Here is a 144,179-nt window from a genome sequence, read left to right on the forward strand (position 1 = left end):
AAAAGGTTATTGGGGAGGGCTGCCTTATCCCGTCCGCCATGGTAGGACACTTTACCACGCCAGGCCAGTAGCACGTAGTCTGGAATCATTGCATAACAAAGCATGGCAGCGTATGGTCCCGGTGTTTGCTGGCATGCAGACAACATCCATTCCTTATCTCTCTTTGTTATCCTCAGGAGAGTGATATCATTCACGGTCACCTGGTTGAAATGGGGTGATTTTATTAAGGGGACATTCAGAGGTGCCCGTTCCTGCTCGGCTGAACAGAAATGTTCCCCGCTGTTAGCCACGTGGTAGGGGGGAGGGGTGAAGTGATCATCCCAGAGAATTGTGTGTGTGTGTGGGGGGAGGCGGGGTAGTTGGGTTTGTGCTTCATGTTAACCCGGAAACCGCAGCCCCTCCTTTTACATTGCAAACCCATTTTAAATGGCCAACCCAAGGGGTGCTTGGTATGGGAAATGAGGGCGCTACTGTTTGGAACCATTCCCACATGTTAAGAAGGTTAAAAAAGCCAAAAGACGGTGGCTTACCATGGCTGCCTGCAAGCCGAAATCTGTTGCCTGGCACTGCGTGAGTGATCTCTCACACCAAACCGGCAGGCCCTCAATATAAGAGGAAAAATGCGACCTTGTAATGAAAGCATATGTGCTGTGTAATGTGAACAGCAAAATTTAACGTGAAAGAGTGTACCCATTGTTCTCTAAAATGTGTCTTTTTTAACCACCTCTCCCTTCTCCTCTACCAGCTGCAAATGTTTCTCCTTCACAGAGGCTAGCGAAGATTAGAAGGAGAAAACGGCAGACTCGGGATGATATGTTCTCGGAGCTCCAGATGTCCTCCCACGCTGACAGAGCACTGCAGAATGCGTGGAGGCAGTCAATGTCAGACTACAGAAAAGCACAATATGAACGAGAGGAGAGGTGGCGGGCTGAATCGTGGGATGAACAGAGCAAGTGGCGGGCTGAAGATGATAGGTGGCGTCAGCTTGCAGACAGAAGGCAAGAGTCGATGCTCCGGCTGCTGGTGCATCAAACTGATATGCTCCAGCATATGGTTGAGCTGCAGGAAAGGCAGCAGGAGCAGAGACCGCCGCTACAGCCCCTGTGTAACCTACAGCCCCCCTCCCCAAGTTCCATAGCCTCCTCACCCAGACGCCCAAGAACACGGTGGGGGGCCTCCGGCCACCCAGTCACTCCACCCCAGATGATTGCCCGAGCATCAGAAGGCTGGCCTTCAATAAGAGTTAAAGTTTTAAACTGCAGTGTGTCCTTTTCCTTCCCTCCTCCCTCACCCATCCCGGGCTACCTTGGCAATTATCCCTCTAGTTGTGTGATGAATTAATAAAGAATGCATGAATGTGAAGTAACAATGACTTTATTGCCTCTGCAAGCGGTGCTTGAAGGGGGGAGGGGAGGGCGGGGTGCTTGGTTTACAGGGAAGTAGAGTGAACCAGGTGGGGTGGGGCGGAGGGTTCATCAAGGAGAAACAAACAGAAGTTTCACACCATAGCCTGGCCAGTCACAAAACTCGTTTTCAAAGCTTCTCTGATGCGCACCGTGCCCTGCTGTGCTCTTCTAACCGCGTTGGTGTCTGGCTGCACGTAATCAGTGGCCAGGCGATTTGCCTCAACCTCCCACCCCACCATAAATGTCTCCCCCTTACTCTCACAGATATTGTGGAGCGCACAGCAAGCAGCAATAACAATGGGGATATTCTTTTTGCTGAGGTCTGAGTGAGTCAGTAAGTTGCGCCAGCGTGCTTTTAAACGTCCAAATGCACATTCCACCACCATTCAGCACTTGCTCAGCCTGTAGTTGAACAGGTCCTGACTACTGTCCAGGCTGCCTGTGTACGGCTTCATGAGCCATGGCATTAAGGGGTAGGTTGGGTCCCCAAGGATCACGATAGTCATTTCAACATCCCTAACGGTTATTTTCTGGTCCGGGAAGAAAGTCCCTTCCTCCAGCTTTCGAAACAGACCAGAGTGCCTGAAGACGCAAGCATCATGTACCTTTCCCGGCCATCCCACGTTGATGTTGGTGAAACATCCCTTGTGATCCACCAGGGCTTGCAGCAGCATTGAAAAGTACCCCTTGCGGTTTATGTACTCGGTGGCTTGGTGCTCCAGTGCCAAGATAGGGATATGGGTTCCGTCTATCGCCCCACCACAGTTTGGGAATCCCATTGCAGCAAAGCCATCCACTATGGCCTGCACGTTTCCCAGAGTCACTACCCTTGATATCATCAGGTCTTTGATTGCCCTGGCAACTTGGATCACAGCAGCCCCCACAGTAGATTTGCCCACTCCAAATTGATTCCCAACTGATCGGTAGCTGTCTGGCGTTGCAAGCTTCCACAGGGCTATCGCCACTCGCTTCTCAACTGTGAGGGCTGCTCTCATCCTGGTATTCTGGCGCTTCAGGGCAGAGGAAAGCAAGTCACAAAGTTCCATGAAAGTGCCCTTACGCATGCGAAAGTTTCGCAGCCACTGGGAATCGTCCCACACCTGCAACACGATGCGGTCCCACCAGTCTGTGCTTGTTTCCCTGGCCCAGAATCGGCGTTCCACGGCATGAACCTGCCCCACTAACACCATGATTTCCACATTGCTGGGGCCTGTACTTTGTGAGAGGTCTATGTCCATGTCAATTTCCTCATCACTTTCGTCGCCGCGCTGCAATCGCCTCATCGGCTGGTCCTGGTTTTGCTTTGGCATGTCCTGGCTCTGCATATACTCCAGGACAATGCGTGTGGTGTTCATAGTGCTCATAATTGCCGCGGTGATCTGAGCGGGCTCCGTGATCCCAGTGCTATGGCGTCTGGTATGAAAAAAGGCGCAAAACTATTGTCTGACGGAGGGAGGGTGGGAGGGAGGGGCGAGTGACGACATGGCGTACAGGTACAGGGAATTAAAATCAACAAAGGTGGCTGTGCATGAGGGAGAAACACAAACAACTGTCACACAGAATGGCCCCCCCAAAGATTGAACTCAAAACCCTGGGTTTAGCAGGCCATTGATTTCACGGAGGGAGGGGGAAGCAAATGAATACAGAACAAATCTATTTTTTACATCTTAAGCTGGCAGCCGACGGTGCAGCATGACTGAGAGCCCTCAGCATCTTCTGGGTGCTTGGCAGAAAATACTGGGCGCTTGGCAGAAAATAGTGTACTACGACTGATAGCCGCCGTAATCATTGGGAAGGCAGCAGAATATGACTGGGGGACATACGGAGTTTCAGCCATCATCTGATCGAACCAGTCGTAATACGCCATCTACTGCCAAAACGCAAGGGGCTGCTGCTGTGTAGCAATGCAGCCCCATGTCTGCCAGCCCCACGTCTGCCTGCATCCAGATCGCCGATGAAGGCTACCAGTCATACTGCACCATCTACTGCCAAAAGGCAATTAGCTGCTGCTGTGTAGCAATGCAGTACCACGTCTGCCGGCACCCAGATGACATATGGTGATGGTGAGCTGAGCTGAGCTGAGTGGGCTCCATGCTTGGCGTGGTATGTTGTCTGCACAGGTAACCCAGGTAAAAAGGCACGAATCGATTGTCTGCCGTTGCTCTGATGGAGGGGGAGGGGCCTGATAACATGTACCCAGAACCCCCTGCGACACTGTTTTGCATCATTCAGGCATTGGGCTCTCAACCCAGAATTCCAATGGGCGGCGGAGACTGTGGGAACTGTGGTATAGCTACCCATAGTGCAACGCTCCGGAAGTCGACGCTAGCCTCGGTACTGTGGACGCGGTCCGCCGACTTAATGCACTTAGAGTATTTTATGTGGGGACACACACAATTGGCTGTATACAACCGATTTCTATAAAACTGGCTTCTATAAATTTGACCTAATTTCATAATGTAGACATACCCTAAGCATGGTGCCTTCTAGCACTGAAACCTGGAGGTTAATTTCACAAAGAATGGTAATGAGCCTATACTTCCCCATTCCTTTCCCTAATGTAACGTCTATACCATGTGATGGGGTGCTCTGCTGGGTTCTCTCCCCAGGGAGGCTGAGGCAATTCCATTAGGTGTTTCTCCTAAGGCGGTTGCATTCCCTAAGGCAGATGGGATTCCTAATTATGAATTAAAAGGCCAAAGGTTCACATTGGTTTCTGAATCACTATAAAGCCTTCCAAGCCAAATGCCATGTGCAGAATGTAGGAGTTGCGGGGGAGGAGTGGCTGTGAAAATGATCTTGTGCTCTTCTTCAGTAATCGTCATTAAACACATTTCAGCTTTTGTGTGGATTTCAACCATCTCAGATCATTCATCAAAGAAGAATCTTGTGGCCAAACGCCCCTTGAAAAAAAATACAATAAAAACAACTCTCAGTTGTTGAGCAGGGAGCCAGGACTAATGAAAGACGAGATACGGGAAGAGTCATGTGCTTCAAGCACTGTCCTTCATTAATATCTTCAATAAACAAACAGCCGTGCCTGGATAGTACTTTCTCTTACGCACCCACTGTTATCATTTAACTAAATTCCACATGAAAGCACACTTGTCATAAACCATTTCGACTACAAGCCACAGTTAATATATTAGCGCTCATTTCATTTGCATTTTAATGGCGAGACTACACTTTCAAACAAATGACTGCATTTCATCAAAGAATTACTTCAGTTTGACTGTAATGCTTCTTTCCCATGTGGGAATCATGTGGAGAGAAGCTTGAAACAACCACTCTAGCAGCTCAAACAGAACCATGGGGTTCAAGAATATCAGCCTCACTCTTTATAGTTTAATTTTTAGTAAGGGGAAGAAAAATAGCAACATCAAAAATATATATGTGATGTTTTCTTTGTACTGGAGGGTGACATTGATTATGTAATTCCAGTTCGTGTGTTTGTTATTTACACTGACTCCTCTGGTTCACGTAGAATAACTAAGAATTATAGGTGGCCTTGAAGCAAACCTGTGGGAACAAAGCACTGGGGAATTCTGGATCTAGACAATTCTGATCTCAGCATTGTAGCTCAAGGCTCTTCCCTGTTTTCAAGCTGGCTTCCCCAACAAATTAATACTCAAAGTCTTTCCACCTTTGACAAACTGGGTTGGAACCCAGAGTGCCCAAGTGTGTGGATGTGCTATTCTGATAGCTGCCATCTTGACTAATGCTAAGGATTGAACTGAAGGCTTCCAGAGCTGAAAAGCACCGGTCTTCATAGCTTGAGCCAAAGAGCCAGGCTCCTATGTTCTGTGGATCAGGCACAGTCGACACCAAACTCACACTGACCAATGGGTTACACTGTCTTCTCAGTGTCAGAGAAAGCAGGGTAAACATAAGAGGAACTAAATATGCATCTGAAAGGGAAGGAGAAGCAGCTTGCAGCTGTCTCATGCAAAATGGCCACCTTACACCATTTAAAAAACCAGATTCCAGAAGAGGAGGCTGGAAGAGTCTCTTTTAAGACAGTGGACTATCCTGGATGATTCTTGGGGATGAAGCCATCATAGAGGGCTGATCTATTTCCCTCTGAAGTCAAAAGACAGATCCAGGGAAACTGCTTCTAGAGAAGAGGCTGATTTCTCATCTTTTTGAAGGTCAGAGATCAAGAGGGAAGACACTAGGAGTGTCTGAGATAGTTATGGCCTTAGATATGCTGTTTCTGCAGTAATAATCTAGATACGTTTTGAACATCAGCTGCTTCCTGTGTTTAAATTTAACCATCACTGTTCACACTCACCAATAAGCTCCTAGTGAAAGACACTCTGCCTAAACCATTCGACTATTTAGTAGAGCCAGCAGCCCCTGGAGGCCTGAAAGGAAGAGAAGGAAGAATTGCAGGTCTGGCCAGGTGAGACATGATGCCAGAGCAGAGGAGGCAGGTGCTCTTGGAGGTCAGGAGTAAGAGTAAGATGCATTGGAAACTTATGGAGAAAAACTTTCATAGAGCACGGCAGAGCCATAATTAGCTCTAGTTAGAGATGTCAGGGAAAGTGTGGGCCCCTTACTGAATGGGGGAGGCAACCTAGTGATAGAGGATGTGGAAAAAGCTAATGTACTCAATGCTTTTTTTGCCTCTGTCTTCACGAACAAGGTCAGCTCCCAGACTACTGCACTGGGCAGCACCGCGTGGGGAGGAGGTGACCAGCCCTCTGTGGAGAGAGAAGTGGTTCAGGACTATTTAGAAAAGCTGGATGAGCACAAGTCCATGGGGCCGGATGCGCTGCATCCGAGGATGCTAAAGGAGTTGGTAGATGTGATTGCAGAGCCATTGGACATTATTTTTGAAAACTCATCGGGGGAGGTCCTGGATGACTGGAAAAAGGCTAATGTAGTGCCCATCTTTAAAAAAGGGAAGAAGTAGGATCCGGGGAACTACAGGCCAGTCAGCCTCATCTCAGTCCCTGGAAAAATCATGGAGCAAGTCCTCAAGGAATCAACTGTGAAGCACTTCAAGGAGAGGAAAGTGATCAGGAACAGTCAGCATGGATTCACCAAGGGCAAGTCATGCCTGACTAACCTAATTACCTTCTATGATGAGATAACTGGCTCTGTGGATGAGGGGAAAGCAGTGGACCTGTTATTCCTTGACTTTAGCAAAGCTTTTGATACAGTCTCCCACAGTATTCTTGCCAGCAAGTTAAAGAAGTATGGGCTGGATGAATGGACTATAAGTGGATAGAAAGCTGGTTAGATCGTTGGCTCAATGGGTGGTGATCAATGGCTCCTTGTCTAATTGGCAGCTGGTATCAAGCGGAGTGCCCCAATGGTTGGTCCTGGGGCTGGTTTTGTTCAATATCTTCATTAATGATCTGGAGGATGGTGTGGATTGCCTCCCTCAGCAAGTTTGCAGATGACACTAAACTGGGAGGAGTGGTAGCTACGCTGGAGGGTAGGGATAGGATACAGAGGGACCTAGACAAATTAGAGGATTGGCCCAAAAGAAGTCTGATGAGGTTCAACAAGGACAAGTGCAGAGTCCTGCACTTAGGACAGAAGAATCCCATGCACTGCTACAGACTAGGGACCGAGTGGCTAGGCGGCAGTTCTGCAGAAAATGACCTAGGCGTTACAGTGGACGAGATGCTGGAGATGAGTCAACAGTGTGCCCTTGTTGCCAAGAAGGCTAACAGCATTATGGGCTGTATAAGTAAAAGCATTGCCAGCAGATCGAGGGACGTGACCATTCCCCTCTATTTGGCATTGGTGAGGCCTCATCTGGAGTACTGTGTCCAGTTTTGAGCCCCACACTACAAGAAGGATGTGGAAAAATTGGAAAGAGTCCAGCGGAGGGCAACAAAAATGATTAGGGGGCTGGAGCACATGACTTATGAGGAGAGGCTGAGGGAACTGGGATTATTTAGTCTGCAGAAGAAAAGAATAAGGGGGGATTTGAGTGCTGCTTTCAACTATCTGAAAGGGGGTTCCAAAGAGGATGGATCTAGACTGTTCTCAGTGGTACCAGATGACAGAACAAGGAGTAATGGTCTTAAGTTGCAGTGGGGGAGGTTTAGGTTGGATATTAGGAAAAACTTTTTCACTAGGAGGGTGGTGAAGCACTGGAATGGGTTACCTAGGGAGGTGGTGGAATCTCCATCCTTAGAGGTTTTTAAGGTCAGGCTTGACAAAGCCCTGACTGGGATGATTTAGTTGGGGATTGGTCCTGCTTTGAGCAGGGGGTTGGACTAGATGACCTCCTGAGGTCCCTTCCAACCCTGATATTCTATGATTCTAACCTTTCTGTGATTCTATGTTAACTCCTAATTTTCTGAAGTAGCACATTTACCCATTAGGGAAAAAAGCCCCTGTTTTTAAAATATGAGGTTTTGAACCAGCATGCAGAAAAGGGAAACAAACACAGGGAGTTTATATGCAAGAGGAAAACTTCAGAGCAGGCAGGCACTGTATCTCTAGGTGCTTATTACTAACCCACTGGTGAGTGTGTATGTTATAGGTCCTGTTTCTGTGTCCAAGCCACAGAGGAGATGAATTTGTTACAGCCACAGTTAAGAAGAGTTGTCTTTTTAGCCCAAGTGCAGCAGTTCATGCTTTCAGCTCTGGAGGTTCCCGGTTTAATCCCCAGTGTGGCAACCCTTACACATCTACACTGCTTTGGGTGAAACATTGGCTAGAAGTGGCAGGAGTTCATATTTTTACATAATATTTCAACGACTCAGTTTTCAGCCTAGCTGGAAATTCTTCAAGAACAGCCTTTCTTATGGCATTTCATTGTTTTTGGTCCCAGCCTGATTCCAGAAGAACAGAGGGGAATAGTAGAAGAAAAGGTAGCCAAACTTTTTCCAGCTTCCAACTTTTCATCTGCAATTCTGATCTTTCCCAACTGGATTACCCAATGCTGGAGTTTCTTTCTGCTGGATTGGAGGTACTGAAGTCACTTCTTTCTTTGTATAATGGCAGTGAAAATCCAGACGGCCATTGCACTTTCCCTAAGCACTACTTCACTATCACTCAAATGAAATAAATGGCCAAGCAGATATTGATTATTAGGAGAGGTGCTACCAAACTGCAAAGCTTGGAGCTAGGTTAGGATCTGAAGTTCACTGTAGTTTGGATCTGGTATCTGATTGGGGCCCATTTCTATATGAAAGAAAATTGCAAATGTATCCTTTCCTACAGCACATAGAAATCCTGCTTAATTGCCATTGGGATTACAATAGCTGGAAAAACCTGCAAAACGTAAAACCACAGGGGCTGAATAGACAACATCAAATTGCTCTTAAACAGCAGAATAAACTTAAATCTATTTCCAGTTCAAATTGGAACAAAACCGAAGTGTCAGCCTGCATTTGTTGACAGGAATGATGCTGGGATGAATGACACGCTTGTGTACAAAAACATTCATGTGTATTAAACCCTGCATTAAAAAAAGACAGGGTAATGTGGAGAGGTAGAGCTATTATTTGCTACACAACCTAGTGATAATGAAGGATGCCGGGAAATAGTAAAGTGTGAAATATTAGCAGAGATAATAGAATCCCTTGCAGCATTTTTCACCCTTTGTTACAAATTAACATATTGTATTGACAAACTGAATAAGAAGCCCCTAAAACAACCCTGACCGCCTGTTTGCAGAAGGCCAGCGTTGAGGCCTAAGATTTGTGAGTATCTGCTGGACAAACTGGTTATTGATTCAAAACCACTTTATTTTAAAGGGAATTTTTAGTGCTAGAGAAATGCACCAGGCTGACAGCCTCAGAGGCTGATATGGACCAGGAACAGCATAGGCAGCAGCCCTGAGAGCTTCCTGCATGCCAGCTCACCCCAGAGCCTAGCCCTATAGGAGTTGGATACTGCTGGGAGTCAGAGGCAGCTCATGTTCCATGCCTGTTGTTGGCTGCTGTTGGTCTTATAGAACACCAGTAGCAATGGTGAGGTTTTTTTGTGCCGCAGACACCTGACCAATGGGAGCTGGACTCTGATCTTTCAAATCCATTTTACACAGGATGCAGGATAGATGCAGGAAAATAATTACTTTTAGTCACTACTGCCGGTGCCTGGCAACAAACCAGCTGGTGCTGGTTGACTTGGAGGTTCATGTGAATCTCCAAAAAGTATGGTATCTTGTTCCTTCCACTGTGCCCTCCCCGACGCACCTCTTCTTCTGCCCCTCCCATTCCTTTGCCTGATCCCCTCCCTTTCCCATTCTCTCTCAAAACCAGGTGCCCCCACCTATGGTCTTCAGGGAGTGATGGGTGGCTACATCCCCATCTTTATGCTTTGTCAGGGCAGCAGGGGTACTAGAAAGGACAGCTGCCTCTATTCTCATTCCATTATGATCTTTGAAGGACAAGAAGTGGTCTGTTTTCCCAACTACCCCCGCCCCCCACTCCCAGGAGGAGAAGGGGAAATGCTGCTAAGGATTATGGGTATGTAGTCTAGCTCTGTCCTAGTCCAGCAGCTGCTGCAGTGGGAGGGCTTTCCAACATCAGCTGCTCCATGGTGGTAGAGATGGCTGTTGAAGCTACTTTCCATTCTGATGGGTTGTGGAGATAGCAACAAACCCCCTGGCAAAGGTGGAGGATAAGGAGCTGCCAATCAGCACCACCTGAAAGACTGCAGGAGGAGAAATGTCAGGGTCAGGGCAAAGAAGATGGCCAGACAACTTCCTTACGCAGCTGATATACAAGGCGGGGCCTGAGGGGCACTGAGAGAACCAGCTTTCTGCTGGGCTTGCCTGCTCTTATGTACCAGTCATTTGACCCCCTTTCATGTCTGCTGCTTGAAGCTGTCCAGAGGCCCTGAAAACATCAGCATCAGGTGTTCAGTGCAGTTTGTAGCAGGACACAGGAGAGAAAGGAGCTCACAATAACCTGTCTTGATTTCCAATGGTAGATTAGTCACAGCCAAATGAGCTGAACCAGCTCAGTAGAGAGGTCGAGGATTGAAGGAGCATGAAGGCTGTGTTACCCGCCCAGCCCTAACAGGGGGCCTATCAGGTAGGGGAAGCTTACAATATCATTCTCCATACTGAGAACCTCCACAATTCTCAACTGTCACCTTTTCTTGGCACATCCCATCCATTTAATACAGTATTTTAATTGTTATTCATCACAGTATTTTAATTGTTATACTTGTTAACTTACACTTCAGATATTTCTTAAACACCATCTTTGAATCCCTGAAATGTGTTTAAAATAGTTCCTTAGGCATGTCTGGAAAGCTTTGTTCCATGTTCTGCCCTGGTTATATGTAATTCCACCGAAGTCTAAGGTGAATATGGTGGATTATATTTATACCATTGAATTCCCTTAGCATTGCTTGGGCTTTTAGTCATGTAATTCCCACAGGACGTTACAAGGGCCTGCTGAGCTGAAAAACCCAGCAGCACTTTGGAAACCTACCCTATGGCATTGCAGTGAGATGCTGTTTCCTATACGCTGTATGAGTTTAGACCTAATATCCATCTCTTTAGGAGCTGGCGGCTAAAACAACTCTCATCCACCTCCCACGTGAAGAACCTTGGAAAAATTCCTTTGCCGTAGCATTTTGCATATATTCAGGGGTTGGTTGCTCTCTGGTTGGGGATTCTGACATATGCAGAAATTTGCCTTGCTATGCTGTGTTTGAATACTACAGCTCCCCCTGGGATTTCTGGGATGGTCTCAGAGCTCAGCACTCGCTCACTCTTGGTTCAGTTGATGTCCTTGATTGGCAACAGCTGGCCCCATCTCTCTTGCCCTCTCTCCTCTTAGACCAATGATTTTTAAATGCAACCCATCTTCTCCTGAGCTTGACAGGGCAGAGGGAAGACAGGCTGGGAGTGGGTAGCTCATGGATATTGGGGGAGTTCTCCCACTCTCTCTGTTAGACCGTTCTAAAAGAAATAGACACACTTTGTTTAGAGCACTGAGGATTGAGACTAACTCTCCATGAGCTTCAGGGTGGGCATGGAGGGTTGACTTCCTACTTTCCCCCAAGTGAGCCCATCCTTTGCATATTCTGCTTTGATAGCTGGGACTATTGAGGATAAATGTATGGAACAGTTTATCCTAATCCAAGAGAGGAAGAAATACTCAGGGAACATCTGATCAATATGGGGGAAGCTCTTGCTCAGCCTGCATGTATGTCCCTCTCTGTGTGTGATCAATGATGGGTCTGGAATCTGTTATGAGCCTGCTACTTTTCTTGTTGCATATAATTTAAAGGAAAACTGCAGTGATTAGGGTTAGTACTTTAGATAGCTACATTACTCCTGGGGGAATTATGCACCAAAAAATTAAAAATTCTGCGCACAATATTTTAAAATTCTGTAAAATTTGGCATATTTTATTTGTCAAAATAACAGAACATAATCATGCCAGTTTCAATTATTTTGGTAGCTTATTTCAAAATACCTGCGAGGAGCTATGTCGGTAACAATAGAGATAACAAAAAAGATTCAGGAAATGTTTTTTGACAAATAGATTCCTTACTAGGCATATTAATTCAGAATTCTGAGTAGTAATTCATTTAAACTACAATACAGAAAAGTATTTTCCGCACCCTTCAGAAGTGCAAAGGCTTGGGGGAGTCAGAGGTAATGAAGGAGCTGAGGGAGAGGGAAGTAATTACTGGGAAGGAACCTGACTGTGAACTTGGAGGGTTGTTGGGTGTGGGTGGGAGAAGTATGGAAAAGGGGTTTTATTGAGGCAGGGAGTGATTGTCAGGGAGCCTCCACCATGCAGACCCTGGCTGACCGATAGCCTCTCTCATTCAATCAGGCATATCTGCCCCTGTCCCCATGTGTCCTTGCAGACCCCATCCCCATGTGTCCTTTCACCACATTCAACCACCCCCTCTCCACATCCCCATGTGACCCTGCACCTCCTCCTTCCTGTCCCCATGTGGCCCTGCACCCCCACTCCCATTCAGTCATCACCCCAGTATTTTTCGGTAGACGTGTATAGCTGTTCAAAGGCTGGAACTAGTACAACCAGTGTCAGAGAAAAGCATTGGCATGTCCATGGCCACTTACGAGATGAAACTGTTAGCTGCCTAGCAGACGAGACATTAATCGTCATCCAGGTCAGAGGCTTTAACACTAGATTTAGGACAAGTATTGTCTCATTTCTAAATTTATATAGCGCCTAGCACAATGGAGCACCAATCACAATTGGGGCCTTTGTGTGCTACAGTCACTGATGGATGAAGATATTGAAAGGTGAAATAGCTGCAGCAAATTAGGAGTTCAGTTCTGATCCTCTTTGAAGCCAATGGGAATTTGACTTCAGTAAGGGACAAGAGCTGACCCTAGCTCTGTAACGATACTTGGTTTAGTAAGAGAAGTTATGAGTTTCTTGCAGTAATCACTTGGCCTGGCTTATGCAGGAGGTCAGACCAGATGATCATGATGTGTCCCTTCTGGTCTTTACATCTGTGAATCTTCAAATAAATAATTCTACTGGAGGTAAAGAAAATGCAAGAAGATGGTCAAAAGGCCCCTTTTCTTTAAAATAAAACCATGCCCGTCGGTTTGAAGGTGGTATTTTATTATCCCCCCAAAATTAAGGCTACAAAAAATAAACTCAGGTGACAACCACCCCCATTTTGCTTTTGAGCCAGACTCTAATCCTAACAAGGCCTTGGGTTTGAATGATTGCACTGCACTGTCTTTGCATTTAAATGGGAAGGTAGCTCACGTTTTATGTGTTGCTTTTATGGGGGTTTCTTCGCATCCTTAATGCCTAACCATTCAATAATACTCCACTTTGCAGGACCCAGGAGACAACCTTCCAAGCAGTATTGGTTCTTTTATTTCCAACAAAGGAGTAGTTAAGAAACTGTCTACACATCAATGACAAATTATTGCAATCTGAACAAGAAATAGGGCAATAAAGATCACACTGGCTGAAAACTTAAAAGAAGCTACAGACAGAAAAAGATAAAAAGAAGAAGAAGAAAAATCTCCAACTCTCTCAAATGCAACAATGTAGCTAATTGGTACAAATGAGAGAAGCTTTAAAAACAGACCTGGAGATTAACTGCAAAATTCTCTTCTTTCTATCATTAGTTCCAGAGGCTCTAAACTCAGTCCTGCTAAGGATCCCTCAGCCCTTTCCAACAAAAGCCTCTCATTTCTGAGCACTTGTGCTGTGAAAGTGCACAGCTCTGAGCTAAGGCTTGGTGTGTGAAATTTCACGCCCACCGAAGCATGTTTCTTTATATATTTTGTATATCAACCAAAAACACCCAGGTGGACTCACACTCTGATTATGGTGGACTGATCTGGCCACTTCTTAGGATTATAGTAAAAATGGGGGGGAAAGACGTCACATGTCACTGACTCATCCTTCCTAACACATTCTGTTTTGGTAGTCCCTTCTGAGGCTTGGTAGGGCTTGGTCATGAAGTTGGGAAGAATAATTGCCTCCACTGCAGGAATTGCTGGGTGAAGGTCTATGGCCTGTATTATGCAGGACATCAGACTAGATGATTGTAATGACCCCTTCGGGCCTTAAAAAGCATGGATGAAATTCCAGCCCCATTGAAGTCAATGACAAAGCTCTCATTGACTTCAGTGGGGCCAGGATTTCAGCTTGTGAATTTATGAATCCTGTTATCAGGGGTAGGATACAGTCCTCCAAGAAACAATGTGTGAGATATTAAACTGACACACTACACTCAGTCTTCTCCTGATCCGCCTCTCTTTACTTCCTTCAATACCTTGTCTTTTGTTTCACCTTGGGGTGTGTCTGGATGGTGTTAAGCTCATTGGGGCAAGGACCATCTTGTTGTTCCGTGTTCATATAGCGGCTAGCACAATGGGGTCCTGGTTTATGACTAGGGCGCCTCGGTGCTACAGTAATACAAATAAATAATAATAATGGTGAGTCATGGCCTATGGACATTTACAGGTTCAGAGGATTGGTTCAAATAAGCACTCAGAAGTCCAGAAAGAGCTTTGGAAAGTATCCAAACTATTCCGACCTCTTGGGCCTATCAAATGAGGCAGGGAATCTTATGTGAATGGTTTTGCTTGTAAGATTTCTGGTACTCCTTGGAAACAGTAGGGTGAAATCCTGGGCCTCTTGAAGTTGAGTGGAAGCTTTGCTATTGACTTCAGCAGAGCCAAGATTTCACCTTAGGAAAATAACTTTACTGTTGCGGGAACCAGATAATTCAGAGGCAGATTGAAAATGAAAAATAATGAAGGGGGCATCAGAAGAAAGATAATTAAACTTTTTATAACCTCAACAAAAGTTTGGGGGAAATTTTGGGGCAAAGATCTGGCTTGCCTCTTACTGCATTCATACATGCTGGTTTGCTCACCCCTAGCAGAGAGTTCAAACATGGTAGAGTTCTTCTCTCTGGGTATATAGAACAGACTTGAGGAAATCTGTTGCCCTAGACGAACAAGTAAATGTCTGCCTCTACCACCGGTTCAGCCCTGTGGGTATGATTTGACGTGTGGACATGCACTCTAATGGAAGATTCAGTGAGGGGAGATTGCAGGGCGAATGCCTCAAGCATTGTCCTGAAATGGAGATCTCCAAAACAAATGTTTGGCTCAAAGTGTTAGAAACGTTCCGTAATCCTGGATTTGAACATTCCCAATCTTTGGAGGGGTTCAGAATGTGAGCCCCAATTTTGATCCAAATTGTGCAAAAGGTCCCCTGTCTTTATAATGGATGAAACCAAAACTCCAGTGGTGAGTCTCTAAACTTTGGAGAGCTTGAGACCTGGATTTGACTTTTCAGACTTAATGCCTATATTTAGTTGTAATGACAGTTACAACTCATCACCCATCGCTTTTTGCTTTTCAATGAAATCTTAGATCCACTGGGAAATGGACATGAGACTAAAACACTTATAGAAGCAATACAATACATTGGCAAGTACTTGATCTATACCTTATATGAACATTCCCAACTACAGCTGAAGAGGATTCTGTGCTGGGGTTTCTTTTCTGTTTATGCAATATCAAGGACTCTGTGTATATAAAAGAAATAATATTTGAGCTGATGGACAGCAGAAGGTGTGATTCAATCTTCCTTGTGTATTTTCTTTCAGGAAACAATGAGTATGCTGGCAAAACTGATTATGTGTCTTGCAACAATTCCCCTTGGGCCTTCACAAGGACTGGAAGCCATGCTGTGATCACAGGTAGAAATATTCCAGTTGACAAAAGGGTAGCAGCCTGCTTCCTTTTCTTTTGATCTGATGCTTTTTAAGTATGGCAGTGTAAGACATATGTCAGAAATGTATGCCACATGAGCTCACAACCTTCAGGCACTCTGGGGGCAGGGAATCTGTGTGAGACAGTGGCACCGGGAAACAAATGAAACCACAAAGCAACTACGTCATTGTTCAAGACACAAACTGTGCCTTTCTGCTGACAATTGGGCTATTCAGAGCCAAATTCTAATCCCTGCAAACAACCCTTTGCATCGCAGTGAACCTACACTGGGCGGGGGAAAAGAAATCCTTCCTCCTGACATGGAGCCAAGGTGCAGAGCTATAGATGTGGCTGCTACTGCAGCCACGGGGTCATAGAAACTAGAGTTGTGTGAATAACAGATATTTTTGGTTTTCTGGCAATTCAACCAAAAAATCATTTCTGTTCAAACCAAAACCAATTTTTTTCAATATTTTCAGTGAATCAAAACGTCATTTTAAAATGACATCGTTTTGACTGGGTTGAATTAAATGTTTTCTTCTACCCGAACTGAAATATTTTGTTTAGATTTTGAGCATTTTTAATGTTTGTTTTAATTAAAAAACAATTAAATAGAAACATTAAAACACTGAAAAAAACTCTTTTGATTCTTTTCTGAATTTTGTTTTTCAATCAAACCAATTTGGCAAAATCAACACAAATTTGGGAAATGTTTCAGTGTTGCTGAATCGGCATATTTTTTACCCAAAATATTGTTTTGGTCATAAAATTATATCACGCTCTAATAGGAACAGATATGGCATTTGAAGCACAGCATTTACAGGGATTTTTACCAATGGAAATTCAACCCGAACCTTCAAGTTCTGTTTCATTTGAGTGTGAAACCCTGACATTTGCATTGTAAATTGCCTTGGGGTTCCTTGGAACTTGGCCCAGTTTTATTCCAACCCTTGCAGAGCCTGACCTGGGTTTTGGCTTGGAACCTAAACTGAAGCAGGACAAGTCTAACTGCAGAGCTCTAGCTGTGGACTATAAATCAAATACGTCATAAGTTTACAGAGGATCTGGAATGTGTCTGCAGATAATAAGGATGCCATTACGTAGCCCACACATGGCTGCATGTGTGACAAGGTCATATCATTTCAAAAAGATACTATAAATTTAATATCCTCAGTGCACACAGAGGAATTAGAGATGTTGGAGTCATTAGACTGATCAAAGTATATAGAGATTCCCTGTGCAGTTTATTTACTGCCATAGAGTTCTCTGTCTTCCTTTTAAATCTTCAGTTCTATACTCCAGGAAAGGCCACGGGCTACTAACTAGCATAAGGTCTAATCCCAAGAGTGACCAAAAACAGCCTCATCTTCTGCTGAAGGAAGTTGTTGGACCTCAGCATTGGCAGACGGAATAGAAGTCACTCTATTCAGAGAGGCAGGACAAGACCTATGTCCTTTATTAGCTGTTTTGAAAGGTCTTAAATGACTCATAGGCCCTCTGCACAGGGATGAATTTCATCCAGAAGGAGTTCATAACTTTGAAGGTTCAGGTCTTTAGAACCCAATATTGTTCTCAATGAAATCAATGGCAAAACTCCCCGGCCCAGATCCTCAAAGGTATTTAGGCACTTAAAGTCCATTGATTTCAGTGAGAATTGGGCACCTAAATACCTGAGCCCCAGTGACTTCTGTGAGAACAAGATTATGCTGACAGTTTGGACTTCCCATCTTACTTGATTTCCTGCCGCATTGTTGCAATACCTTTTGCCACTAATATTATTTTAAGCGCCAGCAATTTCCTTGGGAAGCAGGTTTTCATTGACTTAAGGCCATTATTGCACATTCCTCCACTGGCCATCCAAGCCTGTTTCTCCAGGTAGCAGTGAAGTGATGATGGCTGGAAGGTTCGTTCTCTCCTGAACTCTGTTGTGTAGCTGCCCAGCTGCTTCCTGATGACCTAATTCCTCTGTGTTGACTCTTTCAGCAGGAAAGAGGAATAGCAGTTCATAAATTCAAGGTATAAAGACATTCAATCCACTTCACATTCCTGCACTAACAATTTGAATCAGAAGTCTACTTCTCTCATTTTTTAACCCTACCACAAAGATTATTTTTTTTTTGGCGCAATAGCAAGTTTTGGTGTTTGCTGAAACACAAGAGAAAAGCCGCACTATCCACTATTGCTAGCAACTTTCTATACTATACCAGATCAGACCAATGTGGCAAATACAAATGTTTTTAATGATGCAAGGGGCATGGATGTGTTTATTTTATTCATAATGGGTCAAGTCCTGAACCTCACACTCAGGCTAAACTCCTGAATTGAGCATGGTCTTCAGGATTTGGCTTAATCATATTACCAGGGGCGAAATGAGGTGCAGTGAACTAATTAGCTAGTCATCTGCCTCTGGAGACCTGTATTCAAATTCTTATTGAGTGAAAAACTGCTTGATGATCTTGCCTGATCCTCTGGTTAACATTGATCTACTTTGCAAAATCCCCACCCTGTATTGAAACAACTGGGGCTAGATTCTACCATGAATTCAACTGTGCTGCACAAAGTCAGAACAGATCTGGTTTTGGCTTAAGAGAAGTCTATGACAAGTATAATTATTTCCAATCCAAACAAAAATTACCTGAACTTTTGGACAAGGCAGCCGATATCTTTGGGCGGTATCGAAACCTTAAAACATATGACAGCAAAAATTGTGGTGTAGCTACCACACAGTACTGCTCTTGTAGGGTTCTGGTGGCTTCTAACTAAAACATAAAACAGTGAGGGCCGCTACAGGGTTCACAAACTATTTAAAGGCATACCACCCAATTCCTGTATGTGACTGTGGAGAATCAGGCTCGTTAATAGTTTCAGTGCCAAATTCTGTGGTCAATTACATCAGTGTACAAGCGAGTGGAGAGTTAGTTTGGATTTACACCACAGTAATTGAGGGCTGTAATGTGCCCTTCTTTGTGTTTAATAAATAACAAACCAACATTCATCTGTTCTTGATCTTGGGCTCCTTCTGACAATAATTTATATGGTCTCTTTCCTGCTTGGACTGGCTTTATTTTGGGTCTTGATTTGGAACATGGGTTGGAAAGACCTCATTATTGAAAATGAAAAGTAAAAACCAACATGAGACTCACCATAAGGCATTACACCGAGGCTGATGTTAAATAGGCATGAAATATGGAGGAGTGATTATTGCATTCCTGCCATGATATTAAAATAGATACTTCAATAATGAATTAGATCTTGAACTCAAAATGCCAATATCAATTTGGGGCCATTTGCTTTCTTTTTATTGCTCTGCAGCTGTGCTTTTCTTGCTCCTAGGGCATCTTCTTAGGACAAGAAGAAATTATTCAGCATTACTCTGTCATCTGGCTAGATCGCTGCCAGCATGCTGTGGCTTTTTGATATATTTGTGTGCTAGCTTGCATGCTGTCCAACTATTAGCAGCATGTTCAACCTCTCCCAAGGCAGCAGGTTGGCAGAACATTTGGAAGGATGCTGTTAAAGTAAAGCTCAGTGCACTTTGGAAAGTTCATGCCAAACTGCATACTCAGAAGAAGGCCTAAAATTTAATTAGCTTTGGAAGGATTAGATTTTTATTGGTAAATGTGGATTTCACCCTCCATGCACTGACAAAAAAAATTTCCAGTCAAAATTCACAGATAGGAAAAGTAAGAAAAATGCCGCTTGAGAACTTGTTCGAGTTTAATTTAAGGATATTGACTCTGTATATTTTGATATGTGGTATTGACAGTTTGTGTTTTAATGGTTATAAAGCTTTAACTTTTTGTATTTCAACATCTGTTGACCTTAAATAATTATTGATCACCTCCCCCATAATTTTGAGCAACTGTGGAAAACTTAAATAGATTTAAAAAAAAAATCTTAAAAATAAACAAAAAAGCCCCAAACAAAAATAAAACCAGCAAAAATGTGTTAAGTACATCAGAAGCAGGATGCCAGCCAAATAATCAGTTTGGCCACTGGATGATCAAGGTGCTAAGGGAACACTCCAGGTAGACAATGCCATGGCGGAGAAGCTAAATGAATTCTTTGCATTGGTATTCACTGCAGAGGATGTGAGGAAGATGGTCACACCTGAGCTATTCTTTTTAGGTGACAAAATTGTCCTACATTTAGGTCTCAATAGAAGAGGTTTTGGAACAAAATTAATAAATTAAACAGTAATAAGTCACCAGGACAAATGGCATTCCCTCAAGAGTTCTGAAGGAACACAAATATGAAATTGCAGAACTACTAACTGTGATATGTAACCTATCACTTAAATCAGCCTCTGCATCAGACTGGAGGATAGCTAATGTAATGCCAATTTTTAAAAAAAGTCTCAAGAGGCAATCCTTGCAATTACAGGCTGGCAAACCTAACATCAGTACCAGGCAAATTGTTTGAAGCTATAGTAAAGAACAGAATTATCAGACAGATAGATGAACATGATATGTCAGGGAAGAGTCGACATGGCTTTTCTAAAGGGAAATAATGCCTCACCAATCTATTAGAATTCCTTGAGGGGGTCAACAAGCATGTGGACAAGGGGGATCCAGTTAATATAAAAAGCCTTTGACAATGTCCTATACCAAAGGCTTTTATGCAAAATAAGCAGTCATGGGATGAGAGGGAAGATCCTGTCATGGATCAGTAACTGGTTAAAAGATAGGAAACAAAGGGCAGGAATAAATTGTCAGTTTTCATAGTGGAGAGAGTTAAATAGTGAGGTCTGCCAAGGATGTGTACTGGGACCAGTACTGTTCAATATATTTATAAATGATCTGGAGGAGGGCGTGAACAATGAGGTGGCAAAGTTTGCAGATGATACAAAATTACTCATGATAATTAAATCTGACTGCAAAGAGTTAGAAAGGGATCTCACAAAACTGGATGACTGGGCAATAAAATGGCAGATGCAATACAGTGTAGATAAATGCAAACTAATGCATATTGGAAAATATAATCCCAACTATACACACAAAATGACGGTGTCTAAATTAGTTGTTATCATTCAAGAAAGAGATGTTGGAGTCATCACAAATAGTTTTCTGAAAATATTGCTCAGTGTGGAGCAGCAGTCAAAAAAGGTAACAGAGTGATAGGAACCATTAGGAAAGGGGTAGATAGTAATACAAAAAACCTAATGGCACTATATCATTCCATGGTACCCCTTGAATACTGCATGCAGTTCTGGTCACCCCTTCTCAAAAAACATATATCACAATTAGAAAAGATATAGAGAAGGGCAACAAAAATGATGAGGGATATGGAACAACTTCTGTATAAGGAGAGATTAAAAAGACTGGGGCTGTTGATCTTAGAAAAGAGACTACTAATGGGAGATATGATAGAGGTCTATAAAATCATGAATGGTGTGGAGAAAGTGAATAAGGAAGTGTTAATTACCCCTTCACATAACACACGAATCAGGGGTCACCTAATGAAATTAATAGGTAGGAAGATTAAAACTAATAAAAGGAAGTACTTTTTCACACACTGCAGAGTCAACCTAGGGAACCCGTTGCCAGTGGATGCTGTGAAGGTCAAAAGTATAACTGGGTTCAAAATAGAATTAGATAAGTTCATGGAGGACAGGTCCATCGATGGTTATTAGCCAAGCCACATAATTGGTTAAATAACCGCAAACAAAGGGTAACTATTAATGGAATGATGTCAAATTAGAGGAAGGTCTCATGTGGGGTTCCACAGGGATTTGTTCTGGGTCCAGTGTTTTTTAACATCTTTATTACCTGGATGTAGGAATAGAGAGCATACTGATCAAATCTGCAGAGGACAAAAAGCTGGGGGGTGGGGTGGAGAGGTGTGTGTCTGGGGCTGGGGGAGGGGGGGTGGATGGCCAACACTTTGGAGGACAGAGCTAAAATTCAAAGGAATCTTGATAAATTGGAGAACTGGGCTATAGGCAACAAAATGAAATTCAACAAAGACAAATGTAATGTGCCCCACTTAGGGAAGAAAAACCAAATGTACAAACGCAGAATAGGGGATAACTGGCTTGGCAGCAGCACTACTGAGAAGGATCTGGGAGTTGTGATGGATCACAACCTCAACATGAGTCAACAGTGCGATGCTGTAGCAAAAAAAGCAAATGCAATTTTAGGTTGCATTGACAGAGGTATAGGTGATAATATTGCTCTACTGGGCACTGGTTAGGCCTCAGCTGGAGTATTATGTCCAATTTTGTTCACCAATATATAGAAAGGATGTAGAGAAACCGGAAAGGATCCAGAGATGAGTGAAAAAGATGGTCAAAGAGGTGGAATGCAAGCCATATGAGCAAAGGCTGAGGGAACTGCTTATGTTTGGTTTGGAAAAGAGGAGATTAAGGGAGAACATGATAGCAGTCTTTTAATACTTGAAAGGCTGCCATAACAAGGTGGAGAAAAGTTGTTCTCTCTTGCCACAGAGGCCAGGACAAGAGGCAATGGGTTCAAATTACAGAATAGCAGATGTAGCTTAAATTCTAGGAAAGACTTCCTAACTGTAAGAAGAGTAGGACAATAGAACAGACAGCCTAGGGAGGTTGTGGAAGCTCCTTCACTGGAGGTTTTCAAAAGGAGGCTGTGTAGCCATCTGTCTTGTATGGTTTAGACACAACAAATCCTGCATCTTGGCAGGGGGTTAGACTAGATGATCCTTGTGGTCCCTTATAACCCGATGGTTCTAAGATCAGGGACACAACCCGATACTATGGGTGTCTCTGAACCAGGGCTGTCCCTAGGGGGGTGCGGGGCCTGGAACATAGGCGCCGAGTTTCTATCTGCCATGGGGTGCTCCCCCCAGCTCTGCCCAGGCCCCGCCCCCACTCCACCCCTTCTCCAATGCCCCACCCTCACCCCGCCTCTTCCCGCCCTGCCTCTTTCCTGCCCAGTTCCGCCCCCTCCCCCAAGCGTGCAGTGCCCTCGCTCCTTTCCCCTGCCCCCCCAGCACCTCCAGAGGTGGTGAAACAGCTGATCGGTGATAGGCGCTGGGAGGGAGAGAGAGGCGCTGATTGGTGGGGCCTGCCAGAGGGCAGGAGATGCTGGGGGGGGAGGTTGGTGGGGAGGCTCCTCCTTGCCTGCCCAGCCCGCCTTCTCCTCGCATCTCCCCCTGCAGGGCCCAGAGCGGTCGCCCCAATTTGCTGTACCCTAGGGACGGCTCTTCTCTGAATCTCTGATTGCTGGAAGCTGGGACTGGACAATGGGATGGATCACTCAATAAATTGCCCTGTTCTGTTCATTCACCCTGAAGCATCTCGCACTGCCCACTGTCGGAAGACAGGATCCTGGGCAAGATGGACCATTGGTCTGATCCAGTATGGCCATTCTTATGTTCTTAAGATTGAAATCATTTGTCACAATTATAAAAATAATAAAAATTGAATTCTGCCAAGCCTAAATACAATGCAGGGGATGCAAACCTGGGCTATGCAGCTTTTAACTTAAGAACTATATTTTCTACCCATTTAATTATTTTTGGAGAGAACTTTATGTTGGCAAACCAAATCCTGTATTTATCTATAAGAAAGGTACAAGAGAGGTAATAGCAACACAAGCTTCTCCCTCCAGCACAACACTGCCAGTGTATCTGAGTCCTTACCTGAAAGGACCCTCTCTAGGACTGTGCAGAATTCCCTCAAAACAACATACCTTGGCCTCTCTGGTGTGCCTGCAAAGAAGGAGAGGTGGCCTAATGGATACAATAGTAGGCTGGGACTCTAGAGATCTGGGGTCTATTCCTTGCTTTGCCAATAGCTTGATATCTAAGATATAGAGTTTAAACCTAGAAGGGACTATCTGATCTGACCTGCCTGCAAACCCCCTGGGGTAACTATTTAGAGAATCTGTCGATGTACACTTTATGAATTCTGTGTGAGATTATGAACCTGAATGTGTCTTTATCAAGTTGCAAACTCCATTTTGCATATTGGATTTGTTTGCCTTTTTACCTCCATGTTACACTGTAATTCCAAGGGGTAAGGCTAATAATAGAGAGTAATTAAATCTTGATGGTCCTCTATTCAAAAAGAAACACCTTGAGAAAGGCTGTCTCCTACCCAGGAGAACTGGTTTGTCAGGGGAGAGGTTGCCTGGCAACAAAATCACCAGCTAGGGGTCTGTGATCACCTGAGGTGGCTGATCAGGAGGTCACATGACAGAAGGATCCTGCAAGGTTATAAAAGGGCAAGAACTGCTGTGCTATTGGTCTTTGGCTATTTTCGCCAGCTTGAGCTGAGCTGCTGCAGGAACTTGGTTCTAGTGCCACACACAGCTGGACTCCCAAGAGAAGGGTGAGCCAGAGTGAGGGGCACTGTGTTTAGGGTGTGTGGTGTTTGCTAAATGGCTCTCCTGTGCTTTATCTCTGAAGTTGGTGTTTTAGAATCCCTGTGCAAAGTCTGCTTGTGAGTGTCTGCTGGCATTTACTGCTGTGTGCCTTGAATGGTAATCCATATGCCAGAAGGCTCACATCTTTGGTGGGACTCTGGGGAACAAGCAAGACCTCCTGAGGAGGCTTGTAGGAAACAGCACCAGTTTCCGGGCCTATGCAGTTGGATTGGGGCTGCTAAGAGCAGTGTCAGAGGCAAAGTCTGCACTGGGAATGCCTGCCTAGAGGACCAAAATAGGGTTGCCAACTTTCTAATTGCACAAAACTGAACACCCTAGCCCTGCCCCTTTCCAGAAGCCCTGCCCGCTCACAACATTCCCCCTTCCATGGTAGCTCACTCTCCTCCACCCTCACTCACTTTCACTGGGCTGGGGCAGGCAGTTGGGGTGTGAGGGCTCTAACTGGTTGTGCGGGCTCCAGGATGGGGCTGGGGATGAGGGGTTTGGTGTGCAGGAGGGGGCTCCAGGCTGGGGGGTGGGGCAGAGGAGTTCAGGGTGAGGATAATAGAAGTGTGAAGCCCTAACCCACAACTCCCATAGGCACCGCAGCACTATTTTGAATCAAAATATTCCAGTTTTCACGTGTTTGGTTTTTCAGATAAATACATTTTCCCCAGTTTTCTGTCAAAAAGCAATTTTGATGGAAAATTTTTGACTAGCCTACTGATTGCTCAGGGCCTGGTTCTCGCTTACCTTAAGGCCCCTTTACGCCATTCTGGCAGTGTAAATGGAGCCTTAAAGTGGGCGTGACTATAATATACACCAACTATAAAGCCCCTTTTACGCTGCCAGAATGGAGCAAAGAGGCCCTAGTGTAAATGACAGTCAGGCCCTCTCTTCAGAATAATCCACTGAGCTGCCATCACATCGAAAAGACACTTCTGTGCTGAAATATTAAAAATTACTCTCTCTATAAATTCAGGGTAAGTCAGAAGTCATCAATCAGATTTTAATATGTGTATACTGCCTGGAGCTACAAAGGAAATCCCTCCATGCTAGCCACAACTTGAGGGAGGAGGGAAAAGTAAACATCTCCATTGCCATAAACATCATCTCCTGTTGTACTTTAAGAACACTTACACATGTACTAGGGTTACCATATCTCATAAATAAAAAAAGAGGACCCTCCACGGGCCATGGCCCCGCCCTTTTCCCCACCCCTAGCCCCGCCCCAACTCCGCCCCTTCCCCCACCCTAACTCCGCCCCCTCCTCCCTCCCACTCCCAGCCAGGGGGAAAGGGCTGCCCCAGTGCTACCAGCATCACGGTTTCCCGGGCAGCCCCCAGACCCTGCACCCCCGGCCGGCGCTTCCCCAGCGCAGCTGGAGCCCGGGAGGGGAAGCGCCCAGCCGGGGGCGCAGGGTCTGGAGGCTGCCCAGCAAACCGTGAAGCCGGTAGCGCTCGGGCTTTGGGCAGCCCCTGTGCCCCCAGCCGGGCACTTCCCCTCCGCGGCTCCGGCGGCTCTGCGTAACTTACACTGTATAAGTTACACAGAGCCGAAGAGGAGCAGAGCCCCCGCAGCGGGAGGCTCTGCTCCTCTTAGGCTCTGTTTAAGAGCCGGGCTGCCCCAGCGCTACCGGCTTCGGGCAGCCCCCGTGCCTCCGGACCCTGCGCCGCCGGAGCCCGGGAGGGGAAGTGCCCGGCTGGGGGCGCAGGGTCCGGAGGCACGGGGGCTGCCAGAAGCCGGTAGCTCTCGGGCAGCCCGGTTCTTAAACAGAGCCTCCAGCGGCTGGGGCTCTGTGTAACTGACTGTGTCAGTTACACAGAGCCCCGGAGGCTGGAGGCTTTTCTCCTCTTTGGCTCTGTGTAACTGACACTGGGTCAGTTACACAGAGCCCCAGCAGCTGGAGGCTCCAGCCGCCCCCCGCTCTGTTTAAGAGCCGGGCTGCCCAAGCACTACCGGCTTCGGGCAGCCCCCATGCCTCCAGACCCTGCGCCCCCAGCCGGGCACTTCCCGTCCCGGGCTCCGGCGACGCAGGGTCTCCAGGCACGGGGCTGCCCGAAGCCGGTAGTTCTCGGGCAGCCGGCTCTTAAACAGAGCCTCCAGCGGCTGGGGCTCTGTGTAACTGACACTGTGTCAGTTACACACAGCCCCGGCGGCTCCAGCCCTCGCGGCTCTATTTAAGAGCCGGGCTGCCTGAACGCTACCGGCTTCGGGCAGCCCCGTGCCTCCAGACCCTGCGCCGCCGGAGCCCGGGAGGGGAAGTGCCCGGCTGGGGGCGCAGGGTCTGGCGGCACGGGGCTGCCCGAAGCCGGTAGCGTTCAGGCAGCCCGGCTCTCAAACAGAGCCGCCATTTTTCCGGACATGTTCGGCTTTTTGGCAATTCCCCCCGGACGGGGGTTTGACTGCCGAAAAGCCGGACATGTCCGGGAAAAAGAGGACGTATGGTAACCCTACATGTACTTTAAACACATTCAGGTGTATGGAGCAAATCAATTCAAGTAACTACCCATGATTAAACCAGTCATTACTCCAGGCTAACTCTGAATGTGTAGAAGCTACTATGGTTAAATAGAGATCAAATCAATTATATGTAAACCTGCCCAAATCAAATTTAATGTATGATTTTAATAGCTCCCCACAATGCTAAAATAATGCATAGTCTCTTTTTTAAGCCATTACTTAGGTAATGGGAACAGTAATAATGAGCAAAGATCATAGATGAAGAGAGGATATAAAAGTTGCATCTATTACACTAGTAACAGTTACCCTGGCTTTTTCTTCTACATTTCTTGCCTTTACATTTCCCCCACAGTGAGTTGGGCCTGTAAGTTGTCCTGATATATTTCTGCTCTTAAAAAAATGTGTTGCCTCGCCCAGTCTGTGGAAAATAAATGTCTCATTCTGAGATGTGCTGAGCAGATCTGGGGAAATGCTGTAAAAATAATAAATAAATCTGGGACTATTGCCTTGGATTTTTAAACAAATCACTTTGACTGAGTTCATGCTGCTGTTAGATTCCTTTAGGGTTTGAGCCAAGACCATTGAAACTGATAGGAGTCATTCCACTGACTTCCGTGGTCTTGGGATCAGACCCATAATGATTGAAATCCACCCCTGTGCAGAAGCCTATGTATCGCTTAAGCTCTCAAAAAGGAGCTTATGTGGTGCATGGGGCCTTGAACAGGTCCCCTACACAGGGATGAATTTCACCCAGAATGAGTGTTCCAGACTAGATCCTGCCACTGGATCCATCATGCACACCCCTGCAGTTTCTTCCAGAGTGACATTGTAGTGAATTCCATGTAAATATTCTAACTGGGTCCTTACACTGCTCCCAACCTCTGAGTACCTTCTAGTGATGCATTAACCAATGTGACTAGAAAAGAATGATATCGGTCCAAGCTCCTATTTCACATGGATAAGAACATATAGGAAGTAACTCAGACATCCAGACCCAGCCAGATTCTGATTTCCTTACTCACTTTGGGCCAGCCTATGAATCCCTTATTCCTGTTGGCTAGGGGTTATCCCCAAAAGTAGAATAGTCCCATTGAGGGGGTCTATTCACGGAGTGACTGCTCAACAGTGGGAGGAAGGAGTTCACAGTCTTGGCCTTTGTGTAGTACCTTTCACAGTGAGTTGCCCCACATAGATCTGTTAGCACTATTTGTGGAGTAAGGTACTACTCAGGGCTAGTAATGTATCAGATCTGGGTCCATAGCCATCAGTCCCAATAGAACTCTTTGAGATCCTTGGATGAAAAGGATTTAGCCCCAGATCCTCAAAGGTGTTTAAGCACTGAACTCCCACAGGAGGATCTGGGGCTATGGGCAGAGAATGGGCCAAATCCTTGGCTGGTGAAATCAGCATAGCTCCATTGATTTCCCTGGAGCTATTCCAGTTTACACCTGCTGAGGATCTGGCCATGTTATTTTTAAACAACAAAATCTGAGGAAGCAGCAGGAAAACACACCCAGTAGCAACACCTGTGGCTACTGGCAGGTATGTTCCAAAAGTTACTTAAAAGCTTGCTTAAAGGATGCGCTGCCCGCCAGATTTAATTTATTTTTAAAAGCCCAATCAAATTTGATTTGCAAGTGCAATCCTCCCATCTGCTTTCGGGCTTTATCTCTAGAGTTCAGGAACAAAACATATGTCTTGTGGTTAATAAGAATTTGTTTAAATGGGTCATATGACCAGGTGATTAATAATCCCTAGACTCTGATTGTACTTATTATAATGATAACATATGGACCTGCCGTCCAACCCCAATGCATCGCTGTGAAAAGAGCTCATGAAATGGGAGATGAAAATTCCTGTGGTTTAGATTAAAGCAAATGGGTTGAGAAACTAGCCGCAAGTGAACTAAAATTTACTGCACAGTGAAATGAGCTTTATGCAGCTCTATTTATCTCTGTGGGTTTGTGTCTATGGCCAAAATCTTCAAAAGCGGGTGCTCAGATCAAGGTGCCCAATTCCTTATTTAGGCCCTTAACTAAGTGGCCTGACTTTTGAGGTCTGGGAAGAAGGATGATCTTATGGTTAAAGCAGGGGGCTAGGAGGCTGAAAGCCCAGTTTCAATTCTATACTCTGTGATCAGACTCCCTGAATGACAATGGGGAAGTCACATAGGTGAAGGTTTTCAGAAAAGTTAGGCCCCTCCTTGAGGTTCAATGCCAACAGCTCCCATTGACCTGCCATCAGATGGTAACAAGGTTTTATCATTATTGAGTTGGGCTTGACGAGGGCTATACTGGGGTAATTGAGAGCCCATCACCCTCAGGGTGACTGACAGCAAAACCCTACCCCTAACATTTACAATGGATTTCTCAATGGCATTTTGATTAATGCAGAATTCGAATTCAAAGTGGTTTATAGTATTTGCTTTCCTGATTCACTGGCTGTGTATTAAAAAAATGTTGTGAACTTTATTGCTTGGCAGATATGCAAAGCAGTTACTTAATAGGAAATTCAACCTATTAAAGAGACCTGTGATTATGTTATCATCATTTCCACTGCTTTATGTCTTCTCATTTCCCCAGTTCATAGTGGGAGCTTACAGAGACAGCAATTTATTTGGTTGATTTTTAAGAACTAAGTTTGTTTCATGGCAGGAAATAATGAAACATTATTGCTTCATGTATCCCCAGGGGAGATGGTGGAGTTGATCAGGTGTATGGTCCCAAGAGTCATAAAGGAACACAAACCGGAACAGGTAACTGGTGTCATTTCAGCTTTGATCTGCTTTTCTGATGTTAACATCATGCTAATCTTTGGAGTGAGAGGTCAGTGAAAGGTTACAGCCTCAGACATGGCAAAGTTGCTTGAAAAGGAAATCCTGTCTGTCTGTTTGTCTGCATGTCTACATAGGGGCATATGAAATATTGAAGATAAAAAGCAAAAAACTACATTTCCCCCTCATTTGTTAAGACTCCTCAACTAGGCCAGTTTTTGCAAAAGGTTAACTGGGTAGGCAATATTTTTACAGAGAACTTGGTGCTTCTCTGGGGCAAAAATGGGACACTTTTCAAGTGAAAAGGGCCCATTTTAGAACAAAAAAGTGCTTCCAGTTGAGAAGTTGGAAAAGTTGCATTTTTATATGGTTTTGTTGTGGGGAAAAATAAATTTTCTTGGGGGTGAAATTGCAAAATGGGAAACAAAGGCAATTTCCCCCAAAGGTGGCCGGAGGAAATGGTGAACTCAAGGCACTCATCATATCATGCATGCATCTGTGCAAAGCCTGGGAAAGCTCAGTAGCTGGTGTTAACATAAAGTGCTAAATTCTCCAGATAGAGTGGTTTCTGTTTATCAGAAACCTTATTACTTTGCCTTGTAGAAAACTAAACATAAGCTCAATTAAGACTGACTTACCTTGAAAGTGTCCAAATATTTATTGCTAGGATGCCTGTGAGGTTTATTACTTTTGCTTTCAACCCTTCTTAAGTACTCACAGCCTCCCTTATCTATACACCCTACAATATCTTTCATTCCAAACTGAGGATTCAGACTTAAATTAGTTTCCCGTCCTTTATGGAGCAGTTGTGATCTCTCTCAGCCCTGCTGGCAGGGAGATATTTGGGCTATAGGGTAGGCTGCAGCTACTTGGCTGAAGTAGCCTGCACCTTGGCACTCCCTCTGAGCCTTCCTTCCGTCTATCTCCATCCTAGTGCACTGTCTGCTAATGTTTTGTGCAGGCCCCTGGAGTTGTCTCTTGCTGCCCACTTTTGGCTGTTAGTGTCATAAATTCCCTCCCTCCCCAAGAGGTATCTTATTCATTAACTTGAGGGAGATGCCTTGAAAAATAAGGGCTGAGTGCAAAGACACTGACTTCAGATGTGGGTAAAGTGTGTCTGAAAATGAGGCGGCAGTTTTCTGATTGGACGGGGTGTTTATACCATTTGCCTACAGTGCAATCCAATAGTCTTAAAAATGGAAACAGAGAAAGAGAGCACACAGTAGATTTTTCCACTGGCTTCTTCATTATCATCACAAGGGGCAGACAGATGGGGACAATTTGAGCAGCCGAGGAAATGCTGTGCCAAGTTGGATTCCTTCATCTGCTCTGAAATATTACATGGCATATGGCAACTGGTATTTTCTGATGTATTCCTAAGATGGCATTGCGATGACAGCATCTCTGTGGTGAGAGATATAAAATAAAACAGGCTGTGTGGCCGAATTCCAGACAGTAATTTGAATGAAGGGTTGGGCTGACCTCATTGCCAATCAGAAGCATGTCACTGAGATGGTTTATTAATGGGGTGAAGGATTGTGAGGCAGTTACTTATTTAAATGACATGGCCCATATGGTTATTTTGCACTATGCAAAGAGCTCTCTGCTAAACAGAGTGGTGGCTCCATTCCTGAGCAATGTGCAAAGGTAGCTACTTTGCTGGGGAAATATTCCTGCATGAAAATTAGGGTAGTAATGAGAGCTGGGCAAAATTTTTCAGTGGGAACTATTTTTCAGCAAAAAAATGCAGATTGTTTGACAGAAGCATTTTTTAAATATGTCGATTTCTGTGAATTATTTGCTCAACAAAAAACCTACACAAATTCTGGAAGTCCCTATGTTTCATTTCAACAGGCTTTAAATTAATCAGCTGTTTGATTTGAAATGAATTTTCATTTTGAGATCATCTTTAATTTTGTTTTTTAAAAATTCCAAGGAAAAAAGCTCAATGGAAATTAAACATTTAGTTTTGGGTGGAACAAAACAATGATTTTTTTTTTTTAACTTTTCTGTCATTTTGGCTGAAAATTCTCAACCAGCTCTGCTGGTAAGTCTTGCTGAACAAGGCTCTGGGCATTTGGAGACGTTGGCTGCTATAGTCAAAAATTGCCTGGGACATTTGGGCCATGTGGCAAGCTGGATCGGGTGCACAGCTTGTTTGTGTTCACAGCTATGCAAAAGCATGATTGTATTGCTGTTCCTAGAGCGGGCCAGGAAATGATTTCCACTCTCCCCTCTTCCTGCCCCCCTCCCCTCCAAAAAAGCTTGGACAAAATTGAAAAGTTTTTCATTAAACTCTTTATCAAAAAATCTCAACTTGATTCTCCCCTCCCACCCACCCCCCCCAGCTTTTGATAACTGAACATTTTGGATGAAAATGGAATTTTGTTTGGGAAAATGTGTATTGTATTTTGAAAGCTAGTTTTGTCAAAATTAAGTTTTGATGACAAACTTTTGACCAGCTGTACTGTTACCCCGTTCTCACCCTCTCCGTGCACCATACACGCACACACAGTCTTTCATCCACTTGTTGGGTCTTGTGTTATAACACAATTTCATAATCTTTTGAGGTCGACCTGTCCTTTGTATTATAATACAAATACATCATCATCATGGCAATAATGAAATAGAACTGCCAGCTCCCACTGATTCCCATAGTGACTGAGTGGGGACTGCTCTCCCAACCACATAGTCAGTGTTCAGGGGAGTAATGGGCCCCCCCTTGTACCAGTTTACCCCCCCCCCCACCTGCATGGGAAGGGACCCTGGATTTTGTTTTCTTTCCTCCAAGCAGACACACAGCTCTTTTCTATAGCAGGAAATACATGTGGGACATGTCAACAGTGCTGTATTGACAGTCCTGGACACTGAACGCCTTCACTGACCCAGAGAACACATCACACCCATGCAAGCAATTCCCTGCCAAAGTGCCCCAGTTCTGCTCTGGGGTGAGCAGACAACTCAGTCTCCATAGCCCGTACAATCCTCGCTGTCGAGCCTTCCAAAGACAGAGCCCATTTGTCCCAACTGTGATGGTGGTTTTTATGATGTGGGTGTCTGTCCACTAGGAAGGAGACGGTGTCCCATCAGTTCATTTCAGTGCAGTCCATCGATGTACCACCGCTCTATGCACTACATAAAGACCTGAGCTGGAGGCAGAAAGATCCCGTCGAGGGCATTAAATAGTCTTCAGGTGGATGGATATTCAGTGCGAGACCAACCTGCCCTGGATTGGAGCCAGTGACCAAGAAGTGAAAGGCTTTACTGATCCATGCAGTCCCCCATCTCCATCTTAGGTACGTTTACATCCCTCCCCCACCCCTTATTGTAGGAATGGAACCTATCACTTTTTTTTAACGTTTATTTCTCCTCACAGCAGCCCTGGAGGCAGGACAGGGGTTTTAACCCCATGGTACAGAATGTGACTTGCCCTAGGTCTCACAGGGGGTCTGTGGCAGAGCAAGGAACTGAGTCTCTTAATGTCCAGCTTCTCGCTTTAACCACTGGACCATCCTTTCTCAGGCTTTTTCTTACAAGCCTTCATCTCTTACATTTCCCCAATATCTCACTTCAGGAGGCTTACTGAGGCCTCTTGACGCTGTCAAAGCACCAAGGTGTGGGTGAGAGAAAGCTCCAGGTCTATTGTTAGGCAATGCGCAGTATTCATCCTGCATGGCTATCAGATTCCTTCTTTAAGAAAAAGCCATTTTCCATGAGAAAAACACAGCTCGGGCCCCACGGCTTCTAGATGATAGCAAGATTAATATACATCAATAACTTAATATAAAGGGGGATAAAAAGGGAGGAAAGTTTCATATCCAGGCTGTTTAGGGTTCATCAAAAAGCAACAAAATAGTGCTCTGCAGATAAACCTGTCCATCACGCAAGCTGCAAATGGAATTTATTAAGAGTTAACAACCCTGAGTTACACTCAAAACTCTGTATCTAATTCACAAAGGAAAGACGGGGTTTTCTCCCTTAAGTTGGGCTCAGTAATAAATTCCTATGTCCTATAAACTCGCCACATCTAATCAGGCAAGAGTTCCTTCCTTTCCTTGGTTATTTTGTGTAGAGTCCTAGCTCTCTGGGCAATATGGCACAGAGGAACTCAGCAACTTGTCTTGACAGCTAATTCCAGTGTATTGATCTTTCATGGAATAATATCTGTTGGAAACAGACTCCGTGTTTCCGTTAAATTGGGCCTTTTCACCGAATGAGCCGGCTGGAGAAGCTAAGTGAGGCAAAGGGGGTTTCTTCTATAGATTTTGCAGTTCCCCCCAAGAGACGATGTGTATATTTCTTAATATGATTGCATTGGTGGTGTTACATTAATCACATATTGCCTGGAACAATGACACTAAGGACCCAATTCTTTCACCCACTGAAAGCTCTGGTTTAGAATTCTGCACTGTTCCAATTCACTGAATTAAATAGGAACTACGGATGCTCAGCATCTCACGTGAAGCCATAATGTGCTATCAATTTTTAAGCAGAGCACAGCTAAGCCAGAGAAGTAACCTGTTCCAGGCTTACACCTGGATGGGTTGTTGGCAGCAGGGACTGAATTTAAGACCTTTGGATCCTAAAGCATGAGTCTCTACTGCTTGAGCAACTCACCTCTCTTAGTTAAGCCAATAACAGCTTCATCATCAGATAGACTTATGTGCAGTGCTGTAGGGGAGTCAGTGGTCTTGGGACATGGTAGGTGCCAGTGACATAGGGAAAGGTAGGAATGAGATCCTGGAAACCAAATGTAGGCTGGTCGGTAAGAGATTAAAGTCTAGGACCTCCATGGTAGCATTCTCTGAAATGCTTCCAGTTCCACATACAGGGCCAGTTAGACAGGTAGAACTGCAGGGTCCCAATGCATGGATGAGACAATGGTGTTTGGAGGAGGGATTTGGGTTTATTAGGAATTGGTGAACTTTCTGGGAAAGGAGGAACAGGAAGGATGGGCTCTACATAAACCAACATGGAACCAGATTGCTGGCATGTAAAATTAAAAAGATGATAGATGAGTTTTTAAAGTAAAGGTTGGGGGAAAGCCACCAGGTATGGAGAAGCACACAGGTTCCAACAGAAACATCTCTTAGGGGAGGATTTATTAAAGGGGATAATCTATATCCTAGTAAAGAGGAGAGGATGGAAGTTGATAACGTACAGATGGGAACTGAAAAGAAACAGACAAACGAAAGAGTCCTATTCAATTACATCACATGAAGGTAGACAACTCAATACTGGTAAGTGTTATAAGTGCTTTTTTACAAATGCTAGAAGTCCTAAATACTAGGATGGGTGAACTTGAATGCCTGCTATTAAATGAGGATATTGATATAATAGGCATCACAGAACTTGGTGGAACAATGATTATCAGTGGAACACAGTAATACCAGAGTACGAAATATATAGGAATGACAGAATAGGTCATACTGGGGGATGGGAGTGAGGTGGCACTATATGTGAAAGAAAGCATTGAGTCAAATATAGAACAACATGTTAAATGAATCAAACGGTGCCATAGTGTCTCTATGGATAGAAATTCCATGCTTGACTAATAAGAGCATGGCAGTAGGAATATACTACCGGCCATCTGACCAGGATGTGGCGATGATTGTGAAATGCTCAGGGAGATTAGAGAAGCTACAAAACATAATAATGGAGGATTTCAACTATTCCCACTTTGAGTTGGGTATAGATCACTTGAGGACAGGCTGCAGAGATAAAATTTCTAGACCATGTTAATGCCTACTTTGTGGAGCAGATAGTCCTAGAACCCATAAGGGGAGAGGCAATTCTTCATTTAGTCCTAAGGATGTGGTCTAAGAGGTGAATTTAGCTGAAATGCTCAATAATAATAACAACCATACTGTAACTACACATTTAACATCCTCGGGGGAGAGGGGGGAAATACGAAAGAAATCCACCACAGCAACATTTAACTTCAAAAAGGGGAACTACGCAAAAATGAGGGGGTTAATTAACAGAAATTAAAAGGAACAGTCACACGAGTGAAATGCCTGCAAGCTGCATGGAAACTATTTAAAAGCACCATAATAGAGGCTCAAACTAAAAGTATAAACCGCCCACCCACCCACCCACCCCCAAAAAAACCAGCAAGAGGACGAAAAAAATGCCAGCACGGTGAAACAACAAAGTGAAAGAGGCAGTTAGAGGTAAGAATACTTCCTTTAAAAATTGGAAGTCAAATTTTACTGAGGAACTCTGGCAAGTCAAGTGTAAAAATATAATTAGGCAGGCCAAAAAGAATTTGAAGAGCAACTAGCAAAAGACACAAAAACTAACAACAAATTTTTTTTAGTACATCAGAAGCAGGAAGCCTGACAAACAATCAGTGGGGCCACTGGATGTCCGAGGTGCTAAAGGAGCACTCAAGGAAGACAAGGCTCTTGCTGAGAAGCTAAAAGAATTATTTGCATCAGTCTTCACTGCAGAGGATGTGAGGGAGATTCCCACACCTAAGCCATTCTTTTTAGGTGACAAATCTGAGGAACTATTCCAGATTGAGGTGTTAATAGAGGAGATTTAGGAACAACCTGGTAAATTAAACAGTAATAAGTCACCAGGACCAGATGGTATCATCCAAAAGTTCTGAAGAACTCAAAAATGAAATTGCAGAACTACTAACTGTGGTAGGTAACCTATCACTTAAATTAGCCTTTCCACCAGATGACTGGAGGAAATCTAATGTAATGCCGATTATTTTAAAAAGGCTCTGGGGGTATCCTGGTGTGCTTCTGGGGCATCCCTTTAGTGCACTGCCTTAAAATAAGGGCTGTGGCAAAGTTACCATGTAGCCCTAGAGGAGCAATCATTGTGCTCAATACAAGTTTGACATGATTGGATGTGGAGTGAAATGATGAGTAACTCTGAAATCCATTTTATTAATTAACACTCTTGAGGGCAGAGAAGGTCATGTGCAATAAATGGTTACGAGCACACAGAATATCTAAACAAACCTAATAAGGACCATGGAATTTTCAAGCTGGTCCTGCTGAATTCTCCTTCAGCATATGTGCTTTCCTCCATAAGCAAATGCTCCAGTGCCCTCTTCTAACTAAATAAATACCAGTGCACTCACCAGCAACCCTGCAGCAATATGACGTACCGATAATACGGCAGCACTTTTCTTCTGAGCACAGTCAGAGCATTTTACGAACATTAATGAATCCTACCTCACAATAGCTCTGCAGGGAAGGGTATCACTAGACTAAATTTATAGATGGGGAAACTGCCCCACACAGATGTGAAGTGACTCCTTCAAAGCAACAGAGCTGGAAATAGAAACCAGAATGCCTGTCTTCCCATACCCTGCTGTAACCAGACTGCTGTAGACAGACTTTTCCCCATCAGAAAGCTATGTGCAAGTTGGGGGTGGGGATAAACTTTTGGTGAAGGGAAGAGATTTTTAGTTCCCAGCTTCCAAGGGGTTATTACTGACCTAATGTGGGTGTGCATCTTAGACACTCTGACAAACACCTTGACAGTGTCCCTTTCAAGTCAAAACCCTAAGTAAGGGAAATTCACTGATGTATGTTTTTATCAAAGCTCTTCTCTGTTATGGTATGCACAATAGCCTACAGAAGTTAAGAAGTTAATGGGGGAAGCAGGCATTAGATAAAAAGATCAAATACATCAGCTCATAGCCAAAGGGATGAAAACGATATGGCACCTGAGAGTGGCAATAAATGTAAAATGCTTATCTCTCATTTCAGACGTATGATTAACTGTTTCTAAATATACTGTGGATTGAACAATAAAGGGGAAAAATGTGGATGGCTGTAATGCAGTCAAAATGTTTCACAAATTCTGACTGAACAGCCCATAAAAGCAGGACTCTTGGGCTCTTAACCAGTGCGGACACATTTTCTCTTTAAGGCTGAAGAGAAAAATAAAGATGTGGGGGGTTATAAATAATTGTTATGATAGTGAGTTTTCAAAGATAAAAGATAGTGGGGATAAACCAAAGCAATGAAATGGGAAGGAAAATTATTGGGTGGCTCATATTAGAGCATGGGGAATAGAGCAGCATTGAAATTCCATTAGAAGTCCCAGCACTTCTTATTATTACTCATGTTTTTTTACAGCAGTGCCCAAGTACCGACCAAGAATGGGGCCCCATCGTGCTAGGCGTTGCACAAACACAAAGTAGCAGAGGAGGGTCCCTGCCCCCAAAGGGTTTAGAATCATAGAATCGTAGAATATCAGGGTTGGAAGGGACCTCAGGAGGTCATCTAGTCCAACCCCCTGCTTAAAGCAGGACCAATCCCCAACTAAATCATCCCAGCCAGGGCTTTGTCAGGCCTGACCTTAAAAACCTCTAAGGAAGGAGATTCCACCACCTCCCTAGGTAACCCATTCCAGTGCTTCACCACCCTCCTAGTGAAAATGTTTTTCCTAATATCCAACCTAAACCTCCCCCACTGCAACTTAAGACCATTACTCCTTGTTCTGTCATCTGGTACCACTGAGAACAGTCTAGATCCATCCTCTTTGGAACCCCCTTTCAGGTAGTTGAAAGCAGCACTCAAATCCCCCCTCATTCTTCTCTTCTGCAGACTAAATAATCCCAGTTCCCTCAGCCTCTCCTCATAAGTCATGTGCTCCAGCCCCCTAATCATTTTTGTTGCCCTCCGCTGGACTCTTTCCAATTTTTCCACATCCTTCTTGTAGTGTGGGGCTCAAAACTGGACACAGTACTCCAGATGAGGCCTCACCAATGCCAAATAGAGGGGAATGATCACGTCCCTCGATCTGCTGGCAATACTTTTACTTATACAGCCCATAATGCCGTTAGCCTTCTTGGCAACAAGGGCACACTGTTGACTCATATCCAGCTTCTCGTCCACTGTAACGCCTAGGTCATTTTCTGCAGAACTGCCGCCTAGCCACTCAGTCCCTAGTCTGTAGCAGTGCATGGGATTCTTTTGTCCTAAGTGCAGGACTCTGCCCTTGTCCTTGTTGAACCTCATCAGATTTCTTTTGGCCCAATCCTCTAATTTGTCTAGGTCCCTCTGTATCCTATCCCTACCCTCCAGCGTATCTACCACTCCTCCCAATTTAGTAGCATCTAATCTAAATAGCTCAAACAGAGACATGGTGGGGGAAGAGGTAGAACATGCAAGCAGAGTGAATAGTGTGATGGCTACAATGGCATGTTAGTGACACAGTTTTGTGGCGGTGGGAGTTTACTTAAGAGGGGATCAATCAGGTACATGGAAAGAAAAAAGGAGGGGAAGGAGGATTGAAGGGGATGGCAGGGTAGCAGAGTATAAAATGGGCAGGTGTGGAGTGAAACTGAGGTGAAGCGACTGGGGGTGAGGAGGGATGGAGCAAAGAGTCAAGCAGCACAGGGCAAAGAAAGTCTAGTTACATCTATAGAAAGTTCTCTGAATATCCAGAGGTCCCTGCTTTGGCTGCTTCTGTCTCTAGTGGCTGGGGCCTCTGGCTGGCTTCTCTGTAGGCACATGTTTTTATTTTCCTTTCTTTCCCATTCTGAATCTGTGCTTTATAGAGCACAGAGTTAAGGTTGCGGAGATTCCAACCTCACCTGTTCATAGAGCCTTTGATCTCCAGATCATGTTTGCAAATGTTATTTCACAGCGTGGATCTCTCCAGCATCTCTCTGGGCCGATGAGTCTTGTCAAATGGAAAGCAGCTTGTTTGAAATATTTTTAAATCAACATTTTCAGTTTGTTGCAGCCAAATACTTTGACATTTGCATTTATATTGATAATGACAACACTTTGCACTTCTGTTGCACCTTTCATCTTGGGACATCAAAGGGCTTTGCAAACATTTGATTTCGCTTTTCGACACTCCTCTAAAAATATTTTGCAGGCAGAGAGAAAAAGATACTGAGAGCTTGATCTTCCACTGCCTCCCACTTTGCAAAGTCTAACACCAGTGCAAAGCATAATATGCTACAGAGCTGGAATTCTCCACTCAGCGGCATGGCAGTACATGGTGCTCATATTGTACAGGGATCACTGACTTGGTGAGGCAGCAGAGAACAGAATCAGGGATTAAAAGGGCCATCAAGCAATGTGATGGCCTTTTGCACGCTTTGAATTAGGTGGTGGGAAAAGCAGTGCTGGAGTTTATCCCAGTTCAGTCACCGATCTGGGAGCACAAGCTTTCTGGAGGCTCTGGGCCTGATTTTCGGACCTATTTATGCCACTCTGGCAGTGGAGAGTGGCCAAAAAGTGGGTGTAACTTACTCCTACTCTAAGGCAACTTTACACTGCTAGCATAGTGTAATGAGGCCGTGGTGCCAATGAGAATTCGGGCAACTGACTCCAGCCGTGTGCTCAGCTGCCAGGATTTTCAGAAGGCAGCTATTGCTGTGCCCATCTGTTATAAAATGCCAACGTGTCCCTATGCTGCTCTGGGCTCCAGACTATTAGCAGCAAGGCATGTGGGATGACCCACTGGCTAGTAGGAAGAACCCACCCAGACCCTGGTGTGACATCTTGCTCAGGTCACCCACTGGGTTACTGCTCTGCCTCAACAAGAATGAGCTTTGCTGCTGCTAAGCTCTGGGTCAGCGCCCTGACGCACCAGCTTATCTGCCTTGCCAGCAAGCTCTTCAGGATTCAGCCAGTCCAAACCTTGCCTTGTGGTGAATCCCAATTCCCGAGCTCCCCAGAAACGTCCTTCTGCAGCATTCAGTCCCTCTCACTGGACACTCACAGAAGTTAAGTTCGCTGCCTCTAAAAAAGCAGAGCACACATCAGCCAGGAAGGTTAGCTGAAGACTGACATTTCACTTCAGTATCTGTGTAAGTGGGTTTCTCACCTATAGTCAGCTCCCAGAGATGTTAACTACCTTGGTTGAAGGACCCACCTTTCTTCAATGTCAAGAGCTCTGGCCTCTATTGTCCCTCAGATGATGGATGCCAAAATGACTTTGTTTCTGCTTATATTTCCCAATGTCCATTTGATTAATTTCCAGAGCCAGGAAAGCTTCCCAGCAGTACAGCCTCCTTCCCCCGTCATGACTGTTAAGTGATCCCCACTTCCTAGTTTGATGCCTTTGTTTATCTTTTATGTAAATGAACTTACATTGTTTCTGTCCTCGGCTTGCTCAATTTACACTGGAGACAGGCAGGCAAAACGCACAGCTGGGCAAACACATTTTAAGAGCAGATTTCCAGCACACATCTATAATTCCTTATACTCCCCCTGTACATACATCACACAATAATAGTAATGACCAATGTGTTATCAGTTTGCATGTGATGCCTTACTTGAGACCTTTTAGATACAGATTATGACCATAGTGAGTTGGGGTAATGAGTGTGTCAGCCTGATGTGAGTTATGATATAGTGTGCCTGCCCTCTGCCAGCTGGCATTGAGGGGCTCCCTGGCTCACACCAGAAAACATACATGATGCCAGAAATCACAACATTACTTGGATGGGTAGGGGCAATTCATCACATACTCCTACTATACCCACTCCTGCTAGCGACAGAAGAACTATTGCAGGAAGAAAGCTATGGAGTTGCTGCCCCATACTTTGACCCAAAGTTGATGCATTTCAAATAAAAATACAAACAGCCGTCCATTGCCAGAAATGTCTAGAACTAGTAAACAGCACAGAAACCTAGGCATACATATGTGATTTGCAAATGGACTCTGGGACAGGAGATGAAACAGCTCTGGAAAACAGTGTCCTCTTGTTACAGCCTTGCTGAGACCCAGTTAGTGTATCCAGTAGTCCTAGGCATCAGCTGAGAACTGACAAACTCACTGCTGGAAGCCAGGCCAATTCACGTGTGTATTAGTATAGATCAAAGTGATTGTTAACTGTATAAGAATGTATTTGGCGTTTAAACTTCATGAAAAGTAATAGGATGCTGTATGCATTGTTTTCACTTTTCTGTCTCCCCAGCAAACATTTGCATTGTATAGACCCCTGTAACTAAGTAACTCTTCAAACGAGAAAGAAGCCTTGTGTAATGCAAATGAAGAACTTTAACAGGAAAGTGCTAATTCTTGTGTATTAGGAAGGCAAATGGTTGTTGCGTATGATGATCAGAGATCAGAAAGTCTAAATGCGCTCCTCTCTCTCTCTGCCCTCAAAGAAAAAGCCCATGTGGGTAGTTACCCTATCAGCTTGTTTACTGTGCGAAGAAGCTGTAAGTATGGACACAAGTAAAAATTCTTCATCTCTGGACTGTTTGGATTCTACAATCAGAAAAACTGAATGAGAATAACTGAATCAGAAGGGCAGAATAACTGAATGAGAAGACAGAGATCCCCAGAGTTATTTTGGGTAATCCTGAGAGACTTTTGGGAAACTGGCAGATTACTACATCTCTCTTACCTTTTGAAATTATAGACTGACTCACCTGTACATATGCTTTTATCTGTTTTAATTTCTCAGCAACTCTTATTCCTTTTTCTTAGCTAATAAACCTTTAGTTAGTTTACTACAGAATTGGCTACCAGCATTGTCTTTGGTGTGAGATCTAGGATGGGAATCGACCTGGGTGAGTGACAGCTCTGTTAGGACTGGGTGTAACCTGGAATATTTGTGATATTTGATGTAAACGACCATTTATCTCATAGTCCAACTTGCCTGGGTGGCAAGATAGATTGGAATGTTTAAGGGGACTGTCTGTGACTCCATGGTAAGACAAGTTATAGTGTTCAGGAGTGCACATTTGGTACTGGCTTGGTGAGATCTAATTATAGAAAATACCATCAGTTTGGGATGTCTGCCCTGCTTTTGACAGTCTGCCTTGAGGTAGGCACTCATGGCCGTGAGCCACTCCAGACAGCGTGACAATTTATGGCACTCGCAGTTGCCTCCATAGCTTTCAAGAGCAGGTCAGCATTCCAGAAAGTGACAGGCAGGCAGGCCCTTCTGAATAAGGGTGCAGTGGGGGCATAAAGCTGATCTGACTATGAATATAATGCTCATTGGATAAGCCTATCACATGCCTCTTTAATTTTTATATCAGACAAATCCCAAATCACTTAGATAGGAAAAAAGATAACACCACAAATAAAAATGGGATTTCCATTTTCATGTCCTAGCCAATAGTCTCACTTAAGGACATTTAAGTGGTAGTGGTTATGGTGGTGGTGGGGTGTGTGTGTGTGTGTGCGCGCGCAAGTCTTTGGTAGGAGGAGTTTATTTAAGATGAGTTTGGCCTGGTACTGAAAAGCAAAACTGCCTGTGTTCTAAGAGGAACATAGGGATTGGCTGGATTGGACCAGGGCATCCATATAGGCCAATAGCCTGCCTCCAATAGTGACTTGTACCAGCTGCTTCAGGCGAAGGTTTGAAACCACTGTAGTAATAAGTTATGGGATAATCTGCCCCCAGGGGAAGTTTCTTCCTAGCACCCATTAGTTAGACGTTGCCTTGTCCCTTGAAGATGAGGAGAGTGACGTGAATAATAGCATGACCAATCCTGGAGAAGATACCAGATCATGAAACAAAATGCAGCACTGATAGCCAAAGATTCCCTGGAGATTCTCCAAGGCGTATTTGTCATAGCTTTCATTGATTCAGTGGTTTTTGGACATGCAATTTCACTTGAGCTTTGAGACACTAGATGAGCAGAGGAGACCTGACTGCACTGTTCCAGGTCACCAAGAGGCTCTTCACAGAGAGAGAATAATTCTAGCTCTATTATTCATTGCTTCCAGGGCACTAGAATCCTTTTTGTGAGGGACAGAATGATCCTTCTTAAGGAAGGGGGCTGAGAGGAATGGGGAGCAGGCCAGTCAGTGAGGAAGTGACCCAGATGGAGATTTCTGAAACTCACCAGTTTCACCTGCACCCTCCCTTCCTCGCAACTTTCTCTGTCTCCGCACCTTGTTGTCTCCTGGAGGAGCAGCTGCCTGCAAGCCTGCAATTCACCCCCTCGCTCTAATCCTCTTTCCAGGGAAACCACAAATCCTTCCCCCTCTGCTTGGGATCTTTGTGGAGCAATGGGTGTCTAACGCACCCGAACATTCAAAGAGGCCCTCTGGTGTAGCTGCTACATCTTCCCAGCCTTAGTCCACTGAGAGTCTTGTTATGGGGGAGAAGGGAAGCCAGGGGCTACTTCCCGTTCCACCACACCTGGCCCAGTGGGATAGGAAATGGTCCTGCTTTTATGGCAGCTGCCAGCTGAGAAGCAGGTCCATTGAAGTCAATGGGTCTCTTTCCCTTGACCTCAGTAGACTTTGTATCAGGCTCTAAATGAGCCCAGGGGCCTGAGATGCCCCCCCCCCCAACCTTTTCATGATAGAGGAATTGCCTAGCTTGTTTGTAGACAGGACGCAAGGGAAGGAAAGATATGACCTTCCCCAAAGCCAAAGAAAAAGAGAAGAGGAGTCCCTCCCTCTTCCCTGGAAAGGTCATTGTAGCATCACTTAGTAGTGGTAGAGCTTAGCATCCAAGCATCTCCAGTCACTTTGCATTGTACAAATGGGGAAACTGAGATGCAGAAATGTAAAATTACTTGCCCAAGGCTGCACAGTGATGGATGCAGGAAGACAAACTCTTCATGCGAAATGCTTCTGAAGGCTGAAGATTTCTTAAGATTTCTTAAGTTTTGTTGAGCAGAGACTGTCTTTTTGTTCTGTGTTTGTACAGTGCCTAGCACAATGGGGTCCTAGTCCATCACTGGGCCTTGTAGATAATACCACAATAGAAATAATAAATAACATGAAGAGTAGAAGAATAAGTTTATGGGCATCTTGTCTACGGTACGTCAGAACCAGGCCAGACTGACCTGCTTTCTACTCACCTACCTAAATAGATACATACGCTGGGAACATGCTACTTCCATTCATACCAATGTGATGCTATTGATTTCAGTGCGGAGGCACCACTTTAAGGAAAGTCTGAATGGGCCCTAATGAGCAATCAAGGAAATGAAATGATACATGATAGTCCGTAATGGCTGGAAGAGTGGGAGGCCATTAGGGTATGCTGTGCCAGTTATTATGTGGAGACATGGTGATAGATTGGACCGATATGTAAAATAAAGTAAACCAGAAATTCAGATTTATGACAGGAATCCCAGCTTGACATGCCAGTCTTTACTCCTGTGGGTCCTTTGATTTTTCCCCCCAGCACTGTGAATTAGGGATGAAATATGAGTCGTAATTTTTTGCTTGAATTTCCCTATCCTTCTATGATTTTAATTCGGGTCCTTAATGTGATCTTAATGTATTGTTTGATGGTTTAATACATGGCACAGTTACTGGGCAATGATTAACAGTGGTTTGCTATGACAATGCAGGAGGTGTCTTTAATCTTTGCAGACTTGGCTTTCAGATGGGAGGTGAGCTGGTAACAGATCCCTTAGTATAGGGATTGGAATCCCACAATTCACCTGGGGCGTGGTCTCAGAGCCCGCCATAGAAATTACAGAGGCAGTCAGGGATTGACAATGAAAACATGCCCTACCATTTGATACCATTGATGCCAGACGTTAGATTCACTGCAATTACCCACTCGCCCCCAGAACTGCTCTGACACAAGCCCCTGAAACATTCCTCTTCTGCGCTACAGGAGTATTAGATTTCTGAGAGTTAACAAGAGGTGAAGCCTATAACTGAAAAATTTGTAGTCCTCATTAAAGCCATTGGCTGAGTTTGGGTTCAGGCTGGAAACAAGCGGATTATGGTTCTGTGGGGCCCTGGGCCAGAGCAAGTGGGGGTCCCTCCCCACCCCTTCTGCCTGAAGTCCCCCTCCTCAGCACTCCTGTCGGGTAAATGGGGTCAGGGAGTGCTGGGCGGAGCGGGGCAAGCCCCTGCCCCCCAACCTAGCTCTCTGGCAGGAGTGCCAGGCAGAGCGGGGCATGGCACGTATTCATCCTCACGACACCCCTATGCCGTTGGGGAGTGCTATCATCTCCGTTGTACAGATGGGGAACTGAGGCACAGAGACTAAGTGACTTGCACAGGAAGTTTGTCTCAGAGCAGGGATTTGAATCTGGATCTCCCAGCCTAGCACTGTAACCACTGCACCATCCTTCCTCCCTGTAATGACTGGAAGAGCAGATGGCTATTGGGCGCTACTGTGACAACTGTTAGATGGAGAGACAGTGATAGATTGGACAGATACGTCCAAATAAAGTAAACCAGAAATTCAGGACTACTACCCTGCGCGTCGGTGGCAGACATGTGGACAGAACAAGGATCTAAACCCTCGATAAGCCTCCTGCTAGCACTGCTTTTTAAGGTGTATTTATTTTTCAATTGTAGTAAATATTTCAGGTGACAGTCGCCCAGATTCAATATTTGGAAAATATTGGAACCCAGTTTCCATAGAGAAGAACGCAGCTCATAGACACTGCACTGAACTTTTATGTTAGATTGGCTGTATGTGCCCCATTGGAGAAACTGGCATGCAAACTTCTCTCTCTGGGCAGATTTCTTTGCCTGCTTGGAGCCCTCTGAAGGCAACGCGAGTCTGCCCCAGGGGAGCAGTTTGCAGACACGAGTCACTAGAACTCTGATAAAAAATGACCCCTGTTTACTGGTGACTAGAAAATGCCATTTATTAGTTGTTGTTATCTGTGCCCAATAGCACCCAGAATATATGAGGTGCTGTACAAACATAACAGGGAGACGGCGATAGTTATAAACATCTCCTCCGCTTTCTCTTTTACAAATCTCTTTGACCGGAATCCAGGCCTCATTTTAATGGTCCATTTGTCTAACTGGAAAGTGAGGGAGTTTGTTTTCAGTCCAGACTTTCGAGACCAACAATCCATAAAACTCCACACAGCTGACCTAATGTTTACCCGCTGATGCCAAGGCGGCTGGCCCAGCGTGGGGTGGCGGCAGCTTCTGTGCTGTCCTACAGAATACTCCGCTGTGCACTAGATATGGTCAAACCCAGCACAGCTTCGAGTCAGTGCTAGTGCAGCGTTTGGAGCTGTTGCCATATGCTTTAGGATTTAATTTAAGAGCTGGGCTCTGGTCCCCCAGGGACCCTGGGCTGGGAAGATGGGGAGAAGAGGAGAAAGCAGAGGCTTAGGTGGGTTTGTTTCTTTCACTGCATGCCATGACAGCAGACTTGTGGAACACCAGGCAGCATGGTACAATGGTTAGGGCATTGGACCGGGAACCAGGAGACACGAGGCATGATTCTCTGCTTAATTGTGAATTTGTAGAGTTTTCAAGCCAGAAGAACCCATTATGATTATCTTATCTGGTCTCCTGTATAAAACAGGCCATAGAATTTCCCGCGGACATAAATCCGGAGTAACTCCACAAAAGTCACCGGCATTATATCAGCTTAGAACCAGTCCCTAGACGTTGGCTGTGCCCTGGGCTCACTGTGCGACACTGGGGAAATCACTTAGCCTCTCTGTGCCTCTGTTTCCCCATCTGTGAAATGGGGGTAATAATTCATACCCAGCTTTGTGAAACACCTTGATCTCTATGGATGAAAAGTGCTACATAAATGCTAAGATTTAATTAGTATTGATTGCTGCTATTATTATTTCCAGCATCCCAGCATAACATCCCTGCCTCTACTGCTGGAAGAAAGTGTCAACATGATGATTTACTCCATTTACCTTTCCTTTCTGTACGTCCAGACAGGCGAGAGGGTCTGAAACTTTTTTTCTCTTGGGACACGGGGTGACGTGGAGAAGGTGAGAACCGTGGGTTTATTATATAAGAAATGAGGAAAGATGGTTCAGTGGTTAGAGCACTCGCCTGTGCTGTGGGAGACCCAAGTTCAATTCCTGCTCTGTCACAGACATCCTGTGTGACCTTAGGCAAGTCACTTCAGCCCAGAACCTCAAAGGTATTTAGGCACCAAATTCCAATTGAAATCGATGCCAGTGTGAGTTCAGTGTTTGTAATCAACGGGAGTTTGATATCTAAATACCATTGAGGATCCGTGCCTCAGTTTCCCCATCTGTTAAATGGGGGTAATAGCACTGCCCTACCGCATAAGAATGGCCATATGGTCAGATCAATGGTCCATCTAGCCCAGTATCCTGTCTTCCAACAGTGGCCAATGCCAGGTGCTCCAGAGGGAATAAACAGAGCAGGTGTAATCATCAAGTGATCCATCCTCTGTTGTCCATTCCCAGCATCTGGCAGGCAGTGGCTAGGGACGTTCAGATCATGGGGTTGCGTCTCTGACCATCTTGGCGAATAGCCATTGATGGACCTCACAGGACTGTTGTGAGGAAAAATATGTTAAAGCTTGTGAGGCACTCGCATACTGTGGCAATGGAGGGCCAGATAAGCACCTAATAAGACAGGAATTGTGTCAGCACAAAAACAGAAGCTCCAGAATGAAGGGTGAGGATGAGTCAATGCTGGCAGTTGCAGGAGGGAGCAGCAAAACCAGAAAGCCCGAGATGCCAAGGACTTGACCGAGAACATTGATTTCCCAAGAGCATGGCTGGCAAAGGGGAGGGGAGCGGAAAGCTGGCTTTGATTGTTTTCCGCCTGTGGTTAAACAGACGAGAGATGGCAGCCTTTACTATTAATCTCCTGCCCTTTGTGAATCTTTAGATGAAGCCTTTGAGTAAATGAAGAAGGATCAGGAAAGGTCTTCATCACTCTTTCTTTCATTGTGATGGGCTCCCGGATCCTGGAGTAAATGAAAACCATCCCAAACCACAGTCAGCTCCGCTTTGGAACCAGAGCGTAAGGCAGCACAACATAAATTATCAACCCGTTTTGCCATGAACCTGTCTTCTTATCTTACTCATGCAAAGCTGGCTGGATCACAGCCTTGGTTGCATTAATCTTATCCTAAATATCTTAAACATGTTCTCTCTCTTTTATATATATATATATATAATTTCAAACCACCTCATCTTATTTGGGATAATATGGTAATAACTTTTTTTTTGATGCATAGAGCTTTGAAGTTTTTAAATACAAACTCCAGTGCTGTTAGCAAGGGAGAAAACACACACTATCCTGAGAGAAAATTTAGGGAGAGGAAACACTGATAACACAATGCCTGGCTTAGCATCTGATTACTATTATTTCTATTGCCGTAGCACCTGAAAGGTGTAGGTCCAGATCCTCAAACATATTTATGCTTCTAACTTCCATTAATTTCAGTGGAAGTTGAGAGTCTAAATACATTTTGAGGATCTGGGCCCCAGTCCTGGACCAGAACCCCAAAAGTGCTAGGTGCTGTACAAACACAGACCAAAAAGACTGTCCCTGTCCCAAATAGATTACAACTGAAATATAAGATGAGAGACAACATCAGGATACAGACATAGATGGGGGAGGGCAAGGAAGTAATGAAATTGATACCATGGTGATGGATGCTTGCTAGATAGATTAGATTCAGTAGAAGAATTTGAAATAAGTCAAATCTCATTTGTCAATGGTATTTTAGAAATCGTTCTGCTAGAGCTTTGGAGAGGGTGACTGTGCTGTAGCGCTACAATTCCTAACTTCTGATTTATATTCATTGCTATCAACTTCCCCTTTCTTCTATTTGTTATATATTATTTTTATAGCTGCCTTCACTTCCCCTATAACCCAGGGTCAGTTTTTTGACCAGTACAGTCTTCTTTCTTGATTGTGGGATTATGGCTTTTGGGACATCTGGTAAGGTGTTCTTAAATGATTCCTAATTACCACTCACATGTTTTGGATTATATTCTTTCTCCCAGCTGATTAGGCACAATATTGTTTTCAGCGTTGTGAAATTGGCCCTATTAAAGCACCAAGTGTATATATTAATGGTCTGAACTATATTCTGCTTCCACATTATAAATGTGATCAAGTGGTGATCACTTGTACCTGAGCGATCATAAATTTTTAGTTCTGTGATCTGTTCCTCTTTATCTGTTAAGACAAAGTCTAGTAAAAAATTCGCCCATCTTAGGCTCAGTCCCACTCATAATCTCTGGCTCCTTCCTTCAGCAGAGCATTCTTTCCTGAGCTATGCACAGTCTCTGTTTCTGAAACCCTTCCTGGTTCCGTAAGCAGGAGTCTCCAGCTCTCCTGTCTGGAGCTGAGCTTGTGTATTAGTCCCTCACTCGCTCCTTAACCAGGAGTCTCTCCAGCTCCCCCCTCTGGAGCTGGGTTCTGCTAATCAGATTCTCTGGTCCTTAAGCAGAAGCCCTCAGCTCTCCTCCCTTAACCTGCTGTAGGGCCTTTGCCAGCTTCTCCCTCAGCTGAGCCTTTTCCCTTAATTAGGGTCCTCAGCAGGCCAGCCTTTCCCTGCTGTTGTTTCCTGGTGTCTGCCCTGCTACAAGAGACACAGTCTTTAAGATGGTCCCCTACTCCCAGTTCTTCCCCCGTTGGTTGGGGAAGTGGGGTGATTTGCCCCGCCCTCTTCACAAGGCTCCTTGGCCAGTATTTAAAGATACAGGGACAGGATTTCCTCCCAAGTACCATTCGTTCCTGGGATTTCTTCCTCTCTATCCATGGATGTCCTTATCTCTTTAGGGTCTTTCGAACCTGTCAAGGCTGCTTCCCCACTCTGAACTTTAGGGTACAAATGTGGGGGCCTGCATGAAAACTGCTAAGCTTAACTACCAGCTTAGATCTGGTCCGCTGCCACCATTCCCAAGTGGATTCCCTTCCCTGGGAAGCCTTGAGAAACTTTTCACCAATTCCCTGGTGAATACAGATCCAAACCCCTTGGATCTTAAAACAAGGAGAAATCAATCAGGTTCTTAAAAAGAAGGCTTTTAATTAAAGAAAAAAGAAAAGTCATCTCTGTAAAATCAGTATGGAAAATAACTTTACAGGGTAATCAAACGTAAAGAGCTCAGAGGACCCCCCTCTAGCCTCAGGTTCAAAGTACAGCAAACAGAGATAAACACTCTAGTAAAAGGTACATTTACAAGTTGAGAAAACAAAGTAAAAACTAACACGCCTTGCCTGGCTGTTTACTTACAAGTTTGAAATATGAGAGACTTGTTGAGAAAGATGTGGAGAACCTGGATTGATGTCTGGTCCCTCTCAGTCCCAAGAGCGAATGACTTCCCAAACAAAGAGCACAAACAAAAGCCTCCCCCCCCCAAGATTTGAAAGTATCTTGTCCCCTTATTGGGCCTTTGGGTCAGGTGTCAGCCAGGTTACCCGAGCTTCTTAACCCTTTACAGGTAAAAGGATTTTGGAGTCTCTGGCCAGGAGGGATTTTATAGTACTGTACACAGGAGAGCTGTTACCCTTCCCTTTATAGTTATGACAGAACCCTTAAAGGGCCATGCCATGTGATGGGTGGGTTGACCACTAGACCCGGCTACCATTAAGGGCCGAGTACCCTGTCACAGAATGTCAAAGCACACCTTTAATGCCCAGTAGCAGGGTCTACATGGTCACTCAGTGCATGGCAGCCTACAGCACAATGGTTATACACCCTGGCTTGCTGCATACTAGCTCTCCGTGTAGACAAGCCCTTGTGCTCTGCTAGCAATAGGCTTCTGTTCATCCACAGTGAGGTAGGGATGGATGGCCTAGTGGATAGAGCTCTGGAATGGGACTCAGAGCTGCCTGGGTTTTGTTTCTGGCTCTGCCACTGGCCTACTGGGTGACCCTGGGCAAGTCACTTTGCCTCTACATGCCTCAGTTTCCTCATCTGTAAAATGGGGATAATGATTCTGACCATTTTAAAGTGCATTGAGCTTTACTGATAAGAGCTTAGTGATTATTACAGACAGGGAACTGAGTCACAGGGTAGATTATAAATAAAACTCCTACAAGCACCCAGCTTAGGTCATTTAGACAGTTTTGAAACTATTACCCTTATGCTCCTGGCTGCCTAAGTCACTTCTGAAAATGGGATGTTGGCTCCTAAATCACTTAGATGCTTTTGAAAATTTTACCTCCAGGGTAGATCCACACTGCAGTCACGGAGTGTGTGCAGCTCACGTAGACATACCTGAGCTAGCTTTAATCTGGCTGGCTTGGGTCCTGGAGCAGTGATGCTGGGAAGTGCATGCTTCAATGCAGGCTGTCCAGGCCTGTCTAGATCCCTGGATAATTACCTGCAGAGTTAGCCCTTGCTGAAGCCTGTGCTGCCCTGGCTTCACTTTCCCAGGACTCAAGCTAGTTTGGGTGTGTCTATGCGAGCGGCAATCACACCCCGTGAGTGCAGTATAGACATACCCTACGTGACTTGACCAGGGTCCCACAGGGGAGTCTGTGACAGAGCTGGGAAATGTGAATGGAAATCTCCTGATTCCAGTGTCTCATGCAGGAGAGCATCTTTCCTATCCATTCACTCCTTGGCCTCTCTGAGATGACCACTAATGTGCTGTGGACTCCTGTTTCTAGGGGCAGGTCAGTGATCACCACCTCATGCCCAAAAGCCATTGCGTGTTGATAAATTTTGCTCACTGCTGCCCTGGGCTGAGCTCATCTTGACTACCTGGAGGTGAAAGTCTCTTTACCCCATTTTCACTCCAAATGGCCATTCAGCCTCCCTTCCTCACTGTATATTACTTTTTAAACAACATGATTAATTGTAATTTTTCCTGGGAATGAGAGCAGGTAGTTCCATTGAGGCAGATAGAGTGGCAATTGGCTAATAGTCCCACAAAAGTGCTTTTATGCTCTGTATTTGCAGTTTAATTAATGGTTATCTTGTCAAAAAGGTTTCTACTGTATTAAGAAAGCATTCTACCTAGCCCGTTGTGATCCTGCTTGCAAAAGTCTCATTACTATGCCAGCAATAATAGTGTCTAATTAAGCAGAATAAAGAGAGATGGAGCATAATGGTTAGTGGATAGAGAAGTTATTTGTCAGACGGCGGCAATAAATTACCCTGAGCCCTACATCCCGGGATGCTGTGAAAGATGCAATGTAAGAGCCGATGCCGGAAACTAGTTTTTCTTTTTGACAAATCGACCAGCTCTAGATTTTTTTTTTTCATGGAGCTTTTTCTTTCCTTTAATGAGCAGAGTAAAGCCAGTGAAGCTGGAGAATGGAGAATAATGGAAGGTTCAACCGGTCGTTATAATGGGCTGAATTGTGTATTGCTATGTGGCCAGAGAGCCAGAATGGCCCATAGAAGATCTCTACCTGGCTCTGTGCCCTGGTAGGCTTAGCTTCTCTTCAGCATACTTTAGCTCTTGAATTATTGCCGGGCTGTTACCCCTTCCCTGGAATGGAACTCTGCAAACAGCTACCCATGTATAGCACAGTGGGAGAAAGATGCAAGAATGTCATTAAGGTCACTCCGAGAGTCCCATGCTGTGGATAAAGAACAATTCCTGACAAAATGAGGTGGTTGGAGCAGTGCAGAGATAAAAACCTGCCTGTCATTCTGTTGCATGAACCTATATTCCAATTTTATCTGCTGAATGCGATTCTCTTTTATCCGGTTTGCTGTTTGAAGGGATTTGGAGCAGAATAGATAATCCTAACTTTGAACATAAATCACTGGGCTGCATGGCTGATAGATGCTTTGCACTTTCTTATGATAATGTCTGATTGGAGACTGGGAGGGAAAATGCCAGTAGCTTATCTCTGTAAAGCAGCATTCGGAGGGGGTGCGGCTGGGCTCAGACAAGGGGGGGCAATGTGAGGTGGAGTCTTCCGCTATTGATTGATTTTTTTTTTTTCCAAAATCTCAACTTGAGCAGAGATGCTCTGAAACACACCCTTGGGAATGCCGGGTCTCGGGGACTGGTGACGTCAGGCAATAGGCACAGAGTTATCAAGGCCAGCACAGATATGACCTTGTGGGAGCCTTCCCAATAATGGGGTTTGTTCACTTTGAGGCCATCGGGGTAGCACATAATGCACTGTTTGAAACTTTGAATGGTTTGGCACAGCCTTGGCTTCTCTGTTCACTGTAGGCTCGGGAGAGTTGGGGGTGGGGACGTCTCCTGGATAGAGAGCCTAAGATGGGTTAAGCATGACATAATACCCATAATACTGGGGATCATGGATTGTTATTATTCTGCTAAAACCAGCTTTTTAAGAACACGACTCCTACTTTTTCATCATCTGCAGGGTAACAGACAGAGCCCAGAAAGTGTGGGATTGTCCTTCCAAGGGACTATGTGATGGGTAAAATTTTCTAAACTTCCTAAGTGACTTAGGAGTCCCATTTTCAAAAGTGACTCAGGCATGAAAGTCAATGGGACTTGGGCTCCTAAGTACCTAAATCACTTTGAAAAATGGGACTCAGGGTGTGTCTACACAGCAATTAAAAACCCACAGCTGGCCCTTGTCAGCTGACTTGGGCTCATGGGGCTCGGGCTGTGGGGCTGTAAAATTGCAGTGTACGCATTTGGGGTTGGGCTGGAGCCTGGGCTCTGGGACCCTCCCCCCTCACATTGTCCCAGAGCCTGGGCTCCAGCCCAACCCCAAATGTCTACATCACAAGTTTACAGCCCTGCGAGCACAAATCAGCTGATCCGGGCCAGCCATGGATGTTTAATTGCAGTGTGGAGACATCCTCAAGCTCCTAACTCACTTAGGCACCTTTGAAACACTTACCCGATGGATACTTTATCTTCTCCCAATATTATTACGATGATAGCCTCTTGAAGTCCCACTGGACTAAGCACTGCGAGCACACCTATCAAGGGAAAGGCCCTTACAGTCTAAGAGACCAAGATGGTGTGTGGAGCAGGGGAGAACCACCATCACAGGGAGGTGATGTGGACAGACTGACCCAGTAAGTCAATGGCAGAGGCTAGACTAGAACACAGGTCTCATGTGTCACAGGCTGGTATGCAACCTACAGGAGCCCACTTCCTCCCAAGAGAGCAGCTACATTATGAGTCATATGGAATCTGGGCCCTGCACGGGTGCACAGACCTGGGGAAGGTGCAAGTAGCCTTCCCCTTGTGCCATCTAAACTGGGGCCAGCTGCAGATATCAGAGCAACGATCAGAGGGGGTGAGGTGAAGGTCAAGTGCCTGGCCCCATATTAATGGGTTGAGCTGGCCAGTGATAAAGGATGGGACATAATGCTGCATACTCCTAAGACAAGGTGCTTTGGACACGGTCCCCCGGCACAACATTCTGCCTGATGCTTCTGCTGTGGTGCATTCTGCCATGATCAGCTGCCTCAGTCTGACCTATAGCGTATTTTCTGACCTCAGGACAGAGAGCTTGGAGAGGTGTGAACTGCCCTATTCATCTCAAAGAGGGGCTAACTCAAATGCCCAGTGATGATGATGATTTAGATGTCAGCATTATTAACTATTTAATTGCTTAGGTAAAAAAGGAGAGGGAGGGTGTAGTAGGTTTGGGCCGAGGTTCGGCCCTCAGCGGGACTGTGGGGTGTCCCACCGCCTCGTTCTGGTTCGGCGGTAGTCCGGGGCAACAGGCACACCGTTAGGGGCTCAGGCCCATAAGCAGGGGCTGAGTCCAGAGGTCCGAAACCCAGGCCCTTAAGCAAGGGCTGAGGCAAAGTCTATAGCAGCCCAGGCCCTAAGTCAGGGCGGGTAGCAAGCAAACAGTCTGTCAGAGGCCCAGGCCCTTAAGCAGGGGCTGGGTCAGTTTGTGGCCGCCCAGGCCCTAGGTCAGGGCAGGGCAGCAAGCAAACAGTTAGTCAGGTACCCAGGCCTTTAAGCAGGGTCTGGGTCAATTTGGGGCAGCCCCCAGCCTCTCTAGGCCAGGGAAAAAGGGGGGAGTCTGCCACCCAAGGAGTGGGTGGCAGGGGGGACACAGGCCCTCCCACTCCACTGCGTCCCAGTCCGGGGCCCTAGCAGCGACGGAAACTCGCTGCTGTCAGTGGGGATCCTGGCCGCAACACACTGACATAGGCTCCGGCAGTGCAGCAGCTAGACTGGGGTCGGCTGCCCCCAGGCTACTTCCACACTCCCCCTTGTATGGTACCTGGGCCGTCTTGCTGTCGTCGGTGCTCTCCACCAGCATTGGCTCCTCTGGGTAGGTGGCGAAGGGCAGGCTCGACTCGTCCTCGGGGTAGCTGGCACGGGGCAGGCTCGGCTCCTCCTCGGGGTAGCTGGCACGGGGCAGGCTCGGCTCCTCCTCGGGGTAGCTGGCACGGGGCAGGCTTGGCCAGTCCTCCTCGGGATACCTGGCATGGGGCAGGTTTGGCCAGTCCTCCTCGGGATACCTGGCATGGGGCAGGCTTGGCCAGTCCTCCTCGGGGTAGCGAGCGAGAGGTAGGCTTGACCGGCCCGGTGACTCAGCAGGCCGGTCGCGGCCTGTGGCTGTTTCCCAAGCGGGAGCTCAGCCATGGACATCTGCTCTCTCCGCCAGCCTGGGCTCCACTGAGCTCTGCAGGCGAGCTTTTATACTTCCGGGTCGGGGCCGTGACTTTGGAGGGGCGGGCGCCGGACCCGGTGGCTCCACCCACTTTGGGATTAGGGGAGGTTCGGCCCTCAGCGGGGCTATGGGGCGTCCCACCGCCTTGCTACAGAGGGGCACAGATCTGCACAGGTTACTGTAATGTCTCATTTTGGTGCCACAAGTGGGTGACATATTAGAGATGCCACTGTTCATTTATTTCAGTATTTAAGAAGGAGCCAAGCCCAAGAAGCCAAAAATCAATTTTTTTCCACAAAGAAGGTGGGTACTTTTTCTTTAAAAAAACATTTTATCAAAAACCCAATTTTCCAATAAAAAAAAACAGTTTTGACAGAAATGTTTTGACTGGCCCTTCTGGTAATTCTATTGCTATTTCGAGTGGGGAGCTGAGAGTCTATGACTACCTCTATTCTGCGAGCTAGGACTGTGAATGCCAGCTCATGTGTACATACTCATGTAAGTAAAGAAAAGGTTGTGAAAATTCCATAGCTCTGCACATCAGAATGCCATCTGAGTCATTTTCTAACCGCTGCTGGCTTTGGCGCAGTTGGCGAAGTTGATAACTTTACAGTATCTTTATTTTTCCACTGCCATCCCTCAGGCTAATGAAGCCGATTTTCCCAAGCGTATACATAAATAAAACGGAACTGCAATTTTTTCTGGTGTTACCAACCAGGAGAACTGTGGATATGGCCCAAGTGATATTGATAGCGTGCAAAAGAAAATGGTATGAAATGGGAAGAGAAGGAAAAATTGAAGAGGGCTGGGGAGGGAAAGAAGTGGAAGGTCATTAGGACCATTCTGAACGTATTGATCATAGGAGGAGAGAAGAAGCGTGGTCTAGTGGTCACAGCTGCAGGAGTGCTTTATAAATTAGATGTCACTTTACACAGAGTTCTTAGTGGTTACAGCTCTGTATATGGGGGAAGGGAGGATAGGAAATCAACTTTTTAGTCCAGTCTTTTTCACTTGACCTCTTTGTTCCTCCGTTTCTTCATCTGTACAGTGGGGACAATAACATATACCAACCGCGTAGGGGGTTGTGAGGCTGAATTCATTAAGGTTTGTAAAGCACCTTGGGATACTTGTTTGGAAAGTACAGAGTATCCTGTTTCTTTCTGAATTCTCCCTCTAATCATTCGTGAAGCCTGCTGCATGGCTGCCCATGGGGAGATGTGCAAGCTGTTTGCATTGTTGGCGCCTGAGATGGGGTGGAGAGCAGCTACAGCCAGGCTGCTAATCTCCCTCTGGATCAGGTGGCTAGGAAGTGGGCAGAGTCTTGGCTCCAGCTCCTGCCCAGTGCCCCATAGCCTGTGGTGCCACTTGCTTCTGCCCTGGAGCAAGAGAGAACCAGGAATCAGATTGTGACTGAGTCAAAAAGTTTGATAAAATCGACGGCTTTCTGCAAAATGTTTCAGTTTAATCAAATGCACTGTTTCCTATGGCAAAATGTTCCATCGTAAAAAATTTGACCAGCTCTGCCCCTCACTTGGATTGTAGGGTTACAATCCACCTTTTAGAGACAAATTCGGATGTGGTGTGAGCGGGAGTCATGTTTTACTTTAGTGATGTTGCCTGTACTCAAACCAGATCTTAATCCAAACTAAATTCAGCTATTTGAGATCAAGTGGGATTTTTGCTAGTTTTCTATCTTTGTGTTGTGTGCCGCTGACATTCCTTGCCTTTGGTTACCATGTGGAGGCTCTGGAAAAAGGTGATTCTTGCAGCATGCTCTAGAAAGAGTCAGGTTGAGGCTCCGCCTTATTTCCTCCAGTAGGACATTCCACAGTAGTGTGTTGTCGAAGGAGCGTGCCTTATCTCCAGCTCCCGAGAGCTTCACCCTGGACAATGTCAGCTGCAATATCCAGAGGGGGGCAGGAATCTCAGTGGATCATGGGTGGAGAGGTGACCTCTCAGGGATCTGGGCCCAAACCTGCTGCAAGCCTTATAGGTTGTTTATGCATTAATGTCATTGGTGACTACAGCACTGTTCTGGGGATACAGAGTGGATGAAGGTCAATGGACACAGATGGAGCTCCAGCTGTTGGTTTTGCCAAGAGCAGAGGTTCTCAAACATTTGCATAGTATGGGCCACATCTTCATAAAGAGATTGTCTCATGGACACCACCCCTCCCATTCACAATTGCAGGGACCATTTCTCCCCCCATTCATGACTGCGTATCGTTGCAGTAGAAACTATAGCAATTGCCTACATAGAAAAGTAAGGTCACAAAAGAAGTTGATGCGTCTTTAGCATTTTCTAATGCTGTTTAGCAGTTGAAAACAAGAAGGATACAGCTATTCACTGATCACTGAGAAGTACCCTGCAGACCACAGTGTGAAAGCTGCGGGAGGAGAGGGGGTAGTAGCTCAAAAATGGCTCTGGGCATGAAGAAGCCATGGATTCAGATCTTGAAACTGGCACCCTTTTGGCCTTCGTCAAGTCATGTAACTTTTCTGCCTCGCTTTGCTTATCTACTAAAGACGGATGCTATTTCCATACCTGCCTCACCGGGCTGGTGCAACTAAGTTAGCTAAAGTTTGTAAAGTAATTTGTACACAAAAAACGATACATGGTGCAAATGCTGAGAGTCATTCTAAACAGTGGCTAATTGTTTTCCCTTTTAATTTTTTTATGGTCGATATTAAATATATGGATCAGTGATACTCAGACTGAGGCTCGCAAGCTGCAAGTGGCTCTTTAATGTGTCTCCTGTGGCTCTTTGCAGCATATGATATTAAAACACTGTGTGATTTAATTATTAACCAATCTGAGGGCTTGTCTACACTGGCACTTTAGAGCACTGCAACTTTCTCGCTCAGGGGTGTGAAAAAACACCCCCCCAGAGCGCGGCAAGTTTCAGCATTTTAAAGCACCAGTGTAGACAGTGCACCAGCGCTGGGAGCCACGCCTCTTGTGGAGGTGGCTTATTTTAGAGCGCTGGGAGAGCTCTCTCCCAGCTGCGGCAGTGCTTTAACGTTGCCAGTGTAGACTAGCCTTAAGTTATTAACCAACCAGGATGCTTTTACTATGTTGTTAACCAATTGTAGTTGATAAAATAATAATACTTGGTCAGTCATTTTGCTGTGAGAATAATTATATATATATATATATATATATATACTTCCCCATCATACTGTTTAAATATGACTATATAGTACTATAGTAAATGAAACAATGAATTCACACTCCTGTGGCTCTTTTGGATAATGTTGATTGCTAATTTTGCTCCTGAACCACTGAGGTCTGAGTATCACTGATACAGATGAATAGATTTTAGGCCAGAAGAGACTATCATGATTCCCGCATCAAGCCTATAACTTGTGTTTAAAATAAAGCATATGTTTTAGAAAGACACCCAATGTCTACTGCAAGAGTTCTAGTTATGGAGAATGAATCACATCCCCCAGCCTTGTTCCAATGGTTAATTAACCTCACTCTTAAAAATGCATCTCTCTCTCTCTCTCTCTCTCTCTCTCACACACACACACACACACACACACACACACACACACACACACACACACACACACACACACACACACACATACATTATTTCCTATTAGACTTTAACAATTTCAAGGTAGGTCAAGTTTTGGTCTTAAAGCATCATTTGTTTCCCTTTGTCCTTTTCATCAATTGCAAAATTCCTGATTGTTTCCACACAGATATTAAGCTTAAAAAGAAACAAACACAAAGGAGCTGGCAAATGAACTCTGAAGAATCAAGTCTCCCTTATGGTTTATAGGTTTACATTTGGGAGACGAGACTTCCTTGCACCAGGTGCCTAAATGCATTTAAGTCTCCTCAAGTCAGGTGCTGGAAAAACAGAACTAGTTGAAATATTCTGTGGATTTTTGTCCTTTGTTTTTTTACCAGGCTGGCTAAATATATGGCTTCTAATACAAAAAATGCAACTTGATTAAAAACCAAACCCATCACCACCTGGGTTTACCCCATATATTGACGCCACGGGTATACAAGTGTGATCGTGTTACTAAAGGGTAATTAGCCCAGATTACAGCTAAAACAACAGTGGAACTTGCCTTTTCTGGTGACATGTGGCTTCACACTAAAATGTCCGGGCCTTCCCATCAGACTGGACAGCTGCTCCCAGTTGCCCTCAGACTGGCTGGCGTCCAGGGGATGGCCTGCTGGAATGTAGTATGGGGCACCTGCTGCAAATCTCACCAAAACAGCAGGGAAGGGAACTACTAATACAAGCCTCCCTAATCCTAGGTGCTGCCCTGCCTGCTCCTAGTGATCTACCATTACTGGAAAGGAAAACAACGGGCCCGGGAGACAGGCTTTGCTGAGGAGTCTGATTACAAAACGATACGGCTGCACAGTCACACCCTTTCACCTGTGGAGTCTACTGTAGATAACAGAATAAAAATGAATATCAACCATTGTGCTCCACTTCTGAAGTTCCTTTTGAAGGGAGAAGTTACCCAGCCCCTCCTCTGAAAGATCCCAACTGTTATGGTGTTTTGGGGGTAGCCTAGCACTGATACAGATCAAACCAAATTCTGGAATTCCACAGAGGAGAAAGCACTCACCACAGATTACTGGAGCAATGGGTCTATCTCTGAGGACCTATGGGTATACATTGTGCAGAGAGAGAATCACTTTTATCCCATAGGGTTTGCCACACTGGATTAGATTATTGGTCCACAAAGTCCGGAAGTACAATAGACATCGGAAACTACAGACCCTCTCCATCATCCCCTTTCCCCTGAAAATGCTAGATATGGGGAGGAGGGAGTTCCTTCCAGACCAGTGATTGGAGGAAAGTAAATAAAGGGCAGGAGCTGCCTGGCTTTGTAGGCTGTTGTCATGGATCTCCACGCTATGCAGCGATGTGGCGTGGCATCATCTTGCAGTGGTGGGATGCAAGAGGAAGGAGATAGTGACAAACAATGGATTTGAAAGGAGATCATGTCCCCAAGCTGGCCCACAACCAGCCAAAGACAAAGCATGTGTGTGGTGGGGCAGTGGGAGGGACAATGTGCGGATCAGAGGCAGAGTGTGATGGGGTTGCTCGTTGCCCCATTCCTTTAAATATCATTATTTAGATTTGACCACACTGCAGAGTCTGCAACTGATATGAAAATCATGTTAAAACGGGAGGTGGGGAGAGACCTGGTGTCTCTTCCCCTGGCCATTCCGAAATGTCTGACACGATTTCCTGCCTGTTAGAAGGGTTCACACCCCAAGAGAGATTTTGCACAGTATCTATTGTACATTATGTGAAGGGGAAGGAGAGCCAGCATGGGCAGAAAGGCCTGGTCTGCACTCAAAGGTGTACCAGTTTAGGAAAAGGTATGATTTTATACAGATTTAGTTACACTGGTGCAACTTTGTATGTGGATGCTCTTATATCCGCTTAAACCCAGTTTATATCAGGATTACAGGCATCAGTAAATTTACAGGTGCAAGCTAAACTGATATAAGAGAGTCCACACACAAAAGTTGCACGAGCTTAACCAAACCAAGTTAAATGAAACCAGTGCAACCTCTATGGGGGTATCTATACTGCAGCTGGAATCATGCTTCCCAATTTGGGTAGACAGAAATGTGCAAGCTCTGTTTGAGAGACTATGCTAAAAATAGCAGCATTGCTGGAGTAGCATGGGCTTTGGGCTAGCTGCCTGAGTAGCTATCCAGGGGGTTCAGCTGGTTTGCACTCACGTGACTCCGGGGGAGGGATAGTTCAGTGGTTTGAGCATTGGCCTGCTAAACCCAGGGTTTTGAGTTCAGTCCTTGAGGGGGCCATTCAGAGATCTGGGGGGAAAAAATCTGTTGGGGATGGTGCTTAGTCCTGCTGTGAAGGCAGGGGACTGGACTCAATGACCTTTCAAGGTCCCTTCTAATTCTATGAGATAGGTATATCTCCATATTAAACTCTACGGTCCCTCTCTGGTGGCTAAAAACTGGAGGAAAGGCTTGGAGAGAGTCAGAAAAGGTAGGGTAGAAACACCTGGGGAGAAGGACTATTGAGTTTGGAGCCAGGCCTGCAGGGAGAAAGCTCAGGGTGGTGTCACACCCAACAAGCGTGGGTCAATAACTCTACAAAGCCGAGGAGTTAGGTTTATCTGAGTTTAGTGTATTGCACTGTCTGTTTTCCCTAGAATGGGTGGCACTAAATGTGACCTGGGCTGAGGGCTGAATCATGGAGAATAAGCAGATCGCAGACCACCATAGGGCTGGAACAGCTGTCTGCATGGGTGCTAGAGTAGGAAAGTCTGCTACGCCACACACAGCCATTAGGGGATGCATGAGTTGTGAGTCCACTTTTCTACATTTTTGTTTTGATAAGGTAAATGTTTTGATTTGACTTTTATATTACATAATTATAATAGAATAGCCCAAACAAAATATTTTGACCGTATCAAAAAGAAACATTTGGATAATTTCTCAGTGAAAATGTTGATGAAAATATTATGTTCCTGTGAAATGTATTGATTTTGTTGAATCAACATTTTCTGCTGGAAAAACGTTCCATGGGAAAAAATTTCAACCAGCTCCAGTGAAAATGACTATAAACAAAGTGCTCTCAAATATGGAAGCAAACAAAAAGGGGAAAAAAACATACATTTTTTTTCTGTAATGCCTTTCCATTTCCGGCATTTTAAGTGTTTCTTGTGACAACCGCAAGTAAAAACATTTCAGACAGAAGTCTGGTGTTGTAAGATGACTGTGTCGCTTGAAATAAAAAGAAAACCTTCAAAACAGGAAAGTAACTGATTGTTCTGTACAACCTCTGAAGCCTTTGACTGAAGACGTGGTTGTAAGTGTGTTTTTGGTCTATGTACTAAAGGCATCCTATGGGTTTTGATTAACATGGTCTTGGGTTCTAGAGGTGACATTCTCCCTTTCTGTTTTGTGACATCAGTTACCAATCAGAGCCAGAATGTGTGTATATATAAATGGTGTCTTCCCCCCACCCTGCGTATGATTAAGGCACCATTTGATCTCAAAGATAGAAGCTGTAATTGACTTCATTTAAAGATTAACTGACTGTAATGCCTTCTGAAAAGAAAAAAGTTATTAAAGTTGTCAATCAAAGAATTGAAGCTTTTTTTTTTAAAAAAAAATACACAAGCTGGAAGTGTTCTAATTTTAATACCCCAAAGGCCAAAGCAAATTATAAAGCTGAAATGAGAGATTAGCAATTTCCAGTTTCAGTTGCATATCTTACCTTTCATCTTTCACCTTCTGCCAGGAAAAATCACTCTTTAGCATGGAAGGGAGAAACAGTTGCTGGGATATATTTATATACAGCCTTTGTAGCTAGAGGTGCTGCATTTGGGATTGCAAGCAGGGAGAAGACTAAGAAGCATGATCAAGTTTTTGATTGATTTCTGGTGGCTTGCAATGCTACTGTTATGTTATTTTCTAGAGAACAGAGGTTGATGGGTACTAGGATGCAAGCTTCCAGGCTCCAATTCAGCCAAGCGTTTAGGCATACGCCTACGTCGATCTATAGTCAGAAAATCACTTAAGTAGGTCTCAACTTTAAGCACACATTTAAGTGCTGTTGAACTCAGGGAGGGCTTAAGCATGTACTTTAAATTAAGCACATGCTTAACATTTTCAGAAATGCCTAAGTGACTTAGCAGCCTAATGGGATTTAGGGTATGTCTACTCTGTAGTCAGAAGTATGATTGCAGCATCTGTAGACATACTGAAGCTAGGTTGAATCTAGCTAGCATGAGTACCAATAGCAGTGAAGCCATGGCAGCATGGGTTGTGCAAGTCTGCTTGGGACCCTGGGTACTTGGGCAGCCAGCTTACACTGAAGTCCATGTTGATGTGGCTTTGCTGCTATTGGCATTTAAGCTTTAATCCACCTTGCTATTTTAGGCATGTGTATTTGCACTGAAATCACTTCTCCAATTGCGGTGTTAGAAGTACGCTTAGGTTCCTCAGGGCAAGATTTTCAAAAGTATTTCGGTACCTACAGATGCAGATAAGCATCTAGTGAGAGAGGCACGTAACTCACATGGGCGTTTTTGTCAGACTGCCGTTGACTGACTTGCAAAGGCTGTTGTAATTCCCACTAGGCACCTATCTGCATCTTAAACCACCTAAACACCTTGGTAAATCTGGGCCTTAATGATATGTGGGTGCTCTTGAGCATGGGACTTGGGGGCACATATGTGCTTTTGAAAATGTTACCCCAAATGCTTTCCCGAATTGTGACCCCAAGAAGCTGGTTCTGTCAGAGAATGATGTTGGGTCCTGCTTCCTGTATGGTCTAGTATTTCCTGCATATGTGAGGAGCTGTACATATGGGGGGAGGGATAGCTCAGTGGTTTGAGCATTGGCCTGCTAAACCCAGGGTTGTGAGTTCAATCTTTGAGGGGGCCATTTTGGGACTTGGGGCAAAAATCTGTCTGGGGGTTGGTCCTGCTTTGAGCAGGGGGTTGGACTAGATGACCTCCTGAGGTCCCTTCCAACCCTGATATTCTATTCTACATTTATGCAGAGTAATTGGCATATTGAGAGTATTCCCTTAATGATATTGGGTGTGAGAGTGTTTCTGTAATAATTACACTATTTCCCCACCATCATCCACTAATTCATCTTTCATTTCCCCTGGGTAGGAAGGCTCTTTCCTTTTATTGGGTTTACTTTTCCAATCAGAGCTCCCAAGCCTGCATCTGATGAACTGCGCTTGTCTGCTGCTCTTGTAATAAATGCTTTACAAAAGCTGTTATTTGGCATGGAGGTCAATCAGAAACTTGAATGCGAGTGTTGGGTGGGGAGTGGGATTTATTGTCTTTGTGCCTGGATTCAGATTATAATCTGTAGAAGTTATTCGATCATTCCCCTGATGCGAGTGGTTTATACTGTTGTATATAAGGCCTGCAGCAACCCAGCCCCAACATATCCTTGGGAGTACTGATGTCTTGTGGTGGAAGTGGACTTTTCAGATAATGTATGGTGATAATATATCTCAGGGTAGTGGTAATCCTTAAACAAAAGACCAGGAGTACATTTTGCCTTGTGTTGGGGTGTTACGTTTTTCCAGGCTCATTTTACTGTAACAATGACTGCTCTTCAGCCAATACAGGCAGCGTTTCCATTCCAACTCCACTGTTTCAAGGGTTCTAGAACCCAGATGTAAAAAGTCATATTGCTTCTGTATAAATCCATGGTACGCCCACATCTTGAATATTGAGTGCAGATGTGGTTGCCCCATCTCCAAAAAGATATACTGGAATTGGAAAAGGTTCTGAAAAGGGCAACAAAAATGATTTGGGGTATGGAATGGCTTCCATATGAGAAGAGATTAATAAGACTGGGACTTTTCAGCTTGGAAAAGAGACGACTAAGGGGGGATATGATAGAGGTCTATAAAATCATGACTGGTGTGGAGAAAGTAAATAAGGAAGTGTTATTTACTCCTTCTCATAACACAAGGACTAGGGGTCACCAAATGAAATTAATAGGCAGCAGGTTTAAAACAAACAAAAGGAAGTATTTCTTCACACAATGCACAGTCAACCTGTGGAACTCTTTGCCAGAGGATGTTCTGAAGGCCAAGACTATAACAGGGTTCAAAAAAGAACTAGATAAATTCATGGAGGATAGGTCCATCAATGGCTATTAGCCAGGATGACTGGGGATGGTGTCCCTAGCCTCTGTTTGCCAGAAGCTGGGAATGGGTGACAGGGAATGGATCCCTTGATGATTCCCTGTTCTGTTCTGTACCTGCCCCTCTGGGGCACCTGGGATTGGCCACTGTCTGAAGACAGGATACTGGGCTAGATGGACCTTTGATCTGACCCAGTGTAGCCGCTCTTATGTTCTAAGTGCGACTCAGGCTGAAGATGGTTATAAAACCATCCTAAGTGAGGATTTTTTTAAAAATGTGCTTGGTTTAAAGCAGTTCAGCTCTTTTAAATTAGTCATACAACTGCAAAACTAAATATGCCATAAGACATAGCAGCAACTCCACTGTCACTTAGGACCATGATCATTAGCAGCATCATACCACGCTGTACCACTGTGGGCACTTAGAATTAGTACGTTTGAACGCAGATCTTCCTGCTCTACTACTCTTGAACCTTACCACTTGAGCTGAAGGAGACTCTCCATTATGGCAGTGCAGGGCCTCTGACACACAGCTGCTGTGTTTTGATTCTATCTAGTAGAAAGCAGTAGTGTCTCACGCACGCTAGCCTGCTCTTACAGTGCATACCTTTTGTGGTTCAAGAGGCTTTTGGGGTGATTTGATCTTAAATATCCTTGTAAGCCATGCCATATTCACAGCCCAGGCAGCTGGAGCCCTCACTCGTCCGCAGAAAAAGCACAGTACTGCAGCAGCTATGCAGCCTCTCTCCACATTGCCCTGCTAATAGCTTTACCTACATTATACATTTCCTACCATTCTACCAGCAGTGCAGTTCCACTAGTGGAAACACTAGCATAGACTGACCCTCAGCATCTCTACCACCACAGCCTCCATGCTCAGAGGAAATTGAGATGACACAGTGGTTACAGCCGCTAGCACCAGGATAAGGCTTCCACTGTTGCCACCTACACTAGAGGCAGCAACGGTGAGAAACTTGAGGAGAAAAGTCCCGTAGACAAGGCCAATGTACCTCAAACCTACCCTTCTCTAGGGGTAACAACCTACTTCAGTCCATTCAGTTTTTGGCCCTCTGATACTTCTGGTTAGTTGCATCTTTGCAAGAAGTTTGGGGAGCAGAAGTAGCTTGTTGATATACACAGTGATTTGTGCTGAGAAGATCCCTGCTTTGTCTGCAGGTGGACACACATCCTGGCTAATCTCTCATGGCAGTGACCAAAGTTCTCCTATCTTTAGGAGAGGAAGGAGGATCCAATGGTTAGGGGACCCAGGAGAGCTGAGTTCAATTTCCCACTCTGCCACAAACTCCCTGTGTGTCCTTGGCCAAGTCACTCAATTGCTGTGTGCCTCAGCTCCCCTTCTACATCATGGAGATAGTTGCTCTGCCCTACTTCACAGGGGCTGCAGTACAAATACATACATGTAAAAATTGTGAGGTGCTCACATGCTGTGGTCATGGGGGCCATATAAATAGCTAAGGCAGACAGAGCCCAAAGGGGAATAAATGGAATTTTTCGGCTAGACATTTTCCCATAGAAATATGTTGATTAGTTGAAACTGAAACTGTTGGTAGGAAAGGGTTGGTTTTGATGAATGTCTCAACTGGAAAAAATGTTGGGAGACAGTTTTGACATTGTCAAAATGGAAAATTTTGGTTTCCTGGTTCAAAATGACTTTTCGTTTACAAATTTAAGCTCATTACGGTAAAAAAGATTAAAATTAAAAATGGTTGAAATTCCATGGAAAGGTTTTGAAATGATTGAAACAAAACATTTCAATTCACCCAAACACAATTTTGGGGGAGGAGGGGCAGGGGCTTGTCAGTTTATAGAAATGTTCAAGATTTTCACTTCTTGTCCTGCGTCAGGATAGGAAATTCTTTACAAAACCTCAAATATTTTCATGGTATGGTAAAATGGTTTCTAGGAATAACAGTAACAGTGCCCCCCTACCCGTGTCCTCCTGTCTCTCCTTTTCCTTTCCTCATGCTCTAGCCATGGTGCTGAATTTGAAAGATGTACCACGTTGTCCCACCTGTTAGGGCGATGGCTAATGTTTTTGGTTTGTGTTCCTCACTCTCTTCAGCAGGTATGAGCTGGATTGCATTTCCCAGTGAACCATTGGTCAAGCTAACCTCCAGTGGTTATTTGTTTTAGTAATGGGAAAACGGACTTTGTTTGCACTGTTGCCATCTTACAGTTAGAAGTAAAAATAAATATTAAATGGGCCAGAGCTTCAGCTCATAGATCCAGGACTGCAATGGGGTGACACCGATTAACACTAGTTGAGGATCAGGCCTGTTAAATGCAACAGAGAACAGATGATGCTGTATAATGCCCATGTACAGAAACAGAACAATCAACTCTGTACAGGCAGGTGGATGGTTCCGAGGATCAGTAATAGGTTATAGAGTCATTCACCTCTAGGCTGCTGTTTTGAATCCCACCAGAGCCATCTAAGAGCCACTCACTGGCTTATGTAAAATGAGCAATGTATTTTTTCCCAGTCCCCAGTGGACTGATGTCCACATTGCTACACACTCTAATTAACATAGCTGTGGGCAGGGTCAGCAGATTGGCCCTGGAGACTGAATTGTCTCCTGTCTCCTAGAAATGGTCCCCTCAGGTCAGGGGATAGGGACAGCGTTGGGATGCGTATACTGCTGCTGCCCTATCTCTGCTGTGGATAAAAAGAGGCCTTCAGCTTCCAGCTGGAATCTTTCACTAACACTCAAGCATCAAGAAGGGAGGGAAACAACACAAAACAAAAGGTGCATTTCTACGAGGCATGGTAGCCTCTACCCAGCCAGCTGGATAGTGTGTGTCTGTGGTCTAACAGCTTCTCTTAAATAACAGGGCCAATGGGTGTGTGGATAGATATGTGGGAGACAGAAAATAGAGGTCTGACTGCCAGTATGCACGTGGGGCTGTGTGTCCGTGAATGGGTTTGATTATTATTTTGGCTGGGCAGCTTTTGTGTGTGTGTATCTTGGAGGAGTCCTGAAACACTCAAGCCATCCCATGCCCTGGAGCAGGGAGTATACGGGGCAAAAGGAAAGTGTACAAAGGCTCTGCAGCAATAATGGGAATTTTTATCCTCGAACAAGTGGCTTTTGTCTATGGAGAAGATTATGGGCATAGGAGGCTAACATGAATTTGAGACCATGTTGTGCAACCCAGAAAGGACTGCGGTGTAAAATGAGCAGTGATGTATTTGTTATGCATGGAAGAACCTTGTTTGGTTGTGGCTGTGAGTAAATTGTGTTCTGGCTTACGCAACAATATGGCCAGTGGAACAGGAAGCTGCTGCTTATCCTTCTTATAGATTGGAACGCCCTACGATGGAGCAGCAGACAGTCGCTGGGGCTTTTTATACCTGAGAGAGTAGTGTGACCTTGAGCCTTACGCCCCCTCCCCTTCTGGGAAACGTAGTTTATTAAGTGGGTGGCCACTTTGTTGCAGACATTGTTTGTGATGAGTTTGATGAATGAACGTGGTTTTATTGTGGGAATTTGGGGCTATTTAAAGGGTGGCAATGAGTATATTTATTAAATGTACAACAGCAGTGGTTCTCAACCTTGTTCCTTACAACAATCCTTTTTTCCATGCTGCCCCCACCCTCAAACCCAATCCCATGTAGCTGGGATCTGGCCTGGATCCTCCTTCCATTTAGGATTATGGGCAGGGCACTATGGTTGTGACACTGTTTGCAATCCCATTAACAAATACGTTATTGTTAGTCAGCAGGCATTAAAAAATGAAGTCAATTTTTTCAAATGCTGGAGCCTAAAAATAGGCATCTACTCTACCATCAATCCGTATTCAAGTGCTGCAATAAGTGGCCTATTTCTCAGAGACACTGAGCACCTGCAGCTCCCATGGATTTCAGCGGAAGCTGTGGGTGCTCAGCACCTCTGAAAAATTAGGCCACTTACTTCAGCTCAGAATATGTCCAGTCTGGGATCCTTTAAAGGCTAGCATAGCTTCAGTGTCTCTTGGGAGAATGTAATATTTGATTTTCTGGATTGGATTATCTGGAAAAGCTGGTGTCCACCTCTTTTCTGGAACTAGCAATGAACCATTGTAAATTCCACATACATTTTCCATTGGGACCATTCACACTGTTCTCTTCACCCTGGGGAAATGCCAGGCTCCTGCCCCATTTGGCATCCTCTCCTCTCTCTCCTGTGTGACCTTGAGGCAGCCAAACGAATATCTTTTTGCTCAGAAAGAAAGGGGGGGAAAACCCTGCAGGCACGGCAGGGGATTTTTAATGCTGTTTGAGGAATCATTTCGCTGGAAGTAATGCGATTAGGGTTACAAGCATTCATTCATACACTCCATCGGCGTGTTCATATCAGGCACCCCTACCGTCACCACATGATTTAATGGTCTTCTGTTTGCACACTTAGTTTCCTGTGGGTCTTTCTGAGACCTGATTAACCTACTGTCCCCTCAGAGTACAGGACGGGATACAAGAACCGACATAGTACTAGCAAGTGGGGGAGAGGTTATTGTTTATTGGTACATTCATATTTCTCATGTGTTTGCGCTAGAGCAGGAGGGAAGAAAGCTATGTAGACTCTGATGTGGTTGGACGAAGCTAGTGGCAAAGAAGAAAAGGGACTTCACAAAATCAACAGACTTTCTCAAGAAGTTTTATGAAATATTGTAGACCAGTTTTAAGACTATGGGACACAGTTTTCCCAAGTGGAAATGACTTGGGGATAATTCCTGTGCATGGAAATCTCTGTCCCACTGACCCAATACTTGGGAGCAGAACTGAGTCCTCACACTGAATGGAAACAAAAGACAATTTCCTTCTAATGAAATAAACCGTTTTGCACCTTGCAGCAGAATATCAAAATCATGCGGTGTGGATGGGGAAAGACTCTGGGCTACATTCTTGGTCCTGCTAAAGCTCCTTTGCAAAGGGGCCATAAAGCCAGCTTGACCAGCCCATGGGGCCTAGAGCTGGAATAGCCATCCTGTTCCTGGCCTGCAGAACAGGAAGCATGTCATGGTGTGTAGAAAGGATTATAGTCTCTTAAGTGAGTAGAATAGTTGCCTAGTCCTGAATTATCTAGGAAATTGCCCTGATATCGTCAGTGTTGTTTGCTAACTGGTGGTACCATCCAATCAGCTGAGCTTCATCCTGTTTGTAACCATGGCAGAGACTCATCTGGGTCCCACTTGATAATCAGCAGTGGGACGGAAGAAACGGCTACCGCCTGGAACAAACTCAGCCATGGCCCCTCACAACTCATTGCTTCCAGTGGGTGCACATGGCAGAGCAAAGTGCCCGGAATTAACTAGGTCATTCTCTTCTCCCTCTGCACTGGAACTAAAATTAAACCTACACTTTAATCTGGCTTTTGCAAAGTGCAGACTGCAGTCCATTCCAGCAGATGCTCACAATACTGCCAGCTATTGCATAGAAGAGAAAACTTAATTGGGAGACATTGGGTCAAATTGCTGCCCTGCCACAGACTTCCTGTGACACCTTGGACTAGTCACTTACCCACTCTGTGGCTCAGTTCCCATCTGCACAGGGGAGATTCTAGCACTGCCCTGACTCACAGTTGTGGGGATAAATACATTAAAGATTGTAAAGTGCTTTGAGATCTGCTGATCAAAGGGTCAGGCAGATATTATTATTGTTACAAGGGAAACTGAAACCTTCATCAGCATGTTTATCATCAACATTTGAAAATGTGGTGAAAAATTATCTTTGAAAAATCAAGCTAGAAAATTTCAACTTTCTCCATTCACGAAGAAATGTACTAATCATGGCCCAGATTGTAATACTGTTCATATTAAGTAATATTTCACTCAGTGAGACTATTTGTGATGTTAGATGCTATACAACATCATTAAGGGTAACATGATCTGTCCATGGGCTATTTACTATTCATCCACCTCTGCATCTCACAGAGGCCTCAGTCAGCAAGGTACTTAAGAGTGTGTGTAACTTTAAGTACATAATGAGTCCCTCTGGCCTCATTGAGAATAGTCGTGTACTTAAGTTATGCACATTCATAGATTTGTAGAGTTTAAGGCCAGAAGGGACCATTAGATCATGCAGTCTGACCACCTGTGTAACATGGGCCAGATGATTTCTCCCAGTTCCCCCTGTATTGAATAGAGCTGGGCAGGAAATGGTTTTCTTGTCCCACAAGAATTTTTGAGATTTTGAAAAATTTTCCCTGTTCCAAATCAAGACAAAGTTGAAAATTTGAAAATTTTTATGAACCAAAAATAATAATAATATTACATTGTATTGGGTCAATTGAAATGTTTTGTTGTTGATTTCAACCTTTCATGAAGTTTTCTAAAAACTTTTTTTCCTATAAATCAATTTAAATTTTGAAACAAAAAAGTTTGTAACTGAAAAATGTTAACTTTTTGTTTCCAAACTTTTTCAAAATGGTAAATTCATTGAAAAGTTTCCATTTTGATGAATTAGCATTTTCTGATGGGGGGGGGGGGACCCATTTCATTGAAAAATTTCCAATCAGCTCTAGTATTAAGCACATTGCAGAAATGAGGCCAGAGTGGAAGGTCTACAAAGAATTGCAAAATAAGACAAATGTAAGTTAATTTGTAAATTTTTGAAGTGCCTCAAACCCTGATAACTTGAACCATTTCATGCAGAAACTGACGAATATGAGGGTTGGTCTGCACATGGAGTTTGTACTGGTATAACTATGTTGGTTAGAGATATATTTTTTACCTGATCTAGTTTTATACAGGTAAAATGCTTAGTGTGGACACACTTATACTGGTATAAAGATGGCTTATACTAGTATAGCTTATTGCCTTTCCTATATGGGAATAAATAAGGTCCTTCATTTTCAGTTATTATTGTGTTTAAAATTTCCTGGGAATGTATCAGTCTTTATAAGAAAATTTTTTTTTAAATGGTGAAAATCTACTGAAAATGGAGGGCTAGTGGGAGGGGAGCCACCTTCTCTCTACAAGCCTGTCACTGCAGCAGTCAGGTGGTCGTGGAAGCCAGGACCTGGTTCCCTGCCTGTCTCACTCCCCCACAGCACAGCAGCAAACCCCAGACCCTCCTCTGCGCAGGTGTGCTCTTCTATCCAATGAGCACCTTGCCAGGGGGGAGTTGGGTCTGGGAAGTTTCAGCACTTGCAAAATTTAAGTTAAAACTCGACTACTTGCTTTTCCAAATCCGGGGGGAAATTCAGTGAAAAATGACAGAGAAGGGCCTTAGAAAGCAACTATATATAACCATCTTTCTATTGGTAAACTGCGTCCACACCAAGGGACCGGGGAGAGGTTGTACCTCTAAGTATAGACAAGGCCTCACTATTACAAAATGAAGAGAAATGGAGAGAAATGGAAGAAACTCAGGCAGAAGGTGACTGCGCTGAGTTGGAGCCCAGTGAAAGCACAGGTGTGCACTGAGAAGCCTTGGTTTAGTTTAATTAACTGAACAAAATTTGCTAATTAGTTTTCATTAGTCTCCTACTAAATGAGCATAGGACTGTTCGGAGCAGGTCTGTGCAATTGTAAGGGATGCATGCTTACTGGAGGTGCTTGGAGAGAGAAATTCTTGATGGTCCCCCAGTGGGAGATAAATCTAAAACGAAGGAAAATATGTGTATTACACTGAGCCTTTTAATAGTGCAGTGAATTGTCTCCTTTCAGTCCTGTGCTGAATGCAAAGATGCAGTCAGAGAAGAGAACGGGAGAGACCTCTTAAAGAAACTGATTAAGCGACCAATTTACCAAAGAGCCATCCATAAAATATAGTCTCTTTAAATGCTTCTTTAACAGTCCTGTTTGTTATGTGGTAGGCTGCTAATTGTGAGCATATTTGCTCGACTGTAAAATATGTTGTTGGCGCGTGATAATAGAGTATGCTACATGTTCAATTAGCCAAACTAATCAAACATGCCCAAAAGAAATGTGACAGGAGCCAAGCCCTGACCCCCACTTGGGTTTGGTCTTCAATTGACTTCATAGCATTCCTGGGCCCCCAGTTTACTATTGCTAACAGAGCTATCATAGCAAATCTATGACCACCTGTGACCGCATGTCATCACTGTGCTATATGCCATGGACTCACAATTCCGTGATGAATGATAACTCCCACTGATCCTACAGCACCACCCTGCAGTGCAGCAGGTGTTATCTCTCTTACAGTGTTAGAAACTGAGGCACGGAGAAGTGAGCTGACATGCCCAAGATTGGTTAGTCAGTGGCAGAGTTCTGGCTAGAACCCAGGGGTGGTGCAGATCTGGAGCATAAATGAGATTGGAATGCTGGGAGCAATAAATAATCTTTCACATCATTCATAGTTCATACAGATAATTAGCATCTGACAGTGGCTAGGCCAGTGGTGCATTGTGATTACTGATCCTGACTGGCTAATGCACTCAATATTTGTTTTTACAATGGCTAGCAGAATAGGTTGCCAACTTAGCTGACGTCTTGGTGCTACCACAATATACATATTAACTATGTTAAAAGAATGTGAAGGTTTCAAAGATCAGCACTCAAGTTTGGAACTGCTGAAATTAAGGATGCCTGTGCAACCTTAATTCGGTCCCCTTGTGCGTATGCATTATGATAGTCTTTAATTACATGATCAGATACTGCTCCTAATGGAAAGTGTTAGGCAACCTTAACTATAGGTCTGATAAACGCCTGTAAAAACTGCCACAATCTTACAAGAGCGGCCGTACCATGTGTGGAAAGGCAAGTTCAAACTTTCACAGCTTCTCCCTTAGCTCAGTGAGCACCTGCCCGCTATTGGGAACTGGAGCTGTACAGGGGACGCGGTACCCTCACTCATAGAACTCCACTCTCTCTCTCCAGATCAATGGGTCTTTCACAAGAAGTTGCTTTTTCCTGCCGCTAAGTGGCTCCAGATGTTAAAATATTCAACAAAGTTGGTTTTTTCAGCCTCTGACTGAGTTTAAAATATTCAGTCTGTAGCATGGAGAGCCCAGAACTTTCCCCACTGTGACACACCAGATTGAAATGGTAAATACTAACCCAAAAGAGGAGATCCTATTTTCAATTCGATGCTATTTTTGATTTTTAAGTTACTTCTTTTGACCAACCATGAGTTTGCTCTAAATATTATGGGCTAGATGGTGTCTTTGGTCACAGCCCTGCAATGTGGGGAGAGGGGGGAGGAAGGACTGGGTATGTTGCACCTCCCCAGGAGAAGCCATGCTTCTGAAGCACCCTGCTGAGTCACGGTTCTCCCATGCTTCCTCCTTGCCTTTGGAACAGGAGGTGGAGGAGTAATTTATTGCTGACATATACTGGTGGCCAGTTATGCCCTTGACACCCACCCTGTTACAGCACTGTCTTTGCTACTCTGGCCAGCAAGTAGTTGGGGTGGGGGGGCAGCCAAGGCACTGCAAATTTCCCCTCACCTGTTCCAGGGAGGGAAGAAATGGGTGAGTAATCCAGCTTGCTCCTAGATGCCTAGATGCAAGGTGGAGAGGAAGTCTATCTAGGAGCAGAAAGGGGGTCATCACTCACATAGTCCAAATCCTAATCCAGTTTGACGGTCCACTTCAGACAGCTTTGAGATGAAAAGTAGAGTGAAACAAGGATGTGTTCTTGCCCCTACACTCTTTGGAATCTTCTTCTCAGTACTCTTGAACTGTGTGTTTAAGGACATGAAAGATGGAGTGGGTCTCCACACAGCATCAGATGGGAAACTCTTCGACCTGTCCTGAATTAATTCAAAGACCAAAGTCAAAAAGGTGCTAATCAGGGAACTTCTATTTACTGATGATGATGCCCTCATAGCCCACAATGAAGATCTACTACAAGAACTCATGGACCGCCTTTCAAGTGCCTGTCAGGCATTTGTTCTCACCATCAGCATCAAGAAAACAGTTATATTAGGACAGGGGGTTCCATAAGATCCTTCAGTTACCTTAAATGCAAACCAGCTAGAAGTAGTCCAAAAGTTCAGCTGTTCAGGTTCTACAGTGACCACCAACCTCTCACTAGATGAAGAATTAAATGTTCGCATTGGAAAGGCTGCCACCATCTTTAGCGACTAACTAAAAGAGCATGGAACAACTCAAAGCTGACCATCAAGACCAAAAGGCTAGTGTACCATGCCTGCATCCTCAGCACTCTCACGTATGGTGGGGAAATGTGGACAACTTATGCTCCTCAGGAGAAAAGGTTGAACAGTTTCCACCTACGTTGTTTACGGCGCATACTCAATACCAAATGGCAAGATAAAGTCACTAATGCAGAGGTTCTTCAAAGGGGAAATTTACCAAGTGTGACGGCCCTGCTCAAGCAAAGATGCCTGCACTGGCTGGGCCATCTGACCAGGTTGGAAAATGGACGCATACCCAAGGACATGCTATAATGGGAGCTATCAGAGGGAACAAGAACAACAGAACGTCCCAAGCTTCGTTATAAAGACACATGCAAGCAAGATATGAAGGAATCTGGAATTGATCCTGACCAATGGGAAATCTTGACAAGTGATCTTAACCAGTGGCACCATCATCTCCATCAGGATATCAAAGTCCAGGACAGGAGCTGGCTCCTACAGCTTGAAGAGAAAAGAGCCCGTAGGAAGCAAGCAGCTCCCAACCAAAATACGTACATTTGCAATAACTGCCAAAGATCATGCAAATCTTGGATTGGACTATTCAGGCACATGAAACATTGCAAACCATCTACATCATAGGCTGCAATTCCCACCGTCTCTCGCAGATGAAAGAAGCCAACAATCCAGTCCTGTCTTTTTTTATTACAAGGGCTTGCTAGGGTTTTCACTCACAAACCCAAGCCCAGAGGAGGGGACGGAATGGCTGAGAGACTGGAGAGGGGCCATGTAGTGAGGCAGGGTGGCCTCCCTCTGGACTGGAGAGCAAGGGAGCACTACACTCCCCTTGGTGAGCGGAGCCAAGCCCACCCTGCCCCCCTTGCCGGAAGTACCAGGGTGGGGCAGGAAGTTTAAAAGGAAAGCGTTGCAGCTCAGTTGGGCCGGAGCCAGTGGAGGAGACGGACACCTCTGCCTTGCTGCGGCATCCAGGAGCAGAACCTGCGCTCTGCCATGCCCTGCTCCCAGAGAAGATGAATGTAGATGAGTTGCTGGGACTACCGTCAGCTGTATACCCCGAGGAGCCCAAGGACCTGTAGAGGCCAGAGGTACCAAACCCCGGGGAGGTGTAGGAGGTAGCCCAGGGGCATCTGATGACTAGCTGGCTACAGGGCTGACCGCAACTCAGTTGGCGTGTTGCGGCTCGATCCCTGCCGACCTAGTGGCAGACCATTCTGCCACTGTTAGGGCCCTGGGCTGGGACGCAGTGGAGTAGGGCGGGCCCGCATCCCTCTCCACTCCAATCCCGAGGTGACAAACTTCCCACCTTAGGCCAGGAGGCCCATGCACCGTCAACCCCCTGCTAGCACCCTAGACTGCCTGCCAGGTGTGCAAACCCCTTTCAGAGCCCCTAGACTGGGTGGTCGCTCCCCCTTACCTGAACCCCAAGACTATGTTTGTTTGTTGGCTGCCTGAGCTCCATGCTTAGGCTAAAATCTTCTCCCTGCTCTGCCCGCCCAAAGGGCCAGAGCTAATTGACTGTTTTTGTTTACTGGCTGCCCACCCAAAGGGCTAGAGCTTATTGACTAGGTGTATTTGTTGGCTGCCTGGGCCGGGAGGCTTAGGCTACAGCCTGCCACCAGCACCATCCCGCCTGAGGGCTAGGGCCCTAGACTGTTAATTGCTGTCAGCCCTATTGAGGGGCTAGAAGCTAGAGACTACGCAGGGCACTGCCCTGCCCAGGGGAAAGAGGCCCAGACTGTTGTTGTCTGCTTGCCTCTGTCAGACGGGCACAGAGCTCTAGAGTGCTTACAGCTCAGCCCCACCGATGCGACCCAAGCCTGAGGACTGAACCCGAACACAACGAGGCAGAGTGGCCTCCCTCTGGACTGGACAGTGAGGGAGCACTACAGGTCACTTCCCTTCTGTGTACCCAAGACAGGTTAGTAGCCACCAAACCTCGTGGCTAGCTGACACCGTTTGGAGGCTGCTGTGAGAGGAGCTGGCAATTTTGGACTGGGTCTCTGTCGACTGGTGTTGACACCAGAATCCAAGACAGGCTGCGAGGCCTCCCTGCTTCAGCAGGTGGGCTGGCTGAGGAGGGTGGGGGGCTGTTGATTTTAGGGGGTAGGGGCCTGTTGCTTTCTCTGCTGCTATTGGCTCGGTGGCGGGGGGAGAGACATTTTGTGGTTGCTTTAGATTTTTACTGCAAATGCGCCTAGAAAGAGAAGGTTTAAAGGTAAGGTCTGGATTGTGACTAGCACTATGCACCCTTACAGGGGCACAAGGGGGAGTAAGAACCCACCTTGCACTCCATGGGCTCCCCAGACCTTGAGCCATGGGGCACGGGGCTTCACTGCTGCTGCATGCCCACTGCTCCCTCCAGAGCAAGTGGATGTGAGACGGATGGGAAGGCGAGAATGGAGCCGGGCTGAGCCCCCACTCCAGTGCTTGGGCCTGCACAGCAGAGCTGGGGGGCAGCGGGGCAGGAGGGGGACTGTTCATAATTTGCTGCTGATATAGGCCAGTACCGAATTGCTCCCCTTATGGCGCAAAGGAAGGGAGCTGTGTCTCTGAGGCCACGTCTATGTTTGGAGCTAGACGTGTGATTCCCAGCTCGCATAGACATACTCGCACTAGTTCTCAGAGAGCTTGTGCTAAAAATAGTAGCCTAACCACAGCAGCATGGGCTAGCCACCCTGACTGCAAAGCTGACTAGACCCCATAGGTACGTACTCAGGGTGCCTAGCCCATGCCACGTCTCACCACTGTGCTACCCCAGCTATGCTATTTTTAGCTCGACAAGCGCTAACACGAGTACGTCTATGCAAGCTGGGATCACAGCACCGACTGCACATGTGGACAGAGCCTGTGGCACAACCCTTCTTGGCACTGCTCCTGAATTGGTGCAGTTTATGCACCACCCCTTTGCTCAGGGTTGGGCCTAAAAGCACAGTCCAGCCCTAAATAGATTGTGTTGCTACAAGCAGCAAATACAGAATCAGGTGCCCACTGACACGACTGTTTTCCACCTTCATTCTCACCAGAGCTGGCGGGAGCTGGATTTTCCATTTTATGGGAAATTTCTCAATGCTTTCCAGCCCCAAAAGGAATAAATTAAAAAAAAAATCAAAATTTCCTGCAAAACGGAATCCTGAGAAAAAAATAATTTGGGGTTGACCAAAATGTTCCGTTTGTGATTGTGACAATTGAAAATACATTTGTAAATGAACGATGGAAAGGTTCCATTCTGGAAATGCCAAAGCAGAATGTTTCAAGCTCATCAAAGCACATTGTCATTCTCCCCTCCCCCCATACGAGATTTCTCTGAAAACAGCATATCTCTGTGAAACACATCACTATGGATGAAACGGGCATTGTCAGACAGAAAAATGTTTTGCTGGAAAATGTCCAACCAGCTCTAATTCTGACACCTAGCCGTGATCCAGAAGGGACAGGATCAAGCAGACGGCTAACACCCACAGCCAGAGCCTCTATGGAAAGCATATGGACCTTTTGGGAAGAGGCAGAGCAACACAGCTGCTCCAAAGCCTTTTTCATATGCTATTGCTCCACCTGGCCCCCCAATTGGCTCTTAAATACAAACAGTCTGCTCCACCTCATATTTAGTTTGGTTGATGGTGACGGGTGTTTGCATTGGAAAGTGCTGGCATGTCCCCTGAGGCTCCTGCCCTTTGCTACTATAGCAAGCTTAATACATATGGTGGGGAGGAAACTGAAAGGAAGGGGAGTTCCCTATGTTAAATATTTACCAGACGAGCCTCTGTGTTTCCCATCTAGTAGAAGATCTGTTTGCCTGTTCGTGCCTTGGTGTCTGCCCAGCTCTCTGGAGAGCAGCATGAAATGAGCTGCCTGGGGCAAACTTTCATAGACAAAGTGCATGTTGTCTTCTTTCTCCGGTGCCTTTACGAAGCTCCAGAGCTCCTTACCTTGGTGTAAGGCACTGCTGCCAACAGCTCCCTGCGAGGAATCAACCCATCAGAGGCACGCTGTGTGTGTGTTGGACCTTCTCTGCCTAACTCAGCATCATTCATCCAAAGCAATTGGAGTCAGAGACCAAGAAAAGCAGTATTGAAATCAGAGAGGCTTTAAAATTCACGGAGCCTAACCTGATAGGGAAAGGGAACAGAGCAAGGAATGAGTCCCCTTCTGAGCTCTCTTTCCCTGTACATCTAGCAACAAAGAGGCTGGGTTTGTGTATAGGTGGGGGGATGCCAAAGAAGATGGGCAGCAGAGAGAATGGGGTGTGAGTGAGCCCCACTCCTGAAAAAGCATGTTAAGTTCTTTTATATGATGTCATCCATTAAACTGACACACGGTGAGGGCTTGGTCCCCATGCAGAACTCTGTCGTTTACTAGGTGGGGAGGTTACAGCCCACAACACAGTGAGACAGAATTGTCAATTGAACTCCTGATCAGCCTTTTCAAATACACCTTTCTCTCCCCAGAGCGTGCCTGTCACGGGGGGATAACACGCCGTGCAGTAAGGACGTAGCTTTGACTTGGCTCCCCCAATAGGCACTAGCTCCTGTCTGTTGCTTCCTCTCCTGCAGAATTCCTGCCTCAGGGCTTAATTTGTAATGAAAGAGGTGCTGGGGATCAAGCTATTCTTTTACTTTCATAACTGACGCGACAAGTCCAGAGTTTCTGGGGCTCAACCAGGGCCGGCTCCAGGCACCAGCTTACCAAGCAGGTGCTTGGGGTGGCCACTTTGGAGAGGGGTGGCACGTCCAGCTGTTCGGCGGTAATTCGGCGGACGGTCCCTCACTCCTGCTCGGAGCGAAGGACCTTCTGCCGAATTGCCGCCGCAGATCGCGATCGCAGCTTTTTTTTTTGTTTGTTTGTTTGTTTGGCTGCTTGGGGCGGCCAAAACCCTGGAGCCAGCCCTGGGCTCAACCCTGGCACAAATTAAGCACTGTTCTTCCTCCTTCTCCCTGACCTGTCCCTCTCCCTGCTTCAAAGCAGTACCCCTCCAAGAAGCACCACATATGCTCTGAGGGGGATCCCAATCCTCACCCATATGTTCCGAGATACCAGCGAGGTTCTGCATGGAGCTAGACTGGCCTTAGGCTAGGCACAGAGAATTACTAGCCCCATCTCCCCAAGGCACATCATCTCCCTGCTCACTTTTTCTCCACCCAGAAGGGGCAGGATGGAACTGAAGCGGGGGGAGGAAATGAGGTATAGCAGAAAAGGGGATGAGGAGGTGTCTGACCAGCAGAGAGCACAGCTAGTCAGAAATCCCTCTAGGTGAGAGTCCTAATCTGCCACTTCTCAATGCCCAACCTGCATCCTGCAGGAGTAGGCCTGTGATATGGTGTGGAGTAGTCATAGAATGTATCATAGAATCTCAGGGTTGAAAGAGACCTCAGAAGGTCATCTAGTCCAACCCCCTGCTCAAAGCAGGACCAATCCCCAAACAGATTTTTACCCCACTTCCCTAAATGGCCTCCTCAAGGATTGAACTCACAACTCTGGGTTTAGCAGGCCAATGCTCAAACCACTGAGCTATCCCCTCCTGCCCCCCTAATGGTTAACTTGCTAAGAGACTGCTGACATCCCATTGGCCACGGCCTAGGTTTTTAGTGCTGACCAGCAGCACCAGGAATGAGCTGGATGGAGATAATTTCACACATGTTCACGTACAAGACACACATTCTAGCTTTGCTCTGTTGCTGACGGTGGAAGGGAGAAGCACATGGCTGTCTGCAGTATCTCAGAGGCTGGTAGCTGCAGCAAGACTCCTTTTGATCCATAGCTGCTGGTATCTGCATTTACTATAGATGGCTCAGTCAGGCTATGAAACCCAGTGTAGGTGCTACTGATAAAAGGCTCTTTCACTTTCAAACGGATGCTTGCTCTTGCTGTGGGGCTCGTAACCAAGCTCAGTCTGATCTCCACCGTGTGTTGGAGGGCTGACCAATGGCAGAAATACGCTTGATGGCTCTGCACAGCTAGCTCCTCATGTCCAATAGGTTCCTTAACTCTCATCTTGCAAGGAGGTTGCAATTTCACCACAGCTTCGTACTGGACTATTGAAGTCTGGGCAAATCCTTTCTTTACTGAGGGCCTAGTCTTGCATCCACTGAAGTCAAGGGAAATTTCACCATTTGGTTTGTAGTAGAAGCAGGTCTTAATTTTGTGACCCAGGAAGGTGAACTAATTTGGGCACAAACCGCATTTCTCCCTGTTGAGCTTTAGCCTGGGAGCGGTTCCTGTCTCGGGCTCTTGTAAGCAGGCATTTAGCTTGTTCCTTACCAGAGGAACCATACAGCAAGACATCATCTCCTACACACATGCCTATGAGGCTCTGAGACAGCTGAGCCATTTTGCGGATGAAATATTTCAGCTGCATTGTTCAAGCTGGTCATTATTTTTGTGAGAAATTTCAGGGAGTGGGGATTTTTTTGGTAAAAATATTTGACTACTGAAAATCAATGATTCTTACTAAAAAAAAAAATCAATTTTTGTGAGTGTTTTTTTAAATCACCCAGTGTAAAAAATTTCCACTAAAGTTTTCCTTTTGCTTGAAAAGCCATTTTTCCATCTAAAAATATTTTGATAAAATTTTGATCAGCTCTCTTGTAACCTGGAAAGGAAGTCTATGGAAGCAAAATTTCCCAGATGGAGCAATGGATATTGTATATATATTCTAGACTTTTCCATCTCCTGTGAAAATCACAAAAAATCCATGGTAGCATCTACGCAGGGAATTTCTTCTGTACATGTCAACTGGTCCTAATTCTCTCCCATGCAGGAAGGATAAATGGTGATCACTATAAAAAAGGCAATATTATACCAACAGACACAACACAATTACCACTTTCGTTCTGGTCCCATCACTGCAACATCATACAGTCCCCCCAGGCCTGTCTTCACGTTACCCGAGACAAGGGCTTGCACGAAACTGCAGGTCTCCATACCAGTGACATGCTGGCTCTAGTGCTAGCTCAATATGTACACCTGTGATTTAGACAGTAATGGCCTGATTCTCAGGGCTGCAGACACTCATCCTATTGACTCTCTGATAGATCCATCCTCCGTATGAAAACCAGCCCGTCATTATCTCTGCAGTACACAGTGCATGGATTCCTCATACAATCTATGGGGGAAAAGGAGCCCAAAGCACTGATATCACTGGCCTACAATTTTTGAGAAGTCGTCTGCTTCAGAGATAAAATGTGCTATTTATTATGTATTTTGATGTGCTGAATTCAAATATGACAATTAAAACAACTGATTGGCTACTGTTTCTAAGATATTTAAATTTTTACATTTTATGTCTATGTATATTGTGTAGATAGTAGAATTTTAACCATAAATTGTAAACCTAGGTCTTTTCATGTGTTTATGGTTGCTTTACATGATAATATTTTACTTGTCCTGTTTATGTAACACTTTAAAAATCAGCAAAAGGGTTATATAAACAAAATTTATTATGAAACAAAAGGCAAAAAACTATTATGTACATAGTTTAGTCCTATTCAATGTCTACTCGGCGCTTCTTGGCTTGTCTCTTGTATTCATTAAATGGAGCATCTCTTGTCACTGTCCAGCAATAGTCTGCAAGCATTGATGGGCTCCATTTGCCCTGATAGCGTTTCTCCATTGTTGCAATGTCCTGGTGAAATCGCTCGCCGTGCTCATCGCTCACTGCTCCGCAGTTCCGTGGAAAAAAATCTAGATGAGAGTGCAAAAAATGTATCTTTAGTGACATGTTGCAACCAAGGCTTTTGTATGCCTTGAGGAGATTTTCCACCAATAACCTGTAGTTGTCTGCCTTGTTGTTTCCGAGAAAATTTATTGCCACTAACTGGAAGGCTTTCCATGCCGTCTTTTCCTTGCCACGCAGTGCATGGTCAAATGCATCATCTCGAAGAAGTTCATGAATCTGAGGACCAACAAAGACACCTTCCTTTATCTTAGCTTCACTTAACCTTGGAAATTTTCCACGGAGGTACTTGAAAGCTGCTTGTGTTTTGTCAATGGCCTTGACAAAGTTCTTCATCAGACCCAGCTTGATGTGTAAGAGTGGTAACAAAATCTTCCTTGATTCAACAAGTGGTGGATGCTGAACAGTTTTCCTCCCAGGCTCCAATGACTGTCGGAGTGGCCAATCTTTCTTGATGTAGTGGGAATCTCTTGAACGGCTATCCCATTCGCAGAGAAAACAGCAGTACTTTGTGTATCCAGTCTGCAGACCAAGCAAGAGAGCAACAACCTTCAAATCGCCACAAAGCTGCCACTGATGTTGGTCATAGTTTATGCACCTCAAAAGTTGTTTCATGTTGTCATAGGTTTCCTTCATATGGACTGCATGACCAACTGGAATTGATGGCAAAACGTTGCCATTATGCAGTAAAACAGTTTTAAGACTCGTCTTCGATGAATCAATGAACAGTCTCCACTTATTTGGATCGTGAACGATGTTGAGGGCTGCCATCACACCATCGATGTTGTTGCAGGCTACAAGATCACCTTCCATGAAGACAGGGTGACCAGATTAGCAGTATAAAATATCGGGACGGGGGCGGAGCAAAAAAAAAAAAGAGTTTTAAAGGGGCCTGGGGCATTAGCAGGCGCCGGCCCCGCGCGCTGCCCTCCCCGCAGAGCCTCCTGCCCCCCAGCCCGCCACGGGCATATGCAGGGCGCGGTGGGTCTGGGCGGGGGCAGCGCGGAGCAGGCAGGAGCCGGGTGGGCGGCAGGGGCCGAATCCCCGCTGCTGCCAGGGAGCCCCGCGCCTCTCCCTCCCGCTCGCGGCTGTGGCTCCTTCCCGGCGGGATGCGCCTCCCGCTGCCCCGGGCATATGCGGCGCGTGTCCCCCGCGCCTAGTCTCCCTCCCGCCGGGAAGGAGCAGCTGGACGCGCGCCGCATGTGCGCGGGGCAGGCCAGGGGGCACGTCCTGCCGGGAAGGAGCCGCAGCCGCGAGCGGGAGGGAGAGGCGCAGGGCTCCCCGGCAGCAGCAAGGAGTCTGCCCACGCCCCCGCGCCGCCCACCTGGCCCCTGCTCGCTCCGCGCTGCCCCCGACCGGACCCACCGCACTGCCCCCCGGGCTGCAGGGCTGGAGCAGCCTCCAGGCTGCGCTCCCGGCCCCGGGTGCAGCAGCCCGGGCAGAAGCCCTCTGGCGCAGCGTGGGGGCTCACAGCTGAGCCCCCCGTCTCCCTCCCTTGCCAGCTCCCCTTTGCCCACCCGGTGCCCGGGTGCCGGAGCTGACTCACCAGCTCCAGGATCCAGGCACCGCTGCCACCCCCTCCCTCCAGGCTTGCGCCGCCATGCTGCAAGCCTGGGAGGGAGGAGGAATGCTGCGTGGTTGGGGAAGAGGCGGGGATTTGGGGAGCCGGGGCGGGGGTGCGAGCGCCAGAGCGGAGGGCAAAATTTCTTTTTTGTCCAGTGTCCCGACCAAACATTGGTCAGGACGCAGGACAAAGAAGCAAATATCGGGACAGTCCCGATAAAATCGGGATGTCTGATCACCCTACATGAAGAAGAATGGGACAAGATCCTTTTGACGGTCACGGAACATGGAAACCCTAACATCACCTGCCAGGAGATTCCACTGCTGTAGTCTGGAGCCCAACAGCTCTGCCTTACTCTTGGGTAGTTCCAAATCCCTGACAACATAACCTTGTGTTATGAGGTGTGGTTTAGAGGAGGAGGATGGGAGAAAATGTGGGTCCTGTGACATTGATGGTTCAGGACCAGAAGTTTCATCCTCTTCCTCTTCCTCGTCTGACTCAAGTGAGAATGATTCTGGTGCATCAGGAACCAGCAGTCCTTCTCCGTGGGGTACTGGGCGTATAGCTGATGGAATGTTTGGATAATGCACAGTCCACTTTTTCTTCTTTGACACACCTTTCCCAACTGGAGGCACCATGCAGAAGTAACAATTGCTGGTATGATCTGTTGGCTCTCTCCAAATCATTGGCACTGCAAAAGGCATAGATTTCCTTTTTCTGTTCAATCACTGGCGAAGATTTGTTGCACAAGTGTTGCAGCATATATGTGGCGCCCACCTCTTGTCCTAATCTCCAGGTTTGCAGCCAAAATAAATAAAGGTGATAGGCTTTCTTAACCATAGTGGTTATACTGCGCTTTTGTGATGCAAAAGTCACTTCACCACAAACATAGCAGAAGTTATCTGCACTGTTCACACAAGTACGAGGCATCTCTGCTCACTTTGGCTAAACAGAAATGTGTCCCTTTGCAAAATCAAACACTGACAAATAAGAGCACGACACTGTATGATTTCTAGAGCTGATATAGGGCAAGAGTGATGTAAGCTTCGTTATGATTGCATCATCCATGACTTCTAGGAATAACATGATGCAATTCATATCATGTATGACGCAATACCAGCTTCAGATTGCATCATTCATTGTTTTGCCTAAAAAGCAAGTACTGTCCAAACCCAGTCATAGATTTATTCATAGATCTAGTCAAAGATGTATTTTAGTCATTTCTGGTTTAAATTGAGATCCCTTCCCTTTATAACTCACTTATCCTCCGTCATTCCCAAGTCAAGGGTTGTATATACTGACCCAATAGCATATCTTGAAAACTAGAGCCAATAAACAATTTTAAGCATCATTTTCATTCTCGGTGACCCAGAATTAGTAAAGTTTGACAACATTTATTTCAGAAGCATTTTGGCTGTAGAGCTAAGTATATCAGGAATGTGTGAGCCCAAGGGAGAGGTCAGTTCCACCCCATTGTGCAATCAGGCTGTAGTAATCAAAATCCAGAAATACTCTGGCTGCCGCTGCTCCTGCTGCCCTTGGTGAAGGAAGGTGGTGACTTTCCCCACCCTCTGCAGTTTTCCTGATAATTCTCCAACCAGCGTCATAGAAGGCAGGGATGGAAAAGACCTCTGAGGCCACATATCCAGGATCACTTTGATCTGGTCCAGAGTCTTAAGAACAATTCTGTCTCTTATGTGCTCAGCTTTCCCTGAGCCAAATCCTACAGCTCTGCTAAAATCAGACAATTCCTGCCAGAACCTCAGACGCTCTCTGACCCATCCCTCTTCTGGAAGTAGGGCCATGAGATGATCCTGATCCTCACTCTCACCAACTCTGGTTGAGTTATTCCTGATATACACTAGCATGGAGGCAGATTGAGTTTCCCACAGTGATTGTCATATTTTTGCTGAACTACTTCAATGTTATTTTTTCTAAGCCTCCACCCAAATTAAAATCCTGTCCCTGCTAGCACTGACATGTGTGCTTAACATGGTGCATGGGAGCAGCACTTTTGAAGTCAGTAGAGATAGTCACTAATGGAAAGTTAAAGCACGTTCAGCGCTGTTTGCAGGATTGAGGTCTAAAATGACAGACATCTTTGCTCAGCTGTTCTGCCTGTGTCTGGTGTCCATCAAACTAACTAGTACTTCTCCCTCTGCAATGTTCAATTAAAGAGCGAGGGAACTCTTTCTACTCTGGCCTAGTCATGGATGATGCTCTCTGGTGAGCTACATTAGGCTATTTTCCAGAATTAGGAGGCATGGCAGATCTTTCTCTGGTTCCTGACACTGCATCACATAAGATTATGGAAGTAGCTTTTATTTTGTTCATGCCAAAATCCCCCAGCAACGATTGAAGATCATCCACCAAGGGAAAGAAACTGTGGAGGTACTTCTTTCACTTCATACTTCCTCATGGGGGAAAATAACCACTCTTCACCAGCACACTAAAACCTAGCAGACTTTGATGTTGCTGAGGACAGAGCTAAGGTTTGGTGTTATATGACAAGAGTGGGGGATGTGGTGGGTTTACTGTGAATGTTGGAGGTGTGTGGGACTTGTATACGGAGGCGTGTATTTTGTCGGTGAAAGGGCTGACTGATTTCTGGGGGTTAAGGTATGTTAAGTAAGGATCCCATAATTGGACGTTTCCTTGCTTTTAAGAACTTGGCTGGGTGGGTTTTGCCCTTAAGTGTAACCCTCCTTGTTTTAACAGGATAGAGGTGGTGTTTGGGGAGTGGGTACAGATTGGGGTCATGCCCTATATGGTAAAGAAGGCATGGAAACTTTTCTTCAGTCCACCAACTCAAAACTCTCAAACAAACCTTCCTGCCACAAATCAGAGGGCAGCATTTGGCTTTATGTCAGAAATAACCCATCTTGTATTCCCTGTTTTTATTGGTAGACTCCATGGAGGACCAGAGCACTGGGAATGGTGCTTTCTCAGGGCTCGATCCTGTACCATTAAAATCCCTGGGAGTTTTTCCATTGACTTGAATGGGGGTGGGGAATCAAACCCTCAACAATCAGCTGAAGGGGAGGTAGGTACTGAAACTTTCATAAGCTCTTTCCTCTGCTATCACCAACAATCAAAGACCTTTAAACACTCAGACCAAAAACCTCTTCCCCTTTTGATTGCTCAGTCTTCATTCTCATTGCCTGTGAGGTCATAATCCTCCTGGTTCTCTTCAATCACCCAGGAAAACTGGATAGACAAAACGTGAATTTCAAATGTAAAAATAAGTAGAGAAATATTTTTTCAGGAGTAGATAGAGTGAAAACAAAACTTAAAAATAACAACCCTAACTTCTTATTCCCAATTTTTAGGCTCTTTTATTCATCATAAAGAAGGAAAAACCACAAACTTAACAGTATAGCTAAAAATCATGTTTAACAATTTAGTGGCTCCTTTTGCTCTGTATCATACACTACACTGTTAAACAGAAATAATTCAATCCCTGAGACTGTGAGCCAAAGCGGAGAGGGATGGTTGGGAGCAGCGGTGTAGACTGATCGGTAAAATGATCACAAAAACAACCTGAACACACCAAACAACCTTGCCACCTCCCAAAATATTGCAGCTTCCAAGTTTTGCAAGCTGCAGAACAACTAGAGATGTTAAAAAAAAAATCTGATGATTTTTTTCTGGTCCAGAAGAAACAAAAATGCTTGTGGAAAATATTTTTTGTTGTTTTTCTGAAAATTGTCAATAATCTTGAATTTTTTCTTTTGAAATTTTGGGACAATGTCCACCTTCATTTTTTATTTAATCTGCATTTTTTTTCCAACTAGAAAAGTGCAGGGAACATTTTTAAAAGTTAGTGAAAGTTACATTTTCACTTTTCAAAGTCATACTTTCTTTAGCTTTTAAATTTCTTTCTTCTTAAAATATTAAAATGTGAGTGGCATTTTTGCCATTTCTCCCACTTTTCTACATTACCTTCCTCTTTTTCCTGTGAAAAAGGAGGGTGCTGGATGCTGAAAAAAACAAAAAAAAAACAAAAGAAGAATGTGGGATTATTTTTTTGCACGAAAACAAAATGAAAAATTTGAAATGAAAGTTTTAAAATAAAATATTTAGTACAATTTAATATGATTTTTGCAAAAAAAATAAAGAAAAATGAAGTGTTTTGATTATTTTCAAAACATTTCACAAAGATAAAAAAATAAACCAAAACCCAGTTGTATTTAGCTCTGAAGACAACACTTTTGGATATCTAGATGTGGGCTAGCAGTGAGACCAAAAGGCTGCCAATGCGGACTTATGGGTTCTTTATCCAGCACTATCCAGGTGACCTTGGTCAAGTTAATTATCTTTGCTCTCTTGTTTCCCTTTTCTTAAACAGGGGACAATAACCTCCCCTGTGAAGCTGGTAAGTGTAAAGAGGCTGAACTCATTATAGTTTGTGAAGCACATGGGGAGCCTGAAATAAAAGGCTCTCTAGAACTGCAGCGTTTTACTTCCTTCACGTGCTTAAATGCAGCTCAGTGTAGAATCCAAAATTTGGGGGACTTCTGAAAAATCAGTGCAAGATTTTTCACTAAGGGCTTTCTCCCATTGAAGTCAATGGCAAATGTCCTGTTCCCTTTATTGATGCAGGATCAGACCTGAAAGGCCTGATCCTGAGAGGTGCTGAGCACCCACAAATTCAGCATCTCTGAGGATCAGGCCATGAAAGAGGATTTCCCCAGACTTGTACAGCTCTGCTTTGCCTTTCTCACTGGTGCCATCTGAAAGCATAGAGGTGAAACTGTCAAGCAAACGGGGAACTCCAAATGGATTTATAGCAGCAGGTACTGATCAAAATATATACAATTCAAAGTAGAGTAGTCATTGCCCACCCCAAGATGCCTCCTGTGAGTAGTAGAAATGTCAGAGTTTATAACACAAAAGTCTCTCTTATATGTGCCTCAAGTTGGATTTGCCATAATATTCACCACTAGAGGGCACTTGAAACTCAACAATGCCTTGTGAAACAGCGTTTGATGTAGGCATTTTACTAATTTCTTTTGTCACCAGTTAGTTCCAAAATATTCCAGGCAATTTTCTCATCTCATAAAGTGGAAAAATCTAATATTGTCTGATGAATTTAAAGGAACCAAAAAAATCAGATGGCAAAAATAAGGATCTTAGAGAGAAGAATTAATTGCCATCAAAATGATTCAGGAAAGTGTTCTTTACTCATGAAATGTAATACAAATAGTGCCCACACTTTCTCACTATCCATATCATAACACAGAATTCATGAATTCATGCGAGCTCTGTTGGGTCCTTCTACACAAGGTGTTCCTTTCACATGGTCTTATTAGCAATGGTTGACATTCAAAAGTTTCAGTCTGATCAACCTCACAAGGTTGGATGTTTAGTCAAAGTTAAATGTATTCAGACCTCATTGGCTTAGCCTTTGGCTGGAAATATGGTGAGGACAAGGCCCCAGGTCACAGGTGTAATGGGAGTTAGGTGCCTAAATGCCATTGAGTATCTGGGACAAGGTTCCTTGTAATTTTTCTGCTATGTCCTGGTCAACTTAGAAATAACACAAGAGAAGACAGTCTTGTAGAACTAAGATACATCCACTGAAATCAGAGGTGCAGTGAGACATTAATTAACTGCATTAATTAATAAACAAATGTTGTAACCCAATGTTTTAAACCTTACACAGAGTTTGCGGTGGATTCACCTGAAGGTTTTGTTCAAGATCCGTGTCAGTTCTCCCATTTCTATCTTATCTCTTCATGTGCTAGCAGCCACAATTGTGTGTACTCAACAACGGAATCTCATTCCATTGTTTCTGGATCCTGAAATCCACCATTCCCACCTTCATTCCAGATGTAGAAGGTCCATACTTGCAATTAGTTTCTTATCAGCAAGAGAAATCAGCTGATAATCCAACAGGTAAAGATTTGCCAGTCAGCAATTATGATTCCTCGCCATTCTGCTGCACATTCCGTTTACACAAAGTGGTTCGTCCCAGTGAGATCCCCGGAATGCTGCAGATTCCAATTTGCCTGAGGAAGATCTGAATTTTCTTCTAGGAGGTGGCTTCCTTTATTATGGCTCCCCAGGGATGTTCTCTGCATAAGTAGAAGGAAGATGATTTATAATCAACGAATGCATTCAGCCAAGGATACTTCTTTTGACAGACTGCCATCTCCTCTGTCCTATGAGGGCCAGAATCCCTTTTCTTCACTTGGCACTTTACCCTGCAGCATGTGGCCCTCTCACCTCTCTGTCCGTCTGTCCCACTGGCCCAGGGTCCTCCCATGACAGTCTGAAGCAAACTAGATTGGCGGGGGAGGGGAGTGGAATCCCCTGTTGCTGTGTGCATGACTGCTTACACCCCTGCAGCTTCCCAGCAAGTTTTCTAGAGGTATTTGGAACCCAGGGGATATTTCCTACTAGATTTATTTAATAGTTTTGAGGTTGGTTAAATAGAGACTGACAAATTAATTCCAACTTAACTACTTCCCTCTCGGTCTCTCTGCCTCTTGCAACTCCGTTGCAGCCCCTTTAAATGAGAACATCTGGACGTGTTGGGCAGCTTTGGCAGCTGCCAATAGGTTCATGTATTGAACCCTCACTACAGGATACATTCTCCTCCGATTGTTAGCGTAATGCATGCCCGTCTGCTATCTTCTCAATAAGATAGAGAGTGTGCCATGCAGCAGAAGGGAAAGGGTTGATTCTTGCGCCATGTGGCAAAGACAGAGGGAATCATGCTTTATTTAAGATCCCATTTATAAAGGGTTAATACATTATTTATAGGTGTCTTATTAAATTAAATGATTAAGGTTAAAAGATTGTTACAGACTCTGGCAGATCCATAAGTTGAAGCTAGACAAATTTAGACAAGAAATATGATGCAATTTTTTAACAGGGAGGGTAACTAACCATTGGGAGCCATTGACCCAAGGATAGTGGTGGATTTTCCATCACTGGACATTTTAAAAACCAGATTGAATGTTTGTCTAAAAGAGACAAACAGGAATTAATTCAGGGAAGTCCTGTGGCCTGTGTTGTAGAAGAGTCCGACTAGATAATCACAATGGTCCCTTCTGGCGTTATAATTTGTGGAATAGGTTGCCGACAACGAGGCTTGTCAGAATTCAATTTTTATTTTTGTATAATTTCAACAGCTAATATCAATGTTTATTTTTAAGCATTTTTTTATTTGTATTGATTTAAATGTTCTCAATTGCGGGAAATTGGGGGCGGGGGTGGGTCAGACAGTGGGTGAGTCAGAAGACTATTATTTAATGACAGTAGAAATTCAAGAAATTAAAGCTTTCTAACCTTTCAAATACAAATTGTCAACACCATGTGTCAAAATAGACAAGATATATGTCCTTAAATGAAGCTCTAAGAAGTTATGAGGCATCAATTTTCTTCCTTTGCCTATCTGTACATTTTGATTATTATTGAAGGAAATATTTTTGCGCTGGTTTGTGTGCACACGGTGAAATTGATGTTTACCAACATTTACCTATAAAAATCTTCTTTCAAGCCTACTTATAACCATCTGTAACACCTTCTACTGATGTACTAATAACTAGAGCTGGGGAGAAAAATGTGTGTGTGTTTGGAGGGGCGAGGTTGTTGAGAAATGCTGTTTTGTTGGGAAGATTCCCCAGGATGGAATTTCTGGAGCGGGGTTGGGGGGGAGAGAAAGAGATCTCTTTCCCAGAGTAACTCATGGCTCAGTGGTCAGGATAGTCACCTCAGATGGGGAAAAACAGGCTCAAGTCCCTGACCTGAATCAGGCAGGCTATAAAGTCAGTCTCTGTCTCTCAATCTATCCTCTTGGAGCTGTTCCATTTTGTATACATAATTGAATATATATTGAGAGAGAGGGACTGACTCAGTTACATCCCGGTGAGTGGCCTAGCCACGGGGCTGTAGAGTCAGTCTCTTTCTGGCCCACTGAATATTTAATTATTTATATAAAGAGTATCAGCTCCGTGCCTTTACCATGGAGCTATTGACTATTCTTGGGGGAGGGGCAGGGCTTAAATTCATCCGGAGTCATCCAGAGCAGAGCTCCGGTAAATATTTTCAAACCTGCGGGAGCCCCTGTACCTCCCGCGGGGCTGAAAGTCCAAGCTCTAGTGCACCCCCATAGGGTGGCATCCACAACATCCCCGCCCTCGCCCCCCCCCCACATGGTCTAAAGCCCCAATCCCTGGCACCACCCTGTGTGGGGCTAAAGCCCCGAGACCCCACACTCTGCAGCTGAAGCCCGGCACCCAGAATGGGGGAGGGTGCGAGGGGCTCTGGGACATAATCTCTGAGAATTTAAGCCCTGGGGAGGGGGTCTCTCTCTCTCGCACGTGCGCGCTCTGTTTTCCCCCCCCCCTCACTGAAAACTTCAAAGGGTCTTGGTTTTGTTCCACACTGGAATGGAACCAAATATTGCTTCCTCCATTTTTTTCAAGAAATGAAGCTTCTGTTTTCCACCAGGCCTGCTTATAACTATTGATAACTCATCTCTGAAACATGCTTATAGCAAATATTGCTAATAATGTATTAACCCCTTATAAACTATGTATTAATGGTGACCAAAAACACTGTGAAGACACGCAGTGTAATTGAACAACTGCCCTGCCTTTATTAGGCTCTGAGACTGGTTCAAGGAGCTCTCCTCAAAATAGGCCCTCAGAGTCTCCTTCTAGGGTCATAACTGAGCAGGGGATCATGCACAGTCCCAGACCATGTCCAGCATAGGTGGCTGCTGGAGAGAGATTAACAGGCATGTGTAGCATGAAGGAAGCCACAGCTAGGTAGAAAAGATGAAACAAAAGATACCAGACGCCTGGAGCAGAATGTGAATGGCTAAGGCCAGGTCTACACTACGGAATTACTTCAGTATAACTATGTCGCTCTGGGATGTGCAAAATCCACCCCCCCACACCCCGAGCAATGTAGTCAAACTGATCTAAGCACTGGTGTAGACAGCGCTATGTCAGCAGGAGAGTGTCTGCCCCTCTCCTGAGGTGGATTAACTATGCTGACTGGAGAGCTCTCTCCTGTTGGTGTAGACCGTCTTCACTAAAGCACCACAGAGGCACCCCTGCAGTGTTTTAAGTGTAGACCTGCCCTAGGGAACAGAGGAACAGGAGGAAAGTCCTCACGTAAACCAGTCAGTTGTGTCACAGCCTCACGTATCTCTTCTGTTATAAAGAAGGGTGGTAAACCAGTGCAGTTAAAATAACAGCCTCTCCCCCATCAGCCTTTGCTCAAGACCCAACCCAAGCATTTTTTTGAGGTTAAAGAATTTGGGTGGATTTATCTCCTGGCCTCCTGTTTCATTCTCCATACCTGTGCACTTCCCATTTCTGACTGGGACCAGACACAGGAGTGTCAAAATGCCACTAGGTGAGTGAGGTAATATCTTTTCGATCCTCTGGAGGAATGGTGTGTATTTCAATATACACCTGTGATTAAATGTGCACTGCCTTAAAACTTCCAATCAACATGAGCTTCTGGAAAACAGATCCTGTAGAACTAACTTGACGTATTTTTTTGGTTGAGATTACATGTTTGGCTGATAAAGGTAATAGTGTAGATGTAATATACTTAGACTTCAGTAAGGCGTTTGTCTTGGTACCGCATGACATTTTGATTAAAAAAACTAGAACAATATAAAATTGACATGGCATACATTCAATGGACTAAAGCTGGCTAACTGATAGGTCGCAAAATATAATTTTACTCTGGCCAAAAGGGCTAATGCAATCCTGGGATGCATAACCGGGGGAATCTTAAGTAGGAGTAAAGAGGTTAGATTACCTCTGTATTTGGCACTGATCCGACCACTGCTGGCATCCTGCTTCCAGCTCTGGTGTCAATAATTCCAGAAGGATGTTGCTAAATTGGAGAGGGGTGAGAGAAGAGCCACAAGAATGATTAAAGGATTAGACTCAAGGAGCTCAATCTATTTAATGTAACAAAGAGAAGGTTAACGGGTACAGTCTGTAAGAACCTACATGGGTAACAAATATTTAATAATGGGGTCTTCAATCTAGCAGAGAAAGGTCTAACCTGATCCAATGGCTGGAAGTTGAAACTAGACAAATTCAGACTGGAAATAAGGTGTACATTTTTAACAGTGAGGGTAATTAACCTTTAGAACAATTTACCAAGGGTTGTGGTGGAGTCTCCATCACTGACAATTTTTAAATCTAGACAGGGTGTTTTTCTAAAAGACCTGCTCTAGGAATTAATTTGTGGAGTTCTGTGGCCTGTGTTATGCAGGAGGTCAGACTGGATGATCACAACAGTCCCTTTGGGCCTTGGAGTCTCTGAATCTATGAAAAAAACTGCATAGTTTAATTGTCTTTCCCTTCCCTCCTCAATACATGTGGACCTCTTCATCTTCCCAATTCTTTGTTGCCATAGCTTCCACTCTTCTATTATAAAGTGTTGGCTGTCTATTGCTGGCTACAGTCCCTTTGGTTCAGTTGCTTTAAGTATAAAGGACCAAAGAAGCTCAGGGCAGCTACTTAGATTTACACCACCTGAGGATCTGATCCACTCTTTGTCAAGAAAAAAAACTCATCTTATTTGCAATTAACATCTTTAATAATGGGCTTGACCTGGCAACATTAGCAAGGACTTGGCTTAGACCCAATGATGGGATATTGTTAGCAGAACGCTGCCCTTCATATTTGAACTCTGTCTTTTCTGCTTGCTGTGGTAGCAATTTTAGCATTTGGCTTTATCTGTTGGGTATATTTTAGGGAGGCTATATTCATATTTTGGCTTTTTTACTGAGCAGTCCTTTCACCTCTACAGACTGGAAGCAAAGCAGTACCACTCTTGGCAATTTAAATTGGCTGGTGTTTGCCCAAGCATATTTTTAAGATTGCTCTCCAGATGAGTCCCTTGTGTCCCTTAAGTTTCGCTTGGAGTTTTGTGTTGAGGATAAATGCAAAAGGCCAGGTCCTCAGATGGTGTAAATTGGCCTCGTTCTGTTTACTTTGATGGGCCTATGTCAATTTTCACCTGCAGAAGATCTGGCCCTAAAACTTCACAGGGCCACTCAACAGAACTGCCGAGTTTGAGGTCTAAATGAGGCAAAACCCACAAGTTTTCACAGAAGGCCATAAAAAGGCCCATTCTTATTGGAAATGCACCATAACTGCTTGAGCCATGGTGAAAGTGGGGAAGTTTCAGGTTTCTAATGAAACCAGTGACGTTTTTTTCTTGCTTTGCAGTTTAATGAATTATGGTTCCATTATCAAAAAGTTTAGCACCAGAGAGGAATAATTGTTTTAGATTTGATTTTCCTACTGGTATTTCTAATGGGGAAGCCCTTCGTAATCAGAGATCCAAAACAATGTGTTCTAGCAGTGGATTGACACAATAGACAAAATGACAGCAACAGAATGATGACCTCAGGCTTACCAGTATGCAATATTCAATATAAAACCATGGGACCATCACTGTGGCGATACTTTGACCTACAGGTCAACGTCTCTCTGTAGGAAGGTGGTCTTAATCATTATGATGATTTAGTTGGGGATTGGTCCTGCTTTGAGCAGGGAGTTGGACTAGCTGACCTCCTGAGGTCCCTTCCAACCCTGATTATCAGGCTGTAAGTTCATTGTATTTCTCTGGAAGATTATTTCCCAAGCGAAAGATAAGCCATCCATTCTTTTCCAGACTGCTAATAATACTCTAAATCCTCAGAACGAAGATCCTAAAGGTTGCACATCTAATGTGTTTGTTACTATGCTGAATGTGATATGTTACAGGGAGTATTCAGCATCAGTTATCATGAACTGTAATCAGGCTGAACCCTTTCCCTAATGATCATAGAATCATAGAAGATTAGGGTTGGAAGGGACCTCAAGAGGTCATCTAGTTCAACCCCTTGCTCAAAGCAGGACCAACCCCAACTAAATCATCCCAGCCAGGGCTTTGTCAAGCCTGGCCTTAAAACCTCTATGGATGGAGATTCCACCACCTCCCTAGGTAACCCATTCCAGTGCTTCATCACCCTTCTTGTGAAATGATTTTCCTAACATCCAACCTAGACCTCCCCCAACTTGAGACCATTGCTCCTTGTTCTGTCATCTGCCACCACTGAGAACAGCCTAGCTCCATCCTCTTTGGAACCCCGCTTCAGGTAGTTGAAGGCTGCTGTCAAATCCTCCCTCCCTCTTCTTCAAACTAAATAATCCCAGTTCCCTCAGCCTCTCCTCATAATAATGTGCCCCAGCCCCCTATCATTTTCATTGCCCTCTGCTGGACTCTCTTCAATTTGTCAACATCCTTTCTGTAGCAGGGGCCCCAAAACTGGATGCAACACTCCAGATGTGGCCTCACCAGTGCCGAATAGAGGGGAATAATCACTTTCCTTGATCTGCTGGCAATGCTCCTACTAATGCAGCCCAATATGCCATTAGCCTTCTTTGCAACAAGGGCACACTGCTGACTCGTATCCAGCTTCTCGTCCACTGTACTCCCCAGGTCTTTTTCTGCTGAACTGCCTCTTAGCCAGTCGGTTCCCAGACTGTAGCAGTGCATGGGATTCTTCCTTCCTAAGTGTAGGACTCTGCACTTGTCCTTGTTGAACTTCATCAGATTTCTTTTGGCCCAATTCTCCAATTTCTCTAGGTCACTCTGGACTCTATCCCTGCCCTCCAGCTTATATACTTATCCCCCCAGCTTAGAGTCATCCGCAGACTTGCTGAGGGTGCAATCCATCCCATTATCCAGCTCATTAATGAAGATGTTGAACAAAACTGGCCCCAGGACCAACCCCTAGGGCACTCCGCTTGATACCTGCTGCCAACTAGACATCGAGCTGTTGATCACTACCCATTGAGCCTGACAATCTAGCCAGCTTTCTATCCACCTTATAGTCCATTCATCCAATCCGTACTTCTTTAACTTACTGGCAGTAATACTGTGGGAGACGTATCAAAAGCTTTGCTAAAGTCAAGGTATGTCACATCCACCACTTTCCCCATATCCACAGAGCCAGTTATCTCATCATAGAAGGCAATCAGATTGGTCAGGCATGACTTGCCCTTGGTGAATCCATGTTGACTATTCCTGATCACCTTCCTCTCCTCCAAGTGCTTCAAAATGGATTCTTTGAGGACCTGCTCCATGATTTTTCCGGGGACTGAGGTGAGGCTGACTGGTCTGTAGTTCCCCAGATTCTCCTTCTTCCCCTTTTTAAAGATGATATGCCAGGGGGTAATGGCTCGAATCCTCTTTGTGAGAAGATATAGTCCTATGTTCTCGTCTCATCAGCTCTTTCATTCCTTGAACAATATGGCTTATTTATGGCATTGTATTCACACCTCTTTTCCCTTATTCTATAAGGGATCAGGGAAAAACCCCAGAAGTTTCAGTTTACAGGGCTTCATGTGAATATTTTCTTTGATTTTGGTCCTTTTGCTCCAAAGTTGAGCTAAGATGGATCTAAACCAGAACACCAGAAACCCAGATTTGCACATCACACTTGTCTATAAAATTGGCTGAATCTAAATGCCAAAAACATGAGATCAGATGTGGATCCAGAGTATAAAAACCACTTTGTTAGAACTGAGGGGTTGGTTCAGACTACTGTCGAGATGAGGGGGCGGGGGGGCAATTCTCCACTGCCCTGCATTTCCATGTTGTCATTTAAAGCCGTGCAGTATGAGCAGACAACACTTCCTGATGGGAATGGTAATATTTTGCACAATTCTGCACTCACTTTCCACAGGTGCAATTCACAACATGAGATGCAAAGCTGGGGAGAATCAGGCTCAAGAAGTGTGGACCTGGAGCTAAAGTTACATGGGAAGTTTTGGTTTGGTTTCTAGTCTTATGAATCTTAGAGAACTTTTCAATGAACTTAGGCTGGATTCCAGTTTTCATTACAAACTACGTGTGTGTGTGTGTGTGTGTGTGTGTGCGCGCGCATGCACATAGACAGCTACAGTATATACACATATTTCTAGAGTGCCAGTCACGATAGAATCTAGACACACAGATCCAAGCCCTTGATCTCACACAGAAGTTATACCACTTTAACTATACCAGTCTAGTTAAAATGATACAGCCCAGCCTCCCTCCCCACCCCCAGTATGAATGCAGTTATACCACATAAAAATGCATGTACTTCTATAGCTTATTCCCAAATGGAACAAGCTATATGGGTATGAGCACCTTTATACCAGTATAACTGCATCCACACTAGGGAATAAAACCCACACCCTTAACCAAAATAGTTATACTGGTACAAAACCTGTGTTTAGACCTTGCCCAGGGGCGGCTCTATGTATTTTGCCGTCCCAAGCACGGCAGTGAGGCAGCCTTTGGCAGCATGCCTGCGGGAGGTCCGCCGGTCCTGCGCCTTCATCATACCCACCGCCGAATTGCCGCCGAAGCCACGGAACAGGCGGACCTCCCACAGGCATGCCGCCAAAGGCTGCCTCGCTGCCGCCCTCATGGCGACTGGCAGCCCGCCCCCGTGGCTTGCCGCCCCAGGCATGCGCTTGGTGTGCTGGTGCCTGGAGCCGCCCCTGACCGTGCCACAGTCTTTGAGTATGTAAGGGTATGTTTCCTCTTGAAACTGGCTATTGCTTCTACTTTACTAAGGAAACTGTGCCGGGGATTATTAAGGGCCATTTCTTTTGAAACATTCAGCCACTGGCAGCAATCTGATTGCCTTCATGAAGCAGTCAGTGGGGGCATAGGATGTGCACTCCTGCCCTGCTCTTAGTCTCACTGTAACGGAGGATATCTCTGCTAGCATTCAATGGGGGAGCTTTGGCTCATTGGTTTACAGTATCAAGCAGGACTTCTGTGGAATTTGCACATGGGTGCATGAGCTGGCTCCCAAGGCAGATGTGTTCTACAGCAGCACTCTGGTTCTCTGTAGACATGTTAGGAAGAGAGAACCCTCAACACCCATCCCTCTGCAGTTTAGTACCTGCTGTATTGTACTCCAAAGGAGAAGGTTGGATATGATCCCTGAACACACACAAATCTTTAGCCATCCCAGGAACCCACCTCTCCTGGGACCCTCCCTTCCCCCATAGCGATGATGTGTTTTTTTGCTTGTCTCTCTCCTCCAGTTGTTTTTCAATAAAAGAATTGTTTTGGTTTGAAAGCAATCTTTATTAATTGAATGCAAGCAGAGCCCTGCAAAGCAACAGGCAATTTTCTTACACCTTCATAGTGCATCGTCTGCATCAAGCACAATCACCTCCTAGCATTACAAGTACTGCACTCCCGAGCATAGCAACAAATATTAGTAGCTTTCAGCTTCAAATTGCTGCCTCAACGCATCTTTGAGTCTTATGGTCCCACGCTGTGCCCCTCTAATAGCCCTGGTCTCTGGCTGTTCAAATTCAGCATTCAAGCACTGAGCCTCAGCAGTACAGCCCTGAGTGAAGCTTTCACCCTTTCCTTCACAAATATTATGAAGGATATAGCATGCAGCTGTAAGCATAGGAATATTGTCATTGGCCAGGTCCAGCCTCCCATATAGGCAGCACCAGCGGGCCTTTAAATGGCCAAAAGCACACTCAACAGTCATTCTGCACTTGCTCAGCCTGTTGTTGAACCGCGCCTTGCTGTTATCAAGGAGCCCCGTGTATGGCTTCATAATCCAGAGCATTAAGGGGTAGGCAGGGTCTCCCAGGATCACAAAAAGCATTTCGACTTCCTCTACAGTGATCTTCTGGTCCAGGAAGAAAGTCCCTACTTGCAGCTTCCTGAACAGGCCAGTGTTCCGAAAGATGCATGCATCATGCACCTTTCTGGACCAGCCTGCGTTAGTGTCCATGAATCGCCCACGGTGATCCACAAGCACCTGGAGAACCATAGAGAAATACCCCTTCCAATTAATGTAGTCGGTGGCTAGGTGGTCTGGTGCCAGAATTGGAATGTGTGTGCCAACTATCGCTCCGCCACAGTTAGGGAAGCCCATTTGTGCAAAGCCATCCACAATGTCATGCATCTTGCCCAGAGTCACGGTCTTTCGGAGCAGGATGTGATTAATGACCCCACACACTTCCATCAATACGAGTCCAACCGTTGACTTTCCCACTCCGAACTGGTTAGCAACCGATTGGTAGCAGTCTGGAGTAGCCAGCTTCCACAGTGCAATCGCCACGCGCTTCTCCAACGACAGAGCAGCTCTCATTCTCGTGTCCTTGCGCTGCAGGGCTGGGGCAAGCTCATCACGCTGTCCCATGAACGTAGCTTTCCTCATCTGAAAGTTCTGCAGCCACTGCTCATCATCCCATACGTGCATGATGATGTGATCCCACCACTCAGTGCTTGTTTCCCAAGCCCAAAAGTGGTGTTTCACAGTGGTAAGCACCTCCATGAATGCCACAAGCAATCTTGTGTCATAGCTACTACGCATGGCGAGATCAATGTAGCACTCCTCTTGCCTTTGTAGTTTAAGGAATAATTGCACTGCCACTTGTGACGTGTTAGTCAGAGCGAGCAGCATACTGATCAACAGTGCGGGATCCATTCCTGCAGCCCGAAGAGCTAGAGCAGAGCGCTCAGTACACAAACCATTGAAAGATGACGCCAAATGTGGATGGAAGCACGGGGATTGCTGGGATGCAAAGCAATGCATCACAGGGCATTGGGACAGGGCCCAGGATGCCCCATGACCCCCTCTGCCTTCCCACAACTCTTAGCGGCAGAAGAAGAAGAGGTGCTCTGTGGGATAGCTGCCCAGAGTGCACCACTCCGAATACCTCTGTAAGTGCCGCAAGTGTGAACATGCTATTGCACAGGCAGCTGACAGTGTGAACACACCACAGCGATTTCCCTTCAGCACCCTGTGCTGTAACTCTGCCAGTGTACATATACCCTTAGACACAAGATACCTTAGCAATGCCATTTAAGCACCCATAGAGGGAAGAGATACAAGAGCAGAAAGCGAGCAATTCGGTTTCAAGCATGGACTTGAAGCCAAGTGTAGTGCAAAATACATATAACAGCATTTACTAAAGCGGAATTTATGATCACCTAAAATTACTACCCAACTTTGCGCAGACTTCGTCTTATCGGTGGTTCTTCTAAATGAAGTATAGAAAAGCAAAAACAGGCATTGGTATATGTAACGGGTGTCCTGACTCATCCCTGCGGCGCCTCCTGCTGGTCGTCCAGGGAATTAGCTCACCAGCCTCTGGAGCGCCCTCTGCAGGCCAGTGATCCGCCTTTCCTCTTCTTTGGTCCCTGTGTCCCTCCCAGGACCCCGGTGCCCCTTGCCCTGGGTGCTGCCCCCTGGCAGTACCCACATGCTAGGTTTCCCCTCCCAGGGGAATCCCCACCTTGCCTCAGCACTAGGCCACTTCAGTCACCAACTAGCCTCCGCTCCCTGGGGCAGACTGCAGTATAGGCCACTCATCACTGGCAAGAGGGGTTTGGACCTGCTGCCTTGGCCTAGCCCTGGGCTGCCCTCTGCAACCCCCAGTACCCCTTGGCCTATTACCAGACCGTAGCCTGGGGCTATCCAGGCTGGAGCTCCCCAGCTCCTCGACCTTTCCCCAGCCCTGCTCCACTACAGGTACTCTGTCTAGCTCCCTGCAGCCAGGCCCTTCTCCCTCTGAAGGCAGAGAGAGACTCTTGAGCTCCTGGCTCCCAGCCTTCTTATACAGGCCAGCTGGGGCCTGATTGGGGCATGGCCCAGCTGTGGCTACTTCCCCAATCAGCCCACTAGCTTTTCCCTTTGCTCCAGCCCTCTGCCAGGGCTGTTTTAAACCCTTCAGGCAGGAGCAGGGTAGCCACCCTGCTACAGTATAAAATAGCTATCTCTGGAGACCTGGTATACACTATTTTGTTGTCTGATATTTCATGTAAATGTAATACTATTACTGTTACAAAATTAACATGACTAACTGTAAAGAGTGGTCATTTTCGAAGCTACTTAGAATAAACCAACTGACATCCAAAGTGCAGAAAAGCCACTTGAATGCCGTGTCCCTCATGGTGGTAGAAATGGAGTTGGTCCAACAAACAGCCCAAATTATAATTAAATTTATTCTTCAAACTTTTAAAACAATACAGAACAATTAATAATTTTTAATGACATTGTTTTCTTCTTAGCTGCAAGCAAATGAAAGTCGGCGATTACGTCGTCAAAGTTCCTTTTAATGACAAAAAATGTTTCAGTGCAAAATTGGTGGCTTCCTTCATGGTACTGGATCTGCCTCGTCACACTCATCCTCAAATTGTTTTCTTTTATGAGGAGAGCAGAACTCATGTTGATAGTATCAAAGTAGCTCTGCAGATTATAAATCCTCAAACTGGTCATGCAAGATGGCAACAAATGTTTCCAGGCATTGCAATAAATTGATTTTTGTCCATCTTCTGTAGCTGAATGCTGGTCAGTTTGAACCGCGGAAGGCAGTGTTCCAAAAATGTGCTGTGAAACCTGTCTCCAAGTGTTCCATTTTCTTCTGAAGAGAAGTTGCATTTTTAAATGACTTGTCAGAAGCCTGATTGGTACCTTTTGACAGATCCTCCAAGGCTTGTCAAAAAATGCTATAGTTTTGAAACAATGCCAGGCTAGAATCAGCACAGCTACACCATCACATATCTGACAGACTTTGGAGAGTCCATGATTTCTGGCTAGTGTCAGTATTTCCATTGTGGAAAATAGTTTTCCGTTGATATGTCGATGCAGAGCAGAAATAGAACAGTGACTGCATAACCCCCCCACCCCCACCCCAAATTGACTGCACCTGAGCAACTGTTAATTAACACTGTTGACTCCAACTAAATTTAGGGAATGTGCAGTGCAGAGCACGTCCTGTATTAGTGTATTTTTTCCATAGCAGATGGGCCTGCAGACCATTGTAATGACCAGCCGCATTACTAGCATTATCTTATGATTGTCTGTGGCAGTTACATACACCCAAACCTAGGTTATTTATCATAGCCAGCACTGCTTCAGCCAGGTTTGCACCTATGTGGTTCTCAAGTAACTGAAACCCAATGAATCGCTCAATTATTTGCCTCCTTTGAATTAATAAATCAGAAGATGAATGTGAGCTGGTCTACATGTGCTACACATCAGGCATTGAATCAGCAATTACAGAGAAATATTTGGTGTGCCGTAATTCTTCTACTACAGCGTTTTTGATTTTCTTTCCCATCAGTTCAATGAATTCGCCAAGCTGCATTTTCCAAAGGAAAACAATTGCACTGAACATTTTGTAAACAGCTCTTGTTATTACAGTAGTATGTGTAAGGTGCAAGGCTCTGCATTAAGGATCAGATTTTGCCTAGTTTCTCTGCAGCTGCACAAGGGTAGTATGTGGCACCAGAAGTCTCCTCATTAGCCCATGCATAGCAAGCAGGCACCATCACAGTTCCTGTGCTCCCCAAAGTACAGGGACTCCTCCCTTCCAGTGTCATCTGGGCTTCAAGACACCCCAAAGGGGCAGAGAGGAAGCAGGGATGGGGACCTCCATCCTTGGCCATTGGCCCCCACAGCTGGTGGGCGGCACTGGAGAGCATACTGTTTACCCTCCTATGAGATGCTGCAAGCATGCTAACAGCTCCAGTCCATCCCAGTATGGGGAAAGCTTTGTTTTCAGTGATTTGCTGGATGCATGACTTTTTCTCTGCCTGGTGGCTGGAAAGGACTTCAGTGCCCACTGGGCTCAGTCATCAGCTGTGCTGACTATAAACTCAGTGTGTCTGAGATGAGTGGACAGGGAAAGTGGCTGTAAAGCAGTAATCCAGTCCCTCAGTCCTGGGCTGACCAGAGGCCAAAATGGAACCATGTCAAACTTAGAGCAGCCCCAGGATTGTTCTAAGACACACTGCCTCCCCCCAATAAGGCAATCTGAACCAGGGCCCAAGACTGAGCCCAAAGGCTGCTATATTCAATAACGCTGATAGACATTGGCCTACATTTATTCCAGAAGTTTTCCTTAAGAACTGAGGGCTCTTTACTTGAGTTGCTCGCTAATTAGCCCATCTCCAATAATGAGGCTGTCAGGGAAGATAAATATAGCTATTGTTATTATCTTTCTTTCCGTGATACTCCTGGGGTAATTAAACGCACAGACCATCTCCTCTCATTTACACAATGGGGAAAACAGGAGTAATTCCACTGAAATCGATAAAGGAATAGTGCAAGTGAGAGGAGAATGAGACCCAGTGTGTCTGAGGGCACAACAAAGGAAAGCTGAGATTTCCGTGGAGTCTGGCTCACTCCCTATTTGCTGAGACACCTGTGTTCCCAGTGTGCACAGCTGTGTTCTTGGAGTGATCTGTCTCCAGAACATGTCAACACCACATGTCACCTGCCTGATTTAGGAGGGACTGGCAGAAATTCCACCCCAAGGATAGGAAACTTCCTATCTACGTCTCACTTCTCTCCCATTTCCTTCCTCTCTTCATTTCCCTGCATGTTCTCCCTTCATGCTTCATCATGGAGGCTGACAACACAATGCACCATGCAACCTCAGCAGGGTTCCTTTTGAGGCAATTCCTTTGGCTATCTTAATTGCTCACCTCTTTGCTTTTGGATGGCACTGGGCGACTGGGTCAGATTATCCCTTTCCCTGCCCCATGCACCAGGATGGGGCTGGTTGGAATGAGGCTACCTCGGTGGGCGTTCATCCCGATCAAGTGCCCGTTTTGCGTTGCAATTCAAACAGTGCCAAAGCTACCTGTTTGCCAGCCTGCTGCTTGGGAAGGTGTGGGACTAAAATATCCCAGGGCAAGTGGCTTCCTTGGATGAAGCTACAAACAGTCGAGTTGCCGCGCCTATGTGCAGAACACAGCAACTGTATAAAAAGAGCTACATTCTAAAGGAATCCATGGTTCTCTGGATGCATTAGTGAGCAGGAGAGAGTTCATTTCGCAGCCAAGTTCTCCTGAAAAGTCCCTTTTTGACCATCTTGTTTTTTTACAACTTTGGGAATTATTCCTTCCCCGCCCGCACCTGCCTCCTTTGGGGGCCCTATTGGTGTACGTAGCCGTGGGGACACCGCTAAAGATTTATCCGTCATTCCCCTGCACCTCCTTTTGTGTCGCTTTTCCAGTTTGATTTCATGTTTGCCCGTCTCCAGTCTTCAGATGCCAAAGCTGCATTCCATTCTCACCCATGTCCTCCCCCTTTTTTTCTCCTCCCTCCCCTGCCCTGGGGCCTTGTGTGACTTGTGTAGCGGAGGCAAACCAAGAAAGGGCTGTGCGACTTCCATGGAAACAAAAGCCTGTTTTCAAACACTGTTAAGAGAAACTGTTTCTATCATAGGCCTTTAATGACCTGAACTGTCCCTCTTTGGAGAACAGCAAAAAAAAAAAAAAAAAAAAAAGCAGCTTCTCTTTTCTGCTGCATTTAATTATGATTATTCTTTGGAAACCGTGTGTTGGCTGGTTCTTGGTTATGCACAAGCATTTACTTAGATAGGATATTAACAAAAAATGAGTATTTTGTGCCTCCTGGCGATTATTCCCAATAGCGATCGATGGGCTCATTTTCAGCGGCAGTTTATATTTTCCCTGTGAGCGGAGTCCTTAGGTATTTCAGTGTTGAATAAATAGTTCTTCATGGTGTGTGCAGTGGCTCAGGGGCTCCCCGCTGAGATCATGTCCTTAATACAAACAATACACCACATTTATTCTAAGCTGACCGCACTGACCCCCAAAAGTTTGTTCCCTCCACTGGGAGTCCTCAGCCCTTTCACTCAGCTGAATGGCCCACACAAAGACCTTGTCTCATCTACAGTCCCTTCCTAAGCAAAACTGGGAGGGGAGGGGAGAGGAAGGAACAGACAAACCTTGACCCATCCACCTAAAAGAAAATTAAGGAATTTGCATTTTAAACCTTAAGTGGCTGTCCCTTATCCCACCCCTCTCCCATTTTAATGCTTTCTTTTCTAAATGCCTGAGAAGTTCCAGGCCCACATCATACTGACTGAGCTGATGTCCCAGCAAAGATCAGAATCCCTACTGGGATGAAAGACTCTTCTTTTCTCTCCTTTACATTCTTATTTCTCTGGAGATTTGGGGGGAAAATGCTGCTACTTAAAGAAATAGACTCTTTCTCCTTCCTTTCCCTCACTACCACTTTTTTGGGGTGTTTGGGAAGGGGCACCAATGTCTGTCTTTAAAGATTTCACTTAGTTTTCTCTCTTGCTTTCCTCTCCGTGCTAATTGTTTTTTAGCCTTTATAAATGGCAGATCTTCCCAGGCAAGAAGTTTATGGGTTGAAAGTGCAAATGTCCTGTAAAAGTCTGATCCCATTTCCTTCTCGCTGCAATCTCTCTTTGAATGGTGGGTTTTTTGTTTTTTTTTAATTAAGCCAAACAAATAGGGCTCACCCTGCTACAACTTGAAGGAGCGCCTTTGCAACTTACGAAAGGCTGGCTGACATGAAAATGGCTCTTGGATTCATATTAGCACAAGGTGATGTTCAGGAGGGTCCCAATGTAGGTGCCGGTTGAATTCTATTGGGCCTGCAAAACTGACCATGAGAGCCAGACTCTCCTTGCATCTGCAGTTCCTTCCAGCCACTTGCTGACTTTGGTTGGGCTTTTTAGCAAGTGATAATCCCATTCTTTATTAACACACTCAGGGCAGGTCTACACTTCAAACACTGCCTCCGTGCAGCTGCACCGATGCTGCTCTTGAATGAAGACACTCCACACCAAGGAGAGAGAGAGAGCTCCCTTCAGCATAGTTAATCCACTTCCTTGAGAGGCAGTAGCTATGTTGGTGGGAGAAGCTCTCCCATTGACATAGCACTGTCTACACTGGGGGTTAGGTCGGTATAATTATGTTGCTTGGGGGGGGGGTGGCTTTTTCACACCCCGGAGCTACGTAGTTATATCAATATAGGTCTGTAGTGTAAAATAGACATGCACACACCCACGCTCTCAGTATATCTTCACTGCAGAGTTAACTTGCACGATCAGCATCTGAGTCTCAAGCCCAGGCTTGGGCTAGCCTGGGTGCGATCAGCCCACATGCAAATCCCTACCTGAGTTACCGTGTCCTCACTGTTGCAGCACTTCCCCCGTGTATGTCACTAGGACTTCTCCAGACTTGATCGGTTGTGCTGAGCTGCTGTATGATTCTTTCCCAGTTAATTGTGGGAAAACTTGTTTGTCCTTCTGGGGACATGGGGGATTCGGAGAATTGTGGGAAGATATTGGAGGCCCATCCACATTCGAGTGATTTAACCTGAGTCCCCACTGCAAAGATGGTGAGTTGCCAGCTCAAGTGTAAACCTCACTCTGGTTTTAGCCTCAGCCACAGAAAAGCCCAGCTAACCTGGCTTGAATGCACCACTAACTCAGGTCAGAGGATTTTGTGTGTAGATGGGGGGAGAGTTAGAGACACACCTGAGTAAGAGCCGGGGCTAACTCTGCAGTGAGTATCTGGTTCACACTTACCCCATTTCTGTGGTTTACTTTATTATTTTAAATAGCAACAAACCAAAAGAGTAAAGTTTTCTCCTGAGCATGGCTGTTCATAGGGCTTTCCCTGCTGGACCTTGGCCCAGCTCAGGAAGGGAAAGAACATTCAACACTTTCTCTGGAATGGAGCCCCATTTGCTACTGAGTAGCCTGACATTGTTCTGACAGCTCCAAATTAGAACAGGGTTACTTGGAGAACAAGCCACATCTCGAGGTGCATTCATAACGAGGCTTGGCAGAATTAGATTTTATATGTATAATTCTGACTGATAACATCAGTATTTATTTTTAAGCTTTTTTTCCCCCCCAATTTTTATCACTTTAAATGTTCACAGTTGTGAGAAGTGAAGCAGGGGTTGTCAGCCAATTATTTAATGAGAATAGATGCTGAGATTTAAAAAGTTAGAGGTTGATGACCATTAAAACACAAATAGTCAATGTCACATGTCAAAATATACCAAGTAAATATCCCTAAATCAAACTCTAAGTTCTCAAGCAGCATTTTTCTTTCTTTACCTGTCTGTAAATGTTAATGGTTATCAATGGAAATATTTTTGTCAGTTTGTGTATGTACCATGAAATTGACATTTTTCGACATTTACCGATAAAAAATCGAATTCTTCTTAGTCTATGCCATACCAAGACACCACATGTATTTACTCTTGTTCTTTCTTCCCACAGTGTTTATTGCCATGTTTTGACTGATCACAGAGTGTATGAGTATTGTCGGCTCCAAGCTTTCAAAAATCATGAATCAGGCCACCCATGAAATCATGGCATTTGTCTTAAAAAAAAAAAAATCGCAATTTAAAAAAAAAAAAAAAAATGTTAGGTTCTTTTTATTGGCTTTATGATTATGCGGTTTCAGGGTCCAATGGAAAAGAGAGAGGGAGTAAAAAAAAATGATAATAGGTGGGAATTTTACAATAATTTTGAAATGAAAAAAGTTGGTGGTATTAATCCCACCCATCCCTTCATGTGCAAAAAATAAATTAATTAATTAAAAAGTGTATTTTGTTTGGTTTGATGTTTAGAAAGCTTTTTGAAAACAAAAATTTTGACAAGAAACAAATATGTTTTGTGGAAAATTCAATTAGCTCTAAAAAACCTTACATTTCCTTAAAATGGAAGCTAAAATTCTCCTATGTCACATGACTCCAGGAACTGGGGCTCTGAGAAAAAAGCTCTGAAAAATCAGAGTTGGCAGCATTGGTGATCACTCCTCAATGTTGATCCCTTGTGTTTTATTGGCCTCTGTAGTGTCAAGTAGATGTATGGTTGATATATAATAAATGAATAATTCTTTAAGCTCTTCAGAGCAGACCCATGTTCACCTCTGTTTTCTGTACAGCACCTAACACAATGAGGCCCCACCCTGAACAGGACCTCTGGATGTTACTCTAATAGAAATTAAATAATCATACAATACATGAGCAGTGCTGGTTTCCACAGAGCTCAGGATTGGGGAGAAGGAAATCCGGGTATGTCTACACTGCAGATTAAAAGCGTGTTCTTAACTTAGGTTAACTAACATGTATGACCTAGCTCAGGTTAAAATAGCAACGAAGGCACAGCAACTTGGCTTTTAACTCAGGTTAGAAATTCAAGTTCAACCCCAGGTTACCTCAGAGGCTTGAACTTGAGCTGCTAATTTGAGTTAAAGATGGGATGAAGTAACTTCTTTGCTATTTTAACCCAAGTTTGCTAATGCCACATTAAGAACCCGTCTCTTTCTGCAGTGTAGACGTACCCTTAGGGTCCATAAACTGAGAAGGAAGGGTGGGATTTGGTAGAAGGGAGAAGTCTGGCAGAATAATTTGCCAAACAAAGGGAGAAAGAGAGACATGATTAGTGGTGCAATGGGGCTTTTTGGTTCAGCGGGTGGGAGAGGGCTGAGTGGTCTAGGTATCAGACTCCGATCTAGGCTGTGAAGGCACCGTTCAGCCCTTCATCCTGAAAGTAGTTTGTTGAGTTCCATGCATTTTACTCAATGGATTTTTCAGATCAAACCTTAAGAATGGAAGGCCACGTGCTCAGCTAGTGTGAATCAGCATAGCTTCTGTGAAGCTAGTGGCATTATGATTTACACCAGCTGAAGATCTGGCCCAGGGAAATCTCTGACTGCTGTGTTGTGGTCATAAAAGAACCATGATTCCTTTTGTAAATGCTGCAGTTGTTTTGGAGCCAGATCCTCTGCTGATGTAAATTGGCTCCAGTGACTTTAGTGGAGCATTGCTGATTTACACCAGCTGAGAATCTAACTCTTTTTTCTTCAGAAAACTACAGGAGCTGGTTCACCTCTACATTACTCCAGTTTTACCCTTGTGCACCTGCACTGATTTCAGTGGGGTTACGCTGGCGTGAAACCGAAGTGACTGTAATGAATCATACTCACAATGTCCGAGCTGTATTTTTTCCCTCCCTTAAGTTATTGATTTCTATTTAAGGCCTTAATGCCAGCCCAAACATTTTGTCTGGGACTTTAATTGTGTTTGCCTGCCTTCTATTGAATATGTGTCTTTATGCTGCAATACAATACAATTTTATTTAGCATCTGGTAATAAGAATCGGTGACTGCCAGTCAGTCCTCTAACATCCTTTTCATGTGCTATCACCAACTCAGGCCATGTCTACACTAGGGACTCTTCTTTGCTGGTATAGCTGTAAAATGCTGGAAAGCACTCCTAGTATGGACCCAGCACATCCTAGCAAAACTACACATTTGCTAGTCCACCAGTAAAAGCACAGTTTTGCTGGTATAATCATGTCTGCAACAGGGCCTTTGGCCAGCACAGCTGCATCAGTCAGAATCACAACTTTTCACACCCCTTCTTGCAGAAGTTTGTAGTGTGGATAAGGCCTCATTGTGCAGCCTTTGGCATGTCACTTCATCCTGGTCTAAACGTTTTACTGGGACAACGATTTCTGTTAGGAGTGTGATTATTTTTTTTCTGAAATTGTTATATCAGTACAACCCCCCTCGTGTGGATGCAGCTAAACTGGTATAAGGGTGCCTTATACCAGTATAGCTTATTTCCCTTCCCATCTGGGAATAAATATGCTGGTATAAGGCACCTTTATACCAGTTTAACTGTGTCCACATTAGGGTGAATTGTACTGTTTTAACTATAATAATTAAATAATTAAAATGGTACAACTTTTTCTAGTATAGACAAGCCCTTAACCTCTGTTCCTCAGCTTGCCCAGCTGTACAAAGGGGATAATAGTATCTATCCCACAGGGTGGATGTGAGCACCAATTAGATAATGTCTGCCATGTGCTTTGAGATTTTCTAGTGAAAGGTGCTATTGAAGTATCACATATACTGTTATTTGTTTCATATGATGTAGATTGTAAGCTCTTTGGGACAGGGATATTTTCTCACTAATTGTGGCCTCTAGGTGCTACTGTAATACACATAATTAAGACTAACACTAAAACGCATACAGTCTGTGTATTAGAATGGTTTACAGAACTAAGGCCAGGTCTACATTAGTAACTTTTGCCCGTACAGTAGTAATGTTGGCTATGGGCATGATTGTCTGCTGACATTTCTATGCCAGCAAAAGTCTTAGTGTAGACACAGTTATAGCGGCATACAAGTGATTTTGCTGAGAGAGCTTATTTTCCTCAGAGAACCGGTATAAGCTGTACCAGCCAAAATTTCTTTGGGGGGAGGTATGTTGGGGGGAGGGGGAGTGGATATAAACTTGATGTATGGTAGAAGGGGCTGCCTGTGTAGCTATACTGCTAACATTACACCAGCATGCCTTTTCTGCACATCTAATGTAAATAGAAGCAAAGGGAGAAAGGCTGCATGTTTTCAGATTAGAAACCAAGCGGCATATAGGTAGGCCAGTCTAGTGGTTGTGTCACTGCACCGGCACACAGGAGAGCTGAGTTAAAGTCTTCTAAAATGTTGATAACAATGCTTCTTTTCTCTGCCTCCTCTATTTAGCTTTTCTCTATTTCAACGGAGCCTAAGGGAGTTCGGCACCCAAGTCCCACTGAGATTCAATAGGATTAGGGCACCTTACTATCGGTTCCTTTAAAAAAAATAGCCTTGGGTTATATGTATGTACACCTAATACAAAGGGGGCTCTGATCTCAGCTGGGGCCTCTAGGTGTTACTGCAATGCAAATAATGAAACAGAAAAATAACGTGCTGTGAAATAGCAGGCTGGAGGTACTGTGTGTCCTCTCCACGCTCTTTGAGACAACAGTTCAGGGATTTCTGGGGAAAGGAGCAGGTTCCCCAGGGTTGTTTTTTTGTTTTTTTTTTGAAAAACCTTCCTCCTCCAAAAAGAGTGTGCCATTTACTAACTACTTACCCCGCCTTACACAACCATGTTTCTGCTCCATTCTCCCTGCCAGCACAGCCCTCAGCCTCCCAGAGGTTTTCTGACTTCTCCTTTGCTTACCCAAGGAAACTGCATGACCATTTCTGTTTGGAATTTGTTCTCTTTTTCCCTTCAGTGCTTTTCTTTTTAGGCTCATTAAGAAATCAATAACTGGCTCAGCAGGGCTTCGCTTAACCTGATTCTGGGAGTATTTCTAACCCCTGAAACGTGAACTGAGTTTTCAAATTGACTTAGCTGGTTTTGCTTTTGCTCATTTCCACTTGATAATATTTTCTGTACTACATTCCCCTCCATCCCCCTCCTCCCCAAATACACACACAGATTTAGTGCCGGTGAAAAGTCCTAGATTGACAGCCCTGCACAATGAAATCCTCTGCTTAATCACAGAACAGGTACAGCAGGAGCAGCAGTCTCTGTGTAAGTGTCCCAGCAATCCTCACTCCAAAAAAGCTGTCTATCTTGAACCTGGCTGCATGAATTAGAACAATCTCCTTGCCCCATTCGTCCTTGGCCTTTCTGTTGAGACGGCCACTTGGATGTCGATTGATGGAATGTTTTTTATGATGTGGACACATCCTCTAGGACCTGGACTGATGTCACCAGCTGGTTTCACCCAGGACAGCAAACAGCCCTTAGATGGTAATGATTTAGTGTCACTACTGTATTGGGACAGATCTAGAGGCAGAAGGCTCTTTATCCCTTTACCCTATATTCCACTTGCCTCCTCTGGTTGCATGTTTAATAGCAATTGTCTCCTCTGGGTATAAGCGAGATGCTATCCCCACGCTAACACCAATAGTTAGCTCTGGCCTCCCTGACATTGTTCCCCGTATCATGGGCCTCGGGCTAGTGCTGTTGGAAAAATGGAACATTTCTCCTGTGAAAAATTTCAGATTTTAAGAAATTTTCATTATTTCGTTTCAAATTCAAATTTTTGTTTCAGTTTCTGGAAATCCCCAAAATGTTAGTTTTTAGGTTTTATCTCCCGTTATCTCTCTTTTTATTTCCCTTCACCCTTTGTCTGCTGGAAAAGGTGGAAAAATAAAACAGAGAGAAAGTGACGGGAAAATCATGAGAAATCTGTTCTCACCATTGGAGCCAAATTTTCAGAAGAGCTCTGTACCCAATGCACACCAACTGCACTCAGGGCCGGCTCCAGGTTTTTTGCCACCCCAAGAAGCAGAAAAAAAAAAACGGAGTGCTGCCGCCGAAGCAAAAAAAAACCCCCAAAACCTGGAGTGTCGCCCTTTGAAAAGTGCTGCCCCAAGAACCTGCTTGGAGCACTGGTGCCTAGAGCCGGCCTTGACTGCGCTGAACTCTTAATGAAAACCTGGTCCATATTGTGCATCACCTACAACACAGCCATGAAGACCCAGGTCTCTGGTGCGATGGCATATGGTGCACAACTAAGTATGAGTCCAGAAATCTCTCTCTCACACACACCTAAAAGGTAAGCACAGATGTGCACACATAACATCACATAATCACTCAATCTTAGTCTCTGTCTCTTATACCCATCCACGCACACACATTTTGATATGCCACGCATGCAGGCTTCTTCAAAACAATTAAGTTAGTTGATTGTACTCCTAGCAACCAAACCCAAATGTTGCAACTATGCTGTGGCTGAAATCTATCACCTCAAGAAAGTTACCACACCAGTCCCTCTCAAGATGGGAGGTCAGCCAGATTGGCGTGACCATCTCCCCTCTCCAAGGTCTAGCAGCTAAATTCCATCACTGAAGACACCTCCTATTGAGTGCGCACACCTTCTTTTCTGTCTTGGGCATGGGGTTACTTTTTTCTAGTATACCCCTGTAGGAATAATGTTATGCTAATAAATGACCCCTGCAACATATCAAAGGGAAAGGGATGTATTAATTTCCTCTTTGGGACATGATGAACTGCAAGTTTGTCATGAACTTCATATGCTGTTATGTTTCTGCTTTCTACTGAAATGCTGACCTGACAGTGACATTATGGGTCCTAATTTTGCCCAAGTTTAGACACCTCATACCAGTTTGACACTAGTCAAAGCTTGAAATATCTCATCCATTAGAAACTCTGACATTTTAAATTATTTTTTCCTTTCTGATTCGGATAAAAAAAATCAATTTTGAAATTTCTTTAAAAAAAACATTTTGGGTGAATCTAAACATCGCATTTCAATTTTGATTTTACTTTTCTATGTTGATCTTATTTTTTCATCTTTTTATGTTTTATTTTCATATTATAAAGTGATAGAAAATAAAAAAAAATGAAAATAAATGTTAAAATGTTCCATTCTGACAAGCTTGAAAAGAAGTGTTTCCACCTTATTGAAATGATTCATTTCAACTTTTTAAAATTGAAATGTCATCAATATTGACATGGTCCTGCAGCACGGTTAGATTTTGACAAATCAGCATTTTCCAATGATTTCACTAGATAATTTTTAATCTGCTCTAACACCAGGTTTTTCAGAAGTGCTCAGTTCTTGTTTAGGCACCTGCATGGACTGGCCAGATTTTTCAAAAGTGCCTTGAACCTAGTAACTCCCACTGTTGTCTAGTGTAAAAGAAGCAAGGGAGCAGGGCCAATGTGTAACAGAAGTACTGGAGCTCCCAGCCTTAAGTAGCTTCCAAGGATGGCAATGCGACCGTTTTAGATAGACCCCAAAAGCTTGACTCCTGAGAGGTTTCACAATGCAAACATTGTCATTCTATTTGCTCTTGGTGTAACTAAATTAAATGCTTTGTGATGCAGGACAAACTCAGTTCTAGTCTAATTCAATACACCTATTTATTTCAAAAGGAAACATTGGGTTCAACAAGATGATGATGTATAAAGCAGCATCATTTCTTCACTGGAACAACAATCCTGGTATCTCAGATCTTTGTCAGCTCCCTTCTCTGTCATTTCCTCCTCCAAAAATATCCCGATTTCTTTTTTGTTTTCTTTATTTAAGGTGTCACAGTCATTTAAAAACAAAAACAGTTGCAGATGTCTGCAACAGGAACTATTAGATTACAAGCCTGTGCTGCAAATCCACTTGCATTAGCAACACTGACAATTTAAAGGAAGAGCTTTTGGGAAATATTTGTTGCAAAGGTTCCTGAGATACATCTGAGCTCCAAAAATGGTAACTGAGCAGAAACAGGGATTCTCTTTTGGAGTAGGCATTGAGAGAGTAGATTGAGCTGAAATTCAGCAGTTGGAGAAGAATTTGGGGATAGTATGTTGGAATGTGATCACTGTTCTCATACCCATTTTAGATGCTACATGCTAGAAAATTGCCCTAGACTATATCACGATATATGGAATTGTGATCCATCTTAAACGGGGGGTATTAATTAAAGAAACAGCTACAAACTATGCATAAGTAAGCAGGCTTCCACACAGCTCAAGTTCCAGCTTTGTCTCCTTTGTTTACCATGGACCGTGCCCTATTTGGAACTATACAGCCCACAGAGACATCTACTAGTGGCTGAATAGTATACTAACAAATACCTTATTTCAACCCAGGGTCCTGGTTCACCATTTTTCTGCCTGTTATCTAGTCTTTTACACCTGTGCAAAGTGGGTAAAATAATTCCATTTGGTTTCAGTACTGCAAATCCCCTTTGCATGGGTGTAAATAGTTACACAAAGTGCAGGGCAATGGTGAATGGAGCCCTGTGCCTTTGCTGGCCTTTCTTGTCAGGCGTTTTGTAGTAGATGGGATTGTCAAAAACATGGAGCAGATTAGCGCCTTCTGTGGGCAACAGGTAAGAGCCCAATATATTTCTACATGTCAGAAGTCTGATCAATCCATTCTTCGATCTTGTGTTTGTGACAGAGAACAGAGATTACTCACCAGACCCAAAGGAACTGAAAGACCCAGTAGAAGCTGGTCCCTGTCCGTTGTCTTGTTTTATTGAAAACAGGTTGTCAGGGCCACGCGCCTTCAACATAACACTATATGGTTGTAGCCCCTTCCTCCCACCCCCGCCATTCCACAGTCAGAAGTTGCTGCATAGGGGACTGGGTTAGAAGAGAACTACGTAAGAGGAGAATATCATTCAAAAGGGCTTTCATCTTGTTAGACATTTAATCATGGGATTAAGGAGATCTGCCCTCATGGAATGTCTTAATATGATTCTTTGCACTTACAGCTGTAACAGCAATTTCAATCCCGTGCAATATCTTTGGGGGCCATATTGTATTATGTTTATGTGTCACCATGGGCCAGGGATTGTATGCAACTCCAGGAGGGAGGGTTACCACAACTCCTCTATGAATGAAAAACCCTGGAGAGTGATTAAGGTGAATTGCTTAGGATGTAAATGCCTTCTGATGGGTACCACCCAATGCAGCGGCTTGCATAGACTGGTTCAAATTGGGTTTTCCAGAGACCAACAGATAAAGAAAGGGCTTTTGGCATAAAAAGGCTGTCTTTAAACTGACTCGGGGCTTTCTTTCTGATCCAGCAAATAAACAGGACCTGCTGTCCAAGGGGTCTCCAATCCTTGTGGAAGAGTTGGAAAGATTTTGGTCTTCTAGAGCCCCATAAGACTAATGGATGACCTCTGGTAAGCTTTTAGCATGAGTGTAGGAACTTTTATTGGGTTTTTAAATATGTTTTCTCTGTAATGCTTTCACCTTCAGAACAAATGTGCTTGCTTGGAGGGAGCTGTGTGGTAACTTGTAACAGCTGGCAATGCACTAGTCATAGCCCTGAGAGAGAAAAAAAAGCACAAGTGCTGGCCATCAGGCAGACTGGCCTACTGAGAATGTCACAGTGTAAGGCAGGGAGCTGTGCTGCCTTAAAGCCCTCGGTCAGAAGGGAGTGGGAAAAGGGTCCCAGCCCAGAGACAGGGGATGGTTAGGGATCTGAGGCCTGACTGGATAGTGCTGGAGTGGGCAACGGAGGGGGTGGAGGCAGGAGCAGTTATTCTGAAATTGTGATAACAGCATCTGATGCTTCTCATGTGAGGATCTCAAAGCATTAATCCATGCAGCTCCATAGCACTGTGGAGAGACAAGGATTACCACCCCATTTTCCAGGTATCTGAACTCAAGCAAAGAGACTTTCTAAGGCTAGGTCTACACTACCGGGGTGGGGGGAGGGAGGGTCGACCTAAGATACGCAACTTCAGCTACGCGAATAGCGTAGCTGAAGTCGGTGTATCTTAGGTCGATTTACCTGGCCGTGAGGATGGCGGCGAGTCGACCGCTTCCGCTCCCCCGTCAACTCCGCTTCCCCCTCTCGCCACGGTGGGAGTTCCAGAGTCGACGGCAGAGCGATCGGGGATCGATTTTATCGCATCTAAACTAGACACGGTAACTCTATCCCCGGTAGATCGATCACTACCCGCCGATGCGGCGGGTAGTGTAGACGTGCCCTAAAGGTCCTATGGCAAGTCGTTGGCAGAGACAGGAATGGAACCCAAATGTCTTAGCTCCTAATCCCCTGCTCCAAACCCCAGGTCACTCTGCGGGAGCTTGTTCCAACCTAATATAGGAAAGACAACCTCTGCCTTTCTGAACCAGCCAGGGCAGCCTAAAGCAGGAGTCTGACCAGCAGTGCCTAAAAACAAAAGGCAGGGCTGCAAAACTACTTTCCTCTGCTGCTTCCTGTGTAACTCACTGGGTCTCCACCCCATGCAAGGGAAGTATGAATGCAAAAAGCATGTGAAAATGTAATGCCCATAACCAATGAGGAGTAGTTATCTGTCATCCCTGGCTCTAATCAAATATACCCGGGGTGCTTCCAACCTGGGATTTGGCGAGGGAAGGCTGCTGTTCTGGGGGCTGGGGTTTACATCTTATTTTTTGCAGGGCCTGGAAGGAACAGCCTCTCTACTTTATTCCAACTTTAAAAGCATGGTAGAGAAGGGGAGTGGAGAATGAAAATCCCTTTGCTGCAGCACTGTCAGCCCCTTAGTTTTCCTTCAAGTCTGACAGGCCCAGGATGAAAGGTTTGGTGACAGCGGCCTGACAGTGCACATCAACAGCTTTGAATGTCTTAACAACCCGGCTACTGGAGATGCATTCAGAAGAATCTGTGAACTGCTTTTCCCCTTTAAAGCTCTTGCTAGCCCATGTCGTCCAGTGAAATCTTTTGTAGTTAAAAATGTGTGGAACTTTTTTTTAATGCCTGTGTGCACACAAACACAAAATGCTTTACTCCCTTTCCTTAGTTTTTTTTTTTTTTATGTCTGGCTTTCCTTGAATTGCGTTTCTGCGTTAAAAGTTTCCTTCGTAGACAACATGGTGAATTTTTATCCTTTAATTTTATTTTAAAGCCATAACTCCACTCAGTTGAACTAAACTGATCTATTCCAGCTGAGGATCTGGCCATATGTATGAGACATGCAAAATGAGTTTTTAGTCAAAGGAAAAGGAATCTATGATCACACAGCACTCCAGTTCTTGGAATTTGCATCATAAAATATAATTCACCAGCCATTCCATTTGCATATGTCTTGAACTGATGATCATTGATTGCAATAACCATGGTATGTCATTATTTGTGATACATAATAATTAAGTTTACATGGTGTTGTGTCCAGTCATTGGCAGGAGTGGATATGTTTCTATTGCTTCGGTTTCCAGGCAGCAAACACAGTTTGATTAATTGATTTGGTAGGGAATTTTTGTGGAGTCATAGGTAATATCTAGAAATAACGGAGTAGCTCTGAAATCTGAAGGTTTCATTCAACTGAGTACCTCAGATCTGGATGCTTTCTCCACTTTTGGTTCTGCAGAATGGAAGTGGAAAATCTCATGAGAAGAAGGATTTCTTACTGTGGGCTTGACTGTTAGCTTACAATGTAGCCAGGTATCAGGGGGTAGCCGTGTTAGTCTGTATCTACAAAAACAACAAGGAGTCTGGTGGCACCTTAAAGACTAACAGATTTATTTGGGCATAAGCTTTCGTGGGTAAAAACCTCACTTTTTTTACCCATCTGAAGAAGTAAGGTTTTTACCAATGTAGCCAGGGCAATGCTGTTTGAAAATGTGTGGCCTTCGTTAACCCTAGAGATGAATGGAGGCTCTCCTTTAGAGGCCTGTGCTTTAGGAACAAAAAGATTTGTGTTCTGTCTCTGCTGCTGTCATTGTTCTGGAACAGCCTTCCAAGGGGAGTTAGGCTACGTCCTCACTACGTGGGGCGGGGGAGGGGTCGATTTAAGATACGCAAATTCAGCTACGCGAATAGCATAGCTGAATTCGATGTATCGGAGCCGACTTACCCCACTGTGAGGACGGCGGTAAATTGACCTCCGCGGCTCCCCCGTCGACGGCGCTTACTCCTACCTCCCCTGGTGGAGTACATGCGTCGATTCGGGGATCGAATGTCACGTCCCGATGAGACGTGATAATTCGATCCCCGAGAGATCGATTTCTACCCGCCGATTCGGGCAGGTAGTGTAGACGTAGCCTTAGTGGAGGCAAAAAACCTAACTTGTTTCACGACTGAGCTTGGTAAGTTTATGGAGGAGCTGCTATGATGAGGTCACCTACAATGGCCTATGGCTCATCCATGACTACTATTAGCAAATCTCTCCACCAGCTGGTGATGGGACACTAGATGGGGAGGACTCTAAGTTACTACAAAGAATTCTTTCCCAGGTGTCTGGCTGCTGGGTCTCACCCACCTGCTCAGGGTCTAACTAATTGCCATATTTGAGATCAGAAGATAATTAGGAGCAAATCCGCTGTAAGAAGGAATTTAAATAGAAAATTGTGAATGATAACTGGGAACTGTTTAAGAACATTTTACTCAATATCCAAACTGCCATAATTGAGAAAGGAAGATACACAGATTAATAAACCAGGCCTGGCTTAGAGGAGAAGTGAAAACAGCAATAAAAATATACATATAACAAATGGAAAAAAGGGGAAGTTAATAGCAATTAATATAAATTATCAAATTGACAAAGGAAGCTAAAGGATACAGGGAGACGTCTATGGCCAACAGAGTTAAAAAAAATAAATAATATTTTGAGTATATCAGGAAGAAAAGGAATCATAATCATAGTATTGGTCCATTATTAGATGGAAATGGTAGAATTGTCAATAAAAATGCAGAAAATGCAGCAATGTTCAATAAATATTTCTGGTTTGTATATGGAAAAAAGTCAGATAATGTATTCATCTCAGATGATGATGATTAAATACTTTCCAGTCCAACAGCAACCAAGAATGATGTTAAACAGCAGCTATTAAAGTCAGACATCTTTAAATCAGTGGGTCCAGATAACATGCATCCAAGAGTTCAAAAAGAGTTGGCCAAGGAGCTTTCTGGCCTACTAATGCTGATTTATTTTTTAAAAAATATGTCTTGGAAAGCTAGTGAAGTTCTAGAGGACTGGAAGAAAGCGAATGTTGTGCCATTATTTTAAAAAGGGTAAATGGGATGACTCCAGTAATTATAGGTCAGTCAGCCCTCTAGCCAAGTCATGCTCCACTGAAGTTCTCTTACTGGCCCTACTCCAGGGCCTCCACCCCACAGGAGCCTAATCTGTTCCTGCAAAGTTCCTCTTATGTTGTTTCTTGTGTAGTTTAAGGCTCTTTTACACATCATGTTGTGGTGTAAAGCACCTTAAATAAAGGAATATCTGGTCCAGTGGAGTTTTGGCCTCTTATATCAGGTCTGAATCTGGCCTATAGGATTTGCATATCTAAACCGGCCCATAGAGCCCACTATCCTACCTATTGCACCAGCCAACGCTTGATGCATCAGAGGAAGGTTTTAAAAAATCCCCTTTATTCTATAATGCACCTAATCAGTTGAGCAGTGATATACATGTTGGGAGGAGTGAGGGTAGGTAATCAATTCCTCTCTGACCTCCACAGGTGACCAGCTTGTGGGATGCGCTTACTTTTATTATGTTAGCATGTACGTTACATTTATTAATGGTCATAAAACTCTCCAGCCTGTCTTTAAATCCAGCCAACAGCATGACTCAACCACTGGAATGTTTGACTTGAAACCACCACAAAGGTTTTGAATTACTCATGGTGGCAATAAAAACATTCTTCTGGCTAAAGCTGTGCTTTATGGTTGGCTTTTTTTTTCTGCCACCAAGATACAAATGGTTGAGTCTGAACTTCCCACTCCCCTTCCCCAAAATAATAAGTGTCAGGAACAGACGAAGTGAACTCAATGGCTGGAGCAAAGAAGCTGGAATGGTGGCTGGTTAATGAGACACATGGATAGGTTGGTGTTAAATGCTACTTGCAGAAATGAGTGTAAGTTAAAAGGCCCTTCTGCTATATAGCTCCTTTAGTAAAAGTTAGGTGTCTACCGCAGGGATTTTCAAATGGCCCAAGGGAATTAGGCACCCTAATCATATTGCCCCTTAGTTGCAGTTGGGCACCTAACTCCCTTACACGCCTTTAAAAATTCTACCCTAAATCTATTCTCAGGCACATAATCAAGAGATATGTTCTGCCATATACGTTGAGTAGTACCTGTTTCCTCTGCTGCAGTGCAGTACAACAACAGGGAGTGCGGTATTGCTCAGCATGAGGCAGAGGGAACGTCTGTGCTGAAATAAAAAACCATTGGCAAGGATTCTCAGAGCACAGATCAGTTGACACAGGCTCACAGGGCTCGAGCTGTAGAGCTAAAAATTGCAGGTAGATGTTTGGGCTTAGGCTGGAGCCTGGGTTCCAAGACCCCCCACCCACCCCCTTGTGGCTCTAACCCGAGCCCGAACGTTTACACTGGAATTTTTAGCTCAATAGCCTGAAACCCGCGAGCTCAAGTTAACTGACCCGAGCCAGTTGCAGCCATGCCCCGGGTCTTTTATTGCAGCGTAAACATTCCCTGAGGATATGTCTACACTACGAAATTAGGTCAATTGTATAGAAGTCGTTTTTTTAGAAATCGATTTTATACTGTCGATTGTGTGCGTGTCCCCACTAAGCGCATTAAGTCGGCGGAGTGCGTCCATAGTACTGAGGCTAGCATTGACTTTCGGAGCATTGCACTGTGGGTAGCTATCCCACAGTTCCCGCAGTCTTTGCCGCCCATTGGAATTCTGGGTTGAGCTCCCAATGCCTGATGGGGCAAAAACATTGTTGCGGGTGGTTTTGGGTACATGTCATCAGCCCCCCCCCATCCCTCCCTCCCTGAAAGCAATGGCAAACAATCGTTTCTCAACTTTTTTCCTGGGTTACCAGTGCAGACGACATACCATGGTAAGCATGGAGCCCACTCAGCTCGCCATCACCGTACGTCTCCTTGGTGCTGCTGGCAGACATGGTACTGCATTGCTACACAGCAGCAGCTCCTTGCCTTCACGGCAGCAGACGGTGCAGTACGACTGCTAGTCGTCATCGTCATCGTCGTCGTCGTCATCTCCTGGGTGCTCCTGGCCGACCTCAGTGAGGGCGGTCAGGGGCGCCTGGGCAGACATGGGTGCTCCTGGCAGACCTCGGTGAGGTCGGTCAGGGGCACCTGGACATAAATGGGAGTGACTCCAGGTCATTCTCTTCTTTAAGTTTTGTTCTCATGGAGATTCAGTCCTGCCTGGAATATCATGTGAGCTGGAGGCTTCTGCCTCAGGCTGCTCTCCCAGCCAGTTGCACCTACCCCACCCTACCCCTTGCTCCCATGGCTCATGAAGCCTGGACAGTAGTAAAGAGCAGTTCAACTATAGGCTGAGCAAGTGCAGAATGGTGGTAGAATGTGCATTCGGACATTTAAAAGTGCGCTGGCGCAGTTTACTAACTCGGTTAGACCTCAGCGAAACCAATATTCCCATCATTATTACTGCTTGCTGTGTGCTCCACAATATCTGTGAGAGTAAGGGGGAGATGTTTATGGCAGGGTGGGAGGTTGAGGCAAATTGCCTGGCTGCTGATTACGTGCAGCCAGACACCAGGGTGGTTAGAAGAGCACAGCAGTGCGCGCTGCGCATCAGAGAAGCTTTGAAAACCAGTTTCATGACTGGCCAGGCTACGGTATGAAAGTTCTGTTTGTTTCTCCTGGATGAAAACCCATCCCCTTGGTTCACTCTACTTCCCTGTAAGCCAACCGCCCTCCCCTCCCCCCTTTGATCACCGCTTGCAGAGGCAATAAAGTTATTGTTGTTTCAAATTCATGAATTCTTTATTAATTCATCACACAAATGGGGGGATAACTGCCAAGGTAGCCCGGGAGGGATGCGGGAGGAGAGAAGCACTGGTGGGGTGGTGGAGGAGGGGAGGAGGGAAGGACAAGGCCACACTGCACTTCAAAACTTAGTGAATGCCAGTTTTCTGTTGCTTGGGCAGTCCTCTGGGGTGGAGTGGAGTTCTGATAGCATGGATGCCTCTCCCATACAGCGATCAGATCCAGTACCTCCCATTCGGTCCATGCTGGAGCTCTTTTGTGATTCTGGGACTCCATAGTCACCTCTGCTGATGAGATCTGAACTGTCACCTCTGAGCTCGCCACGCTGGCCAAACAGGAAATTTAATTCAAAAGTTCACGGGGCTTTTCCTGTCTACCTGGCCAGTGCACCTGAGTTGAGAGTGCTGTCCAGAGTGGTCACAATGGAGCACTCTGGGATAGCTCCCGGAGGCCAATACCGTCGAATTGCATCCACACTACCCCAAATTCGACCCAGCAAGGTTGATTTCAGCGCTAATCCCCTCATCAGGGAGGAGTACAGAAATCGATTTTAAGAGCCCTTTAGGTTGACAAAAATGGCTTTGTCGTGTGGACAGGTGCAGGGTTAAATCGATCTAACACTGCTAAATTCGACCTAAACTCATAGTGTACATCAGGGCTGAGTGTCAGAACCTGGCGCCTAGTTCCTGTCTGCATTGAAGAAATTTGCAACAGCATCATGACATCGATGTAGCTGCATTGGCACAAACCTCTACAATAGATGCACTGCACCGAGGCTTACCTTAGTGCTGTTTGAGCCAATAACATATTGAATTATACTGCACTGGTATCAGCCCAAGTTTGCTCTGGGGCAGCACATCCATGTTAAGGGTGTAGTTGCATCAGTGTGCTTACTAGTGGGGCAAATTTCTCTCTAATGTGCACAGGGCCTGATTGCCATGATTGTCACAGGTGACAAAGCGTTGAAGTCAGTGGGAGCTGCAGGGTGCTTTGTATCCTGGAAAAGCAGGCTGAAGGGGACCACAGCTGACTGCCAGAGGATCCAGGGTGGATGGCGGAGAAGAGGGGGATTAGAATCCAGATCTGAATTTTCAGCTGAGGCCTGTCAAGTTCTCACAGGGTTTTTCCAGGAAGCAGGAGACAGTTATGAACAAGTGTCTAGGTAACAATTATCATCTTATATGAGCTGCAATGCAGGTAGCCGAAAATGAATCCTTCCCTGCTTACAAAAATGAATGCTAATGCCATGGATAGAATTTACATATAATCCAAATGATAAATCAGAGCTTCAAAGCTTGAACCTGGAGAGCCCTGGGTTTCATGTATACAAAATAAATACAATTAATGTGAAACCAAATAGGTGCTCAGATTTCCTTTTAACATCCTTCCTCTCTCTCCCTGTTTGCCTTTGAACCGATACTTAAAAGGGTCCCCCCCAAATGTTTGATTTATTCCCTCCTTAGAGAGACATAGTCACATGGGCTGCAAGAAACACAGGGTATGAAAACAGTGGGACCGCTTTAAAAAACAAGCCCATGGTGGATGGTGAGAGAGGAGTCCCATAGGACGCGAAACTAGGGTGACCAGACAGCAAGTGTGAAAAATCGGGATGGGGGTGGGGGAGTAATAGGAGCCTATATAAGAAAAATACCCCAAAATCGGGACTGCCCCTATAAAATCGGGACATCTGGTTACCCTACACAAAAGCCACCTTTCCTACAGGAGCAGTGATGCAGGAGCAAAGCGGGGGCCCATGTTTGGGATGGGATATTGAGAAATGAGGCCATTGCCACCATGTTTAGAGTGATGTTTGAAATGTCTAGCTGGAAAGTCACCTTGGCAAAGCAACCTTTCTTGACATGAATGTGGATGTTGGATGCCCCAGAGAAATAATGCATCAGGGATGACCCCACAGTGCTTTCCAAAACAGCACCCGGCTAGGACTTGAACTGCTATGGGCCTGCAAGGCTCAGAAGACGCTTGTCCTCAAGAGGTGTGCAAAAGACAGCCTTGTGTGCCTTTTTCATGGTGTCTAATAATAATCATGATGTCCACAGTGGCTGATAATATAACCAAGCCTGCTACTTTCTCATCCTTTATGTTGTTCTCCCATAGTTCAAGTGATAGGGCTCTGTGGTTTTGGTGCAGATGGTCTCAGGTTCTATTTCCCACTCATGACTGTGGCATAAAAAAAAAACCCTACAACTCCAGCCCAGAAGTTCTGTGGAACCCAGAATGACAGACAGTATTGAAAGTGAGGGAGGGGTGGGGGATGTCGGATGTCATTGCCAAAGTGAAGAAGGAGAAAACCAACCACAGAAATGTACCACATGATGCTGATGATGATTTGCAGTGATGAAAACTTGGATTTTTCGTGGAGTCTATTGGGATTAGGCAACCAGTTTAATGGGAGTCAGATGCCTAATTCCATTTGTTCCTTTGAAAATCCCAGCATTTAATATTCCTCCGCATTTTTCCTAAGGGCTTCTCTACACTAGCACTTTTGTCAGTAGAACTTATGTGTGAAAAAACCATGCCCTGAGTGACATAAGTTACACCGACAGAAGCGTCAGTGTGGACAGTGCTGCGTCGGTGGGAGAGCTTCTCCTGTCAGCATAGCGCGGCTACAAGAACTATCTTACAACGGCGCAGCTGCATTGGTACAGCTGTGCTGCTGTGAGCTCGCTACTGTAGACAAGCCCTAAGAGTAGGCATGTTAGCTGCAATACTCTGCCTAAATCCCAATCACGATGGTCAGACATTGCCTCCCTACGACTTCTGAACCCAGATGGTGGGTTCCTATAGGTGTGGTTCCACATTTCCTCCTGCCCCAGTCCCTAGTAATGTGAAGCGCATCATCTGGAGCTCGGCTCAGGGGCTCCCCTGAGCCGGTCCCAGGAATCTTACCCCGGTTCCTTGCACAGTGGAACCTCATCTGTTCTGCTGCAGGTAAAGCTCTTCACGATGGCAGAGGAGTGGCAGGCTTGGCACCACAGTACAGACAGGGACCAAGCTGGAATGAGTTATAGAAAGCCTGAAATCCTCTTAAGTAAAGGACACCTAAAACCTGAACTGAAAATTAAGCAGTGAGCTGCTACAAGCCACTGTTGCTCTCCACAAACCCAGCTGTTACCCACGTGTGACATGCAGTGGGAAATACGGCGAGTTAACTTGAGAATCCCTCCAATCAGGCAGCATCTGGGGATTTCTGAAAGGCACACCGGATAAAGATGGCTCTTTCCAATCTCAGCCAGCATGCATCTGAGTCTGAGTGACGGGCAGGAAGGGTGAGAAGAAAACATGCCTGATTTGGCAGGCTTGGAGAGCTGGAGACACCAACCCCCTTTCTGTGTGTGCTCAAAGTGTTTGCATAAAGGCATCTCCTAAAGGGGGCATTTGTTTGGTTTGGACTTCATTGAGTGAAAAGCTCTCAGCCCCATGAGTGCTTAGTTATTCTCTTGTCTAGTGGCTCCTCTACAGCTCCCACCAAATGGGAGGAGGCTTCCTATTTGTAAGAGTGGCCCTGCTTGTTCAAATTCTCTAGTGACTTAAGTTTATTGGTTTTTCCTGAGGTCCAGTCATTTGAATTGCAAACAACAGCCAACTCCCCCCCCAGCCCCACCCCACCCCCAGCTTGAACAATGTGTGGAGCTGAAATAAAACTAGGCAACGGGCACTCTTGAAATGGAGCATGATTTCTTTATGCATGAAAGGGGAGGGTGGAAGTTTGCTCCCTTCCGGTCTCGCTTATTGTTCCATGGGATGTCTGTGAAAGAGGAGGGTGGGATGGAAGGGAGGGGAGTGAAGGAGGCCGACTCATGTATGATAATCAGAGATCCCTTTCGTTTCATTTATTTATTCCCCCTGCTTAAAAGTCACTCCTGAGAGGAGATTAATGCTGACAAATCTAGTAGGCAAGCTTGAGGAGCATGAGAGAGAGAGAGTGTGTGTGTGCGTGTGTGCGTATGTGCGTGTGTGTGTGTGTGTGTGTGTTGTGAAATAAACCTGTGCCTGAGATAAATTGCACTCTTGTCATACTCTTGATGGAACAAATCCTGCTATGCAGATTGGATCAGATTCTGATCCCAGGTAAAAAAAAAAAAAAAAAAAAAAGGGGTAACTGTTGGAACTGATGGCGTTATGCTGGATATATGCTTGTGTGGATGAGCTGAGAATATGATCCTCACAAAGGCTACCCAGGGGAAAAAAAAAAAAGACTTTCTGTCATTTATGGTCTGACTTCTTCTTCTCACACTCATTTTATATCCAGGTAGATGCACTGACCTGTGTGGAGTTTAATCTTGGCTTAAGCGGCTGGAAGAAAGAAGAGATTCATCGCCTCAAGCTGCCCCATTGCTGTTAGCCAATTAAAAGATTTGTTGCAAATTATATTAGCAACACACAACTCAGGATTCATTGTTTTAAAGTCATGGAAAGTTTCCCAAGTTGCACTTTTTACAGGTTCTGTTCTCGTGGAAAAACAAGCCAATTTCCTCTGCTAAAATGAGTGTTTGAGGGTAGCTAAAATGTGCATCTGGATGCTTTACAAATGCATGCCTGAGTCCACAGTTTGAGTGGATATGCTTTGCCATGTCTAGTTGCCTGGTTATCCTCTCCATTACACCTTCCAAGAGGTTGTGATGATGAAACTGAAAGGAAAATCCTGGAGTGTAAATGTGCCCTTTGCTCAAAGCTTCATGCAAATAGTGGAATACTGAACATACTGGCTTCAGAGCAAATGTGGCTCTCCTGTACAACACTGACCATCCATTAGGTACCTCCAGGCAGGGACTTAGGGATGTGGTGTGCAGTGACTTGTAAAGGGGAATCAGGCTTCACTGACCCAGCACCCAATTAAATGTACTATGAGGTCAGGCTGGTGGCCCCGTGGAGAGTGCTCTGTATATTTCACATGACATTACTTGCCTCCGTGGTATTCTAGCAGTAATCCAGGAGGACCAGGGCTATGCAGTGTGTATGGGTGGGTTAGCAGCTCTAGGCTTTTGCCTCTGTTTTCCAGTTCTGGCACCGCTTACAGATGATAATGATTTTGATTATCTCAATTTAGTCCCCGGCATATCTCCTTCATGTTGCTTGACGTGAATTTTGCTGTGTTTGCTTCACAAAGACCCAGGGCTGGAATAACTGGCAGGTGGAGGGGGGTTGTAAGTGAGGATTTGGGGGCATTAGTGGTAGAACAGAGAGCAGGAAGCCTGTCCTGTGCCTGACTCAATCCAGTGTTGTTTTGCATTCAAAGTTGGACATTTTGGGCTACAGTCATCCCTGGTGTAACTCATTTGGCCTGCCTGGTATTGCACCTCGTCTGAGCTCAGCCCTGTATCTTTGCAAATTAACACTGGGATGCCAGTCTTTTCTCAGCTACGAATAACAATGCTTCATCTTAATATGAGACAAAGGGCTCGATTATGGCTGCACAAAGCGCGAGGGAAGGTGCAAGGAGTGTCTCCTGCGCAAGAGCAAGCCACAATGTGACTAGAGAATCCATGCCCTGTTCCTTCCAAGCACGCCTCCATATAGCCAATGAGGGGAGGCGTGAGGGCAAAGCCATGGCACTGCTCATTCCCTGTGCACAGAGGAGGGAGTCTTTTGCACTGTCATCCAGCGTGGTGCTGCCACACCAGCATGTGCTGCCCAGGAGCAATTCTCGCCTAATCAGCGAAAATCCCTCTTGAGCATCCTGGCTCTGCCCCTGCAGCCTGCAACACACCTGAGGGTGCCAGCTGCACATTCCAGGCCAAATCTTACTCATTTACGGGGGAAGGGATCAAGTCGTGGCCAAACCGCCATTGTGCCAAGAGGAATTTTGCTGTAGCAAAAGGCTAAGGACTTGGAGCTCAGTTTTGTCTTTGATCTGGCTCACCCCTTCTGCATCCTGAGTTAGCTGTTTCACCTTTTAGTGGAGGCAGGACTCATTTCCAGCCAAGCTTCCTGAATCCATTCGATACTTGTCTCTTTCTCCCGTAAATTTCAGAGCTGGCCTGCATTCTCGAGCACCAAAACTAACACACTCAATCACACTAAACTTTATCTGCTTTACGGGGAGTTGCCGGTTCCAAAGGCATATTGCTAGCCCTTACTCTACAGGATGTAACCTAAGCAGAGATCAGATATACTTGTCGTCTGGTGGATGAATTCCTATTTATCTGATCTTGATGCCTTGGCTTTATCTCCCCATGGGCTACTAGAATTGCTGGGAAAAGACAGTCCTGGTCATTCCCCCCGAAGCCACAAATCACTGATTTAAAAACCTTCTGCTCAGTGGGGAGAAAATAAAGCAGGTTTTAGTTAGACAGAGAAGAAGGATCTATCAAGCAAACTGGCCCTTATCTTAATAAGAGTCTAATGAATGGCCAAATGTAGCAAGTGGCAGAATGCTGCTCCTACTGGGGCATTTCTTTGCCGCAAACCTCGCTGGAGTCTAGTTTTGCCCCATGACTAGCAGCAGTGGTTCCGCTGAAATGCTCTGAGAGAGGCTGCCCTGGTTGGATATTCAACACAATCAAGCCCCCCGGGAGCTGCTGTAAATCTTGGGAGAAAGGTTGATGCTGTGAGGGATCCAGTCTGATTTCCACTGGTTCAAGTGGTTCTTCAGATACACTTCAGAATCAGAAACAGGGCCTGATTTGCTGGTTTATACAGCCCCTAGCATAAGGTCCCAATAGCATAAAGTCCATGGTGGGGAGAGAGGTTGTAACAGCAAAAGAGCCCACAACCAGAGTGGTGCTGAGCTGAGGTGTTGATGACACAGATTGGGTGGTTCTAGCCAGGAAGAGGTGGAGAGTGTGGTTCTTTGAGTAGCTAGAGAATCTGCTGATTCCATGCATCCTCTCAGGAGCTGTATTGATGCATGTATGGAACAACAGCCTGAAACCAAAACTGTCCCCCTTCGGAAAACTTGAGGGAGTCAGTAGCGGTAGCGGGGGGAGGCAAGGCTAAATGAAAGCAACCTGGGCCTTTACGCACACCCCACATGGAGCCTATATAGCCCTCTCCACATGTTGTGGCCCCACCCCCCCTTGGGGTGAGAGCAGGTTTCAGAGCTAAGATGAATGAGGCAATTCACACCTCTTGGAGCTATTGTTTCAGGCTCTCTGCAAACTCAGGCAGACACCAGTTACAATTGGTTCACGTTTTCAAGCTTTTCTTTGCATCTGTGAGAGCTAGAAACATTTTTTTAAATAAGAGCTGAGCTTCTGATCTTATCACATGTCTCCAGGAGCTGGGTCTCCATGCACAGGCCTATAGTGTGTATACTAGCCTGGGGTCGGTCTCTTGCTTTTCCAATGCCTATTATGGTTATAACTGTACTGATGGTGCAAATCTCACATCATGGCTGTGGAGTTTCAGTCCCTCAAAGAGAAGCACCCTCATTTAATTCAAATAATTTTGAAGCCGTTTTCCTCCTCCTCTTGGGTCCAGTCCTGCCCCCTTTGAAGTCAATAACAGTTTTGCATTTGCCTTCAGTTGGAGCAGATTTGAGCATGCCCCTTGCAATGGAGGATTTTGCTGTGTATTTCAAATAGGCATGTACAACCTCACTCCAAGGGACCAGATCCTGCTCCAGTTGAAGTTGTGGCAAAACTCTTAATCTGTGGAAATTTTCTTCCCCAAAATTGTCATTCAGGCCAGCGAGGTTTGGGAGACTTAATGAACTAAAGTTTGTAAAGTACTTTAAGATCCTCAGACGGAAGGTGCTTTATAAGTTAAAAGTATTGTTGTTTTGTAGGCACTTTCCAGCTTACAATATTTGCAGTGAAATATACCTTCACCCTTTGTGAGTTTTCAGCATTTGTTTCTGGATTTCTTTAAGACAACGAAAGACCCAGTCAGTTAACAAGAATAATACTTTGCACCATTCATCTAATCCCAAAGCAGCTGACAAACCGAAAGGATTCTCCGATCACTTTAATTAATCTACCTCCCCAAGAGGCAGTAGTTAGGTGGACAGAAGAATTCTTCTGTCAACCAAACACCGTCTACACCAGGGGTTAGGTGGGCTTAGCTATGTCGCTCAGGCATGGTGATCTAACTTTTTAGTATAGACCTGGCCTTATTTATTTTAAAGTATAGTACTTTAGGTCTTGATCCTGCAAGGTTCCATGCACTCTGGCCCTGGTCCAGCAAAGGACTCAGGTACTACATCTCTCAGGGGTATGGATTTTTCACACCCCTGAGCATCATAGCTGTTTTGGTTTAACTTATTAGTATATACCTGACCAGGGTGTCCATGTGTAGACAAGCCTAATGAGACCACGTGTGCTTAAAGTTAAGTTAAAGTTATTAAGGTATGCCAACTTCTTGAACAGAACTGTGTCAGTTTTCAGGACTTAGGGCTTGCCTACACTACCCAATGGATCAGTGGGCAGTGATGGATCCAGCGGGGGTGTGTGGTCGATATATCGCGTCTAGACGCGATAAATCGACCACTGAGTGCTCGTCCGTTGACTCTGGTACTCCACCAGAATGAGGAGTGCAAGCGGAGTTAACAGGAGAGCGTCAGCTGTCGACTTACCGCAGTGAAGACACTGTGGTAAGTAGATCTAAGTACGTCGACTTCAGCTATGCTATTCATGTAGCTGAAGTTGCGTATCTTAGATCGACCCCGCGCGGTAGTGTAGACAAGCCCTTAGCATCAAAAACATGCAGGTCTCCACATTTCAATGCGTTTCCAATGTGGAGAGAGAACGAGATATTTTGTCAACCTTTGGTTTAAAGTGAAATTTACAAAGTTACATGGAACAATGACAGTTTCGGTGTGAAATTCCACAAAATGAAAGTGATGCACAGCACCTGATCCCCTGCTCAAACTATTAGACCGTACTCTTACAAGGTGACCCTACAGAAATCCCTGTTGTGCATTATGCATTTTGGGTTGGTCTAAAACCTCTGTCCTGCTCTTCCTGCTGAAGTTGTTTAGGACTACATTGTGTACAAAAACAGCAGCCCTCTTCATCTGATATGATAGGATATGATGGGTAAGACATCGGGAAATGAATATGTAAATATTTATATGATCTCCAAGGGATCATTGCTTTGTTGTAAAATAGTCTCACCAGGAAAGCATAGAAACATGACAAGATGCATTATGCTTTGGGGATAGACAAGCAGCCCTAGATAAACATCTGAACTATTTTAGATGTTGTCAGGATTTGATTTGTGGAATTAATGTAGAAATGCTGCTCTGTTACAACTGTTATTTAGTGTGACACTGCACAGCTTCACGCTAACTCGCTAGCATGGGAAGAGGCATTTTGTTTTATCTGATTGGATAGAGAAAACTCACAGCCTTAGCCTCCAGCAACCGTCAAGAGTTAACAAGCTCCACATTTGATTGATAAGCATTGTAATCCTCCAGAGCTAGGAATACTGGAGTTTGGTCATAGTGCAAAGCACTTTCTCCTGGGGAGGGGCAAACTGAACTGATGAAATAAGAACTGACTTGTGCCTTTGCCCCAAACTCAAATAGAATCTGACGCCAAACCTTTATTTTGAGGTTGAAAAAAGATGATTTCTTGACTTTTTGTTTCATTTTTCTGTTATGTTCATAGTCTCTGCACTGGGGCAAGTCCTGATTTCAATGGGAAGTTTACCTACCTGTGGACTGAATAAAAACCAAAGACTAAATAAACAGTTGGCCCTAAGGATGGACAGCACACCTCTACAGGTTCAGCATTTGGGTTTGGTACGTTAAACACCTACAAGTTTGGATGCTTCTGTGCCTGTCTGTCCTTCCTTCTAGCTACAGTGTCTGTCTGTCTGCCTGCCTGCCTGTCCATCCATCCTTTTAACTGCAGTGTTTGCCTCTCTGTCTAGGCTTTTATAGCTCATTTGTCACCAGAGCATCTGAGAACCTTACAGCTTTAACCCGCCCACATCCCCTCCCCCCCACACACACACACTTAGCATCACAGAGTTAGTTATAGCCAAGCCCTACAAATTTATTCTGCCTGCAGAATTTGCCTGGATATCTTTGGGGAACAGTTGTTCTCATGAGTATGTTACTCGGTGTTCGAGTGGCACCAGAGCCCCTGCTCCCTATGGAAAGCCCTGGTGCTGCATGGCACCTCTCCTCCTGGGCTACGGGGCTCAGGAAAGTGCCAGTGTCTCTCCTCCAAGTCTGCAGCACCAGAATTCCAGCAGGGGCTCCCGTGTGGGGATGCAGGGTCCCCAGCCCTTTACCTCCTATGTTGGTGTTGCCCACCCTGCTGTCTCGGGCATAGCCAGGAAGGGAAGCAGTGGCTGCCGGGTTTCCACCCAGAGCCATCCAAAGTGGGGGCCTGGCCCCCCTCCTTCATTGTGCCTCTGTTCCTACTCTCCGTATGGTCAATGCCCCTGGCACCCCCGGGGGGGAGTCCTTTTCTGCTGCATTGGCTGAACTGTCCTGGCAGGAGTGTAGTGATAACACTCACTCCAGCACTTCTCTTTTTAGAACTCAGACACTGGTCACCTCCTGTCCTACCCCAGCTAGAACCTAGAAGTATGTAAATGGGAGAGACTTTAAAAAATGAAACAAATATTTCAGAATCTTAACACAGCTCTGGGGCAGCTTCAGTGCCGGATATAGATTCAGGGTGGATTTTATGGGTACGTCCAGACTACCCGCCGTATCGGCAGGTAGCGATCAATTTATCGGGGATCGATATATCGCGTCTCGTTAAGACGCGATATATTGATCCCCGAACGCGCTCCCCATCGACTCCAGAACTCCACCGGAGCGAGCGGCGGTAGTGGAGTCGACGGGGGAGCCACGGCCGTCGATCCCACGCCGTGAGGACCCAAGGTAAATCGATCTAAGATACTTCGACTTCAGCTATGCTATTCTTGTAGCTGAAGTTGCGTATCTTAGATCGATCCTGCCCCCCCAGTGTAGACCAGCCCTTATGAATTGTTTTGCCTTCCTTGCTGCATATTTCCTGGTCAAGAGAAGTAGCAGAAGTACAGTAGGGAGGTAACATGGTCTCGTTGATAGGAAACGATGCTGAGCTTGGGTACAAATGATGTCATGCTTATGCGCAAAGAGGTGAAATTTTTGTTATTCTCATCTGTGTATTTGTTTTATGGCCAATGATGATTTATTTCCAAGGCTCGTCTAGCTCAGGTGCTGGCTATCTGCAATGCTCCATTTTTTAGGAGAAATAAAATGAATAAAACATGCGAACAGACAAATTGCTGGGTGGAGGACAAAAATTGCAACCTGCATTGGGCCTCCACAGTGCCCGGTCTGAACTTAAGAGGGTCGGGATGGCAGAGATTGGGAATGTAGCTCATAGGCCAGTAAATGCTTTTATTGGTGCCAAAGCCCCCCCTTCGGTCTGAAAGAGACACACTATTTTCTTAAACAATCTCCAGCCCGCGTTCAGCCTCAGCCAGTGATTTGGGGACAAAATCAGGTTTTACAGGGAGCACATTCTTTGGAAGTGCTCTCTCTCTCTCTCTCTCTCTCTCTCTCTCTCTCTCTTTCTTGCTCATTCACTCTGTTCTTTTATTTCATTTCCCCTTCAAAAGGCCAAGTTGTTCCTTTGGAGCCCTTTTGAGGGGAGAGAACCATGGCGGAATTCTTGTGTTGGCATGGCTGATGTTAATGGGTAACACTGGGGGCAAAGGTCCTTTAAAGCCCCCACATCTGCAGCTTTGTACAGGCCTCACCTCCGAAAACTCCTCAAAGCGTGTAGCCAGGCAGGGCCTAATGTGTATTAGCAAGACAAAGGCCTGGGGAGGGGAGGAAAGGGGGATGAGCTTTAATTTAGTGAAGATTTATTAGGCCTCATGAAATCGGCCTGAACCACCCATTTTCTATATCATCTGCCCACATCTAAAGGGGGTGGCTTTGTTGTGGGGAGATGGTCATTTAGAATTATCCAGCAACAAATCTCGCCGGCATAAAAGGGACATGGACAGAAGCAGGACGTAGCGGAGAGTTCACGCTCTGTACACAGAGCCCCAAATCTGGAAATATGGAAATGTGGGAATGCCATTCAGGCCTCGAGCCTGCCTTTCCCTTCGACTTTTGTTTGGGAGATGCTGGCTGATGTGTGTTCTTTCTCCTAAGCCTTGTTTACTCAAGCAGATGAATGAGGGTTTTGGGGGCGGGGGAGGGGATGAGACAACACAGAGGCGCTGAAATCACGTGAAGATTTCGAGTGTGGGGGAATGATTTGGGGAAATTAATAATTATTAGGGTTTTTTTAATAATACCCTTTTCCACTCAAATATTTGTGCTTTGTTTGCTGCAAACATAAGCTTGAATGTAGGGGTGCCATACAGCAGGTCCAATGCAGCCTTAATGGCAGATTTGTTTGAATAAGTCTTCTTAGAGCCATCCACTGCCCATGCTGCCAGCTCTCATGACATTATCATGAGTCTTGTGATTTTTTTTTCATAAAGCCCCAGCTGCTGGAATCAAGTTATTACCTGAGAATTTCAGCTTCCATTAAAAATTAAAAGCAAATTTCTAGCCCTCATGGTTGTAGAGAAAAGCATGAAATGGTGAACCCTAAACACTCCAACACCAGAAGGCAAATAAAGAGAAACCAACATTTATTATTATTATTGTTTTAATCTCATGATTTTTAAACCAATCTCAGGATTTGGGGGGGGCTGACATATGACTTTTGAATATTTACACTTGGCGATACCGCACTGTGATGTCATAACTTGTTTCCTTTTTCCTGTTTACCTAATGCTCTCATCATTAAAAAAGCCTTTGACTCTGGGAAATCTGATTATTTAAGCAAAGCCAATCTTTCAGATTACCCAGCCACACAGCAGTAATAGGCTTGGTGATTTCATTATTGGCAACTAACTTGTCCTGAAAAACGAGTGCTCTCACTTACACCACAATTCCAGATGAGCTACACTATTCTAAAATATGTGCAAGTGAAGTCACAATTAAGCCCCTAGGTCAAAATATTCCAATGATGTTGGGAATCTCTATTTTGGGTTGCCCGACTTTAGACACTTTTGGGCCTGATTTTCAGAGGTGCTGAGCACGCACAGCACCAGTTGAAGTCAACAGGTGCTCAACCTCTCTGCAAATCACACCCTCTGGTTAAATAGCAGGAAACATTTCCTAGAGGAGAAATGGTGGAGGCCCCATCACTTGACTGGTGAGAACACTGACAGATATGCAGGAAGGAACCATCCTGCACAGGCCATAGAGAATTAAACTGGAAGGCCTGATAGATCTTTTCTATCTCTAATTCCTCGGATTCTGTGAAGTCTATATTGGATGGGAACCTCTGGTAAATAGCCCTGTGCTGGAGCTCAGTGCACTGTAGCAGGTGCTTCTGTTCAGTGACAACAGTTAATCCGTAGAGGAGGACATAAGAACTGCCATACTGAGTCAGACCATGGTCCATTTTGCCCAGTATCCTGGCTCCGACAGAGGCCCATATTCATGGGGAGTGTACAAAATGGGACAATTATGGAATGATCCACCCCTGTCTTCCTGTCCCGGCTTCTGGCAGTCAGAGGTTTAGGGTCACCCCAAGCATGGGGTTGCGTCCCTGATCCTCTTGGCTAATAGTCATTGATGGATTGAGCCTCTATGGACTTATCCAGTTCTTTGTTGAACCCAGTTATACTTTTGGCTTTCACAACATCCCCTAACATATTTTTAGTCTCTCCTTGTATGGAAGCTGTTCCATACCTTTGATCATCTTTGTTGCCCTTCTCTGAACCTTTTTCAGTCCCGCTGTATCCTCTTTGAGATCGGACGACCAGTACTCTGGCAGTATACACCGAGGACGTGGTTCTCACATACACGAAGGCTTTGTTGCACTGCCAGGTGCACAAAGTGGTGAAGCAGGCCCCATCTATGTCATTGTGCAGGTATGTGCTTAGCTCTAGGAGCACCTGGGCCCAGTCCAGGTGTGTCATTTGTGCAAAGGTCTCCGAGAAATGTAGGGAAGAAGTGAAAAGGAAACAGAAATGTTGGAAAGTAAAATTTCCTGAGAAGAGAAGCCGCACGGAGCTGGCAAGCAATGGTTTGAAAGCATCAGTCAGGGAGTCTGTTTGCATGGATTTAATCATCTTTTTGCTTTGCGCGCTGTAAAGTTGCATCGGTCCGCATCTGTCATTAATGAGATCCCTTTCTGGCACGAAGGTACAGTCACCCGCTAATGCAGATTAAGCCACAGTTGTCTTCTCTGTAATTCTCTAAAGTAGCCAATCCTGCTTCCTTGCTGAGCAAACTCCCCGCTCTATTCCCCTGGAGGGCTGTTACACGCTATGTGCTTTCAGAGGGTCCTGTGGCTACCCCTCTGATACTTGACGCTATGTGCTTTGTCTCTTTCTTCTGGCTTTCCTGAGTATTCGGTTATTAAAGGGATCTTTTTTCTTTCATGCAAGCAAATAAGGGCCAGATTTGGAGGACACATATGAAAAAGATGCATTCTGCTGGTAGTCTTCAAAGCCATCTTCAGACATTAGCCAAGTTACCAGAGGCTTTCCCCCCTTCATTTCAGAGCTGTAGATGGAAAACAAATTCTAGCTCCCTTATAATCTGAAGAGGCACCGGGGCAGGGTTCAACTCTTACACAGGTATAAATCAGGAGGATCGAGATAAAGTTACAATGGTGTAAAATGGGTGTCAGAGGAGGACCAGGACCAGAGTGTGTTACAATGAAGTCTGTCACTGATGGACTTTAGTTAGAAATACCTTATTGCACCTCATTTTATCTCACAGGATGGGTCCCTAGTGTGAAAGCTTCAGCAATGATCCCCTTTTTAATAAAACACACCTCTTTCAAAAGGAAATATTAAAAGCAAAATATTATTGTTACAAGAAAACTTGATGGTTATTTGCATTTATTTATGGAACAAGAGTAGTGCAGTTTTCTATTCAAATTCTTTAGGCTTCTGCTAGAGTGCCAGCATGTCCCTCAACTTCGCAGAGTTGCTTCCCATGTATGGACAGCATCAATCAGATGGTTCCTTTATAGCCCAAATCCCTGTTGGCATAAACAAAGTTCAAAATAGTGTCACAGTAAAAATACACAGTGTAACGGAGGGTGTTGAGGTGAAGTTTGGGCTCCACCAGGAATCAGCATGTAGCCTGTTACTAGTCATAATTGGCATAGACTACTGGTGCCTCCCCAGAGTAGAGGGGCACAATCTAAAGGGGAAGACACTGTCACATTATTGATTTGAACTGGGACCATATAGAACATGGTTGCAACCAAAGTCCTGTAGTGTCACCAAATCTTGTATAAAGGGGGTCAAAAAAGGTATCTAAGACAAGATTATGGTTTGCTGGTTATAATTATGGTGTTAATATGTGTATATCAATTTTGTAATTGAAGTTATGAATATTGGCTCTATACTCTCTGTATTTCAAACTGATGCTATGCTTCTGGGAGACATCCCAGACAAGTTGGTGTTAGCTCTGCCTAGCCTGCTTGATGACCCATTAAGGACCATCAGCTACACAATTGACCCATTGAGAGAAGGCAAATATGCCTTGTGACTCAGCAAAGTATGCAGGAACTTGCCCATGTGACTCCAGACTCCATTTTGCTGTAATTTTCCACAGTAAGAACAAAGAGGTGTTCTTACACCTGGAAAAGACTATAAAAGGCTGATGCCTCATCTCCATCTTCTCTTCAATCCTGCTTCTTACCTCTGGAGGGACTTTGCTACAAACTGAAGCTCTGAATCATAGACTATCTGGGTTGGAAGGGACCCCAGGAGATCATCTAGTCCAACCCCCTGCTCAAAGCAGGACCAATCCCCAGATCCCAAAGTGGTCCCTTCCAGGATTGAACTCACAGCCCTGGGTTTAGCAGGCCAATGCTCAAACCACTGAGCTATCCCTCCCAAACTGTGGAGCTACTCCAGAGACTTAATTTGAACCTGCAATTTATTCTATTGCTGCTACAAGCCTGAACCAAGAACTTTGCCATTACTGTATGTAATTGATTCCACTTAACCAATTCTAGCTCTCATCTATATCTTTTTCCTTTTATGAATAAACCTTTAGATTTTAGATTCTAAAGGATCGGCAACAGCGTGATTTTTGGGTAAGATCTGATTTGTATATTCACCTGGGTCTGGGGCTTGGGTCTTTGGGATCGAGAGAACCTTTTTTCTTTTACTGGGGTATTGGTTTTCATAACCATTTGTCCCCATAACGAGTGGCACTGGTGGTGATACTGGGAAACTGGAGTGTCTAAGGGAATTGCTTGTGTGACTTGTGGTTAGCCAGTGGGGCGAGACCAAAGTCCTCTTTATCTGGCTGGTTTGGTTTGCCTTCGAAGTGGAAAAACCCCAGCCTTGGGCTGTAACTGCACTGTTTTAAGCAATTTGTCCTGAATTGGCAATCTCAGTTGGGTCCCGCCAGAACCAGCATCGTTACAGACACGTGACTGCCCCACGTGTCTCCCTTGCCCAGTGACCCCTCACCCCGCCCCTGCGCCCAGCCTGGGGTCACCATGCTCTCCCTGCCTCATGTTACCTGTGGAGAGGGGGGCAGTTCTGTCTTTCTCTCCCTGTGCCTCCTCCAGCATGTTTGGCCACTCTCCCTGGTAGCCGGGCAGGGAGCCAGAGGGAGCTGCTTCTGCCTGAGAGAGCCTGGCTGGGAGGCAGCGATGGCCCACTCCCGGCCCAGGTTTGGCCGCCAGGGACAGGGGCCCAGCATGACAGATGATGGTCCAGTCCAGTGATGGACTTTATAAGTAATCAAATCCAAATGGAAGGTGGTACAAAGTTGATCTGTGCAGATAATTTTGTGTAATTGCTGATAGTGAGGAAGATTTGGTCCAGGAGATTGCCTGCAATAGGGAACTATCAAACTATGGCCTCAAAATGAGAAAAAAAAAGACTGAAATCACATGGTGTGGCTCCCGCAGAACCAGCACAGATGAATATCAACCTCAAGGGCCAGCGCCTAAATCAAGTTTCTGCATTTACGTACCTTGGGGGCTGGTTAACAGCAAATGGATACATCAAGAGAGAACTGCAAACAACACTGCTGTGAGCGGGGGAAATCTGGCATAAGATAGTGGAGTAATTTATGATAAACGGATACCCAGACTACTGAAGAGACAACTACACAAAATCATGATAAGATCAGGTCTTCTGTATGGATCAGAGACATGGGCAACCAAAGAGAAGCACATAAGACAACTTGAAACCTTGGAAATGAGATGTTTGAGGGCAGTGACAGAGGTGACGCTGCTGGCCACATGCAGAATGATGTCATCAGCAGTGAGACCACGGTCTGCAGTATCAAAGAGGAGCTGTGAGAGAGGAGGCTGAGATGGTACCGGTGTATATGAAGGATGGATGAAGGGTATCCTGTGAGGGAGACAAGAGTTCAAGGGCCAAGAACATGAGGACAACTAAGAAAATGGTGGCTAGACTGCATATGGGATACTTAGTGGATATGGAGCGAGTGATGGATCGACAAGACTGGAAAAGACTGATTCAGCCACCCAACCCCAGCTAGCTGGGAAAAGGGGAAGTAACACACACAAACATGAGACTAGGACTGTTTACATGAGCTGGGTCTCATAATGTAAAGGCTGCTTGGTTGGACCCTTAAGGGTTTGAATGGATCAGAACCTTAATTAGTAATGAGCCAGTATTGAGAGTGTGCGGAGTCGGTCGACGCTACGCCCAGCTCATGAGGCAGCTCATAGTGTCCAACACCATCAGATGGTCCAGAGACATCTATACAGAACACATCACGGGACACCGTCAATATCACATTGAGTAATCGAGACCGCCGACCAGGGAAATAATCCACTTCCTTCCCTGACGAACCAAGGGACGCACCCCACCCATGTACTTATTAGCTACACTGATACTGACTTGGCCTCTTAATACATTCCTTGAGTGGCGTACCCGAGCCCACTTATCCATTGACGCTTTAAAAACTCCCGCACCCCAATCTGGGTCTGTGCTGGTTACGTGATATGTATGTATCTCGTGATCCTTGTAAGCGATACCTGTAATCCCTCATAACTCAAGCCTGACCCCAGATGTACAGGACCTTCCCTCTTGCGTATATTTAATTTTAAACATTAACTTCAATAAAATTTTTAAATCTCTTTGCTTCGCAGCTAGTTGCCTTATTCTGATTTTTCTGCTCTGGTGAGGGGGCTGCACATGCTTCTCAGAGGGTTCTATTGACAGGGAAATGCCTTGGGAAATAGCATCCCAAGCGTTGACTCAGTGTGGATTTGGGTTTAGAAAGATATTCCTCCACCCTCAGAGCAGGAGGAAGGATGAATGGCCAACAGAAAAGATACAGGGAATGATCAGAGTGAGCAAACATGTCACCTTTGGAAAGCAGTCAAAACAAGCTGAAAATGCATTTTAGATAGGGAGCTGAGCATGAGGTATCCAGAGAAGTCAAAATAGACTGCTCAAGTACTTCACTTCAAAGCCTTCAACACCTTCCATTCCCAAGCATCCCAGGAATGCCATTGCTCTTCAAAGGCGGGAGGGGGCAATTGCTGTGTGTCATGCACTTATCTCCTTTGTACCAAGAAGGCTTAGGAAAGCCTTTTACAGAACACTCAGTGTGCTCCCTCCCCTATGAGGCTAATAGATCTGAATTCTCTAACTTCCCTCTGGATTTTCATGTTTGGAGGCTGATTTTGATCTCACACTAGGTTTACACTAGGGTAACAACAGTGGAGTTAATCCTGGTTTACACTAAGTAGTTGGGAGAAAAACAATCCTCATTGGACTGCCATGGAGTTACTCCTAATTCAGGCTAAATGAGATCAGAATCAGTCCCATAAGCTTTGTCTATACTATGAAAGTTACCTGTTGCTGACAGTGGGTTTCAGCAAGCGCAGCTGAATCAGCACTGAATGCAGTTCAGCCACAAGTGTACACCAGTTCCGCCCCAGTTCATTTATATCCATTGGGGATGCCCACTGTCAGCAGCAGGTCATTCCTGTGCCATAGCCAGGGCTCTGGAGTCTGTCTCCTTTCTTCCCAACACATATGCACATTCACACTTTTGGTTTGATCCAAATGAAAGGATTGAGTTGAAAATAATCAGTTGGCTTATTAGTCAATAAATGGGTTATTTTCTCAGGGGACAATAATAATTTGCATGTCTGTACTTTCTTTCACCTGAGGGTCTCAGAGTATGTTGAAAACATGAATTAAACTTCACATCACTCTAGTGAGGTAGATTATTAATCCAGGTTATAGATGAAGAAGCTGAAACGCAGAGGCCTACATTTCCAAACATGACTAGTGATTTCGGGTGGCCAGTTTGGGATGCCTTAGCGGGGGCTGATTTTGCAGCGGGTGGGGGCTCCACACTTCCTGCAAATCAGGCCCCTTGAAAGTGTTTCAAGTTGGGCGCCCAGAATTACTAGTCACTTTTGAAAATTTCGGGTGGGGAGGATTAAGTAACTTGCCTAAGGTGTGGCAATCTCAGGAACAGAACCCAGGAGTCCTGGCAACCACTCCCTAAGTCCCTGCACTAGGAACTGCCTACGAAGTCTGTGTTGAATGAAACCGAGATTTTTGTTAGGCCTTTCCCCAGAACAGCCCATTAGTGCTGCAGTAACACTAAGCAGGATGTGCAGTGACCAGCTGCTGAGCTTCAGTGACCGGGAAATCAACATGCACGCTGGCTTCAATTTACTATGGCCCCATCAGTATGGGGCAGAGCAGGACAGCAAGGCCTGTGGCAGCTGCAGTAAGGCTGAGAGGCTGCAACAAGGAAGTCGCTAAAATATTTGTGTATCCTTTTAAGTCAAGGGGCAGATGCATCACTGGTGAGAAAAGGACAAACGACCACACTGGCAAAGCGCACGCATTTCCTCTTTTGTTAACATTGTGCAGTTCAGAGGACACAGACTATTTTAACGCAGGAAAACCAAAGCCTCAAAGATAGCGGTTTGTTTATACAATACTGGAGAACTCAAAGAGATGATGAGAGTGGTTATAACAATGGCTCACATTTTATAGAGAGCCTTTCTCCCAGAAAGATCCCAGTGTTTTACAGCAGTCACTTTACCCACCTCTGAGCTGAAAATCTGCATTTGATTAAAAGCAACAGTCCAGTGCAGATTAGGGCAGAAAGGCCTTGTCTCCTCTGGCACTTGTTTCCAAATCTCCCATAATTTCACTGCCACCAGGGCGGCTCTGCTATGAAGGGCTAGCAGTAGCCTGCTAATGCAGGAGAGACATTGAGCAGCAAGGGAAAGAGTACAAAAACTATCTAGGATGCAGGGAGGCCTATAAGAAGGAAGAGAAATGCTTATTTGTGGACCTTTAATTTGGGACTTTGAGTTTCATTTATTTTCTGTGAATAATCTCAGAGCCCGGAGAGGGTATTTCCACATCCGAAGAGCACATGGAGTCTGTGTAAGGAGCCTCTCAAGGGAGAAATTATAAGCAGGGCACCGCAGAGACACACCTGGCCACAAGGGGGTGCACAGGAGGCAGCCAGCTCTGTTTACAGGGCTCTTCAATCTAGCAAAGGTCTAACTGGAGTCAGTGGCTGGAAGTTGAAGCTAGACAAATTCAGGCTGGAAGTAAGGTGTACATTTTTAACAGTGAGAGTCGTTAACCACTGGAACAACTGACCCAGGAGTGGTGGATTCTCCATCACTGACAGCTTTTAAGTAAAGATTAGATGTCTGCCTGAAAGATCTGCTCTAGGAATTACTTGGGGGCAGTTCTCTGGCCTGTGATATGCACGCGGTCAGATGCGGTGATCACAGTGGTCCCTTCTGGCCTTGGAATGAGCCTCTGACTGATCCTGCGAGATGCTGACGAGTGCAGAGCCCCCTCAACTCGCAGTGGCTTTGCTGGAGGTGAGGGTGCGCGGCCCCGCTCAGAAATGCTGAACATCTTGCAGGCTTCAGACGCGGAGACCCGTGCGGAGAAAGAAACAGCTCTGAAGAGCTAGCTGAGCAAAGCCTTGTATCTGCTCTGTGCTAGTCCCAGGTTGGTACGTCCACCCACAGAGCCTGCGGGACTAAGGCTGCTGCCCTTGGTCATGTAGCATTTTGCATGATAAGACCTGGGTGTTGCTTATAATGGAGCTC

General features: G+C 45.2%; 1 long non-coding RNA gene across 2 annotated transcripts; it reads left to right on the plus strand.

Annotated features, from left to right (window-relative positions):
- The first annotated feature begins 23,757 nt into the window (after positions 1-23,757).
- Positions 23,758-118,486, plus strand: LOC135974663 (uncharacterized). Of its 2 annotated transcripts, XR_010591790.1 has the most exons (5): positions 23,758-23,881; positions 29,069-29,133; positions 32,220-32,447; positions 116,498-116,599; positions 117,849-118,486. It is a non-coding gene; the product is annotated as an uncharacterized LOC135974663 (long non-coding RNA). The 2 variants fall into 2 exon arrangements; XR_010591789.1 differs by lacking the exons at positions 116,498-116,599; positions 117,849-118,486 and adding an exon at positions 41,063-41,968.
- The last annotated feature ends 25,693 nt before the right edge of the window (positions 118,487-144,179 follow it).

The sequence above is a fragment of the Chrysemys picta genome, chromosome 12 (genome assembly GCF_011386835.1).
Source record: "Chrysemys picta bellii isolate R12L10 chromosome 12, ASM1138683v2, whole genome shotgun sequence".
Classification (NCBI taxonomy): Eukaryota; Metazoa; Chordata; order Testudines; family Emydidae; genus Chrysemys; species Chrysemys picta.